General features: G+C 41.0%; 12 protein-coding genes, 2 long non-coding RNA genes and 1 pseudogene across 27 annotated transcripts; 8 read left to right on the top strand and 7 right to left on the bottom strand.

The window, feature by feature from the left end:
• Window positions 1-17,576: 17,576 nt before the first annotated feature.
• LOC111081627 lies at window positions 17,577-18,179 on the bottom strand. The gene is made up of 4 exons (XR_002608636.2): window positions 18,068-18,179; window positions 17,904-18,006; window positions 17,726-17,838; window positions 17,577-17,666 (listed from the first exon to the last, which is right to left on the bottom strand). It is a non-coding gene; the product is annotated as an uncharacterized LOC111081627 (long non-coding RNA).
• A 4,340-nt stretch (window positions 18,180-22,519) lies between these two features.
• LOC121405068 lies at window positions 22,520-23,572 on the top strand (annotated as a pseudogene).
• A 7,075-nt stretch (window positions 23,573-30,647) lies between these two features.
• Window positions 30,648-31,346, top strand: LOC111081628. The gene is made up of 4 exons (XR_002608637.2): window positions 30,648-30,854; window positions 30,916-31,018; window positions 31,085-31,197; window positions 31,257-31,346. It is a non-coding gene; the product is annotated as an uncharacterized LOC111081628 (long non-coding RNA).
• Window positions 31,347-34,704: 3,358 nt separating this feature from the next.
• Window positions 34,705-36,052, bottom strand: LOC111081625 (putative gustatory receptor 97a). The gene is made up of 2 exons (XM_022377731.2): window positions 35,000-36,052; window positions 34,705-34,938 (listed from the first exon to the last, which is right to left on the bottom strand). Exons 1-2 carry the CDS (start codon window positions 36,050-36,052, stop codon window positions 34,705-34,707), a joined length of 1,287 nt encoding a protein of 428 aa, XP_022233423.2.
• A 5,743-nt stretch (window positions 36,053-41,795) lies between these two features.
• LOC111078190 lies at window positions 41,796-42,964 on the top strand. Its single transcript, XM_022372746.2, has one exon. It carries the CDS (start codon window positions 41,887-41,889, stop codon window positions 42,682-42,684), a length of 798 nt encoding a protein of 265 aa, XP_022228438.1. The 5' UTR covers window positions 41,796-41,886; the 3' UTR covers window positions 42,685-42,964.
• Window positions 42,965-44,586: 1,622 nt separating this feature from the next.
• LOC111078184 (ubiquitin-conjugating enzyme E2-22 kDa-like) lies at window positions 44,587-45,453 on the bottom strand. Its single transcript, XM_041595663.1, has 3 exons — window positions 45,391-45,453; window positions 45,034-45,186; window positions 44,587-44,967 (listed from the first exon to the last, which is right to left on the bottom strand). The coding sequence occupies exons 1-3, from the start codon at window positions 45,451-45,453 to the stop codon at window positions 44,587-44,589; spliced, it is 597 nt and encodes a 198-aa protein (XP_041451597.1).
• Window positions 45,454-47,101: 1,648 nt separating this feature from the next.
• Window positions 47,102-48,150, top strand: LOC111078166. 2 transcript variants are annotated; one of them, XM_022372715.2, is made up of 2 exons: window positions 47,102-47,236; window positions 47,289-48,150. In XM_022372715.2, exon 2 carries the CDS (start codon window positions 47,320-47,322, stop codon window positions 47,881-47,883), a length of 564 nt encoding a protein of 187 aa, XP_022228407.1. In that variant the 5' UTR covers window positions 47,102-47,236; window positions 47,289-47,319; the 3' UTR covers window positions 47,884-48,150. The 2 variants fall into 2 exon arrangements, with proteins under 2 accessions (XP_022228407.1, XP_022228406.1); XM_022372714.2 differs by having other exon boundaries at window positions 47,103-47,236; window positions 47,303-48,150.
• A 364-nt stretch (window positions 48,151-48,514) lies between these two features.
• Window positions 48,515-57,600, bottom strand: LOC111078168 (protein yippee-like). 4 transcript variants are annotated; one of them, XM_022372717.2, is made up of 3 exons: window positions 57,344-57,600; window positions 51,259-51,504; window positions 48,515-51,189 (listed from the first exon to the last, which is right to left on the bottom strand). In XM_022372717.2, exon 3 carries the CDS (start codon window positions 51,052-51,054, stop codon window positions 50,710-50,712), a length of 345 nt encoding a protein of 114 aa, XP_022228409.1. In that variant the 5' UTR covers window positions 51,055-51,189; window positions 51,259-51,504; window positions 57,344-57,600; the 3' UTR covers window positions 48,515-50,709. The 4 variants fall into 4 exon arrangements, with proteins under 4 accessions (XP_022228409.1, XP_022228410.1, XP_022228412.1 ...); XM_022372718.2 differs by having other exon boundaries at window positions 48,515-51,186; XM_022372720.2 differs by having other exon boundaries at window positions 57,495-57,592.
• A 324-nt stretch (window positions 57,601-57,924) lies between these two features.
• On the top strand, window positions 57,925-60,014 carry LOC111078165 (kelch domain-containing protein 3). Of its 3 annotated transcripts, none has more exons than XM_022372712.2 (2): window positions 57,925-58,131; window positions 58,383-60,014. In XM_022372712.2, exon 2 carries the CDS (start codon window positions 58,403-58,405, stop codon window positions 59,642-59,644), a length of 1,242 nt encoding a protein of 413 aa, XP_022228404.1. In that variant the 5' UTR covers window positions 57,925-58,131; window positions 58,383-58,402; the 3' UTR covers window positions 59,645-60,014. The 3 variants fall into 3 exon arrangements, with proteins under 3 accessions (XP_022228404.1, XP_022228403.1, XP_022228405.1); XM_022372711.2 differs by lacking the exon at window positions 57,925-58,131 and adding an exon at window positions 58,176-58,285; XM_022372713.2 differs by lacking the exon at window positions 57,925-58,131 and adding an exon at window positions 58,207-58,223.
• LOC111078167 (INO80 complex subunit C) lies at window positions 59,954-60,673 on the bottom strand. The gene is made up of 2 exons (XM_022372716.2): window positions 60,488-60,673; window positions 59,954-60,409 (listed from the first exon to the last, which is right to left on the bottom strand). The coding sequence occupies exons 1-2, from the start codon at window positions 60,657-60,659 to the stop codon at window positions 60,210-60,212; spliced, it is 372 nt and encodes a 123-aa protein (XP_022228408.1). The 5' UTR covers window positions 60,660-60,673; the 3' UTR covers window positions 59,954-60,209.
• Window positions 60,674-61,208: 535 nt separating this feature from the next.
• On the top strand, window positions 61,209-64,317 carry LOC111078189 (mannosyl-oligosaccharide glucosidase). The gene is made up of 2 exons (XM_022372745.2): window positions 61,209-62,994; window positions 63,087-64,317. The coding sequence occupies exons 1-2, from the start codon at window positions 61,347-61,349 to the stop codon at window positions 63,968-63,970; spliced, it is 2,532 nt and encodes an 843-aa protein (XP_022228437.1). The 5' UTR covers window positions 61,209-61,346; the 3' UTR covers window positions 63,971-64,317.
• A 1,182-nt stretch (window positions 64,318-65,499) lies between these two features.
• Window positions 65,500-70,743, bottom strand: LOC111078163 (transmembrane protein 68). The gene is made up of 4 exons (XM_022372707.2): window positions 70,036-70,743; window positions 69,788-69,926; window positions 66,719-67,385; window positions 65,500-66,646 (listed from the first exon to the last, which is right to left on the bottom strand). Exons 1-4 carry the CDS (start codon window positions 70,079-70,081, stop codon window positions 66,515-66,517), a joined length of 984 nt encoding a protein of 327 aa, XP_022228399.1. The 5' UTR covers window positions 70,082-70,743; the 3' UTR covers window positions 65,500-66,514.
• Window positions 70,744-71,153: 410 nt separating this feature from the next.
• On the top strand, window positions 71,154-72,898 carry LOC111078164 (transport and Golgi organization protein 2). Of its 2 annotated transcripts, none has more exons than XM_022372708.2 (5): window positions 71,154-71,260; window positions 71,399-71,772; window positions 71,830-71,952; window positions 72,063-72,315; window positions 72,372-72,898. In XM_022372708.2, exons 2-5 carry the CDS (start codon window positions 71,631-71,633, stop codon window positions 72,829-72,831), a joined length of 978 nt encoding a protein of 325 aa, XP_022228400.1. In that variant the 5' UTR covers window positions 71,154-71,260; window positions 71,399-71,630; the 3' UTR covers window positions 72,832-72,898. The 2 variants fall into 2 exon arrangements, with proteins under 2 accessions (XP_022228400.1, XP_022228401.1); XM_022372709.2 differs by having other exon boundaries at window positions 71,156-71,260; window positions 72,186-72,315.
• A 14-nt stretch (window positions 72,899-72,912) lies between these two features.
• Window positions 72,913-78,804, bottom strand: LOC111078161 (RRP12-like protein). 2 transcript variants are annotated; one of them, XM_022372705.2, is made up of 10 exons: window positions 78,573-78,804; window positions 77,951-78,516; window positions 76,944-77,881; window positions 75,971-76,852; window positions 75,759-75,893; window positions 75,252-75,684; window positions 74,887-75,155; window positions 73,948-74,138; window positions 73,310-73,874; window positions 72,913-73,245 (listed from the first exon to the last, which is right to left on the bottom strand). In XM_022372705.2, the coding sequence occupies exons 1-10, from the start codon at window positions 78,712-78,714 to the stop codon at window positions 73,152-73,154; spliced, it is 4,215 nt and encodes a 1,404-aa protein (XP_022228397.2). In that variant the 5' UTR covers window positions 78,715-78,804; the 3' UTR covers window positions 72,913-73,151. The 2 variants fall into 2 exon arrangements, with proteins under 2 accessions (XP_022228397.2, XP_022228398.2); XM_022372706.2 differs by having other exon boundaries at window positions 72,914-73,245; window positions 77,951-78,504.
• A 1,127-nt stretch (window positions 78,805-79,931) lies between these two features.
• Window positions 79,932-141,880, top strand: LOC111078191 (nuclear factor of activated T-cells 5). 6 transcript variants are annotated; one of them, XM_022372748.2, is made up of 10 exons: window positions 79,932-80,759; window positions 121,799-121,923; window positions 122,568-122,944; window positions 128,596-129,162; window positions 130,747-131,167; window positions 131,321-131,477; window positions 131,555-131,802; window positions 132,497-132,680; window positions 137,938-139,932; window positions 140,460-141,880. In XM_022372748.2, exons 1-10 carry the CDS (start codon window positions 80,645-80,647, stop codon window positions 140,462-140,464), a joined length of 4,194 nt encoding a protein of 1,397 aa, XP_022228440.2. In that variant the 5' UTR covers window positions 79,932-80,644; the 3' UTR covers window positions 140,465-141,880. The 6 variants fall into 6 exon arrangements, with proteins under 6 accessions (XP_022228440.2, XP_022228443.2, XP_022228444.2 ...); XM_022372747.2 differs by lacking the exon at window positions 79,932-80,759 and adding an exon at window positions 115,272-115,932; XM_022372751.2 differs by lacking the exons at window positions 79,932-80,759; window positions 137,938-139,932; window positions 140,460-141,880 and adding exons at window positions 115,039-115,932; window positions 133,085-135,057.
• The last annotated feature ends 564 nt before the right edge of the window (window positions 141,881-142,444 follow it).

The raw sequence follows: 142,444 nt of genomic DNA, 5'->3' as shown, positions 1-142,444 counted from the left end.
AGATTATAACGGACTGCAACGCGTTCACCAAAACACTAGAGAAACAGAATCTATGTACAAGGGTGGCCAGGTGGATAATGCTTTTGCAGGAGTACAACTATAAAGTTGAGCATCGTGCAGGATCCCGAATGCGTCACGTGGACGCACTCTCACGATATCCCGTTATGCACATAAGTGACGGAAGCATTTTAGCTGGCATAGAACAGGCGCAAAAACAAGACGAACATTTGAAGACGATCATGAAGCTCATCAGCGATGACAATCAACAATACGACGACTACTTTATAAAGTCCGGAATTCTTTACAAATTAGTCAAAGATGCTGAATTGATGGTGGTTCCAAGGGATATGCAGAAAACTATCATCGGCAAGGCTCACGATAGAGGCCACTTTGCTATCAAGAAGACGAAGGAGTTAATCTGCAAGGAGTACTACATACCAAATTTAGACGACAAAATCAAGAAGTACATCGACTGCTGTATACCTTGCATATTAATCAACCGCAAGCGAGGTAAACAAGAAGGTCTTTTGCACCCCCTACGACGTGCCGCTGCAGACGTACCACATTGACTTTTTGGGACCACTAGAGTCAACCAGCAAGAGCTATAAACATATACTAGCTGTTATCGACGCTTTCACGAAGTTTTGCTGGTTATACCCTACAAAGTCAACTACATCTAACGAGGTCATATTAAAGCTACGCAGCCAAAGCGTGACGTTTGGCAACCCTGCTTGTATCATTTCAGATAGAGGCTCAGCATTTACCGCCCAAGACTTCCTGCAGTACTGCGAAGACGAAAACATCAAACTGGTGAAGACGACTACAGGACTTCCACGGGTAAACGGACAGGTGGAAAGGCTCAACGCAGTGATCATCTCCGTGCTTGCCAAGCTCAGTATAGACGACCCTTCGAAATGGTTTAAGCACGTAGATCGAGTCCAGCGACCAATAAACTCAACATACACCAGAAGAATCGATACCACACCTTTCGAACTTTTGATGGGTGTCAAGATGCGTACCAAAGATGACCAGCAGCTTCAGAGTTTGATCCAGAAAGAGTCCATCATTGCATTTGAAGACGACCGCAATGAGCTACGGGCAAAAGCAAAGAAATGCGACGTAAAGCAGCCAGGCAGTATGACATTGGCGACCTAGTTGCCATAAAGAGGACTCAGTTTGGTAGCGGACTCAAACTAAAACCGAAGTTTTTGGGTCCGTACCAGATCATTAAGGTGAAACATAACAATGCTTACGACGTCAAAAAAGTTGGCAATTCCGATGGGCCTAAGCACTCTTCTTCGTGTGCGGAGTATCTGAAGCCATGGTCCACGAGCAACGACGAAGAAAGCGACGATGCATTCGAGGCGAGTGCATAGTCAGGACGGCCGGATGTGGGTTGTGTTTTGCAAATCCCTAGACAAAACGAGCGTGAGCGAATTCGCTCCCAAGCGAATTCCCAAAGCACAACAGCAAGCACGACCGATGGCGAATTAAGACATCTGCACAAAGCAGATCGAGAAGAGAGAGGCCGAGAGAGTTTCGATCCAGCTGCCGACGTGAGAGGGTTGTGGAAAGAGACCAGACGACGAACGACGCTTAAATTCTATTTCTTGTACCAAATACTATATTTCAACATTTATTAAACTTAATATTAAACCAAAACCCCCACATTTATATACTAACTGAGTACGGGTATAGAAGTAGAGTCGCTCCTTCTCGATTTTTATTTAATCTAATCTTTTTTAATCTCCATATACTTTTTCCAGCATTTCTCCAATTCTTTTTACCCTTCAAAAACGCAAAATGCAAATGCAAATAAAACCATGGTTTTTAAACATTTGCTCCAATGGTTAGAATTTCTTGTTTCAGACTTATTATGTCAATATCTAACCAATACAATCAGAAAGTAGATAATATGGATGTAAATACTGCATTTCCTAACGGTATATTAAAGGAAGAAATATTTATCAAGTTTTTGGAGGCTTAGTCAGCAGAAACAAGTTGCAAGAAGATTTATCGGAATTAAAAATAATAGAACTGATGATCAGAATTATTTAAGTCAGTTCTATTATATTTAAAATGTCCTATCATAATTTAATATGAAAAATTGAGATCCTGTAAGTTCACCTCTCCCAAAGAAAACTGAATTAAGATGCACTAAATTCAGATAATAAATGCGATGCACCATGTCGTAATTTGATCGGATGTTTGATGTACAGTTGTGTTCAATGAAATAGTAGTGCCGCACCTCACTACTTTCAAAACTCTTTTTGAGATAGTTCTAGTCTTTCAAATTGAACAAGTGATACCTTTACGGAAAGCCTGGAATGTAGGCATTGGATAACCGAAGAAACCCCGTTACATTTGCATTCCATCTTCTTGTTTTTCATGACTTTAGATAACTACCCATGATATCTTCTGTTCAATGAAATAGTAGTGCTAGATTAAATAAATTTTTGAAAATGAAAAAACAAAGCAAATTAATTTAAATAAGCCACCATCCGCAAGCTCAATTCAGATATCGAATAATTTGATGAAAGAAAGTTTTGGACATAGCGGTACTTTTGATTTTGAAGCGTTAAAGAAATCATTGCTCGGCCATTCCACATGCGTTTTTCCAAACTGAAGTCGTGCACCCATGTACTCTCAACCCAAACGCGGAGCTTTCTGGGACTTCTTGCATTCAAATAATGTGTAATCAACCGTCTACGAACTGTCACATCACTGACAGATCGATTAAACATTTTTTTCATAGTTTTTGAGGATATTCAAGGCCTGGTCTTGCCTTCGACCGTCGCCGACCATCCTCTAAAAAATAAATTTTTCAAATACAAAATCGATTTTCAGTCTACTTCTTATAGTTAATTAATTAAACACAATAGTGAGAGTGCATACAACTTAGTTTTCAATCCCATTATACCTCCTGCTTTAAGTTTTTAGTCTAAATCTTAGGTCTCCTCTTCTGGACCGAGCAATGATTTCTTCAACGCTTCAAAATCAAAAGTACCGCTATGTCCAAAACTTTCTTTCATCAAATTATTCGATATCTGAATTGAGCTTGCGGATGGTGGCTTATTTAAATTAATTTGCTTTGTTTTTTCATTTTTAAAAATTAATTTAATCTAGCACTACTATTTCATTGAACAGAAGATATCATGGGTAGTTATCTAAAGTCATGAAAAACAGGAAGATGGAATGCAAATGTAACGGGGTTTCTTCGGTTATCCAATGCCTACATTCCAGGCTTTCCGTAAAGGTATCACTTGTTCAATTTGAAAGACTAGAACTATCTCAAAAAGAGTTTTGAAAGTAGTGAGGTGCGGCACTACTATTTCATTGAACACAACTGTACATACTCGTAGTGCTATGTGAAAGCCCAGATCTGAGTACATCCATAAATTTGTTGTAGTAATTGCGAAAAGATTAATAATGAGCTGTTTAAATGAAATTTTTAAAAAGTATTAAAAGATACCTTAAGGGAAGTGTTGAAATTGACTAACCAGAAAAATAATATGCTTAAGGATTTTTTTATTGGCTATGTAGATTCAGACTATGAAGGAAGTGAGAGTGATAGAAAAGGTAATACTGCATATTTATTGAATATGTTTGAATCCAATTTATATTTTTTGAACACAAAAAAACAAAACTCTTTAGCTGCTTTATCAACTGAGGCCGAATATATTGGAGGCCCAAGATTGATATTAATCACTGTCGCACGGTTAAGTGGGTGGCAAAACGATTCGCACGACTTTAAGATTTTCTGTTCTTCCGCTCAGTACTTTCTAAGAAGCTCGTAATATCCAAAAGTGTCGGCTTCGATCAACGTCTCCACCTCTAGACTTATCGATAGATCTTACACGATGTATTATATTATATTGGTATATCCACTGTTTATGTCGACTTAGTGGAAAATACCAACGCGCGCTGCATATTATTTAAATGCTATTTCCCTACATAGTTACAGTGCACTATGGGAAATTTGACCACTTTTTCTGGCCAAAACCCATTTTTCAAAAGTAGTTAAAATAATATATTTGTAGACCTCATACATCCGAATAACATTGATCTTTAATGTTACGCAAAAAAAAAGTTAACAGCGCCACTGTTAAATTAACAGCTGGTAAAGTCAGCTGTTTGCTATCGGTAGGCGAATGTTGCTGCAAAAAGTTATTTTTTCATCTTGTAAAAAGGTCTAAAAAGGTATAAATTCATCAATTTAAGTGATTTCTTTACAATGTGTTCGATTCAGACAGGTATGTAATATATGTTTATGAGTTTGAACTGTAAAAATTTCACTCATAATTATATTTAATGACTCATTTTTTAACAAGTATAAATTTGTGACAAAAATGTGTCTTTGAAGAGGCGTACAAAAAAAGTGACCACTCGTGACCCCATATGACTTAATGCATCTTGTAGAAAATTCAATTCTTGTTCAAATGTATATCATAGTTATCTGCGCCGGGCTGCGCATCAATATGCAATTTTTACTTTTAGACAAAAACATAAGGACTGCAGCAACATTTGAAACGGTTAAATGTGATTTATGGAGGGTTGGTCAACCAATTTTAGTTGAGTCATTTCTCGATCGATTTTTATGAACAATGCTTTGATCGACGCCTAATTGATGCATCTACACACGAAAAATATAAGAGCAAAGGATACGATTTGTTTTCGACTTTTCTTGCGTTTTTAAAGTCAAAAATTTGAAAAAAGTACTGAGCAAAACCGATCAATTTTGCATTGGAAAACTTAATATTTTCCAGACGGTAAGCTAAAGCTACAAGGTGCTCAGGTCTGCTTTATGGATGCATTTATCAGCTTTTCAGAATGTCAAAGTTCATTGCAACCAAATGTAAGATACTTAAGTAATGTGCAAAATAAAAGAGCTACCTCTGAAAAAAGCATCACAAAAAATACCAAGAAAAGTTCGATTTTGTCGAGTAGTGATATTGACCGATATCCTTGGTTGTCAATGACTGCTACAGTGCACAAAATCTTAGTGAATTCAAGCGATATAAAAGGAAACAAGATTCTACCTGTGGGATATTTTGCAGAAGAGAGTGCCAAGTTTCGAAATAAAATGTATAAAATTTTAGATTTAAAATGAGGCCGAAAAGAAAATTTCACGGACGTGTTCCACACTTCAGATACTATTATCTCATCGATTAACCTTGAAAGGAGCATAAAAAAGCAAAAATAATCCCATTCCAACTGAGGTGTTCGGTCTTTTATCAAGCGAGTTCATTCGTTCAGGCAGAGATCCACTGGAGCAGATTAGTTTCGATGACCTGGCTGAAGATTAATTCGAATTCTCGTGGATGATGGGGCTCAAAAACGAACTCCATGAGGATTAACAAAAGGTGTGAAAGGAACCTATTATTTACAATAAAATTGTGTTTCTTTTATATTTCAGGTCTTCTAATTAAATTTTTGTGAAAAAGCTACCAGAAATAATAATTTTCATTTTTTTAAAATTGTTTTTAAGGCGTGCCACGCCCTCTTGAATAAAATAAGATGTTCTCAACATGTTCCCAAAATTTTTGTTTTTTTACTTTTTGAGCAAAAAAATAAAAATGAGATTTCTTTATAAAAAAAGGAGTTGCCACGCCCATTTTTTCAAAATACCTTCATTTTGCTATTCTAAACTCATATCAAAAAACTAAACTAAAAAATATTGTTTCGTTTGGAAGTTATTAATTATTGCCACAAAAAGTGGTCAAATTTCCCATAGTGCAGTGCTATAATTATATTGTTCAATATGGCTTTAGTTGAGGCAGTTAATAAAACACTTTGATTTAAATAATTGTTAGAGAGTTTGAAGATTAAATTAAAGCAACCAATTAAATTATATTAGGGCAATCAGGGATGTATAACATAGTGGGTCGACTCAAATATATTTAATCGGTTAACGTTTTTTAACGTTAACGTTTACTCAATACCAAAAGAAAAAACAAAAAAGGCGATACATCGCGAATTACAAAGAATTTACGTGCAAAAACTATTTGTCGGTCGGATATATTTATTTTATAAGAGAGTTTCCAAGTATTGCAAAAACCGAAATTTTGAGTTTAAACATATACCAAAATGTTGCCTAACTTGGCCAACAACGAATATTTTAACATCAGTCCCACGGATCAAACGATTTCTAAAATTTGTTTGACCTCGTTCTAGAACCCCTTAGCACATCTTTCTATCTCCGGGCCGACTCAAGTTTCAAACAATTTTGGACTTTCGGCCCACTCTAATGTATAAGTATTGCCAATAAAACTACCCGACACCAATTCGCCACTTCGAACAAAACCAACTTTTTATACCAGTACTCAAAAAAGAGTTAAGGGGTATGTTAGATTTGTGGTAAAAGTGGATGTGTGTAACGCAGAGAAGGAAACGTTTCCGACCCCATAAAGTATATATATTCTTGATCAGCATCAATAGCCGAGTCGATATAGCCTTGTCTGTCTGTCCGTCTTGTTGAGCGCCTGGATCTCAGAGACTATAAGAGCTAGGGCAACCAAATTTTGTTTCCAAACTCATGTGATATCACACTGCTACAAGTGTATTTCAAAATTTCGCCCCGCCCCCTTCCGCCCACACAAAGGACGAAAATCTGTGGCAGGCATATTTTTAAAGATACGATAAAACTATCGCAGTATCGTAGAGAATGACCATATCTACCAGACTGCCGAATCTGAATCAGATCGGATCATAATTATAGCCAGAATGAAGAAATTATTTTTCAGTTGCTTCCCCTGCCCCTCCCGCCGACGACAACGCAACTCATTTTCGCACACTCTGCCGCGTTCAGTGCGCGAGCAACCCCTAGCGGAGGAGATGTAGAATATGAATGGAAAATGTACAATCTACATGTTAGATGTATAATAGACATTTAATATGTAGATGTAGATAGCAGATGTAGCAAAAAAATGTAAAATGTAAAATTTTTTTTTTTTTAATTCTATAAAATCATAAGCTCATAAATGTATATACTGACTGAGTACGGGTATAAGTAGAGTCGTGTCCCCAGAAACGACTCACACGTTCCTTCTCGTTTTTTATAGATTTGGGGCCTTAAACTTGTTTAAAGAATTTTTTAAGCGTCCAGCAGAAACCGGGTTTGTCTCTTCTCTGATTGGTGTTAACCCGACTTTTGTTATGATTTTGTTGTCTTTTCTTCGAGTTTGCACTGTTGCCTTATTGGTATTTGTGCTTTTTTTTGTATTGGTGAGGGCTCCACCGCGGTGCTTGTAAGCTGATTTTGATCTAGGGGGTAACGTTATGCCTATCGCCACCACACACAGAGAAAGCGACAAACAAGGCAGTGCACAAAATACCAACACAATTGAAAGAGCAAAACCTTAAAAGTGTGCTATATCGATCGCAGACTGCAAATGCTTGCACTCTGTCAACGCGGTTGCAGGGTATCAGCGCCTTAGGACTAGCGGCTCAAACTGAAGCAGACACGTAATGTTTGTCTGTATGTACATATGTATGTAGCTACAGCCAGACACTAAATGTAGGCATTGCCAAGCGACGCACAGTGGTGCCTCCAGCCATTTCAGCCGCTCAATTAATAAAATTCTGAACGAATTAAGTTATCTTCATTAAATAAAATGCATTTGAAAGAAAAATTTTCAAAATTTAGTCTGCAATGTGCTACAATGTCTAGAAGCTTTCCCATAAATTGTCAAAGTTGAACTTTGTTGCCAGTGCATATGATCAATTTTTATTTTGTTTTTTGTCGGTACAAAATTCTTTTCTGTATTTTAATTGGATTTTACAAAAATTAAAAAAATACATTTTTTGTATTTCATATTTAGGTCCATCGTTTTTGTTCTTCTTACACCTGCGGCAGCGCGGTTTTTGGCAGCTTTTTGTGCGAGCTTTCGACACAAATCGCTATATAGTTTAGAGTCTAAACGGACTTTTTGCACTAACCGGAGCAAATGAGCACCCAAATACGTATGTAGATTACGAAATATTCAAAGAAAAATCTTCAGAGTAGTTTCGAATAGTATTTTTTTACATGATATCAAAGTTGAAAAATAAGCAAAAAAAAAAATAGATAGTTTGAAAAATAAAATTTTCTTTAAGAGTCTTCCCAACAATCCAATTTTTGTTTATTGAACAATGTTACCAATAAATACAGTCGTATTTAAATAGACACCAATTCAATAATCATACATGCCATAGTTTACTCTTTATTTGGCCTGAAAGATGCAGTACATACATACAAAGATGCAGTACAAAATTGAGTAAATGCTGTTCACTGAAAAAATGGTTTTAAACTTTAAATTCTCATATCTCCGAAACTAAAAGATCGATTTTGTTTAAGTTTCCATTTGCCATCCTTGGTAAATTCTCTATCAGAAGCGTATATGCAAATTATCCAAAACGCTCACTTAGAAAATGACTTTTGCCACCTCTTTTCGGCTGAGGCCCCACTGTGCTACAGAGTTCTGTAGCCACAGTCGGACGGAGCGAGCTACATACATAAGGCAACGAACGTCTCAAAGAAATGTCGCGCTCTGCATGCGCCTCAGCAGCAGCACGAACGCTGCTCCACAATGAGGTGGTTTCTCGAGATGCGAAACGCTGGCGGCACACACTTGGCAAAGTTGCAGCGCAGTTGTCATTGCCGTCAGAGTTAGCGTGTGTCGTACCAAATGTTGCCTGCAGTGTGTCTCTCATCTCACACTCCTTATCCCCCCTATTCCCGTACATACGTGATTGTGCATACATATGTATGTATGTACGAACGTATGCACATTTGTGTATCTGTGATTTCCTTATCTGCTTTTCTCCATCGTACTTTGGCTGGCTCTGTCGGTCTTTGTCTTTGTCTGTGCCGCTGTCGCTGTTTCTGTCTCGGACTGTTGTATATTCCGCATATTTTGCTGCAGACGGAACCATGTGAGCAACCCTCTGTTGCTCTTTGTCCTACACCATGTCTGCGGTGCTTTGGAAGTATTTTCAATAATTAAACATTTGCGTGCGAAATGGATGGGTACATTTGCCCGCACTCTCCCATTCTCTACCTCTCTAGACTACAAACGGGCAGAGGGGAAAAGTTTTTACTGATGCTGGCGTTGCGTTGCTGTTTCCTCTAACTCCCTGAAGGTACACACTCAAAATCATAATTATAATAATTATAAAAACAATAATTAAAGCACATAGGTACTATAGCCAAAGCCGCTGGGGGGCTTTCTGAGTGAGCGAGAAGAGAGAAAGAAAAAAGGGGGCTGAAAAAACATTTAATTGAAATTTTAATAGAACCATAAGCCGGGCACGTAGTCAGGGGAGGCGGGGGAACGCCAGAAAAAGGAGCTGCCGTCGCATTTGGTTTGTTTTCTTTTTGTTCTGCCTCCCTCCCTTTTCTTTAAGGCCGGTGAGCATCTGAATTTTTGACAAATTAATTAGGTTGTTTGTTTGCGGGACTCTTTCTCTTCCACGGTCACTCTCTCTTTCCCGCATTGCTTAAGGCTCCCATATGGACCATTTTACATTTAAATTCGCTTTTGATGGAGTCCTTGGAGTACTCGAAATTGCGGTCAAAAAACACTCATTGTCCCCTCCCCCACAAATGGTTCGCACAGATGGCTCTCCCCATACACACTCCCGCACACACCCTCTGCTGCTTGTGGACCCGAAAATTCAGGAAATGCAAGTAGGAATCTTTCCCGAAATCATAAATCATACCAAAATCAATATCATATGTACTATAGAGGTTGTCCCGGCCTAAATCAATGGTCTAACAGATTTGCATCTGTATTAGCAGAGAAAGTTGCAGAAAAAGAGGAAATCCATCTGGGATGGGTGGTACTGTTTAGATGTGAGCATCTGATTTTTATACCCGTACTCAAAAAAGAGTTAAGGGGTATATTAGATTTGTGGTAAAAGTGGATGTGTGAAGAGAAGGAAACGTTTCCGACCCCATAAAGTATATATATTCTTGATCAGCATCAATAGCCGAGTCGATATAGCCATGTCCGTCTGTCCGTCCGTCCGTCCGTCCGTCTTGATGAGCGCCTGGATCTCAGAGACTATAAAAGCTAGAGCAACCAAATTTTGTTTCCAGACTCATGTGATATCAAACTTCTGTATTTCTGTTGTATTTCAAAATTTCGCCCCGCTCTTTCTGCCCCCACAAAGGACGAACATCTGTGGCAGGCATATTTTTAAAGATACGATAAAACTATTTTTAAAGATACTACGCAGTATCGTAGAGAATGACCATATCTACCAGATTGCCGAATCTGAATTAGATCGGATCATAATTATAGCCATAATGAAGAAATTCATTTTCAGTTGCTTCCCACGCCTCCTTCAGCAAGAGTCGCGCTACTCATTCTCTTTCTCGCTCGGACACTCTGCCGCGTTCAGTGCGCCTGCGCCCTCTAGCGGAGATGATGTAGATTCTAAATGGTACATGTACAATCTACATGCTAGAAGTAGAATATACATTGTATATGTATATGTAGATAACATATGTAGCAAAAAAATTTAAAATGTAAATTTTTTTTTTTAATTCTAAAATTCTAAAAAATCATAAGCTCAAAAATGTATATACTGACTGAGTATGGGTATAAGTTGAGTCGCGTCCCCAGAAGCGACTCACACGTTCCTTCTCGTTTTTTAATACCTCTGGCATAAGGAACCTGTAATGGCAATATCCGGTGGTCCGGGAGGTCTATTTACTGCTGGTATTGGTATGGCTGGTGAGTTCGGCTAAAGACGTTATACCCCCATATGCCGGGTATGGGGTATAAAAAGACACTATGAAAAATCACAGAATCAAAAGTCATTTGTGAAACATTACAGTAGCTCACACATTTATCCTCGTCGTGTGAATTGCTACTACGTAATACTAAAAGTTTAAAAAAACTAAAAACTTTTCGCGGATAGATTAAAGGTACGACAGCAATAACTACAGAAGGACACAACCATCATGGCGAATTTGGCTGTGTCACGTATAAAGCAAGAATTTAAGGAAGTTATGCGCAGCGAGTAGGTAAGTGGAGGCGATCAGAATGCGAGTCCATGCCATGGCCGAAGGCTTACGCGTATGTATGTTGGTTCCCTTTTTGGCTCCCGATAGTGCTATGGATCCTTGGGGCTGTTGATTGTTGAACAGAACTTGGGGATCTCCGCCGAGTGTGGAGAAGCTACATCTACAGATACTGCCCTTCTAATTCCCTGTAATTTTATCTGACAGATCGAAAAGTGTCCTATTAAAATCGAGCGTGTCAATGACAGTTGGACTAATCTCCGGGGCCAAATAGCAGGCCCTCTGGGCACACCATACGAAGGGGTAAAGTTTCTTCTGGAAATTAATGTGCCTGAGACATATCCCTTCACTCCGTCAAAGGTGGGTATCCCTAAAGCAGCTCTACCACAGATGATTAGAGCGGGCAGGTTCGGTGCCCCTGCGGCTTGCCGGATCGCACCATGCGGGGTCGTCCGGGGGCCCCGGGCCGGGGGGCCTGCACACGAGTTCGGTTACGGCACGCCTAGAGGGGCCCCCATTCCACACGCGGTCCGGGGGCTCCGTGGTTGCCCCTTGGCCCCCCCGCCCATCCCGTTCACTTCCCGTACTACCTTGTCCCAGACTACACGCCGACACCAGAAGGGCGTGCTCCCACGCTGATACTGGTGCAGGAGGAGCCACAAGACCGACATTCAATTTCCCAAATTTACTCTACTTGAGTTACTCAAACACCATTCTACGCATGAGCCCTTCATGATCACTTATTAAATCGTTTCTGTTTTGTTTTTTTTTTGTTTCCTGCTACAGGTTGATCCCTAGGCACTCCGCAATCCTCTCAATCATGAGTGATTAGTTCAGCAGCTCTACCGGTGCAATAGAGCTGTTAGCACCCCAGGATGGGGCCTGTCCCGCTGCTCTCCGCTAACAGCCTGTGGCCGCTCTCGCTATCGCCCTCTCTCTGCTCACTCTTTTACGATCCACTCGGTTTTTGAGCACCGCTCTTAGCTTGTAAGCTAGCACTTACTAGTAATGGCGCTAACATCGCCGCTCGAACCGGTCGTAAGTCTTTTACGTGTGAAACATACGAATAAATATGTACATGTGTACGAAATCGCCTGGAACTTTACTTCGTTATTCCTGCGTCTACTCTACGGACGAACTAATCTTCGGACCCTACAAACAATGTGTCCCTGAACTTGGGCCCACCTTTCATATTGGATTTGTCTACGTGCCGTCGCATTAATAGTCTGCAATAGTATGTTCTCCAACTCTTTTCTTTCAACCCTAAAAGGTTGATTACAAAGATTTAAGAAACATGTTACAAATGTGTAACAAATAAAAGTCTATGTAAATTGCGTTAGGTTTACCCAATGCTAATATTCAGTGCCTCGGAAGATAAATCTCTTTTTGGATCCGAGTCATAGGAGTCACTCCCGATGAATGTGATTTTCATTACCACCGAAAGCTGAATTGCTGAATACTTCCATACATATATGTGGGTTGTGTTTGCTCCCTAAAAGCTTGCCCCAATTCCCAAGCCAAAGCACGACCGGTCTCTCCAAAGCAGAGAACAGGCTTCCAGCGCCGGGGTGGGCTAAATTCTATTTGATGAAATACCAACTTTTCATTTATTACTTAATAATAAACCCCACATATATGTAGGTGAATTTCCAACTTTTCACGCATAATTGTGGGATTTTATTTCACAAATACACCTGGAAAACTATTATTGCTGTGATAATTTAAAAATTGTGACCATAAAATTCCCTCTACCTGTGAATACAACTTCGCACATGTCATCTGGGATTGAATATGGCATTACCTTGCGTATTGCATTCTGCGAATGGAGATTTTTTTGAAGACAGCACGCCAGCCAAGGAGATTAAAAAAAATCAAATAAAGATCTGGGAACACAAACTATAGTATCCAAAGACTGTGTCGCCGCAAAAACCGGTCGCCATGACTTCTTGGCTAAGAACCCCACCTTGTCCTTCTTTGGGGCAAAATCACCCTGATAAATCCACGGCACATCGTAAAACTTTAATTAAAAATTATTGCTTACAAATTGGAGAGATGTCGTTTCCCACGAAACGAGAAACAAGGATTACAAGAATTAAAGGTATATGGCATTACGGGTAAGATATCTCGAACGAGGCAAAACGAGGATGTTTTGAAATCCACTAGATCTACGAAATCCTAAAGGGATTTGGCTAGTAGCTATTTTTCCGAAATTTTAATATGATGTATATTTTACAGAATGAAAATGATTGAGCCAACGTTTTAAAATAAAACGAACGGTATCTATTATACCTGGTACTCTGTCAATATATATTATATGTGAGCTTATGATTTGTGTATATTTTTAAAATATTAAATATATTTAGGATAGGCTTAGATTAGGTTAGGTTAGCTTTTAGCTTCTTGTCAATTACCAACCCCAAGTAATCCGCGCTGTCGCTGAAGAAGAGCCTGCATTCATTTAGTATTATCTGGTACTTATTTGAGACTGGCACGAGTTCTATTTTCGGGGGAATTGGCTCCCATGGCTACGTCGTCCGCTTACGGACCCTTTTATTTCAAAATTTCAAATCTATCAAGGTGTGAACATCAACGCAGGATTATTCGCCTCAGAGCGACCTAAGCTTGTAATCAAGAGCATCGATTGAACCCACATTGTAAGCAGCCGTATTTCCAGCGAAATACCGAATTATACAGATTATATACCCATATATCGCACCCCGACTGTTTCCTCATACTCATCCGCCTACATCAAACAACTATAACCCCATACTCTTTGAGGGCTCGGCATAAAAACAAGCAAATAATTCTATTATTAAAAAAAACACGAAAATTTCATTTGTCCCTGTAGTCATAAGCCCTGGCGCTGTCGCAGAGTCTCCAAACCGGCCCATACCTCTTCACCTCTTCCTGCTAACAATCCACCTGATGACTTTGTGTGTGTGCTTGTATTTCCATTTGTTTCGGCGCGGGTGTGAAGCTCAGCTTTAACTTGAATTCCCGAATTCCAATTTCCCTTGTCTACATATCTCTCTTAAAGCATTCAATATGCAGCAGAGTTAAATGGGGATTTTAAGAGAGATGGGACGAGGCATCGTATTGCTTATTTGTTGACCCATAATAAATCACTGACATAAACGGTTTATGGCCGAACAGTCCCACGCAGAAAAAAATATTCACCGAACTGCATCCATTTAGACAACGTTCTTGCTCCCAACTGCTTCCATTCAATCAGCTGCTCCACTCGAGACAGACTCGTCGAAAGGGGTCGAAGAGTTAAGGGTGTATTAGATTTCAGGTCGAAAAGGATGTGTGTAACGCAGAGAAGGAAACGTTTGAGTCGATATAGCCATGTCTGTCTGTCCGTCCGCCTGTACATCGCGATAAACGCCTAATCTCAGAGACTTTAAAAGATAGAGCAACCAAATTTTCGAAAATAACGGTATCTCCCAGATTGTCGAATCAGATCGGATCAATGTTATATTACAGCCAAAATGATTAAATTAATTTTCAGTAGCTAAGCTACTCCCTTCCAGCGCTGTAGCGCACAGTCTCTTCCGCTCACACACTCTGCCTCGTACAGTGCGCGCCCTCTGGGGAAGGTTTAAGAAGAGAGATTTAGATTTAGATGAGCAATAAATTGCAAACAGGTAAAATATTTAAAAATTCCACATAAATCATAAGCTCACATATATACTGACTGAGTACGCGTATAAAAGTAAAGTCGCGGCAACTGAAGCTACTCACAACGTTCCCTCTAGTTTGTTTTTTTCTTTTTGTTGGAATGCACCCAAAAATTCAAAAAGCGAGCACAACGCTGATTTATAGGATAAATCTGCAAACGGACTTGGATGAGAAGACAATAAGTTCATCTCATCCAGGCCTACAACTTGCATATATGTACATAAATAGATTTGTTAAGAATCAGATCACAGATATCGACAGCAAAGCCACCTTGCTTTGCACAGACGAATCTTTCCAGCTATTTTTTTATGTTAGACGAGAATTTGACTGTGAATTGCCATATTTGTTGGATGTTCGAAAACTAATCAGATAGAAAAATGTGTATTCCGCCGAATAACAAAAAATTAATCAGTTCCGAGTGAGCCTTTCGAGAATCGAGTAGGGGAATTCACTATATATATTTAATATAACTTCGAACCCGATAATTCTTGTTGTGTTGTTTGTTGTTTTGCCATTTAAAGTAACAATTAAAGTATTAATTTTGAGGAGCAATTGAGAGTACGAAGTTAATTTTTCAGTCCGTCCCATAGGCGACATAAATAAGCGCGATGGTTTGTCCTCGCGATGGTGTTCCCAAATGTAAGCCGCAAACTGACGTTGATTGTATTTGCGAAAGGAATTCTAATAGGAAATTTATCGCGTTTAAACCCATTCAAGACATGATGTTCTTTCACTTTGAAACCTTCTCTCTGCATTGCAGCTTTCAACCGTAGCTTTTCGCTTTTCGGCAAGCCTTTTGTTTTATTTTCAAATCCCCGAATTTAACGATTCTTCAATGCCACTTCTGACACAAGCTGTAACGTCTGCACAGATAACACTAGTCAACACGACATTTACGCTTTGGCCCAAAATTACTTTTTCTCATAGATTTTCGATTTTTCCCGAGTTTCTAAAGTCTAAATTTTGGGAAAATATAGCTGCATTTGTGAGCTTTTCAGTACTGCAAAGTTCTATGCAACCAGATATAAGATACTTAAGTTCTGCGAAAAATAGAAGCACTAACTCTGAAAAAAACCATGCAAACAAATTCCAAATTGGACTTTAAATTGAAATTGAGGTCACGCAGCAGACCGGAGTGGGACGTGGTATAGCAGTCGTCCATGCCATCTCTTGACAGTCCATCGCTTGGGGTTGGGCGACTTTTTGCAAGAGACACTGCTCACTGGAACGTCACCTCCATGGTGTGGCCCATTTCTAGGGCCCTGCTCAATAGCACCTCCGTGTGGGAGGCCTTTTTCGAACCCAAAACTGAACTCTATGAAGATATTAATCACCAGAAACAACAGCTACCCTAGATGGGAACGGGAAAAGTTATTTCAGAATAAAAAACAAAAGTTAAAATTTAAAAACAAAATAAAAAAATTTAAAATTCATAAACACCCAAAATTCAACTTGAATTTAACTAATTTAGAAAATAAAAGTAATGTGATTAATTACACTACTCGACAAAATTGAACTTTTTCTTAACGCTATGGACCAAATTGACTTTTTCTGATGGATTTCGGGATTTAAAAATTTGTTTAGTACTTTGTTTTTATACCCGCACTCAAAAAAGAGTTAAGGGGTATATTAGATTTTTGGTTAAAGTGGATGTGTGAAGAGAGAAGGAAACGTTTCCGACCCCATAAAGTATATATATTCTTGATCCGCATCAATAGCCGAGTCGATATAGCCATGTCTGTCTGTCCGTCCGTCCGTCCATCCGTCCGTCCGTCCGTCCGTCTGTCCGTCTTGATGAGCGCCTAGATCTCAGAGACTATAAGAGCTAGAGCAACCAAATTTTGTTTCCAGACTCATGTAATATCACCCTGCTACAAGTGTATTTCAAAATTTTGCCCCGCCCCCTTCCGCCCCCATAAAGGACGAAAATCTGTGGCAGGCACAATTTTAAAGATACGATAAAATCAAAACGCAGTATCGTAGAAAATGACCATATCTACCAGATTGCCGAATCAGAATCAGATCGGATCATAATTATAGCCAGAATGAAGAAATGAATTTTCTGTTGCTTCCCTCTCCTTCTCCAGCGCTGCTGACGCAACTGATTCTCTTTCTCGCTCGCACACTCTGCCTCGTTCAGTGCGGGAGTGCCCGCTAGCGGAGGAGATGTAGAATCTAAATGGAACACGTACAATCTACATGTTAGATGTAGAATAGACATTGTATATGTAAATGTAGATAGCAGATGTAGCAAAAAAATGTAATATGTAAAATTTTTTTTTTTTTTTATTCTAAAAAATCATTAGCTCAAAAATTTGTATACAGACTGAGGACGGGTATAAGTAGAGTCGCGTCCCCAAGAGCGACTCACACGTTCCTTCTCGTTTTATGGTGATTTTAGGTTCCTTAGGAGGAGAGGCGACCGAGACTCCGTACTTATTAGAACAATGGCGATAGGCAGCCAGAAATAATAAAGCGGAGCTGCATGCCGACAGCTTATAAATACTCAAGTTAATGGACAGTCAAATCATTTTCGTAGACAGTGGCGTACATATTTGCCATGTTACCGAGCCACTCGACATCGAACTGATTGCCACTACCATTCGGATCTCAGACATCTTCGGGTCTTATTCCGTATTAACTCAGATACAAGATTAATAATATTCCTATCACATCTTACAAATACATTGTTGAATTCATACGCATCGCAAATATCAAATTGTAAATCAAGCACGCTAACCATTTACTAAGAAAAACGTCATTGCATGAGCATCATACATACACTTTCAGTCATCATATTTAAAAGTTAAAACAATTAATCAAGTCTTTCAAGAAAACAATCAGGAGGTGGCGTTAACCCGTGTCAGACGTGGAGGCCAAATAAATCTTTCAACTTTCAACTAAGCATTTAATAGAGATTATTCACAAATTTAACAGAACTGGTAACATTAGTCTCAAGAATGGTGTCAAGAAATGGCTGCATGGGGACATCAGAATTAATAATCTATAAACGAAGTAGAGATATTTGATTCTTACAATTTGCTGCATTACGCTATTTATGGATGCGAATATCAGGGGAATAGTGATGCGATTGCCAGTTCCCCACAGCCTCAATGCGGAGGTTGTGGGGCGGTTCCATCAACTCTTTTCTGTAAGAATAAAATAAGTTAATAAGCTTCCCTGGTACTCGTACTATTGCTATTTGGGCACTTACCAATATCAATAGGCGTTGAACTTTATGATATCATGTGTCTGTCAATTGTGTATTGTAGCCCTCATTATGCGTTGTCAATAAGTAAACGGAGTTATAGGTATTTCTAGAGAATAGTCACGAGATAGTTGGGACTTAGAGGTTATGATTTTGTAGATTCTACCTACCTTACATCCAAAACGTGCACTGATGTGATGCCATCCACATCCACTAACTGGAGGATGTGCGACGGTACCATCACCGACTGGTAGGTACTTCTTAGCCCCTTAAGTGTGTTGTAGATGATGGTTGAAAAGTGAATTCCAATTCTCACGAAAATTTGAGAAAATGTAAAATTTCGAATTTGGAATTTGGAATTTGGAATTGTTTGTGTGTTCGAAACGATCTCCGGCAATGAAATGATTTGTTTCACATTGAAGTCCCGTATCTGCTCGTGACAGCTGCTTTTGTGCTACGACTGGCCTGCTACGAGTATTTCCAAATATGTATAGCTCACAGCCCCGCCACACTTTCCAACCCTTCGATCACGGCGACAGCGAAAAATGTTCGCATATCTTGGGCAGATATGATTTTCTTCTTCGTTTCTCAAACTAAGGCTCCTAACAATTGCTGCTAAGAAATGGTGATATAGTACAATACAGCTACGTTTTGTACATCGTAGCAGGTGACGAATCATGAATATACTCGTATGCATATGATCCCGAAACGAAAAAGCCATCGGCAGTGTGGTGGAAACGATTGTGATGGAAATGCAGAAACGAGGAAAACTGCATTGCATGTCTCACAACTAATGCGATCTTTTTATACCCGTACTCAAAAAAGAGTTAAGGGGTATATTAGATTTGTGTTAAAAGTGGATGTGTGTAACGCAGAGAAGGAAACATTTCCGACCCCATAAAGTATATATATTCTTGATCAGCACCAATAGCCGAGTCGATATAGCCATGTCCGTCTGTCCGTCCGTCCGTCCGTCCGTCTGTCCGTCTTGATGAGCGCCTAGATCTCAGAGACTATAAGAGCTAGAGCAACCAAATTTTGTTTCCAGACTCATGTAATATCACACTGCTATAAGTGTATTTAAATTTCGCCCGCCCCCTTCCGCCCCCATAAAGGACGAAAATCTTTGGCAGGCACAATTTTAAAGATACGATAAAACTAAAAACGCAGTATCGTAGAAAATGACCATATCTACCAGATTGCCGAATCTGAATCAGATCGGATCATAATTATGCCAGAATGAAGAAATGAATTTTCAGTTGGTTCCCTCTCCTTCTCCAGCGCTGCTGACGCTACTGATTCTCTTTCTCGCTCGCACACTCTGCCGCGTTCAGTGCGCGAGCAACCCCTAGCGGAGGAGATGTAGAATATAAATGGTACATTTAACATGTTAGATGTGGAATATACATTTTAGATGTAGATGTAGATAGCAGATGTAGCAAAAAAATGTTAAATGTAAAATGTTTTTTTTTAATTCTAAAAAATCATTAGCTCAAAAATGTATATACAGACTGAGTACGGGTATAAGTGAGTTCGCGTCCCCAAAAGCGACTCACACGTTCCTTCTCGTTTAATCCAAGCTATCAGCAAAGACTTGTTTTAGAGCCACTTAGTACATTCTGAGTGCCATAAGTGTGGCGAAAAGTGGTTAAAACGTTTCAAAACAGGCGAATAGCCCGGGTATAGGTATATATTTTAGATATGATTAGATAAACATATGGATGTTTTAGGTTTTTGCGACGATGTAGCCATGTACTGTCTGTCCGTCGTTCAGATATATGAACAAGTCCTTGCTGCACTTGCACTTAACGTTATTTTGATTCGTTAGATTCCCTGTATAATGAGGCTGGCGAATGAAAGAATGGAGAACGTGCATTGCCACAAGCTGCAGAACATCGAAAAACTTGTGTAAGGTCTATGAAGTTCCTGTCTAAGAGTTCACGGATTCACGTATCGAACGGTTTGTAACGCTAAACTGTGATTCAGGGAGGATTGGTCTAACGGCTGTAGCTTTTATGAATGGATTTATATAAGCGACTCCTAATTTACGCGCCTTACGAACTAAATAAGAATACAAAGGATCTACATACGTTACCTGTAAGCGCTGGAAGGGGAGCCACTGCAAACTAATTTTTGCATTCTGGCTATAATAATGTTTCGATCTGAACCAGATTCGGCAATCTGCTTTATACTGTAATTTTCTCATATGTTCGAAATTAATATTTCCACAAATTTTCGTTCTCTGTGTCGGCAAAAGGGAGCCGAAGAAGTCACAAATGTTTGGATATAAAATTTGGTTGTTTTAACTTTTAAAGTCTCTAAAATCTAGGCGCTCATTGAGATGGACGGGCGAACAGACAAGCTATATCTTTTCCTTCTGTGCGTTACACAAATCCTCTTCGACCACAAATCCAATTTGAACGAGAAGGAACGTTATGAGTCGATTCAGTTGCCGCGACTCTACTTTTATACCCGTACCACTAGCCATACAGTATATATGTATAACAATACATAATAATTGTGTACTAGGGGGCAAGCCCCCTGCGCAATCGCTTCGCTGGCTCACACACAACCCTTCACGCACATCGAATTTTTTTAATCTAAACACAATAAAAACACATGAAACACACGATGCATGCGGGCAAAAACACACAATATTGACAAATCTTTTAGTAAACTACAATTTTACATACCTGAACTATGGTTTTCTTTCATTAAATTTTGAACTTTCTTTTCTTTGTTTGCGAATGTGCGTAATCAAACATATTACCCGTCTGTCCGTGCTAAATTGTCTAAAATCGACCCTAGTCCCTCGTCTTGAACATCTACATCACGACTACATTCACATGATTTGCAGCTCGTTTGTGTACGCAAAAGGGAACAAGACACGATGGATTTTCACTTAAGTGCGTTTCTGTAAAGATTAAAATTAGTTCTGTTAAGCTCATGCCATAGTGTATTGCTCTCAAAAAAGCCTCTGTAATGTGTAAAAGAGGTTGTATTGAGCTGCGACAGCTGTTAGCACAAAAACGGAATTGTTGCCCTGCACAAATTTATTTCAGAGCCAATTTTAAAGTTTAAAGGCTTAATAGAATTGGTTATTAAAAAGGGCACAAACTAAATTGCACTTGTAATGGTGTCAATTATATTTCAATAAATCAATAAGGCATATATTTTGTTCATATTGCAATTTAAATTTGTTTTGATGTAAAACGAGAAGGAACGTGCGAGTCGCTTCTGGGGACGCGACTCTACTTATACCCGTACTCAGTCAGTATATACATTTTTAGCATATGATTTTTTAGAATTTTAGAACTATAAGAGCTTTGGTTTCCAGGCGTGGCGAAATTTTGAAATACACTTGTAGCAGTGTGATATCACATGAGCCTGGAAACCAAATTTGGTGGCCCTAGCTCTTATAGTCTCTGAGATCTAGGCGCTCAACAAGACGGACAGACGGACAGACAGACAGACGGACAGACAGACATGGCTATATCGACTCGGCTATTGATGCTGGTCAAGAATATATATACCATATGGGGCCGGAAACGTTTCCTTCTCTGCGTTACACACATCCACTTTTACCACAAATCTAATATACCCCTTAACTCTTTTTTGAGTACGGGAAAAAAATGCCGTTTACTTTTGATTTGGGCGAGGAAAATGTTTCGTTTTGATAACGGGAGCACCAAACTTTCAAACATTTTCAAAAATTAATCGGTAAGCTTTTGCGAAAATGACAGCCTGCCTGAATATTTGTCATTGTCTGATAACAGAATAAAGAAGTGCAGGAATATGTTGCATTCATCGTTGCATATATGTATACAAACTGAGTGCCGGGAGGGATAATGGCGCGGCACGTGCGCCGCGACGCCGAACGCCTTGAGTGATTTCAAATTGTATTTTGTAGGTATTACAGATTTTATTTCTTTAGTAGCGTTAGTGTTGACCCAAAATAGGGACTAATAATTAAAATTTCCCAAATAATGACAAAGTTACGAATTTTATAGTAAATGCAACGGACCCGTATTTTAAATTACACTGTTTTTGAAGACTGATGATTGTTTGGACATTTTGCAATAGCAGATAATTAAAAATTATCACAAATCCTCTTTCATTCAGGAAACTCTTTTGCGGTATTTAGGTCCATCATTTATATTAATTGAGAACCTGGTTGCTGTCAGTCGGCTCGTGTCACGTCATGAGCCGAATTCAGTCGACCCCAGAGCCGAAGACCTGGGAACGTATGCTGGAAATTTGTTGTATGATCTGGGATCCTATATACTGTATGGTTAGAGGTTGGATCATCAAATCCACTTTTTTAAGATGGAATATCGTGATTTTTAGTTATTTGAATTGAATCTTGTCGCACTAGGAAATAAGTAAACAAATAAATAAATTTTAATTTTAAGTTGGAAACTTCCACCTATCTCTGGAAATAGCCCACTAGAGCTTTTTACAAATTCAATACTCTTGTTATTTGTGTCCATTTATTTTGGTTCATCAAAGCAATTACGACAGATATCATTGAATCAGCGATAAGGACGAAGCGTAATTAAACGGCAATTAAATCAGTGGCGCAGTGCAAACGACTGCCCAATTGCCCTCTTCAATTTAGTACAATGGAAACCCTGAAGGAACAAACAGCACGAAGGATATTACCGGACTTTTTTCAACGGCTACTACCACGTCGCTTTGACCGCTGGAAAGTCCACAGTAAAGTAGTGCTGCCGTGTCTATCCATAAAATTGCTTCTTAACACTCTGTACGGGCTTTACTGGGGTCGCTTCAGTGTAAAGCGTGGCAAGTTTATACTTTCGAAGCCGGTGGCTGTCTACAGCATTTTGGTAGGGTTAAGCCTTGGCGTTTACTACGTGCTACAGGTGTATGAAGAGTTCACCAGTGGCCGCATCACCGGCAGGGACACCATTAAGATATACTGCTACATGAATGTCTGCATTTTCCTGCTCAACTATGTGACGCAGTGGGCTATCATGGGAAGTATCATACGTTTCCAAAACAGTGTTCCCTTATTTCGTGTGTCCAATGCCCTGCCCTGCAGAAGCCCTACTACCGCATGCGACGCTGCTGCGAGCTGGCTGACAGTCTCGATGAGCTGGCCATTAAGTATTCCCTAACGGTTTCCTGCTCCAGTAAATATCTACGCTTCACCGACTGGTCCATGGTCGTATCGATGGTCATGAATCTGATTGGAATCACGGTGGGATTCTACAATCAATACCTGGCCATTGCCGACTATTACATCAACGAGGAGGAGTCCTTTGATCTGCATCAAGCCATTGTCCAGTTGATTTTTCTTTCGGTGCCGTTCATGGAACTCATCCTGGTCTCTCGCAAAAGCAGTGAAATGCTGCAGGAGGTAAGTGCTGTGCTGAAAGTACACCAAGAATTATCTATTATAGGATTTCAACCATTTGTAGACCAAGAAAACTGGAGATCTCCTGCAGTGCATTGATCTGCAGCATGCTGATGTGCGTTTCAAGCAAGTAGTCAACTCCTTCTGGCTACAGGTGTCCACCATCGACTATAAACTGATGCCACTGGGCCTACTGGAGCTGAACAGCTCGTTGGTCAACACAATTTTCTTGGCAGTCACTGGATTTCTCTTAATTCTGATACAGAGTGACCTCACGTTGAGGTTTTCGCTCAAGTAAAAATGATAACTACAATTTCAATTCCAGAATTGTATGATCCACTCGTATGATTCAGAAACTAGTCAGTCGCTTAGAGAGACTCCAGAGTAGGTATCGGGATCGAGATATGAGATATTAAATGCATAAAAAAATTAACTTCATGAAAAGGTTATTATTAATTAGTTTCAAAGCAGCTCGAAATGTTAGCATTAACATTACTGAAAGGAAACAGGGTATACAAATGTGCATCAGGTTAAGCCAAAAAAGTGTTTGTTTTTTTAAATTTAAACGGGACAGTTTTAAAATTTTACATTTTACATTTTTTGCTACATCTGTTATCTACATCTACTATGTATATTCTACTTCTAACATGTAGATTATACAAGTACCATTTAGATTCTACATCTCCTCCGCTAGAGGACGCTCGCGTACATAACGAGGCAGAGTGTGCGAGCGAGAAAGAGAATGAGTAGCGTGTCTCTTGCTGTAGGAGGCGGGGGAAGCAACTGAAAATGAATTTCTTCAGAGATTTGTAGATGTAGATAGCAGATGTAGCAAAAAAATTTAAGATGTAAAATTTTTTTTGTAATTCTAAAATTAAAAAAAATCATAAGCTCAAAAATTTGTATACTGACTGAGTAAGGGTATAAAAGTAAAGTCGCGTCCCCAGAAGCGACTAACACGTTCCTTTTCGTTTTGAATTATCTACGACTGCAAAATATTCAAACAAGCATCACTCTTCAAAAACAGTGTAATTTAAAATATGGGTGCCTTGCATTTACTATAAAATTCCAAACTTTGTCATTATTTGAGCAATTTTAATTACACTAGTCAACACGATTTTTCCTCAAGGAACAAAACGAACTTTTTCTTAAAGATTTGGGGCTTAGAAATGGTTTGGTAAACTGGTATTTTTTTTAAGCTTTTTTCAGAGGAATTTTCTGTCGTCTGTGCCAAAAAAACCTGCAAGAAGCAGATCACCCATGACCAGCCCAATATCCCCTGCTGGCTTTGCGAAAGCGTAGTGCACGCAAAATGTGTAGGGATCTCGGGCCGTGTAGGAGATGCCATTTCCCAAAACAACGGCCTACATTATAGTTGTGAGGAATGCCGTGCTGTGGAAAACGACATGCGTTCGTTCATGAGGCAGACGCGGAGTGGCTTCAAAGAGCTGATCGTAGGCTTTAAACAGCAGTATGATCGGCTCTTGGCCATGAACACTCAGTTCAGCAGTTTACAGCTGCTGGCTGAGTCTCCGAGGCGCAAGAAGTCTACTCCGCGGGACTTGCAAGTGCCGACTGCCTCATGTCCGCCGGCATCTGAAAAACTTACTCCGACCACTCCCTTAGTGCAGCAGTTGATTACGTTTGCTACTCCAAGGGTAACGATCGCTGCTGGTGATGCAGATTCGGGAGCCGAATGCGTCACTTCGGAGAGTATGCAGTTAGAAATGTCTGTAGAGTCCGTGTCCATCGAGTCCGCACCCAACCCCTTAACTATCCCCCTCAGTTTTGCTCCCACCAGCTAATAGATGTCCAGGACCACCGGATACTGCCATCACATGTACTAGGCCTGTGGTGCCAAAACCACTGGTGGGAGTCCCACCAAAGCGTCCAGAGCATTTGGTGGTTAAAGAGTTTAAGGCTAAGAAAAAGAATAGGCCCCCCATTACTCTTCCTAGCATTCAGACTAGTGCTCCATCTCCATCTCCATCCTCATCTTCCACCTCTACTTCCACCCATCCAAAAAACTAACTTCCTCTCTTGTAGTTACCTACCAGAATGCTAGAGGCTTGCGTAGTAAGCTCAGCACTCTTTTCCTTGAGAGCCTCGCATTCTCATCCCACGTTATTGTGTTCACCGAGACCTGGTTAAAGCCGGACATCCTTAGTTCCGAAGTTTTGGCAGGTCGGTACACAATTTTTAGAAATGACCGTTCGTCTCGACGTGGAGGTGGGGTCCTTATTGCAGTGGACTCAATCTTCACGTCGGAACATTTCATGGTCCAGGTTCAACAAGACCTGGAATTCCTGTGCGTAAAACTGATTCTCCCAGGCTTTTCCATTTTCATTACTTGCTCGTATATTTCACCTTCCTCGGATATCTTAATATACGAGCATCACCTGACCGCTTTAAAAACTGTTTCTTCCTCGCTATCAGATAAAGACCATATGATAGTTCTTGGTGATTTTAATTTGCCAGGCGCTGTTTGGTCTTCGGTAAACGAGTCTAATAACCTTGTGCCCATGTCACGACATGACTTTATCGACGGCTTGCTAGACCTATCCCTGTCTCAAGTCAACCATGTGAAAAATTCCTTGGGTCGATTGCTTGATCTGTGTTTGTCTCGGATCCGACCATAGCGTTGTTAACCCGAGCCCTTCCGCTCAGTATACCTGAAGACTCCTACCATCCTACATTCGAAGTGTCAGTCGATATTGGCCCTACTGTATTGGATCGAATGAGTAGGCTATCTGAACGTGTCCGCTGCTTTCGTAAAGCCGAGTTTACGAAGCTTAATAACCTTATTAGGGATTTTGACTGGTCCGCTCTGTACTTGTGCACTGACGTTATGAAAGGCACACACATTTTTTACAATGTACTTGACACATTTTTTGATTCTTGTGTCCCACTTTCTTGTCATCCCACTTTCTTGTCCGGTTAGATCTGGAAAGCCTCCTTGGTTTACCAAGGAGTTATCCAGTCTAAGAAATTTAAAATCAAGACTTAATAAAAAATTTCGAGAAGTTGGTTCTCCCTCTTCTCTTTCTCACTATGTAATAGCTCGGTCAAATTTCTCCGTTCTTAACGCTCAATGCTATAAGAACTACCTATCAATTTGCAGGATACGATTTTCACAGGACCCTAAACAGTTTTACAGCTTCGTAAATAGTAAGCGTAGAACGTCCGTACATCCATCCTCGTTATCTTTTCTCAATATGTCAGCAAACAATGATCAGGCAATTGCCGATCTTTTTGCCAAATTTTTCCAAACAACCTATTCTCATGAAAGCCACTCTGGTCAGCCGTATCCATACAGTTTACCAAGGTCGAATGGCATCTTCAGCCCGTTGTTAAATGAAAGCTCACTGCTTCATGATCTTCGACTAGTTAAGCCGGTGTTTTCACCAGGTCCCGACGGAGTTCCCGGCTGTGTACTCAGGTACTGTGCCGACGCTCTGTGTGGACCCTTGCTTAATCTATTCACCCTATCCATTAACTCTTCATGCTTCCCCCCCATCTGGAAGGAATCTTTTATTATCCCGCTCCATAAGAAAGGTAGCAAGTCTGATGCAAATAATTATAGGGGTATATCTAAGTTATCCGCTATTCCTAAAATGTTTGAAAAAATTTTAACTCCGCACTTGCAACATCTCTGCAAATCACTTATATCTCCGTCCCAGCACGGATTTATAAGGCGACGATCAACAACCACAAATTTATTAGAGTTTACCTCTTTTATCATTAAAGGCTTTCAAGGTAACTTGATGTCATTTACACTGATTTTAGTAAAGCATTTGATTCTGTAAACCATTCCCTTTTAGCACAAAAACTTGACCTTTTAGGGTTTCCGCCTAATCTTTTGAGATGGATTTCTAGCTACCTTTGTTCTAGGTCTCAAAGAGTCCTCTTCAAAAACTCCTTCTCTTCACCTGTTAAGGTTACTTCTGGAGTACCACAGGGCAGCCATCTAGGCCCCCTACTATTCACACTCTTTATTAATGATCTGCCTTCAGTATTAACAAACTCTCGAGTACTCATGTATGCGGATGATGTTAAACTTTGTGTCCAGTATAAGGACATTTCATTTCACTCTCGCTTGCAATCCGATCTCAATAACTTTCAATCATGGTGTTGTGCAAATATGTTACACCTAAATGCCTCGAAATGCAAAGTAATGACATTTCATCGCTCCAGCCCCCTATTGGCTCCTTATAGCCTCTGCGGTGACCCAAAGACCCAAAGTTGAAGTTTTCTGAACACATTTCTACCATGGTAAATAAGGCCATGGGTGTGCTTGGGTTTATAAAGAGGTGGTCAAAGGAATTTGACGACCCCTATATAACGAAGACTCTCTATATCTCGCTTGTTCGTCCGATTTTAGAATACGGCTCTTGTGTATGGTGCCCCCAGTACAAAGTGCACCAGGACCGTATAGAATCAGTCCAGAAAAACTTTTTACTTTTTGCTCTGCGTGGCCTTAACTGGGATGCAGGTGTGAGAATGCCATCTTATCCTCGTAGATTGCTTTTAATAAACCTTCCAACCTTAGTTAGTCGTAGAAAAATGCTTGGTGTGATTTTTATGCACAACCTGATCAAGGGTGATGTAGATAGCCCTGACTTGTTGAGCCGCATAAACTTTACGATTCCTATTAGATCTACTAGAAACTTCATTCCTCTTTTCCTTCCGCTTTGTAGATCGAATTATTCCTTGCACGAACCATTTAGGGTACTTTGCTCGGACTTCAATTCCCTCTACCACATAATATCAACTACTAATTCCCTTCCTCTTCTTAAATCACTAATACTAACATACCTTTCCCGTAATTAGTTATATTTTTTAGCTATCTTTGCATGCTTAGCTCTTTGAGTTGTGTTTAGCTCTAATTTTCCTCGAATTTTAGTCTAACACCTATCTTTCCTGCATGCTCGCGATCGGTTCGGTAACACGCGTCGCGCGTCATGCGGCAGCGCCCCTCGGTCGGTTGGGCGGGAGGAGGGCTGCGTTTCTGCCTGGGTTCCGCGCGTAACAGGCTTCGGCTTGGTGTCGCATGGGCCACTTGATGGTGCAGTCATTGCATATCAACGTCCAGACATAGTGTTATTAGTCCTCTAACGAACCATGGATCCCATGGACCGGCACAAGGGGCTTACGCAATGAGTACCTACCTAAAATAATATTAAAAAAAAATAAATATTCCTAAGAATATATTCACGCAGTGCCAATAAAATTCCTTTCCCACGGTACCGGTGCACACCGATCACCTTACCTGGGATATTGGACACTTGTTGGGAGGCGATTGCCTTAACCCTCGGTTACCGGGCAATCCACTCACACGCGAGAGCCAGTCAGCAGTCTCCGACTTCTCTTATCGGAAATATTGGACACTGACTGCAGGGCTAATGATTAGGTAACCTTCTGTTACCGATCAGCCCGTCTGCAACTACCCAACTTTAAAATTGGCTCTGAAATAAAATTGTGCAGGGCAACAACAGATTCCGTTTTTCTGCTGACAGCTGTCGCAGCTCAATATAACCTCTTTAACACATAACAGAGGCTTTTTTGAGAGCAATACACAATGGCATGAACTTAACAGAACTAATTTGAATCTTTTCAGTAACGGACTTAAGTGAAAATCCATCGCGTCTTGTTCCCTTTTGCGTACACAAACGAGCTGCAAATCATGTGAATGTAGTCGTGATGTAGATGTTCAAGACGAGGGACTAGGGTCGATTCTAGACAATTTAGCACGGACAGACGGGTAATATGTTTGATTACGCACATTCGCAAACAAAGAAAAGAAAGTTTAAAATTTAATGAAAGAAAACCATAGTTCAGGTATGTAAAATTGTAGTTTACTAAAATATTTGTCAATATTGTGTGTTTTTGCCCGCATGCATCGTGTGTTTCATGTGTTTTTATTATGTTTAGATTAAACAAAATTCGATGTGCGTGAAGGGTTGTGTGTGAGCTAGCGAAGCGATTGCGCAGGGGGCTTGCCCCCTAGTACACAATTATTATGTATTGTTATACATATATACTGTATGGCTAGTGGTACGGGTATAAAAGTAGAGTCGCGGCAACTGAATCGACTCATAACGTTCCTTCTCGTTCAAATTGGATTTGTGGTCGAAGAGGATTTGTGTAACGCACAGAAGGAAAAGATATAGCTTGTCTGTTCGCCCGTCCATCTCAATGAGCGCCTAGATTTCAGAGACTTTAAAAGCTAAAACAACCAAATTTTATATCCAAACATTTGTGACTTCTTCGGCTCCCCTTTTGCCGACACAGAGAACGAAAATTTGTGGAAATCTTAATTTCGAACATATGAGAAAATTACAGTATAAAGCAGATTTCCGAATCTGGTTCAGATCGAAACATTATTATAGCCAGAATGCAGAAATTAGTTTGCAGTGGCTACCCCCTTCCAGCGCTTACAGGTAACTTATGTAGATCCTTTGTATTCTTATTTAGTTCGTAAGGCGCGTAAATTAGGAGTCGTTTAAGGCATCACTTATAAAAATCCTCCCTAAATCACAGTTAAGCGTTACAAACCGTTCGATACGTGAACCCGTGAACTCTTAGACAGGAACTTCATAGACCTTACACAAGTTTTTCGATGTTCTGCAGCTTGTGGTAATGCACGTTCTCCATTCTTTCATTCGCCAGCCTCATTATACAGGGAATCTAACGAATCAAAATAACGTTAAGTGCAAGTGCAGCAAGGACTTGGTCATATATCTGAACGACGGACAGACAGTACATGGCTACATCGTCGCAAAAACCTAAAACATCCATATGTTTATCTAATCATATCTAAAATATATCCCTATACCCGGGCTATTCACCTATTTTGAAACGTTTTAACCACTTTTCGCCACACTTATGGCACTCAGAATGTTCTAAGTAGCTCTAAAACAAGTCTTTGCTGATAGCTAGGATTAAAAAAGATCGCATTAGTTGTGAGAGATGCAATGCAGTTTTCCTCGTTTCTGCATTTCCATCACAATCGTTTCCACCACACTGCCGATGGCTTTTTCGTTTCGGGATCATATGCATACGAGTATATTCATGATTCGTCACCTGCTACGATGTACAAAACGTAGCTGTATTGTACTATATCACCATTTCTTAGCAGCAATTGTTAGGAGCCTTAGTTTGAGAAACGAAGAAGAAAATCATATCTGCCCAAGATATGCGAACATTTTTCGCTGTCGCCGTGATCGAAGGGTTGGAAAGTGTGGCGGGGCTGTGGGCTATACATATTTGGAAATACTCGTAGCAGGCCAGTCGTAGCACAAAAGCAGCTGTCACGAGCAGATACGGGACTTCAATGTGAAACAAATCATTTCATTGCCGGAGATCGTTTCGAACACACAAACAATTCCAAATTCCAAATTCCAAATTCGAAATCTTACATTTTCTCAAATTTTCGTGAGAATTGGAATTCACTTTTCAACCATCATCCACAACACACTTAAGGGGCTAAGAAGTACCTACCAGCCGGTGATGGTACCGTCGCACATCCTCCAGTTAGTGGATGTGGATGGCATCACATCAGTGCACGTTTTGGATGTAAGGTAGGTAGAATCTACAAAATCATAACCTCTAAGTCCCAACTATCTCGTGACTATTCTCTAGAAATACCTATAACTCCGTTTACTTATTGACAACGCATAATGAGGGCTACAATACACAATTGACAGACACATGATATCATAAAGTTCAACGCCTATTGATATTGGTAAGTGCCCAAATAGCAATAGTACGAGTACCAGGGGAAGCTTATTAACTTATTTTATTCTTACAGAAAAGAGTTGATGGAACCGCCCCACAACCTCCGCATTGAGGCTGTGGGGAACTGGCGATCGCATCACTATTCCCCTGATATTCGCATCCATAAATAGCGTAATGCAGCAAATTGTAAGAATCAAATATCTCTACTTCGTTTATAGATTATTAATTCTGATGTCCCCATGCAGCCATTTCTTGACACCATTCTTGAGACTAATGTTACCAGTTCTGTTAAATTTGTGAATAATCTCTATTAAATGCTTAGTTGAAAGTTGAAAGATTTATTTGGCCTCCACGTCTGACACGGGTTAACGCCACCTCCTGATTGTTTTCTTGAAAGACTTGATTAATTGTTTTAACTTTTAAATATGATGACTGGAAGTGTATGTATGATGCTCATGCAATGACGTTTTTGTTAGTAAATGGTTAGCGTGCTTGATTTACAATTTGATATTTGCGATGCGTATGAATTCAACAATGTATTTGTAAGATGTGATAGGAATATTATTAATCTTGTATCTGAGTTAATACGGAATAAGACCCGAAGATGTCTGAGATCCGAATGGTAGTCCGTCATCGGACATTCGACTTGAATGTTGATTGTGTTATGTTTATGTTATCGGCTTATGGCAAACACCTGACGAATTGTGGCAATCAGATCGATGTCGAGTGGCTCGGTAACATGGAAAATATGTACACCACTGTCTACGACTTATACCCGGTACTCCAAGAGTATAGGAGTACACTAGATTCGTGTATATGTGTGCAACAGCTTAAAGGAAGCGTTTCCGAACCCCATAAAGTGCATCAATTCGCTCCGCTGCCTGAAACTCCACTGCTCTACTGCTCTCCATCGAGATGGTTCTGTAGTTTTAACCTACTTAATATCATGTCTTGATGAGATGAGGTGGAATCGAGGAAGGTCGAATTCTTAACAGGAAAGAAACCGAGTACCCGTCTTAGATTTGACTGTCCATAAACTTGAGTATTTATAAGCTGTCGGTATGCAGCTCCGCTTTGTTCTCATAAGTACGGGGTTTCGATCTCCTCTCCTCTCTAAGGAACCTAAAATCGGGACAGAAAAATAAGAGATATATGTATGAAAATATATGATAGATCTATAGATCTAGCGAATCTTTTGAATGTTCAGCCCGAGATCAAAGATATTAATCCAGACATTGTATTCAGGCATTTGACACTTCTACATACATACATACATACATACATACATACATACATACATACATGCATATGTACCAATTTTATTTTTCCTTGCTTATTGCTATTAGACAGTCATGCAAACAGGCTGGTGAGGAGTAGGAGACGGTAAATTTTCTACTCCTGCCCAACTTTCAGGAACTTATGTTCAGAGCGCCCACCCCACTGCACTTAATATCTATGTGGCTTAGTTAATCCGTAATGTAGTTAATCGGTCTACGAGCCACAGGTCTAGCACGTAATGCAGATACTGCAGCAGGCTCATCGCGACACTCTGGCCTACTTCTTGCTGGACTGGAAACGTGTTGTTGATATTTCGATTGGAAGGATGCCTCAAAGTCAACCATCTAGCCCTTATTTTGGCCCCAGCCCTGTTTAACGGTCGAGAATTGTCACCACCTGGAAAAATGTGTGGAAGGTATGGTAAGAACATACAGTCTGCCCTTTTAGATATTTAGTAATGTCGGGTGACCTTTTCTCGCAGTGCACACACATCCCCACATGGAAGTAATTGGACTTAACCTTGAAATTGAGGTCACGCAGCAGACCGGAGTGGGACTGGGATCACGTGGTATAGCAGTCGTCCATGCCATCTCTTGACAGTCCATCGCTTGGTGTTGGGCGACTTTTTGCAAGAGACACTGCTCACTGGAACGTCAGCTCCATGGTGTGGACCATTTCTTGGGCACTGCTCAATAGCACCTCCGTGTGGGAGGCCATTTTCAAACCCAAAACTTAACTCTATGATGATATTAATCACCAGAAACAACAGCTACCCTAGATATTTGAGTTGCTTGGTCTCCAGGAGCGTAACACCCAGAGCATGTCGTTTGTATAAAGAACAAGAAATTTTAGCTCCAAAGTCTCTCCATAGATTTTAATGAGCGATAAAGACGCCAAATAAATGCACCTATACACAAAAAAATAAAGAACACAGGATATAATTTTTTTTCGACTTTTCCTGAGTTTTTAAAGTCAAAATCATCATTTTTGCATTTCAATGCTTTATATTTCCCAGACGGTAAGCTGAAATCACAAAGTATTTGGGCTCAACTTCTAGCTGTTTTAATAAACTTTTCAAAATAGTAAAGTTCTTAACAACCAGATGAAAGATACTAGAGTTATGTGAAAAAAACAAGCGCTACCTCTGAAAAAAGCTTTAAAAAAAATACCAGTTTTCAAAAATTCTTCAAAAAAAAGTTCTGCCATAGAAAAAAAACCATAATTCTTTAAAAAAATTTAAATCCCAATATCTATCAGAAAAAGTCGGTTTGGATCCTTGAGGAAAAAAAAAGTTCGATTTTGTCGAGTAGTGTACCCAGCTCAGGAATATATGTTCAACAATTATTCCTGAAGTGAATGGTGCAAGATGTAGGCAAAAACTGTGCGCAAAACATAAAAGAGAGATGCAAATTATTATTTTGTTGAGCAACAATATATGCCGAGTTAATTTTTGTTTCCTTTTTTAATTTCAGTTGAACTTCACAATTGGCTCTGTTTACAAAACACAGCTGATTCATCAACCCTGTTTTAGCTATGTTCCACACCCTCACGGAATAACTAGTAAATTCCTGGAAGGAATTTTCCGCGGTGCTGGAGACAGGCTTTTACACTTCAGTAATAATTGTTGAACATATATATATTCTTGAGCTGTGTGTCAGGAATATCTCAGTCCACACACGGTCCCGATAGGAAACTATCGATATAAATCCGTGGATTCTGCTAAGGTTTGCACAAAAAAGATCAATACAAAATAGAAGCATAAAACGTGTGTTCGGAATGTGACGTCATTTTAATACTTTTTGCATGTCAACTGTTAGTATGGACATTAGGCTGGGCCAAAATTTGATGAAACATTTTTTTTTTGTTAGTAAATAATATTATACAAATACACTTTTTTGGTTAAAAATACATTTAAAAAATTGATTTCGTCGGTTTTTTTTTTCAAATAATATTGAAACTTAGAAACTAGTTCATATTGATAAAAAAGTATTTTTAATTTTAGTTACTGTTAAAAAATTAACTTTTATGGAAAATCAAGAAGTTCAGCTGAGGTTGATATATTTGGTTAACTGGTTCGCAAAAAGTTGTGCAGGTTTTTTACTGCCAATAACTGATTAATGATGATATTAATGGTATCAATATATATGCAATAGATTTCACCAAATTATCCAACTCATTCAGCAAACAAAATTTTTAAATTAATTTTTGAAGTATTAATGGACATTTGTATACCCTGTTTCCTTTAAGTTATATTAATGCTAATATTTCGAGCTGCTTTGAAACTATTTAACTATTTCATGAAGTTAACATTTTTTAAGCATATCTTGATCCCGATCCCTACTCTGAGTCTCTCTAAGCGACTGTGTGGATCGAGTGGATCATTCAATTCTGGAATTGAAATTGTAGTTATCATTTTTACTTGAGCGAAAACCTCAACGTGAGGTCACTCTGTATCAGAATTAAGAGAAATCCAGTGACTGCCGAGAAAATTGTGTTGACCAACGAGCTGTTCAGCTCCATTAGGCCCAGTGGCATCAGTTTATAGTCGATGGTGGACACCTGTAGCCAGAAGGAGTTGACTACTTGCTTGAAACGCACATCAGCATGCTGCAGATCAATGCACTGCAGGAGATCTCCAGTTTTCTTGGTCTACAAATGGTTGAAATCCTATAATAGATAATTCTTGGTGTACTTTCATCACAGCACTTACCTCCTGCAGCATTTCACTGCTTATGCGAGAGACCAGGATGAGTTCCATGAACGGCACCGAAAGAAAAACCAACTGGACAATGGCTTGATGCAGATCAAAGAACTCCTCCTCGTTGATGTAATAGTCGGCAATGGCCAGGTATTGATTGTAGAATCCCACCGTGATTCCAATCAGATTCATGACCATAGATACGACCATGGACCAGTCGGTGAAGCGTAGATATCTACTGGAGCAGGAAACCGTTAGGGAATACTTAATGGCCAGCTCATCGAGACTGTCAGCCAGCTCGCAGCAGCGTCTCATGCGGTAGTAGGGCTTCTGCAGCTCCATCTGCAGTGGTGTCTGCATCATGTTGGCCTCCCTGACAATGCTGCGTATCCGCTTATTGATGGCGGCAATTATTAGATTGGCAATCACCAGGCCGCCAAAAAAGCAGTTGTTAATCTGATTGGATATTATCAGAGGCAGCATGGCTCTAAAAGAGGCAAGGCTGGTCCATTCCCTGTCCGGATGTGCTCGATGCTGGTAGAGTATCAATGTTACGTACACAATCAACGGACATAGCATCATCTTAATGACACAATGCATGAGTGCTCGCCACACCATCATCATCGACATGTCCAGGGCATTGGACACACGAAATAAGGGAACACTGTTTTGGAAACGTATGATACTTCCCATGATAGCCCACTGTGTCACATAGTTGAGCAGGCAAATGCAGACATTCATGTAGCAGTATATCTTAATGGTGTCCCTGCCGGTGATGCGGCCACTGGTGAACTCTTCATACACCTGTAGCACGTAGTAAACGCCAAGGCTCAACCCTACCAAAATGCTGTAGACAGCCACCGGCTTCGAAAGTATAAACTTGCCACGCTTTACACTGAAGCGACCCCAGTAAAGCCCGTACAGAGTGTTAAGAAGCAATGTTATGGATAGACACGGCAGCACTACTTTACTGTGGACTTTCCAGCGGTCAAAGCGACGTGGTAGTAGCCGTTGAAAAAAGTCCGGTAATATCCTTCGTGCTGTTTGTTCCTTCAGGGTTTCCATTGTACTAAATTGAAGAGGGCAATTGGGCAGTCGTTTGCACTGCGCCACTGATTTAATTGCCGTTTAATTACGCTTCGTCCTTATCGCTGATTCAATGATATCTGTCGTAATTGCTTTGATGAACCAAAATAAATGGACACAAATAACAAGAGTATTGAATTTGTAAAAAGCTCTAGTGGGCTAGTTCCAGAGCTAGGTGGAAGTTTCCAACTTAAAATTAAAATTCAAATAACTAAAAATCACGATATTCCATCTTAAACGAGAAGGAACGTGTGAGTCGATTCTGGGGACGCGACTCTACTTATACCCGTACTCAGTCAGTATATACATTTTTAAGCTTATAATTTTTTAGAATTTTAAAATTAAAAAAAAAATTTTAATATTACATTTTTTTGCTACATCTGTTATCTACATATACATATACAATGTATATTCTACATCTAACATGTAGAATGTACATGTACCATTTAGATTCTACATCTCCTCCGCCTGGGGGTTTGCTCGCGCACTGAACGCGGCAGAGTGTGCGAGCGAGAAAATGAGTTGCGTTGTCGTTGTCAGGAGGGGGCAGGGGAAGCGACTGAAAATTAATTTCTTCATTCTGGCTATAATTATGATCCGATCTGATTTAGATTCGGCAGTCTGGTAGATATGGGCATTCTCTACGATAATGCGTTTTTAGTTTTATCGTATCTTTAAAATTGTGCCTGCCACAGATTTTCGTCCTTTGTGGGGGCGGAAGGGGGCGGGGCGAAATTTTGAAATACACTTGTAGCAGTGTGATATCACGTGAGTCTGGAAACCAAATTTGGTTGCCCTAGCTCTTATAGTCTCTGAGATCTAGGCGCTCATCAAGACGGACTTTTACTTTTACCACAAATACAATATACCCCTTAACTCTTTTTTGAGTACGGGTATAAAAATTTGGAGAGAGCATCTGGATTGGGACGTCCTATTGCCAGATGAATTAGCACGAGATTTTATAGCGTGGCAGCTAGACATCGCAAACCTTCAGGAGTTTGCAGTGCAACGATGTTTAACAAGCGGCAGCGTATCAGAGCTGGAAATGCACGTATTTGCAGACGCCAGTCAATCAGCGTATGGAGCGGTGGCATATGTCAGACAAATTGATCGCGATGGAAATATAAAGACGAGCTTATATGTTCGAAAAACAGAGTAAGTCCTTTAAAAAAGAAGGAAGAGGAGGAGAATGGAAAGGTGCTTAGCCTACCTAGGCTCGAGTTGACAGCTGCATTAGTTGCATCCAGATTGGCTAAGTATCTAATATCAGAACTGAATCTTAAAATTGCTAATAAATACATGTGGTCTGATTCCAGTATTGCTCTGAATTGGATCGTCGGCGGTGGAAAACAGACAAAGCCGTATATCAAGGCAAGAGTAAGCGAGATCAACAAATTAACTAATGTATACGATTGGCATCATTGCGAAGGCAAGTGCATTCCAGCTGATTTGTTGACCCGAGGAATATCAGCTAAGAAGTTTATGACCTCAGAGCTGTGGAGACATGGACCACCATGGCTATCGGATTGTAGCAGCACTTGTCCAGCAACGAGGATAACAGACACGGAAGACCAGAAGACAGAAGAAAACATTACCAATGTGGAAATTGAATCTATATTTCCTATTCAACGGTTCGGACATCTAAAGAAAATTTTACGAGTAACAGGATTTGTCTTTCCTTTCATAAAATGCCTTAAATCAAAATCGAAGCATTTCAATTCAACTTCAAACAAGGAAATCATTGAGCTATCAGCTGACGAAATTGGAGAAGCGGAACGTTATTGGATCAGATTTATACATCAGCAAGAATTTGGAGCAGAGATGACAGCACTAAAGAAGGGTGACGGCATTCCAGGGAATTCCAAGCTAATTTGTCTAAACCCTATATTGGACGACGGAATCCTAAAACTATCTTGTCGTTTGTTGAAGAGCGAATTTGAGGAAATATGTAATTCAATTACAATGGCAAAACACTCATATTTTTCAGAACTTCTTGTAAGAGACGCGCATACCCAGCTTAAGCATTGCGGGATAAATGCAACATTGACGAAATTAAGAAAGCGATTTTGGATAATCAAAGGGTGCTAACTTATAAAGAGTATCATCAAGCGCTGCGTTATTTGCAGAAGACTCGATTCTAAATCGGCTAACGAGCCATGGACAACTTTACCGGTCGAACGACTGGTCACAAGTAAAGTATTTGAAACAACAGGAATAGATTTTGCAGGACCCCTTTATGTCACTGGAAACCCAAGCGATACACCAAAGAAGGTATACATAATGCTTTTCACTTGCGCAGCAATTCGCGCAGTGCACCTCGAACTGGTTCAGGACATGAGAGTGGAGACCTCCATGAATGCTCTAAGGCGATTTATCGCTCGTCGTGGAGAAGTCAAAATCATCATATCGGACAACGCGAAAACATTTAAAATAGCGAGTCTGGAATTACAGAAATTAGAAAATCTATTGGAATCAAATCGATTACAATGATTTGCAGCGGAAAACGGAATAAAATAGAAATTCATACCCGAGCGAGCAGCCAGGTGGGGCGGATTTTGGGAGCGTCTTGTACGCACAATAAAAGATTGTTTAAAGTCCACGATTGGGAGAGCCAAATTGAATACAGAAGAACTTCAAACATTACTCGTCGAAGTGGATAGCGTAGTGAACCAAAGGCCACTTACATACGCAAGCAGCGACTCACGAGATTTGGAACCTCTTAAACCTGCGCACTTCTTGGGAGATTCCCGAGTGTTAAACTGCGAAAACTTCAAATCCGATTGGAGTAACATAGCAGCGACATCCTAAACGAAGGCGACGTAGTTCTTGTGCAACATGATCATCAACCTCGGTTACTCTGGAAATTGGGAGTGATATCTGCGAGGTACATCGGACGAGATGGGCGAGCTAGAGCATGCGACGTGAGATTGAAGAATCAAACAATTTTGCGACGACCGATTCAACTGTTGTATGCGCTAGAGATAAAATCAGTCTTTGACAAGGCCGAGGATGTAGTTGAGTTTAATTAATGAATATCTATATTAACCATGTTCCTATACCATATTTCGCGACCCGAACCTTACCTTAACTTCACCATGAATATACATTATAAGAAATCCTGAAGTATACATTTGTTAGTAATAAAACCCAACACGCAGCATACAGACCGCCCTGTTCCGGCTAATTTGCTGCTACCCTTTCTACTACTTAAACCAAAACTGGGGAAAGCACCAAAACGACGCTGCGCTCGTCGTGCTCTTCGCCTGCTTTTTACTAATAAGGCATTAAACAAAAATTTTTAGGCTGTTGCTGCATCCAATTTTCCTGGACCCCTTTTTGGGTCTCTGCGTTGAGGTTGTATCTCCTCCAGCGACTCCTCTTGAGACTCGTTGTCCCCAGATGAGCCTCTAATACTCGCGAATGGCCGATCTTCTCTTTTCGCTCTTCCTTCGCAGCTCGAGCTGCTCCAAGGCCGCACCCCATGCGGGACGAAAAGTCCCCGGGCTTACCTCTGCTGGGAATTGGCGCTTTATAATTCCAATTTTTCTTCCCTCTCGCTGCTGGATAGTTTCCTTTTGTTCACTATTACTTTTGTTTACTTTTGAAGCACTTGCAAATAAAATTGATTCTGCTGCAGCCACCTGTCCAGGTCGAACGTCGAAAAATGAGAAGACCGAAGCCACGCTGCGAAATCAGCGGGAACCCTTAAGCCTTCTAAAAAGATGAAATTCTGCTTGACATTTCCGTCTGTTAAGCTATCCCTGCCTTTTTCTGCCCTTTCCTTTGACCCGCAAACCTGAGGCCCAGATGGCGTGTTCTTCTGCCGGAGCTCTACCATCATGCCCCATAGAGGGCACCACAAAAAAAAATGATCTAGCTGATCTAAGCGCTACACTTAAAGCTGTCGAAATCTGTGATCTGATTCTTAATAAATGTATTTATGTACATATATGCATGTTGTAGGCCTGGATGATGGCCTGGATGAACTCATCCACGTCCGTTAGCAGATTTATCCTAAAAATCAGCGTTGTGCTCGCTTTTGGAATTTTTTGGTGCATTCCAACAAAAAGAAAGAAACAAACTAGAAGGAACGTTGTGAGTCGCTTCAGTTGCCGCGACTCTACTTTTATACGCGTACTCAGTTAGTATATATGTGAGCTTATGATTTATGTGGAATTTTTAAATATTTTACCTGTTTATATTTTTTTGCTACATCGCTCATCTACATCTAAATCTCTCTTCTTAAACCTTCCCCAGAGGGCGCACACTGCACGAGGCAGAGTGTGTGAGCAGAAGAGACTGTGCGCTAACAGCGCTGGAAGGGGTATCTTAGCTACTGAAAATTAATTTATTCATTTTGGCTGTAATATAATATTGATCCGATCTGATTCGACAATCTGGGAGATGCCGTTATTTTCGAAAATTTGGTTGCTCTATCTTTTAAAGTCTCTGAGATTAGGCGTTTATCGCGATGGACAGGCGGACGGACAGACAGACATGGCTATATCGACTCAAACGTGTCCTTCTCTGCGTTACACACATCCTTTTCGACCTGAAATCTAATACACCCTTAACTCTTCGACCCCTTTCGGCGAGTCTGTCTCGAGTGGAGCAGCTGATTGAATGGAAGCAGTTGGGAGCAAGAACGTTGTCTAAATGGATGCAGTTCGGTGAATATTTTCTGCGTGGGACTGTTCGGCCATAAGCCGTGTATGTCATTGATTTATTATGGGTCAAAAAATAAGCAATACGATGCCTCGTCCCATCTCTCTTAAAATCCCCATTTAACTCTGCTGCATATCGAATCCTTTAAGAGAGATATGTATGTAGACAAGGGAAATTGGAATTCGGGAATTCAAGTTAAAGCTGAGCTTCACACCCGCGCCGAAACAAATGGAAATACAAGCACACACACAAAGTCATCAGGTGGACTGAGAGCGGGAAGAGGTGAAGAGGTATGGGCCGGTTTGGGGACTCTGCGACAGCGCCAGGGCTTATGACTACAGGGACAAATGGAATTTTCGTGTTTTATTAATACTAGAATTATTTGCTCGTTTTTATGCCCGGCCCTCAAAGAATATGGGGGTGAAGATGTACATATGTAACAACCAGAAGGAAGCGTTCAAGGAAACGATGCCAAAGCTGAAGGAACGTATAAAATGTTAAAAAACTTAAACTGAAGCTTGATACATATATATATCTTGAGGTATAGCCATTTAATGTAAACATACGTATGTATGGAGGGGGTTGTAGTTGTTTGATGTAGGCGGATGAGTACGAGGAAACAGTCGGGGTGCGATACATGGGTATATAATCTGTATAATTCGGTATTTCGCTGGATATTCACGGCTGCTTACAATGTGGGTTCAATCATTGCTTTAGCTTACAAGCTTAGGTCGCTCAGAGGCGAATAATCCTGCGTTGATGTTCGCACCTTGATAGATTTGAAATTTTGAAATAAAATTGGAGCAGTGTGGAATCAGAAGATTCTGTATTCTGTATACAAAATTTGGTTTCTCTAGCTCCTGTAGTCCCTGAGATCTAGGAGCTCATCAAGACGGTCGGAAAGATGAACATAAAGACAGACATATTGACTCAGCTATGCTGATGCTGATCAAAAATACAAATACACGAGTATGTACTTTATTGGACCGGACACTCTTCCTTCTGGATGTTACTTTTGTACATTTACACGAACTTATTTAAAAAAGCAAACCCCACCTAGCTAGGAGACATACACCAAACGTCCCCCTGAACATTGAAATATTTAATCACAAATCTCATATCATGACAACGAACGTGAGATATCCACAATGACCGAGAGACGGAAAGAAGTCTCCCCCAAGGAAAATTCAACATTGGGCAACATCGTTGTTGATGAGTTTGCCTGGGACTTTATGGTTGCCACCTTCGACGGAGAGTTATACAGCATTATGGTAGAGACTGCGGCTCAAGCTTTCCTTATTGGAATCGCTGTAGCCATCGCAAGGAAATGCCTGATACGCGGCCTCACTGGAACAGCGGAGCACGCTTTTTACTGCATCCTGGGACTTTTTCTAGCCGCTGGCGAGGCACTGCTGATTAGACACAGCTGGTGGCTGGTCCGAACGATTGGGATGCCCAGTCTGGATCTGATGCACAGCGCTCTAGGCCTGCTGGGGTTCTGGAGCGGATGCATTGGGGTGCTGCCCAAGTTTCGGCAGTGGTGCGAGCTGAAGCGACGGCATGGACACACGTCGTGCAACTGCATCGAACACTGTTTGACCAAGCATGGATTCTGCGGCCTGATGAGTCTTCTCCTAACCTTAGGCTGTCTTTTATCGGGTTTGGCCCTGCTTGGGATCAGCAATCTTGCCCTCCAATTGTCGCACCGCATTTTCGGTCTTTTGGGCTTTCTTTGCTCGGTCTGCAGTCAATGGTTTGCCTACAACTCGGGGTTTGCTCGACGAGAGTGGCGCGAGCAACAGATCAACCTATTTAAGCTGGGAACTCTAGCCACCATCATTACGGTGGTCCACTATGAGCTCTGGAGTCTTGCGAGGGACATTGTTCAGCTCATGCCCAATGCGACACTTGAGGCGATTGGCGTAATGGCAGACGAGTCATCATGAATCACCACCTCAGTCCGTTAATGGGTCCCAGCTGGTTTGAAAACTCGTGGTTCAAGGTTGTTCAGAGAAGTGAATATGTCGAAATGAAAAACAAGTAGTGATTGTGCGCTTTAATTTGTCTATTTGATTCGAATATTATGTACCTATGTACATGTTTCTACTCTATGGTAAGCTGGCTAAAATGCGACTTAAAATGTTAGGCATTGCATTAGACGAAGATCATAAGCATACAAATATATACATATGTATGTACATGTACTACATTCACAAACAGAGCATAGATACCTAAATGCTTTGCAGATGCAACTTTGTTTACAATTATAGATATGACACAAATAGGGTGGGGGTAGATCTAGTGGATTTTAAAACATCCTCGTTTTGCCTCGTTCGAGATATCTTACCCGTAATGCCATATACCTTTAATTCTTGTAATCCTTGTTTCTCGTTTCGTGGGAAACGACATCTCTCCAATTTGTAAGCAATAATTTTTAATTAAAGTTTTACGATGTGCCGTGGATTTATCAGGGTGATTTTGCCCCAAAGAAGGACAAGGTGGGGTTCTTAGCCAATAAAGTCATGGCGACCGGTTTTTGCGGCGACACAGTCTTTGGATACTATAGTTTGTGTTCCCAGATCTTTATTTGATTTTTTTTAATCTCCTTGGCTGGCGTGCTGTCTTCAAAAAAATCTCCATTTCGCAGAATGCAATACGCAAGGTAATGCCATATTCAATCCCAGATGACATGTGCGAAGTTGTATTCACAGGTAGAGGGAATTTTATGGTCACAATTTTTAAATTATCACAGCAATAATAGTTTTCCAGGTGTACTTACCCATTCGTGAAATAAAATCACACAAATTATGACCGAGAAAAGTTGGAATTTCATCCTTACATATATATGTATGGAAGTGTTCCTTTCTTTGAGGATCTGGGTTTGGCAGCAATCGAAGCTTTCGGATGCATAATGAAAATCACATTCATCGGAGTGACTCCTATGACTCGGATCCAAAAAGAGATTTATCTTCCGAGGCACTGAATATTAGCATTGGGTAAACCTAACGCAATTTACATAGTTACATGTTTCTTAAATCTTTGTAATCAACCTTTTAGGGTTGAAAGAAAAGAGTTGGAGAACAGACTATTGCAGACTATTAATGCGACGGCACGTAGACAAATCCAATATGAAAGGTGGGCCCAAGTTCAGGGACACATTGTTTGTAGGGTCCGAAGATTAGTTCGTCCGTAGAGTAGACGCAGGAATAACGAAGTAAAGTTCCAGGCGATTTCGTACACATGTACATATTTATTCGTATGTTTCACACGTAAAGGACTTACGACCGGTTCGAGCGGCGATGTTAGCGCCATTACTAGTAAGTGCTAGCTTACAAGCTAAGAGCGGTGCTCAAAAACCGAGTGGATCGTAAAAGAGTGAGCAGAGAGAGGGCGATAGCGAGAGCGGCCACAGGCTGTTAGCGGAGAGCAGCGGGACAGGCCCCATCCCTGGGGTGCTAACAGCTCTATTGCACCGGTAGAGCTGCTGAACTAATCACGCATGATTGAGAGGATTGCGGAGTGCCTAGGGCTCAACCTGTAGCAGGAAACAAAAAAAAAACAAAACAGAAACGATTTAATAAGTGATCATGAAGGGCTCATGCGTAGAATGGTGTTTGAATAACTCAAGTAGAGTAAATTTGGGAAATTGAATGTCGGTCTTGTGGCTCCTCCTGCACCAGTATCAGCGTGGGAGCACGCCCTTCTGCTGTCTGTTCGGTTCGTGTTAAGTCTGGTCGACAAATATAGAATTTTGCGTAAGTGGTAAGCACGGCTTGAATTTAGTGATACTTTTCGGGAGCTGTTTGGCTCTTGTTGGTGCGCTACTACTGTGGTCTTAGCATCCAAATCTAGCAGGCACTCTCGGTGGCATTTTTCAAGTTCCAATTTTCGACAGAGAGGACGCGGCGCGCTTCATGCTCGTCGACACCCATGTCCCTGAGACGTTGTATACTTGCATCACAGTCTGGAATGTTAAGGGGACCACCTGCATAGGCGTTAGTCCAGTGCTTTGCAGTAAGCCGAAACATGTCGTAGTGTTCCTTAAATTGGTGTGCCACCTCTTTGGCCAACGGATCATCGGGCTCGGCAGCTGCCAGCAAGGCCTGCACGGACAGACACACAGTACGCAACGTCATTGCCGCTGACAAGTTTTGCTTGAGTATGTCCAGGCAAATGGCGCCAGTGTCAGCACAAAGATTTGGGTGCCAAATGCGCGTGATAAAACGAACCTGCTGACAAGACGCAGCTGCTTAAGTCATCTACCTGTGGTTCAGAGCTGCTTTAGGGATACCCACCTTTGACGGAGTGAAGGGATATGTCTCAGGCACATTAATTTCCAGAAGAAACTTTCCCCCTTCGTATGGTGTGCCCAGAGAGCCTGCTATTTGGCCCCGGAGATTAGTCCAACTGTCATTGACAAGCTCGATTTTAATAGGACACTGTTCGATCTGTCAGATAAAATTACAGGGAATTAGAAGGGCAGTATCTGTAGATGTAGCTTCTCCACACTCGGCGGAGATCCCCAAGTTCTGTTCAACAATCAACAGCCCCAAGGATCCATAGCACTATCGGGAGCCAAAAAGGGAACCAACATACATACGCGTAAGCCTTCGGCCATCGCATGGACTCGCATTCTGATCGGCTCCACTTACCTCCTCGCTGCGCATAACTTCCTTAAATTCTTGCTTTATACGTGACACAGCCAAATTCACCATGATGGTTGTGTGCTTCTGTAGTTATTGCTGATGTCGTACCTTTAATCTTTTAGTATTACTTATTACGTAGTAGCAATTCACACGACGAGGAAAAATGTGTGAGCTACTGTAATGTTTCACAACTTTTGATTCTGTGATTTTTCATAGTGTCTTTTTATACCCCATACCGGGCATATGGGGGTATAACGTCTTTAGCGTCCATTACCGTCGAATCCGCGCCGAACTCACCAGCTATGTCGTCCATACCGATACCAGCAGTAAATAGACCTCCCAGACCACCGGATATTGCCATTACAGGTACCTTATGACAGAGAGATAGCTTCCCTAAAGATAAGTGTCAACCCCAAGTCCATTTTTATACCCGTACTCAAAAAAGAGTTAAGGGATACCCCTAGATTTGTGGTAAAAGTGGATGTGTGTAACGCAGAGAAGGAAACGTTTCCGACCCCATAAAGTATATATATTCTTGATCAGCATCAATAGCCGACTCGACTCAACAAGAGGGACGGCGTCCGTCCGTCCAGACAGACATGGCTGAGCACCTGGATCTCAGAGACTATAAGAGTTAGGGTAACCAAAACCATGTTAGGGTAACCAGACTCATGTGATATCACACTGCTACAAGTGTATTTCAAAATTTCGCCCCGCCCTCCTCCGTCCACACAAAGGACGAAAATCTGTGGCAGGCAGGCGATAAAACTAAAAACGCAGTATCGTAGATAATGCCCATATCTACCAGATCTGAATCTGAATCAGATCGGATCATAATTATAGCCAGAATGAAGAAGTTAATTAAGAAATTAATTTTCAGTTGCTTCCCCCCGCCTCCTCCAGCATGAGACTCATTTTCTTTCTCGCTCGCACACTCTGCCGCGTTCAGTGCGCGAGCAACCCCTAGCGGAGGAGATGTAGAATCTAAATGGTACATGTAGGATCTACATGTTAGATGTAGAATATACATTGTTTATTTAGATGTAGATAACAGAAGTAACAAAAAAAATGTAAGCTTAAAATTTTTTTTTTAATTCTAAAAACTTATAAGCTCAAAAATGTTATACTGACTGAGTAGGGGTATGAGTAGAGTCGCGTCCCCAGAAGCGACTCGCACGTTCTTTCTCGTTTTTTTTATCAATTTTAGAAAACTAGTATTTTTTGTTTATGTTTTTTTTAACATAATTTAAGTATCTTACATCTAATTATAATAAACTTTGTCATTCTGAAAAGCTAATTGATGCAGCTATAAATTTGACCCAAACACATATCCTGTGTCCTTATATTCTTTGTGTATAGGTGCATCCATTCGGCGTCGTTTAAGATATTGCTTACTAAATTCTATGGAGAGACGGCGGATCTAAAATTGGTTTACCAGCCCTCCGAAAATCACATTTTACGTGGGGTGGTTGCAACTAGACCCTTTCTCCAACATACATACATATGTACATATATTTCGAATAAATGCAGCAATAAAATTAATTTTATCGAATTTTTTATGTTTGTTGTTAGCCCAACCGCTAAGTATATTTTTCCCATCTATTTTTCTGCTTACTTAATTGATTTTGATTAAAGAAAACGAACACAAAGTATTGCCAGCATGCTTAGCTGTGCCTTCAGACCAGTTGACAACCCTACGAAGCTGTCAGTCGTCACAACTGGAATAGAAAAGTATAAAAACGGCAAGCTGTTCAATTTTTTCCGTCAGGCAGGACGATAAGGAGCAAAGTCAAAATCGAAGTTCTCGCTTATAGTTTAATAAATTCCAACAAAATACAAATAAAACCAACAGGTAAGCAAAAACAAAGTTCTGCAGGCAGAACTAAATTCGCGCTCCTAAAAAGGGTGACTCTTCCAGGTGAAGTCAATGTCAAAATGTCAATAATTCGTGCGCTCAGCTTGCACCTGCATCAGCAGTGCCACCGAATACTGCCCCAGCAGTGGGCACTGCTGGCAATGGTGCGTCGTGAGACCCATCACGATGGTACACGCTTGATGAGCGGCGATCGCGAGGTCGTCGGATATGGCATAAACGGCAATCCCATCTATATCGATTGCGTGGAGTTCCCGTTTCCGGCGATTCGCTATCGCGAGGTCACAGCCGAGCTGTGCGCGGCTCGCGAAAAGGAGCTAGGTGACTGGAATTCGTTGTCGCTTCAGGAAAAGAAGCTTCTGTATCGGCATAGCTTCTGCCAGACCTACGCCGAGTTCCAGCATTTTACGCCCGACTGGAAATTGGCCATGGGCGTTGGTTTTTGGTCAGCCGCCATTGGGCTGCTCATTTCGTTGTCCTATTACTTCAAGCTGTATGGTCCCGTGCCGGAAACGTACGCAGAGGACCGGCGCCAGGCGCAGCTGCGTCGCATCATTCAACTGCAGATGAACCCAATTACCGGGCTGTCGTCCAAGTGGTGCTACCACACCAACAAATGGAAATAATTGGTGGCCACAGCTCAAGCTCAAGCTGATCCACTAAGAAACACACAGAAACACAACCTCGCTATACACCACATAAACCGAAATTCCCCGGATCCCAAATACACATCGTTAGCGCAAAGTCGAGAAGAAAACACAAATCAATCCCTCAAATGATAGCCAAACACTTAATCGATTTCACATGAACACAATAACGCAGAACACATACAATTCATACACCAACAGAAAATTGTTACAAAATAAACCCGTTTTAGGCTCGTTTGATAGAAATCATATACGTGTGTGTTTCAATTTCGATGTGTAACGTACTTCCACATATGTATTTAAGGAAACCAAAACTCAGAGTAGAGCTAAAAATGCGCTTTATTGCAGTTCATGATTTATGTTTCGTTTACATATATCCAATATACACATTTACATATGTATATGTATAATTTATAAGTATGTATGTATGTATTTATGTATGTAAATGTATAATTTATGTATATATGTATGTACGCATACCCAGCAAAATGCTCGCATGCGAGTCAAATGTATCACTCATTTCTTTTTTGCTCACTTGCGATCTCGTCTGCGGGCTTATTGCGTTGATTTTCTGGGCACTCACTTGCACAATACAAAATGTTGAATCGGTTAGTTAAACAATCTCATAACTTTCGTGCAGTTTTAGCACAGCTGATCATCCTCCAACCTGGCTTCAGTTAATGTAGCTGGATGCACTTACATACATATTTAATTTTTTGATGTAAAGGTGGTCTCGTTTTATTTGTATGCATGTATGTATGTATGTACGATTGTAGTATGTATGTATGCATATGGTATGTATGTATAAATGTACATGTATATGTAAATACTGACATCAGTTTTATGAATTCCGCTCAAAATTTGTGTTCTATTCATGGTGCATCACATGCAGGGAGTACAGTAAAACAAAGCTTAAAGCTTTTTTAAAATTAGGGCTAAAGTTTGATAAATATGAGTAAATAGACCATTGCAATGTATTAACAATGTCATTTTAAACCAAAAAAATAAATACAAAAACGGGTTCTGCCATTTTTATAATTTGTCATGTTTCATGATATATATAAGCTTTCTTTAAAAAAAAATTTGATTTTGTTTTGTTTTTTATTGAACTTTTTTTATATTTTGTGGTTTTCCGTTTACTTTTAAGGTATTTTAACGCTACCAAAAATATGATTCTCATATACATTTATATAACTACTTAGAGAACATCTTTTAACTTGAATAGTTCTTGGCAGTTATTTTTGCATACATTATATCATAATTTGCTTCCATTAAAAATATTTCCTCCATTATTTCTTCCGTTTTCTCGTTTCTCCTCGATAATTATACAATTTTTGCGACACAAATACGCAGTTTCCTCATATATGTATGTATGTACATAAATAAATATTTATATTGAATTTGTATTACTGTTACGCCTTGTATTTTATTTAATTTCATTCACATCCCGCCCATTCTCTTCGATCGCGTGAATATGGAATCCACACGTCATTGCATTACAATACATTCCACTGGGAGCAGTTTTGATTCGCACCATTCAGACCATTTTTGTGGGACCCCAACCTCGACCTCTCTCATACGTGCGTTACTCCTTTGCTGTTTTCAGCTTTGGGCATTTGCAATTTTCAGTTCATGTTTATCTCACATTTCTTTCATGGTAAATTTCATTAAATAGTTCATTTAAATTACATTTTTAAATACCTAATACATATTCATGTTGAAAATGTGTGTGCCTGCCTGATAATGCATGTATGGGTATGTATGTGTAGATTTGTGTATATTTAATTCTGATTCCCGATTTTTGTTTTTGCATGCCTTGTGTTCTAATGATCCATTTTTGTCTCGCGGTATTTTTAATTTATTGCTAAACATTTCTCCTGTTTGTTGGCAGTGCAAGTTTTTGTGTGTATGTGTGTGTTGTTTTCTCGCGTCGGGCTTGCCGTTAATAAACGTTCTCCGTTCATACAAAAATGTATTCAACTCAGAGTGAACATAAATTAAACGTAATTTAATCAGCATCTTCATTAGATTAGTGTCATCCAAAAACCCGATCAATTAATTGAAATATAAATAAGGGGAAATGAAAACAACGTGAAAAAAAGGGCGAGATGAAATTATGAAAATGCTCAGAAGTTTGACGTAAAATTACATACATACATGCATGTATAAACATATGTATGTAGACGGCGCACCAGCTCCAAGCAGGCTCACTGCGGCCGGCGCAGAGATCGTCCCTACGGCCACTCAAACATTTTCTATTTGCATGAATAAATATGTTAATATGCGTCTATGTGCACATATGTATATGTACGTATCGGCATGAGTGTGTGTGTTTATGTGGGTGGGTTGTGTTATGTTTGTATTAGATACGACTATTTGTGCACTAATAGCATACACATAGTATATATGTATTCTGGTACCATATAACTCTCACTTGTGGATCGAATTTACTCTCTCGACCGCCGGCTGCCTTGCCCTTACCCTTGACCCCACACCACTGCCTGATCATATCCTTCTCGTTCTCGTTCTTGATTTCTTTCTCGTCCCCTCTGTTAATCGACGCTTCAAAACATCAACCCAATCCATTCCTCTCGCATATTGCATTCGCATTGCACTTAAGGGAGTGCAACAGCCATTCCGCTCACGCTCGCACTCGCACTTCTTCCAACGCCTTCCACTCGTTGTCCACGCTGTGTGTGTTTCCTCTGTTGTTGTTGCTGCTGCTGATGCTGCTGTTTCGGCCATTTTGCTGCTTTAACCCATGCCGACGGCTGCCTTACATCCGCCAATCCGCCTTGCACACGTTCAGTCCCAGCCGTTCTCCTTGATCATGTGCGCCAGCTCGATAATGAACTTCCCCTCCTTGTACTTCTGGCTGGACTCGTAGGCGTGCTCATACTTCCAGCCTAGCGGCGTCTTGCAACACTCGCAGTATATGTCGGCCACGGCGTGGAGTCCCGTAAGCAGGACCCGCTCCTCCGTCTGGCCACAGGCCACGTTCACCACCGAGTTGAAGAGGTAGGCCGGGCCCTGGCTGCCCTGGAACGACTTCGAAATGAGTTCGTCGTGGGAGGCGAGGTGGGCGCGGCAGTGAACACATGAGTAGGTCCGATTGGTGGACGGTAGATAGGCCTGAAAGGTTTTCACCATTTTTTCTGCTGCCGAATGGGTGGGTGCCTTCTTCTTGATATCCTCTTCTTTGGTTGAGGCTTCAGCACTTAAGCTTTCTAATTTCTCTTTTGTTCGCTTTTCCCTTTGGCCTTTTTGGTTTATCGATGGCCGCTGCTGAAGTACCGGATAAATATTTATTAGCGAGAAGCACACATAGGAAGAGATTATATTGCCAGCACCTACCTTGGCCACGATCAAAAGACCACGACACAGTCTCTGCTCTCTTTACTCCGCTGGACCCTCTGCTTCGGCGTTAACTGCGCGCTGCTGCAGCGGCGAAGGCAGCAGCAGAAACTGCTGCGGCTGCTGTCATTGAACGATTACAGTGGCGTCCCTGTCCCGCTGCTGATACCAAGATGACGACGACAACGCCCTTGTCTGGCCGTTCTGATTCCAAGTTATGTATATCGAATTTCCAGACAGCCAAAGCTGAAAACACGAAAAAAGTTCAATTATTAGTGCATACATATGTGTGTACATTGTACATAGCCCTGGTGGTGGTGCATCTTTCTGCACGGCGGCAATGGTTTTGCCTGAGAAGGTGATTTGGGGGGGGGCGCGGCGGGGGCGAAAGCGAGGCAAACGGAAAGTTAGATATTGCCAGGGCTTTTCCATTATCGATTTCCATTTACAGTCTATCTAACCCGCACTCAACAACACGTATAATTGGACGACCCGAAACAAAGAAATACAACAACAACAAAAATTCAAGAAAGCTAGCGTTAGCGCATCGAACCTTACATACTTATATATATGTAAGTCCATATGTATACCCTTGCAGTTCGAGTACCGTAAAAGTTCAAGTCTCTGACGAGTGGCTTTGCTTCTGTTTCGACTACGTCTTCTCATATGCTTAGTACTAAGCGTGAGCAGTAGCAGCTGTTCGTTTGAAAAAGCTTGAAAAAGTCGAAGCAGATTAAAGCAAGAGTTTCAAAACATTTGCTGCTTCGACTAAAGCAATTAAAACACTGCTGAATTACTATACCCGGATATTAGATTCATCTAGATATATGTACATATGTACTACATACAACACATACAGCTGTGATCGTGGAAATAGTGGTGCCGCACCTCACAACATTCAGGACTGTTTTTGAGACACTTCTAGTATTCCTTCCTAAGGGGAATATTGTATATGTGGTAAAAGTGGATGTGTGCAACGCAGAGAAGGAAACGTTTCCAACACCATAATGTATATATATTCTTGATCAGCATCAACAGCCGAGTGTATGTATGTCTGTCCGTCCGTCCGTCTTGTTTGACGCCTAGTTCTCAGAGACTATAAGAGCTAGAGCAACCAAATTTTGTTTCCAGGCTCATGTAATGGCTCATGTGTGCTTCACACTGAATCAAGTTTGTCTCAAAATTTTACCACGCCCCTTTCCGCCTTAGCTCACATATTTATATACTGACTGAGTACGGGTATAAAAGTAGATTCGCGTACATAGAAGCGACTCACACGCTCCTTCTCGTTTGTTTTAATAATATTGCATTTCTGACTAATGCATTAACTTTTAAGAATAGTTCTTGTCGCACTAGACAATAAGAAAAAATAAAATTAAACTGGAAAATTTTTGAATTTTCTATTTGAAAGATTAATAATTCCCAAATGAAAACCGAAGAAGAAGTTTAAGCTGCATTCATCATCTTCTCATAATTGGTAAGTTCTTCAGCATAACAAAATTTTAAAATATACAATTTTTAAACAAAATGGAACAAAATCTCTATCTATAAAAAAACATAATTCATTAAAAATATTGATCCCCCAAACTGGTGCTAGATTTTTCTTTGTCTGTTGCATAGTGTTATTAACGAAACTCTCTCATAGACGCAAAGTCCACCATAAAGCCATACACGAATTGTATTTTTTAATTAGGCCCCGCACTCCGCACTCTTGCAGCATTACCACAAGAAGCTGAATCCCAAAATGCAGAGCATGCAAATTGGCTGATGCTGACTCGGACGCTGACGCCAGCGTCAGCGCCTGCGTCTGCGCTAACGACTTGAACAAAGAAACCGAAGGAGCGCCCAGACCCGGGCAGAACAAAGAGCTACACAGACAGGCATAAAAAGAGAGAGAGAAAAGGAATATGCACCAGACAACAAAGAGATCTAAAGCACCCCCGGCCCTTGCTAGGAGGCGTGCCGGCAAAATGAATTAGCATTATAATTAAGATATCTGTCAACGACTTTTCTACTCTCCGACGCCTAGCTGTAATTAATTTAATAATACCGAAGCAGAAATAAAAACAGAAACGTAGAAGCACATACTGCACAGTTCACTGAACCACCAAACAAAAACAAAAAAAAATAAATAAAAGAATAAAGGCGGCAGCAGAGGCAACGTCAGCGGCGAACGGAGAGGGGAAAAAAGAAGTTTTAAAATTTATTCGTCACACACACACATCTTATTCTGCTGTTTGTTTGTCTTTATTTATTTATTTGTTATTATTCGTGCGAGTGGATTTAAAATTATTTTTTGCACCTTTTACGAAGAGTAATGTTGACTTCTCCCTCTGCCACACAATTTTTGTTTTTGCCAACGAAAGAAACCAAAGCGCGCTGCTCGAAACGAAACGAATGAATGAGCGGCGACGCGACGCCGTCCCGCTGGTAGAGTATCGGCCTGACAGCGGCGCTGGCAGTGACAGCAGCAGCAGCAGCAGGTGGCCGGAGACATCAGCAGCGACGATAAAGGACAAATATGATATGTAAAGTGCAACAATAGCAACAAATTTAAACGCATAATGCGTGCTCAATGAACAAACAAATTACGTACAATTTGCAAATGCAATAAAGACGGCAGACCAGCGAACGCAAACAAAAGGAGCTAAAGCAGAAGATGATGATGAAAAGGTACATACATATGTAAGTGCAAAATCCAATATACATACGTACATATGTACATAGGAATAGGATGCCTGTACATATCTCTCTATACTATAAATTTGTAGAAAAAAACCTGTGTGTAAGCAGCGTGCACCAAATTGCATGATGTTTTTTGAAATGATAGCCAGAGAATGTGGCATGGTTTGCACAAACAAATTTGTACTTTTCTAATAATAATCTTAAATTTGGTCTAAAAGTTTGTGTTTGAACCGATTTCATTTCATTTCTCCGCAACGCGTGCACCATAATAGCCATAGTATGTGGCATTGTTTCTATACAAAAGTTTTTGCTTTTAAATTAATAAAAAAAAGTCTCAAATTTGGTCTAAAAATGTGTTTTTGAAGGCCTATTTCATTTCATTTCATTTTGTGTCATTCTGTAGAACAGAATATTTTATGATAGATTTTTGTTTTTATACCTTTATGTATGAAAAATTGTTTTCTGAAAAAATTGCAATTTGTGTAAGTATATTTGTTGCATTTCATTATCATTGTTTAATTTCGATGTATTCTTAAACATTAAATGCATTTAGTAAGCAGCGAAGCGCGCGGGTCTGCTAGTTTATTTTATTTATGATGTATGAACCATACATACATATGTACATATGTATGCGCTCACAAATTGCCGCGCAAAATGCTTACAATATTATTTTTATTTCTTTGATACTGGCCGCATTGCTCTCTGGGTCTCTCTGGCGCTCCCTTTAATTTTAGGAAAGCAGCAAAGTGGCTTTTGTCTTTTTATACCCTTGAAACGAAAGTGTTATTTTGGCCATATTTTGGCAATGCAGAGGGCATTTATGTATATTTATACTATTTACATAATAAATACATAAATACAAATGTACATCAATTAATTACAGATCTATGTGGCTCCACTCACAACATATGTACATACTATACATAAATAAAATATAATGCATTCGAATTAAATTGAGTGAGTGTGATGCACACAATCAAAATCTGCATAATTAAAATAGGGGAGTGCGCAAATCAAAATGAAAAAAAAAAGCATAGACGAAAAGGTTTCAAATTATTTTATTCTTTCATTTCCAAGCTTATTTTCGTATGATCAGATCAATATTTCAATATATGTACATTTGTATGTATGTATGAGGCATGAATTACTGTAAAAAATAATTTTGTCGATTTTTTGTTGGCGAATTCTAATTTTTTCATGCGGCAACCATGTGTAAAATGTACATACATACATATGTATTTACATACGAGTATGTTGTTTGAGGAAAGGTCTCAGAGCCCGTACCTAGTCAAATTTATATGAGTTCGGCAACGGTGGCAAGCAAATTTTCTACACCCCTTTCATAGGACTGATAATGTTGGACCTCAACCAAGTTTTATAACATGAAAATGCCAAGGAAGTAGGGTATTTTTGTTCCACCACAGTTTGCGTGACTGGGGCAAAGTCCCCATGCTGTGTAACGGTAAGTCTCTGCTCATATATCGTGATCAGTCTTTGCGATTGCGATTGTGTGTCAGTGTCGCCTGTGGAAAGCAAGCCAGACTGGATTGCATTGCAGCAAACCCAGCTCACGCTCACAACTACATAATTAACACCGAAACCGCCTAGTCAGCTTTATCTGTTCTTGCTTAATTGAGAAATACGCATTTGCAGTGAAAATGTAGCGGCACAGCCGGCACGCAATCTCCGAACTTCGTTCGTGGATAGGCACCAGGCTCTGTGGGTTTGTTGGTTTGCTTATCTTTGTCTTTCAGTGCAATTTTTTCCTCGTTTCTTTGTGTTTGTTACTACTTTGCGCCCGTGGAGAAATAAATGTACATATATCTGGCATCCGTTAGATTGTATTTATGTACATATGTATTTACATACATATACACGAACTTGCTTAACCAGGATAGCATTTGATTAATAAAAAAAACTGCCTGTTTTTATGCAAATTAGTCAGTATCCTAATACATTGTACAGACCAAGAAAAATTCGGATGAGCCAGATTAATTTAGGAAGATGATTTTTACATTTGTATGTACATATTTATGTACGTATGCATGCACATACATATTTATGTATTTGAGTGTGATCGACCTTCCAAAGAAAATATCTGATCCCAAATGAAGTGTATGGAGGAGGAAACAATATCTTTGATCTGTATACATACTTAGCAGCAGCTAGAGCTACATACGAGTATGTTCATACATATACATACTAAAAAAAATGACCCCAACAATTCCCCCTATTTGTATAGAGAATGGCTAATTTCCAAGAAAAAATTCGTATTTCAACTGTATTTTTCAAAATTTTTTGTTTTTAAATGAAGACAATGAATAATATCTGTGCGCTCAAATTTTGGCTTTAATTGATACTTTGTGATTTCCCAAAGCTGCACATTTTGCTGAGTAGTAACTACATAAGTAAAGATTGACATCTTTATTATGAAATACAATTTTTTTTTATTAACTTAGCTTAACGATATGTTATACATAGATGATCCAACTGTTGTAGGCGGCCTTAACATGCCGTATTATTAAAATAACATCAAATAATTGAATTTTTAACGAAAACAAAATCACACCGCCCGTAACGCCTGTGATTACCGCGTTGCAGATAAAAACTATGAGAGTGATGGAGCGCTATCTCCAGATATTTCTCTCGCATCATGGCCAGAGGGGGACAAAGGAAACCAGAATACCCAACAACTGACGACAGAGAGATCACACTTTTCGAAAAAAAAAAAAGTATGTATAACATGTACAGTGTACATTGTACACACTTTTCGGCTACATTCGATTGCATTCGTGATTTCTTATCAGACAACAGCATGAATTTATTGCGTTGTGACGCTGGAAGCGACAGCTACAGTGGCAGCAGAAGAGAGGAAAGAAGCGTAAACAACAATACACAAACAGCTGCGCCGACGACGCACACACACACACTCATGCGCACTACAGCTGCTAGTTTGCCTGTGTGTGTTTGCATGTGTGTGGCTGTGTGAGAGCATTGGTGGTTCTCTGTATGCAACAAACATAATTTGCGAAAATCCTTCTACTTCCCCCCCCACGCAACCAATCCTGCGCATACATTCTTCTGGAAGAGTGGATAGAAACAAAGTCAGCTGTGTGGAACGCAATACCAATAGCAGGTGAGAGACAAAGACAGAAATGAACCCTTTTCGCGACCCGTTCTCTCCTCTCTCCTGCTCACACTGAAGTTTTGCTGTCGAAAGGCGCAATTTGTTAAACAGTGGGCATACGCACGCACATGGAAAACAGCTATCTATACACACAAACAAACAAACATGTCTTGTTTTTTCTAATGCGCTGTGTGCAACGGTGGGCGGGGAGCGCGGGTAGAAAAAAGCCATAACAACTGAAATTGGCAGAAAAATTAAGTTGAACCAACTTACGGTTTGTCTGTTGTTTTTGTTTTTGTAGACCCCGATGAAAATGCAAGAACGATGCACAGCCAAACACACACCACCACACACCGAGAACAAAAAAAAGAGGCAGCAACGACGACGACCCACTGAAAAAGGCACTTTGTCCGTGGTACCGTACCGTTTCTTCACTTGTATAATGCAGAACCAGAAGTTTGCATTGTTTCTATTTCACATTTGTTTGCGCTGCGCTCATATTCTGTCTTTAACAGCACCTGTTCTCTAACAGCACTCGCTATGCATTTGCACCTAACAGAACGAATTGCGACGACAGACTTTATATTTTCACCAAACAGACAAGGGGTTCGTTTCCGTATATGGAACTGTCACACAGTGCAATGCACAGTATTAAAGTATTTATTTCAATAAATATTCATGGCTATGTGATGCCTTTGGTTGCCTCGTACTTGCCTCTAACAGCACATCATTCGGTGCGCCCAACAGCACCAGTTGGCTAACAGCGCTCGAAGTGCATTTGTGAAAACAGCCATGCCCTAATATGCAATGCAACTGTCAACAAGCATTGGATTATTTGTGGAATGGAATATAATGAAATATACGTGACCTTGTCACATCGAATTTTACAACTAGCTAATCCTCAAACGCCTTTTTTCCGTTACATTGGTGCTGTGAATGTGACAAAGAAAAAGCTGCCAGCTTTCGAGGCACTTACAGCACTGTCCGAGTACGAGTCAGTGTCATCTGTGCCAGTGCTGTCATCGATTGAAAAGCCTTAACATACAACATATATACGTTCCGTAAGTGCGAAGTTCCATACCTAGTTGTGTTAAAAACGGTAACAACAACAAATACATACAACTAAGTTAAATTACCTTTGACAACAGTGGTGGTATCTGTCGTTGCCTTTACACCTGGGTGGCCTTCAAGCACTCACACCTCCATTATAACTCGGTCTGTTTGCCTAACTCTTTTTTGCTTCTGTTCAGTCCCAGTCCCAGTCCCTGCCTGACGTTCGGCCCAAACTAAATGAGTTTTTCTTTGTCATCAGTATTGCAGTATCCGAGCCCAATGCTGTGGACCGTGCACCTGGACGGAGGACCTCAGAGGGTTAACCATGCCGCTGTGGGGGTGGGCGACTTAATCTACAGCTTCGGTGGATACTGCACCGGCTACGACTACCGCTTCAACGAGCAGATCGATGTGCACGTCCTGAACGCCCACACAATGCGCTGGACCCTCGTCCCACAGCAGAACGACGAAGAAGGTGTCCCGCTCAAGTACCCGCTGGTGCCCTTCCAGAGATACGGCCACACCGTGGTGGCCTATAAGGAGCGCATCTACATATGGGGCGGACGGAACGACGAGAACCTCTGCAACGTCCTATACTGTTTCCACCCGAAGATTGCGAAGTGGACACGACCCGTTGTCACTGGCTGCTTGCCCGGGGCCCGGGACGGCCACTCGGCCTGTGTCATCGGCAACTCCATGTACATATTCGGTGGATTCGTTGATGAGATTAATGAATTTAGCAGCGACGTGCACACCCTAAATCTGGACACTATGGAGTGGACCTATGTACAGACATTTGGGGTGCCCCCCAGCTACCGGGACTTCCATGCCGCTGTGGCCTACGAGGAAGAGCGTATGTACATTTTCGGGGGACGCGGCGATAAGCATAGCCCGTACCACAGTCAGGAAGAGACCTATTGCCATGAAATTGTCTTTCTGGACATGAAGACGAAGGTATGGCACCGTCCATTTACGGCCGGAAAGGTTCCCGTCGGCCGGCGCAGCCATAGTATGTTCGTCTATAACAAACTCATCTACGTCTTTGGCGGCTACAATGGGCTGCTGGACCAGCACTTCAACGATCTGTACACGTTTGATCCACGCAGCAAACTCTGGAACCTAATACGGGCCAATGGTAAGGCGCCAACGGCCCGCCGGCGCCAATGTGCCATTGTGATAGGCACACAAATGTTCCTCTTTGGCGGTACTAGTCCACGGACCTCCACCAGTACAACCACAGTGCATCAGCAACAGCAGCAGGGAGAGGCTGCGGTTCTTGCTCCACCTGCAGGTCATGGCCATGCTGAGGCTCAGGATGGCGGGCCAGCGCCGGTATTGCCTCTCATAGATTACAGCGACCTGCATGTGCTGGATTTCGAGCCAACACTGAAGACCCTGGCCACTATGGTGGTGCTGAAGTACCAGCTGGACATCTCCGGACTACCGCGGAGCTTTCGCGCCGACTTGCAGATGCTCACCCAGCCGAACAGTATTAGCCGCCCCATCAACCAGGCCGGGTAGCATCTAACAAGATTCCTGGACCGAATGCCAGAAAATGCATGAAGAACACATTGAAATTAGTCTTAGCTCACATGATGACTACGATGGTGTCCGGGAAGCGGATCCCATAACTTCCACTAGTCCGCTTTCCATAGCCCCACACAGGCACACGCACACACATACAGACCGAGCTAGAAAATAGAGATATTCCGGGAAACCCAATTCCGGTAGTTCACGAGTTTCAGAATTTTTTCTTTGGTACTTCCTTTAGATGCTTAAATCTAATTTAACTCAAACAAAATGAAGATACTGATAATAACACGAGAGTTGTAGTTTGTAAAACCTTTATAGAAAGGCCTCAATAAAGCTCCTTTTGCTGTACTTGTTCCAAAACACATTCTCCAGCGCGCTCTACCGTTCTTCGTGCCTTACCACTTACGTTCAAATGCCTTATAGTTTGACATCTCTGAACAATCTATTCTTAAAAAGAAACCTTAAATTCTAATTAAAAGAAAGGCCATGGATAACTGCGCTTCAGATAACCTCGCAGCGGACCTCGAAACCCCAGTGTGCAGTCACTAGTCAACTATCCCACGGCACTGGTGTAGCCGCGTACCGACAGGTACCGGTTGATGATGTCCGAGGGCATGTGCTGCATGGAGGCGTACTCTTCGGCATTGGCAAAGCGAAGCTTTGTGTGCGGATCCATATAGGGGGCGGGCAAGCCACTAATGTCCGAGTACTTCTTGGCCGGGACCAGTGAGGGCGGTGCATTAAGCGTGAAGTCTAGATAATGGCACGAAGGTGAGCAGACATTAATTGAGCGTCGAATGATATGCATGGTGTTCTGTTTTGGCTACTTACAGGTCGGCCTGTCAACTGGCAGCTTCTGGTTTCGTTCCATGTTGCTTATCTGGCGCATCGGGCGGTAGACGCAGTTCTTTGCAAAGACAAAGGGCTTTTTAAATGAGCGTCTAGTTGACTTCGTCTGACTTAATTTCGCGTCCATTGAGATGTTTATAGTGCTATTATGCATTAGAGCTGGAAAAACAATTGCCAGCCCTATCGATACATCGATGTTTTAACATTAGTTCGTTAAATTTTATCCCCTCTCTAGGTCTCACACCGTGCAACTATATCGATAGGCTAAACAAATATGGTCGTCTATGGTCGATTGTGGACTCACCTCGTTGTGTTAATCAATTCATGTCAAAAGCCATTTATAGCCATATCACAGCCCACAAATAATATTTGCTGCTTGCATTAATACAATATTTGAAATTTGAACAGATTAAATATTTGTAAACAAACACAAGACAGTGTAACCGTAGAGCATGCACAACTGGTCACACTCTGCCCCCCGATCGATATATATGGTAATTTTTGTCGGCAAAGAAATAGAGCTTATTTGAGTACTGAGCTTAATTCAAAAACTATCTATCGAATTCTAGATCGATTGAGATTAAAAAAAATTAATATATACCAAAATTAGTTTTCTTAATGCATTCTATGCGATTTCCATCTATCGATAAGCACATTTCGATGAAAGGTTTACGTACGTGTCATCGTGTTGCTGTTATGTTTTCTTGTAATTGGAATTGGCAACCCTGCGCGCAACGCAAAAATACAATGCGCTGTCAAAATAATTTTAACTGCTGTGCAAGAACAAACAAGTAGAATTTCATAACTCGCAATTACGATCAGAGCAGAGTCATAAACTGAAATGGCCCGGAATGCGGGCACTGCCAGGTCGAGCTCAGGCAACTCGGGCCAACCGGCATCTGCAGCAGCGGCAGCGGCGGCAGTAGCAGCAGCGGCCGCAGCCGCCAACTCCAAGCAGAAGCGCAGCACCAGGTTCAATTTGTCCTCGAAGGTGATGATGGACAAGTGGAAGACGTTAATTGGATGCATTTGCCTGGGCATCGCCTCGTACTTTGGTTACGTGGGCTACCTGGAGACGAGAGTGAACACGCCGTTCGACAACCAGAAAATGGTTGTACACACGGGTCTGGACGATCCAGACCGATACTGGGGATCGTACCGCCCGCTCACCTACTTTGGTATGAAAACACGCGATCCGCACTCCCTGGTAATGGGATTGATGTGGTACACACCCAGTAGTCTGGGCCATGGTGGCCAGGGCATTCGGCACTGGTGTGAGCAGAGCGACAACCTAGATGGCTACGGGTGGACGCATCATGACGGCCGCAGCTTCGGCGTGCAGGAGATCCAGGACCTGCCCTTCGAGCTGAAGACCTCGTTTGTGAAGTATCCGGCCGGGAAGCAGTATGGCGGCGACTGGACCGCTCGCATCTCGGTGCGGAACACAACGCGCGCCTGGGACAAGAGCATCTCGCTCATTTGGTACGTGGCGCTGGATGAGCGCACCAATGGCCATATCAAGTACGTGTCGGACGAGAAGAGCCCCGAGCCAGGTGTCTACGGCGAGACTCAGGGACTGGGCGAGTTCCAGGTCCGCTTCCATGCAGTGAAGGGAAAAATTCTGCACAAGTCGTACCTGAGCACGGTGGCGCCGTCGCTGAGCAAGCTTAAGGACACTCTCTTCTCGCACTTCCGAGCGTTCGCGGACAAGCGCGGCAACCGCTTCATTGGCCTGCCCGGCGAGATTGTCTCCCAGAACGGTCTGCCCTCGTCCAACCCGGAGCCCAACTTCATAGCCATACAAATCACGGCCGAGGTGGACTTCACCCTCGACATTACCTATCAGTCCACATCGGGCTTTACTCTCAGCGAGTCGATACCGAAGCCGCCCACGGGCCGGGCATACACAGAGTCGCTGCATGCAAAGATCAGCGAGTTCGAGAAGCGCTTCGAGGAGAAGTTTCAGCTGAAGGGTCGTGGCTACTCGCCCGAAGAGGTGCGCTTTGCACGCAACGCCCTGAGCAATATGCTCGGCGGCATCGGCTACTTCTACGGCTCCAGTCGTGTACAGTCGGTCCACACCAAGAACCCTGTGCCCTACTGGAAGGCTCCCCTATACACGGCCGTGCCCTCTCGCAGCTTCTTTCCCCGTGGCTTCCTGTGGGACGAGGGCTTCCACGGTCTGCTGATCAGCTCGTGGGACGTCGAAATCGAGCTGGACATAATCTGTCATTGGTTCGATCTGCTCAACGTCGAGGGCTGGATACCGCGTGAGCAAATCCTCGGAACTGAGGCCATGTCCAAGGTTCCCGAGGAGTTTGTCACCCAAAGGAACAGCAATGCCAATCCGCCAACGTTCTTCCTGACGCTAAGGAAGCTGCTCACCAGCCACAGACAAGAGCTCTCCCAAAAGGGTCGCCTGGCCACCCTCGAGCGGCTGTATCCACGTATCCAGGCGTGGTTCAACTGGTACAACACCACACAAAAAGGTTCGCTTCTGTCTCTATCTCTATCTGTATCTCTTTCCTTTTCTAATTCGCTCTCTGCTCTCTCTCTCTCTATCTCTGCCTCTCATTCGCAGGCGACTTGATGGGATCGTATCTGTGGCGGGGCCGCAATACGACCACCCAGCGAGAGCTCAATCCCAAGAGCCTATCCTCCGGCCTGGACGATTATCCACGCGCCTCGCATCCCACCGACCGGGAGCGGCACTTGGACCTGCGCTGCTGGGTGGCGCTGGCCGCCAGCGTCATGGCCGAACTGTCAACGCTGCTGGGCAAGGACGACGTCAAGTACTATGAGACGGCCTCCTATTTGACAGACAACGAGCAGCTGAACCGCCTGCACCTGGCCCCCTACAGTGAACAGTACGCCGACTGGGGCCTCCACACCGACCAGGTCATGCTTAAGCGTCCACCGGCGATGGCGCCGCAGCGGGGCAGCCACCCGTCACAACAGCCAGAGATGGTGCGCGTGTCGATGGAGCAGCCGACCTACCAGTTTGTGGACACCACATTTGGCTATGTTAACCTATTCCCGCTGCTGCTCGAGCAACTCGATCACGACTCATCGTATTTGACCAAAATGCTGCAGGACTTGAGGGATCCACAACAACTTTGGACAAACTTTGGCCTGCGCTCGCTGTCAAAGCGCTCCCCGCTGTACATGAAGCGGAACACGGAGCACGATCCGCCGTACTGGCGCGGCCCCATCTGGATCAACATCAACTTTCTGGCTGTGCGGGCCCTGCACCACTACGGCAAGATAGAGGGTCCCAATGCCGCCCTGGCTCTCGAGATTTACGCTGAGTTGCGTGAGAATCTGGTGAGGAATATATTCAGGCAATACCAGAAGAGCGGCTACCTCTGGGAACAGTACGACGACTCCACTGGCGAGGGCAAGGGCTGCAATCCGTTCACTGGCTGGACGGCCACCGTTATCCTCCTCATGGCCGAGCAGTACTAATTGGACTTCCGCCCTCCCCTTCCCCCTATCTGCTGTGAGTTCCTCAACCAACAGAGTCGTACACAATGGGAGTCCCTCCCCTCTCCCACCCCATTGATGATCTACATACACATACATATATATGTATATGTTTTCATGTTTATGTAGTACATCCTGTAACTGTGTAATCCTTAGCGTGTGTGTCAATTCCTGTCTCTGGTTGCTGTAAAAAATGTTTCCCATTATTGAGGAAATTTTCTGGAGGAAATCTTAAGAAATTCGGACAATGAAAGGATGGGGAAAAGATAAGAGAAAGGCGACATTTTTAGCGTTAAATAGATGAATTTTAAAATTATAAACTATTATAAAGATTCATTTGTTGTTTTACTTGTATTCAAACTACCATATGCATATGACCGCAGGAGGTGTTTGTTGTCTATTATCATTTACTTTGCAATAATTTTTGAATGCATAGCAAACTCGTATCAATTAGTGTTGCGAGGAGCTGTTTATAGCCAGCATGTGCGATCCATTGGATCGGGCATCAAAACTGGCGATATAAATTAACTTTTACCTGTACTCCCCTTTGTGGGGGTATGGTATGCCGGCAGGCGTCTGATCATACGAATATGCCTCGTTTCAGATACATGTAAAAAATGATCTGTGTACCAAATATACATTCATATATAGATATGTATCTTGCCAGCTACTTTCACTAAATATTTCAGATTTAAGCACATTTGGCTTGAAGGAAAAGCCAGAAGAGAACAGTCGATAGACCCAGGATTGACTTTGAATTCGTGTGTCACCCTCCTAGACATTCTCTGTTGATACTTTAACGAGGGATAATCAATAAATATCAGTCGGGAGTTCGGAGTACATACGATGGCAGGTATCGTATCCCCAATTTCAGTCGCCGACAAGTAAACAATGAAAATGCAAGAATATGTATGTACATATGTACATATAGAACATGTACAACTATAGAAATATAGGTTTATCGTCGTAAATGTCCTCAATATTAACTCACAATGAAAGGGGTGAAATGTCATCGACTTGCCCTTCGAATCTAAGGCTTAGATTGATAGAGAAATAAGAGATGTTTGTTTAAGATCCCCAATTGCAAATGGTTAAGCAAATACATTGATTCCCCCCTTTGGGGGCCACCAGTTGTGACCTTTACGATATTGGATAATTTCGTATTAAATAGATGAGATTCAACTCAGGAAGTTGTTTGGAAAGCCATGTAGAGATGTAAATTTGTATCTTCAAACCACAGAAATCCACCCGTTCCCAGTTCACACTAACTTATATATTTCAAGAAATTGTATCTATTGAATTTTTCATTTTATTAAGGCTTTTAAGGCTTTTCTACCAAAGACTGTGCATTTTATTGTTGGGTTCTGAGAATGATTTAGGATAGCCCATGAGAGGAGGAATTTAAGTACCAGCACACAGCGCAATATCATGCTATTTTATAGACTTTGCCATTAGTCTGAAATATGTTGATGTTGAACCACCTCATTTCGTTCCATTAAAATGCTTCGATTTATATTTTTACCGCATTTTATTTCCACATTTGAATTTTTTGTTGTCAGTTGGAAATCCGTGTTAGCTTTTGCCATATGTGGGGTAGGGGTAGGGGCATCATGTCACATTCATTTACTTATGCAAATACTTAGATTTACTACTACTATATCGTACAGTCTTTTTCTTAGCTATGCATGCACACATATATTACACAGCACGCGCACACAACACACATTCACTCGACAGCAAGACGACTGCTGCACCTGCCTACTGCTCCTCCACTGCTTCACTTCAGTGTTCAGTCCCCAAACAGAAGAAAAGAAAGGTTGCGAAAATATATACGCAGTCATAAGAAATTATACACTTAACGCAAGACTAATTAGATAATTGTTTAATGCAGCCAGAATTATACTAAGAAAAAAAATTATATCAAAATTGGTTAGGGTAATTATTGTTGTTTGGTGTGTGTAAAAAAGCGCAAAATAATAATAATAATTCGAGTAATGCTTCTTCTTTGTTCAGAATTGGACTCACGTTGACCTTAGAACATTTATCGGCTATAGCTGGTGTTAATGACAATTTATACGATCTGCCGTGTTTGCACTTAAGCGAACGCGAACGTGAACGTGACATAGCAGGCTGAGTTTTTGACGGGGGATCTTCAATTAGACGCAAACATAAGAAATAAGGAAAGAACTTATCTAAATATTAGTAACAGCAACCGCGAACAAAAAACAATAACACAAAAGGCATTGCATTGTAGTGCAAAGGCGATGGGGGGGGGGGGACCAAGTATTAGGTACTTCACATGCTTAGTAAAAGTGTTTAGGTGTACGTATAAACTACTTATACATAGTAGTACTATGATCATCAAGTACATGGAAGAAAGTCTTTAATGGCCAAAGAACCAAAGTCAATCTCTGTTAATCTCTCTTCAAACGTTATCATCGTTGTGGGATAAGCACAGCAGCCCGCAAATATGTACGGGCAGCAGGATCATCTCTCGGAGCCGGAGTAAATCTCTCTGAATTGCGCCTACTCCACCTTCTTTTTGATGCCTGAAGAAGATGCCCGTCTGAAGGCCGGCAGCCGGTCCAAAAGTGCCATCAGAATACTGCCCGGCAATCGCTGATGTTGGTTGATCAGTTCCTCAATGGCGGTGGCAACCTGACAGAAGATACGGTCAGTGGGAACGGAAATGCCAAGCTGACGCAACCGTCCAGCCAAGTCTCCACTCACCTTGTTCTGAAGGTCCTGCGGAGTGAGGGTCTCATCGTACTCTATCGGTTTGCCCAAATACGTGCGAAACTTCACCGGAAAGCCTCCGTAGATGGGATAGACCGGAATGCGAACCTTGTTGTACAGGCGCATAAAGAAGTTCCGAAAGATGCCCACTTGCCGGAAGCCCTCGCGTAGATTTTGCGTGAAGCAAGGTATTATGGGGGCCTTGGCCTCTATGGCAACCTTGGCGAAGCCCACACGATTCCGCCACAGCAGCTCGTAGTAATGGTCCCCGAACTGGGCCTCGTAGACGCCGCCCGGCGAGATGGCCAGCAGGTTGCCATCGCGCAGAATGCTCACACAGGACTGGACGGTGCCGGGACTGACGTGGAAGGCCTCCGAGATGGTGCCCCATCCGGGCAGCTTGAACAGGAACCTATCCCCGATCGTGTAGATCAGGCGGCCGCGCTGCAGCAGCATCCGCGAGTTCAGATAGTACATGTCGATGGGTATCGCTCCATGGTAATAGACAATCAGCGCCGGACCCTCCTGGGGTACGTTCTCCAGGCCGATCACCTCGTACCCGTGGTAGATCCTCGCATGAGCGTCCCATATGGCGGCCACTATCTTCCGGCCTACGCGCCAGAAGTTGCGATCCGTTTGCACAGATCGCATGATCACCTGCCTGATGGGGAGATACATGGAGATAACGACAGAAAGGACTTGTTAGTTAAAGTTGCCATTTAGCAGGGTAGAGGATGGGGATTTAGTCAGGTTGTACATAGACTCCATTTGGGGTCGGGTGGGGTCAGCGGATCCGATCGGATCGGATCGGATCGCTCCGCTCCCAAATTAATTTCCAAAAACTGATAATTATGTTTAAATTTAGTTTCTTTTTTCGCTGTCACCAGGTGTTATCAGCAGAAGGCAGACCTGTCCTGTCCTCAAATAACTTATAAATCAATTTTGGGGGCCGTTGCAGAACTGCGTTTAGTGTGCTGAGGACAGCAGGGGGCGCTCGGCCGCTGATAAGAGTGTTCACAAAAGAGAGACCTTGTGGCCAAAACAGCCACCGACAGCAGCAACAAAATATTCTGCCCAATACGAATGAAAGCGCTTTGATCAGCAGCTTTTACCTAGGGCAAATCTCAAGGGAAAACCTATAAATAATGTATGTACATATATGTATGCTTAATTTCATCCAACGAAATGTTCCGTGCTCGCTGATCTTCATCGGAACATCAAACCTGATTTAAACTTAGGCAAATAATGCACAAATCTGTTGCAGTGAATAGATCTCGGCTTGTAGGGCGCATTCCACATATGTATGTATCTCTAGTCGGCGGCACATAAATACTTACGTAGGTACCATAAATAATACCCACGAATGTTTCCAGAACGAGTATGTAGATAGCTAAGTGAGCGATATGTGGCTAACAGCCGATCAGTAATCTACATATATTACATTCCTTTGGACCATTATACATATGTAATTGCCTCTTTACTTTCGTACTAGTAGTAGCGAAGTTGTGGCTCAGTCTAATTCCTGTGATTACGGCTGCGCTTTATGACAAATACAAGTGATGGCAGTGGTGTGGGGAAGGGCGCGGGGCGGCAATGGCGTCGTCGTCAATGACCATGAACTGTGATAGTCATTAGTAATGCGTAATGTCGCTCTGCCGCCGCCTCGGTTCGGCTGTGCCTCTAGCTGCACGCTGTTATCGGAACACAACAGCCGCAAAGAGTAGCAACAGCAGGGTCGGGTCGGTCGAGTCGACTACAGGAGAAATGCGAAATGTGTTTTGGTTTGTATTTTCTACTACACATACAAACATATATACGTATGCATACGTATACCCTTGAAGAGGGTACATATCCCCCCCCATAAAGTATATATTTCAAAAGTAATTATGTATGTACATTTTTTGGATCAGTAGTAATAGCCTTTTGTGAGCATATTTCTACGCATAATTAAACCTCATTGCTGAAGCTATCTTCTCTCCGCGAAGAGAAACCCATTCATTGTTAGAAAAATTGGTTTTTCTTCTGAAACATTCCCAGGATAGAGTGAAAATCTAAGAATGATCTGCGATCGGATACAATTTCATGGATATACCCTAGGAAGGCTCGGACGGAAGAATATGTTTTGGTTTTTTCGTAGATAAGGAAATTCTATAAAAATCAGCTGATCATAACATATGTATGGCTGCAATAGAAACAAGCGATTTGCAGGGCATTCAAAGATTCGGGGCCTCGCTTGTTTTTATTAGTATTTTTTGTTGTTAAGAAATGCTTATCGAATTGTTTCAGCATTTGACTCTTACAAGGCCATAACTGTACTGTTATGTACACACATATGTACGCGTATTTTGCGGCATTATCATTATCTGGCGGGGAATTCAGTTGACTGGATCCATCAATGGGAATCGTTAGCTAATGTCAAACATTGTATATGGGCTATGGAGAGCTTTGCAACTAATTAACATAGAAAACCGGTTCTGCAGTGAAGAGTAGTAGATATTAGAGAGTCTGAAAATAAATAAAAGCACACCAGAACACACGTAGTCGCATACACACATACACATGAACAAGTAAAAGTCGATTTTGATCACTTGATAAACAGTCGCAGTCGCTGTTGCTGTCGTTAACAACGTCGGCGTCTCCATGACCAGCAGCAGACGTCTAAATCCAAAGGGTAAACGGTATGGTAATAATGGGTGACTGAATCCAAGAGAGTTTGCGCTAAGTTCGTGTGTGTGTGTGTGTGTGCTCTGCCTCTTGCCGTGCTCTATAACTTGCCGTTTTAATTACAATGAAAAAACGAAAGACAAGACGCAATATGCACAGGGCCAGGCCACAGTGACCAACCAGCGAACCAACCGCCAACTTTAAACCGATGGGACAGGGACAGGGACGGGACGGAAGGTGGCAAATGGCTGCCAAAAAGTGCGCGATAAGCATGAGAGTTCATTTACACCTGAAGAAGAGTGGCGGCGAGTACAATTGTTGCTGGTTCTGTTGCTGTACCTGTACCTGTTGTTCTTTTAATGTTAATGTTACTCGCCGAGTGGTGTAAGAGTTGCGTACCTGTGCAGCTTGTAGATGAAGAGCACCAAGAATGATATGTATATGAGGGCCACGAAGACCAGGGGCAGCAGGAATGTGACCATCAGCGGCGTCAGGAAGCGATACAGCCACATAGAGTAGTCCAGGTCGATGTAGGATGCTAGATGGTGCATCGAAAGAGAAGCTGTGATTATATGTGGGCTCTGGAACGGACCCGGACCGGGAGTAATTCGGTTTGGCCTGATAATAGATAACTGGCTTGTACTCACACAACAGACTTTGAAGACTCTTGACAATATTCTCCAGAAATTCCATTTTTGCTTTGTGTTTAGTACTTAGCTAGACTCTGATTAAATTAAACAAAGTTGCGATGCTCGGTGAATGTTATATGGGATGGGATGGCCTCTTCTGGCGAGGTTTCATTTGTTATTATTGGGAAGCCAATGGCATGGCCGCAGGTTGGAAAGCAAAATACATATACATATGTATTTAAATAACGTTTTGGCCTAATTTTCACTTGAAGCTTTACTTTCTTTCTCTTTCGCGCTTCTCGAGTTCTGTTTCTTCTTTTGATTTCTGCTCATTTAAATCGGAATCGGAATTCTCGTTTCGTTTTCCCCTCTTCGGTTTCTGATTGACGGTTCGGTGGTTTGTTGCTGGATGGATTTGGATTCCCATTTGGCGGCCCACTCTCATTGGCATTAACATTTGAGCCGCTTTATGTACATCATTCTATGCACTCGAAATTGTCTCATTGCTCGGTTGCGATGCGTTGCCTTGCTGCTATCGGAGTTAAGTTAACAAAACGTAATCATTACCGCTCGCCTACGTTTAATTGCCGTTTGCAGCCAGACACATTGTGTTGAAGCGGTCGGCGGTGTGTGTTGTGTGTTTCTGTTATTCCTACAAAGTAGCGTTGTGCTTTATATTGTTGTTCTCTCATTTTGTTTTTGCTTCGCAGCCATCCCTGGCACCTGGCACCTGGCAACGCTGCCCAGCTGTTGTGCAGGTCACTCTCAGCGCTGCCAGCCTTTTAATTTAGCGATGTCAGTCTGCACATCGAAAAAAAATATAGTAGTGATCGTACTCCATTGCACTTCAAGACTAATCTAGACTGAAACTAGATGACTATATAAATTCTCAATTAATAAGTTTTTTAGTCTGAATCAGCTGTGCGTGTTGTTGAACCAACCTATGGCAGAATTAAGCAAAAATTTATCGTTGCCTGTCCTTCAGACAAGACTGGTCCTGAAGTGTAGTGGAATGCGACCATAAAACAAATGTATCTCCGTGTCTCCGCTGCTGTCTCTGTCTAGCAGACTAGAGTGGTCTTTAGGTGTAGTGATTAATCGATGCCGCCCAGCGGGACACTCGGGGCTCGCCGCATATGGCAACCCAAAAACAAAAACAAAAGAACGAGACATATTTAAATTATATATACATTGCCAAGACAAGACTGATTTTATTGAGTAATAAACAACAAAAAAAACACTTGTAGGTTTTATGCTCCACCGAAATTTAGTCAGTACGCACAAAAATGGAAAACTCTGGGCAAAGCAGCCGAACCCCTACTCTATACATATAGAGACTCTATTATTATTATTTGTATTATTATTATTTTTTGTTGACAAGCACAAACAACGGATAAGACTGTATCAGCGATAATTTGGTGATAAAATTCAGCTTTAGACGCCCAGCGAACGCCAAACCAAACACAAAGCAACAAAGAGACTGACCTGGAACTGATACCCCGCCGCGATTAAAACTCGACGCACACTTGACAGTTTGTCAGTGCCACTTGGGGACAACGGACGAGGTTCATCATCATCCGATCTCCACCAGCCTCAGCAGCAGCACCAGGATCATGTGCGTGATCTTTTTTTATACCAATTCAGATCCGCAGCCCGGTGGCTATAGGCTCATCTTGGCCTCCAATCGCGATGAGTTCTTTGCCCGTAAAACTGTGAGGGCGACCGAATGGCCCGACGCGGATCATGTCGTTGGCGGTAAGTGGGTGCGGTGGTGCATTTGCGTATCTTTTTAATCTGATACTCCTCTTGCAGGCATTGATCTCGAACCGGGCCGCGAGGGTGGCACCTGGCTGGCCATTGGCAGCGCCATCGGAGTCTTCAAAGTTGGGGCCTTGCTCAATCTCACAGGCGAGCCCAAGCCTCGCGATGCAGTCGGTAATCAAACACACACACACACGTACACGCACACATCATTGTTTCATTTTGCTTTCCCCGAACTTTCACTGAACTTTTGCCTCAAAACTTTTTCTGTTTCCCATTTGAAGCGCACAAGAACATTTTGCAACCAAATAACCAAAACAACAACAGCCATAACAGCGGCAGCAGCAGTAGCAGCAGCAGCAGCTGCAACAGCAAGACGCAAGAAAATAACGAACATTTTTTACTAGGGCGCGGCATGATTGTGGCAGACTTTGTGTCCCAGTTCGATGAGCCAAACAGCAGCCTGAACTTCAACCAGAGCCTGCTCAAGGACTGCACCAAGTACAGCGCCTTCAATTTTGTCTCCATTGAGATTGGGTGAGTTAACGAAAGAACCCATTTTATTGTCATCACTCGCATGCTCAAAATTGTAGGCCCAAATCCCTGCCAGCCCAGATCAGACTGCTGAGCAATGTACCGCCCACCCTGAACGAATTTGAGGAGGGAAAATGCTATGGCTTCGGCAACAGTCTGCCCGGGACACCCTTTGAGAAGGTGCGCTTTGGCCAGAAGCAGTTTAGCAATATTGTGACGGAGCATGGCGCGGCCAGTGTGGAGACACTCAGTACCCAGTTGTTGGAGCTGCTCAAGAACAAGAAGAAATTCTGGCCCGACGAGGAGCTAAAACGTCGAGCCCCCAATTGGGGCGAGGAATTGAGTGCGCTCAATGTGCACATTGCCGACCGCGGCTATGGCAGTCGTACGCATTCAGTTATCCTCGTGGACACCAACAACAAGATGCACTTCTTTGAGGAAAACTTTGATCCGGAAATGAATTCGCAAGAGCCCTGGAATCTAGGGACGGTGGTCCACAAGCACTTGGGAGGGATCTAGTGGGGAAGAATTTGTTTTTTTCTTCAACGCCTGTTATGTATGTGTAATAATAATAATAATAATAATAGTATCCACTTTTTTTCTTCTGGAATTTACATCAGGAAGCAGCTGCTAGCATATGCTGCTGCTTACTTATATAAAGATATATGTATATATATGCGTATATTTAGATATTTAAGCAAATTAACAAGCGAGAAATCTTTTTCATCATATTAGCCTTGTTATCAGCCAGCCAGCCCTGCCTCGCCTCGCCCCATGCCGGGGCGTTGTTATCTATATAGCTTTACAATCCAGTTCCCGTTACTCCCTCGTGTTTTCCTCTATTTGTAGTTCTTGCCCACTCTACCACCGCCAACCTCGGCACCAGCTCCTCGCAAAACATTCTTAAAATTGCGCGAGTTCATTGAACGTTTCCTGTTCGAAAGAGACAGAGTTAGAGTTAGAGATAGACGATTTCTAGTGGTTAGGCAGAACCTACCGCTTGTTCAGAGTATTCCTAGTCAGGGGTATATAGGCATAGGGATCCAGCTGGCCTCGCTTCTTCATGTCGCCCTTGGCCTTTTTGCTGCTGTACTCGCTGCCAGCTGGCTTTGCAGATTTCCCTGAGCGCACGGACATGGCATCCGCCGCCGGGGAAGGAGCGCCGCCGCCGCCTGCGCCCAATTGACGATGAATACCCTTCCCACCGGCCGTATATCGAGTGCTGGTGCTAGTCTTGGCGGAACGTGTACTTAGGGCATCGCTGGCCTTGCGTTTGCGCTTGCCACTGGCCACTTGTTGCTGCTGCAGCTGCTCCTCATCGCTGGAGTCCTCCTCCATTCCGCGCTTGGCCTTGGTTTTTGCACCTGCCTCAAGGTCACTGTCCGCGGAGGAGTCTGAATCCGAATCTGAGTCTTCATCGCCATTCTTTCCTCCTTGGCCGCGCAGAGCCTTGTCGCTGATAATGAGACGTCCGTCATCGGCAGTCTTGAAGCCGCCATTCGCCAGCTGTGGCCTGGCCTTGAGGCTTTTGCTGGGGCCATCTGTTGGGGCTGATCCGCTTGCTGCAGACGAGGGGAGTGAGGGTAGCGATTAGTATTGGGTCTTCCCACCGCGAAGGCGCTTCAATTGACATACTTAGCACATTGCCAATGGACTTGAGATCGGCCAGATCGACTATCTCGTCGGGATCCTCGCGAATGTAGGTGCTGCGCTGCTGCTGTTTGGCCTTGCTGCGTCGCTTGCCAGCGACAGCGACTGCTCCCTCTTCTTCGGCATCCATATCTTCGGGCAGATCCGAGTCCGAATCGGCCAAGATGTCATCAATGCTGTCATCAAAAAAAGAACAAAATAACAACGAAAGTCAGGGCAGATCAAATACCATATTTCGTAGATATTTCTTTGAGTCCCTATAAATCAAGTGACCCATGCTACAACAACCCGAAGCTTGTTACGCGCGGATGCCAAGCATCAACTTAAATCACCCACCCAACCGACCGAGGGGCGCTGCCGCATTACGCACGACATGTGTAAAAGAACAAGTCGCATGAATGCAGGAATGGAACACTGATATTCGAGGAAAATTATAACTAAACGAAACCCAAAGAGCTAAAAATGCATTCAAAATTACAAAAAACGAGAAGGAACGTTGTGAGTACATAGTTTCTAATGGTTTAGTTTATGCGGCTCATACGTACACACACATATATAATGGGCAGACGGACAGACAGAGGACAGACCGAATTCCCCTACAATGATTGTGCCACACATTCCACACATGAACACATGGCATGGGTACAATTTCGACTATCCATCAAATCGTACGATTATCCCAAAATAAATATTCAGTGGACTTAAATAAATATGGGCAATACGGGCAGCGGGTTGCATCTTTAACCACATGATAAAGCCATGACCAATGGAATATATGTAGAGCTAAGTAGACAATGGCAACAATCACACAGCTAGTACTCATCGAATACTCAGTAGGTCTTCAGCTATTTGCTGGTAACCATTCCGCTAGTACTATCTGATTGATGATCATTTGGATAATTGGATTTCCCCTTGTGCGCTTACGTATAGCTCTTCTGCTCCAGTCCACCGACGAGCTCCTCGTCGGAGCTGTCCGCTTGTGCGGCCGCCTCCTCGCTCTGCTTCTTGCGCGTGTCGCGTCGCATTTGCTTGCGGATCTTCTTGAGGCGACGATGGGTGACTTCGTCGTCGCCGGGTACATAGCTGGCCAGCTCCTCGGTGGTGAAGCGTTTGCACAGCTTCTTGAGGAAGTAGCCGATCTGGATGCGGCAGTACCGCTTGGTGTCCTTTGTCATGGCCGACAGGGAGCGCATCTGTGAAAGAGCATAGAGAGAGAGAGAGAGAGAGAGAGAGAGAGCAGAGCAATCAATGGAGGGAGAAATGAAAACCCGTGTGGGGAGGTCACCTACAATCGTCTCCAGATGGTTGGCCACCAGCGGGATGGGCATAACCTTGATGAACGTGATAAGGAAGGCGACAGCAGCCTCCGACTGATTGCGGGACTTCTGCACGAGGAACACAGACACCTGCTGCAGAATGAACTCGAGGGTGGCCACCGTCAGGTGCTGGCCCTGCTGCTGCAGCACGGCCCTGAAGGCGAGGACTGTGTTCGTGATCAGTGATTCGTCCCCGGCAAAGCCTGCCGTGAGGATGTCCATAAAGTCATTAATTTTCCCTGCCTCCTGGTACAGTTGGGCAATGAATTTGATCAGCTGCTCGGCCACCTGCTCTTTGCGCGTGGAGAACTCCTTGTAGTTGAGCACTGCCTCTGGGATGGCCTTCATGACGAGCTGGTCCTTGTGCGTGAGATTGCTACGGCACTCAAGTAGCGATTTCAGGCAGCTAAAGTTAGTGAAAATTTACACACACATGAGTGGACGTTCTCGGGAGTATGGTATTCAAGTGAAGATGCTTACTACAATCGCGAGGCCTGGCACACACTGCAGCTGGTGGCGAAAGCCTCCAGAAGCAACTGCTGCAGGGCATTGCAGTTCTTGCGCGTAAACTTCTGGCACGACGCCAGCTCCGAGGTCATCAGCTCACGAAGAAGCCTGCAACAAAACGGGCAATAGCATTTATGTCAATCTAGATTCTTGTATAAAATCCATTTTCAAATCGTAGGTCTTACTCATAGGTCTTGCGCTGTTGCTTCTTGAGCTTCTGCTCGTCGCGGGACACCAGCTTGGACTTGTCGTTGCGCAGCACCGGGGCCATGTACTTCTCAAAGTAGGCCTCGATGCCGCGGCACTTTTGCACCCGGACAATTGCCGCGTTGATGTCGAACATGGCGTCATACTCGAAGCTGGCCACGGCACTGCTGGCCAGCTGGCTCTGGGCGCTCTCGAAGAGCTCCGCTTGCACCTCAGCCGGAGCCCGGCCAATGTACAGCCGAATCACTTCCAGGGCCCGCTTGCGCTGATCCGCCTCATAGGAGCCGTTGGGCTTCTGGCAGTAGATGTTGAATAGGCGCGGCAGAAAGTTCTTCGCGTACTGCCCGATGGCCGTGTGGCAGCTCTCAGTCTGGCCGTCGCAAAGCAGCTCCAGTAGGCCATCGTAGATGGGGGCTCGGAACTCGGGGTTCTTCTGCAGCACTGAGCCGAGGGTGGGGGCCAGATGGCGCAGGTACTCGGGATCCCGGGGCTGGCGGCAGAAGCCCGGAAATAAGCCCCACAGCTGGCAGCACAGTAGCTCGTATATGTGTGACGACGAGGTGTTCTGGGCCACGGCGAACTCCTTCCACTTGTCCTGGCAGCTTGTGGCCAGGGGCACAATGTGCTCCTTGAAGAATTGCAGGCTCGCTCCGTTCGCTCCCTCTCGCAGGAGGGGCAGCAGCCAGGAGCGCTCCAGCTGCATGCCACCCTTCGCATCGGCGAGGGGAACGGCTTTCAGAACCACTTCGGGTCCCAACGCCCTGATGCCACTGATCAAAGTGTGCTCAATCTGCAGCCGCATGCTGCTCTGGCTGTCGTACCGCTTGGCGATGGTCAAAAGCGATGGTGTAAGCTCAGTGCTGGAAAGCACAACAGAACAGAACAGAACAGGACAAAACAGAACATAAATTAAACACTAAAAAGTTCAAGGAGAATGCTACTCAAACTCACGCAAACTGCTTGCCGCAGGCCTCGAAGACAATGGAGAAGATGAGGATGACATATTTGGAGATCTCGCCGTACGGAGCGCTGAGCACCTTGTGAAGGGCCGCAATGATTCGGGCCACGCTCTGTCGATTCCTCTGAGCGTCTTCGGGACTGGTGCAGGCATGCGTCACGCAGTCCTGCAGCAGCTCCTTGATGCAGTTCGAGACACCAACGACGAGCTCAGTGCGCTCCGAGAGCCACAGGTCTGTGGTGCACACCTCGAAGAGGCGGGGCAGGGCCTGCATGCACAGGTCCGGCCGCAGCGTGGCCAAGTGCAGGTGACCCTCCTTGAGAACTGTGATCCAGGTGAGCGTCTGACGGACGTCCGAGCGATCCGGCCGATACTCGTGGATGGCGGCCAGCAACTTGCCACAAAGCGCGGCATTCAGGTTGGCGCTGCGCGTGAGGAACAGCGCATGCAGCGCCTGGAAACAGTTGGTGCGGACCATAAAATTCGCTGCCGTCATTATGGACAGCAGGTGCTCACAAACGGCGCGTATATCCTCTGTACGGAACCCCGACAAGGTGTCCTTGAGCAGGGCCAGTGTGTGGAGCACTGTCGTCTGGGCGTTGGCCAGCACTTCGGGCTTGAATTGGGCCAAACAGAATTTGCTAACACGACCGCTCGCCGGATGGTGATTCACTTTGGGCTGCTGCTGCAGCTGCACCTCCTCAACAGCCTTATCGCCCTCACCCGCTTCGCCTTCTGCGGGTGGCGCGGGGGGAAGCATGAAGCAGCTGCCGTGTATGATTGACACAACAGCGTGCTGTGCAGCTTTGCGTATTTTCGGCTTGGAGTGGATGGTGAACGCGAGCAGAGCGTCAAAGTACTGCGTGGTGGAGCTGTAGGTCCATGTGGCGTAGTCCTGGGCACGTAGCAGCACTGACATGCATCCGATGAGCTGCAAGATAGCAATTAGCATAATGATAATCCAGGCAGGAGGAGCTGGCGGGAGCAAGAGTCCACTTACATAACGGATGACTGACTGGTTGGTGGAGTCCATGAAGCGTTTAAGGAGCTTCTGAGCGGTGGCGGCCGTTTGGCTGAAGCGTTTTCTTAGTACCGGAGCCGGGACAGACTTGATGCCCATGGAGAGCAGAGCGATGCCGGCAATGGTGTCCCGCTCTTCGGTGGAGGCTTCGATTTGCTCCATGAGAAGCAGAAAGTACTCGGTGGAGGACTCGCTGCCGCCATTCTCGCGTATAATATCAGTGAGGGCGCTCAAGATGGCCAGCATTTCCTTGTGCAGATCAGACGAGGCCCGGAACCCAGTGAGAAGCTTCTTGAAGCTCACGTTGCTGCAGCTGCTGTAGTTGGAGGCGAATGTCTTGAATGTCCTGAATGTCCCTGTGGGCTGTGTGCCCGTGCCGGACATGCCATCGTCATCGTCCAGAGTGAAGCTCATTAAGCTCCCTGCGACATCGTTCACTGTTGTTGTCTCCGCGTTGTACGCCTGACGCTGTTCGTGCTTGTGCACTGCCTCCAATGTGAGGGCATTGGTGGCGGATGCAGTTGCAGCCGCAACTGTAGAGGAATCCGGGTTAGGGACAGACTGGACACTGTTTCCAACAACAACAACCGGTTGCACTTACCCAGACTCAAATTTGGCTGAAAGAAACGCGACTTTGCTTTGATGCGATGCTTCATCTGCTCCGGATTGGATTTGGCCGACTCTCCTTTGCGCCATGTCTTGCCCTTGCCATGGCGTTTCAATTTCGATCGAAATTTACCCATGATTACCCAAAATCTACAAAATAAGGCAACAAGATTTGTTAAAGTTTGGTTGGCCGCAACCAAACACGTGCAGTGCAGTGTGACCGCGGATTTATCGCACAAGTATGCCGCCTGACCTTCAGCAATATACCACAATATACCGTAAATATACCGAAGAATATGGGCCAATTTAAATCAGTGATTGCAATATCCATTTACCCAATTTTGATATTCGAATTAGTATTAACTAATTACTGGAGCCCTCAGCACTGATAATATAATTTTCTACGATAAATTGATTAAGTTCCTAAACGATTTACTTGTTTTAGGTACTCATTTTTATTTGATTATTTATAAAATAAGGTTTAATCAAGTAAAGAAATGGTCTTTTTATGGCAAAGCATCAGCTTTTAGATAGTAATTACAAACTAACTAAACAATTGCTACAAATTGACTACATATTTAGATAAAATTAGACAAGAGACCCTAGCGAGTGAGTGTGTACGGTGGATTAGGACAAGAGGGTGACGCATAATGCGTATTGAAAAATACTGGAAAACAAGAAGATACTCAAAAATACTAACAATATCATAGCAAATAATGCAAGGTGTGTGACCTAAATAGGGTCGTAGAAATGACCTTAGCCCAAGTGTGCCTGAAGTGACCCGACTCTATTTCAAAAGTGAAAACCCTTTAATTAAGCCGCGAAAAACAATACTGTTTGTATATTCTTCTTTTAGTTCGGTCTCTGTCCATTATCGGAAGGTATGTTCCCCGATTTTAATATTTTATATAATATTACTAGCTAGCTAGGACTTTCAGCACTTAACATATATGTTTATCCGATATATACATACATTTTCAACAAGATTGGACCCTTTTGTATTGGATTGCTTATAAAATATGGCTTACACAAAAAATGTCAACGAAAAATAAAAGCATAAAACGTAAGTGGAAATGAAGGATTTCCCACCACGAAAAAGAGAGAATATTCCTTGCGAAATATCGTTAACCTGAAGGCAGTGCTGCCACCTTGTTCCGCTAATAACAACAAATCAAAAAGTATTGTATTGTATTGCCAGCTCAAAATACACTTTTACCTCAATCCTATATTAAAATTACATTATCAATAGTTTAATTATTGTGTATTAATCGATATTTTAGAGTATATATACAATATTCTTGCCTAGCAAGCTTGCTAGGCACTGCAGAATGCAACGGTCTGGCAGCCTTGCGCAACCAGTTGAATGCAATGCAAAAGAAATAGAAGAAGCAGGTTCCGAAAATAGTGCGCAAAATAGAGTATATTGTTTTTTTATGTGTATATGCGACATTGTTTAACTATTCCAAAGAAAAGCGGCAAATACAAGTGATATTGTGCGTTTATTGTGCAGTGCATACGTCCAAAGCAGAAACAATCACAGTTCGAAAAGCAACCAAACTCATACATATGCACATACATACACGAACATACGGAGAGACATTGTATGTGTAGGCACACATTCGTGCAGAGAAACGGGAAACTCAGTGATTGTTGCAAGTGTGAGTGAGTAAATGTGCGAGAAGGAGAGGAGCCAACCAAGCCTGTAATAGTACAATTGATAAAACAAAACGCGGGCCCGGGCCGACGACCAATTTTGCGTCAGGGGCAGCTCAAGGAATCGTAGTATCAGCAGGCAGGAGTAGAAGGAGGAGGCGGCAGTGACGAAGAAGAAACCTCAAGCACCAGAGAGAGAGAGAGAAAACCAAAATTGTTGTTGCTAAAAATAGCAACAAATAGACGAACCCTGCGCCATCGTTGACGCAGGCCACAGGCGCTTCTACGTAGTACCTTAATTTCGATTTGGCTTCCACTTGGCGGTGGCGACAGTGTCTGTTACCGTTAGCCTACGAGTAGTGACAAGACGAAAACTTGCTCTTCCTCCAAATAACAACAATCAAAATAAAAAGTATGCTTTTAAAATTCACAAAAACCAGTGGAGCTGGCAATGCTGGACCGGGCTCTGTGGCGGGATCCAGTTCATCCTCAATGCAAACGACCACATCGTATGCCGCTCGCGGAACAGGTTTGTGCCTCCTATCCTCCCATGTATCTTTTCGGCTTACTAAATTGTGTAGATATTACATCTGTATGTGTGTGCGTTTGTTTGTACCTTTAAGGTACTTACACATATATTTATATATTTTCTATTCTTTATTGGCTTTTTTTTTGTATATTTAGCTCTAAAATAGTGGACGTGTACAAACAAAAATATACCTCCAGCCCGAAAGCTACAAGTTGTCTGATAATACTTACATATTTACATATGTATGTACTTATGTACAACCATCCATATCATCTGATCTGCTTTATATGAAAATGTCTGTTTGATTGATTTCAATTTACCTCCACCTAACCTGCCCCTCTTTTCGATAGGTAACAATGAATCGAACGAAAGCATTTGATTGTTTGCCCCCACAAACATTGCGACATTGAGAGGCGAAACGCACGTGTACGCAACACACATGCACACAATATGAGTATGTGTGTACATTCATAAAAACATCCATACATAGATATGTATGTATATGTCAGCATACAAAAAGACACATGCAAACACGCACACTTTATATGCTGTGAGTACTGTCTAAACGAGGCAACATCTCAAAGAGTACAGTGGTATATATGTATATAATTCGTGTAAATGTGTTATGTGTTTATCATATACAGAAACTAAGTAACGGGTAATATAATGTTGGAGCACGTATTCCGCGGCTCCCAACGTTTTTCATTTAAGATACTATATATATGGCTCAAACGCAAAGCTAAGAATTTTAAAAGTTTAAAATAAAAATAAAAAAACAACTCCCAATGATGCGCAATGATATTTGTGTACATAGTAGACTTTTGGCTAATTGTAAGCAAGTCAGCTGCTGCTTAGTTTAGCCAGTACTCAATGTTAACCCGTCAAGGCAAACAGTGAACAAGGGTTCATTGGGCTTCTGCCTCTGTTTGTTTCTCTCAATTCCAATGTTCAGTGGTACACGTGGCAACAACAACAACAACAACAAAAGCCATAACAACATAAATAATAATTGTTGCTACCCATACAAATACAAATAAAAAAAAAAACAAATATACACATACTCGTAAATGGCCCCAATCCTTTTCTGCGCACCTTTTCGCTGTTTGCTCAGTATGTGTTTCATTTCTCATCTTCTTCTTCGGAAGTCACTTCCACTGTCTCCACCAATTCCGCTGTCCTGAGCCATTTGTTTGCTCGGTATAATACTCATTATAGAATTAAATGTTATTCCATTCAGGTATGTATGTATGGGGGGACAGGTGTCATCTGGGCAGGTGTCGAAAAGGGTGGGCGAGCTTCTATTTGTATACCCCCAAAGCAGGGGTACAGAGTCTAAAGAGCTTGTCATACATATATGGAAATTCATTGCTAAACTTGCACTCTTTGTTTTGACAATAATCCTGTATTTAAAAATGCATCTCCATCAGTTCAAATAATCGTATGCCCATGGGAAGGATCTATATATCTGCAATTAAATACATATGTATGTACTTATGTACATACATGCTATGTAGGTGCAACTTAATGACAACATGCCTGTTTAGTGTACACGCAACAGCTAATGCAGTAACCTAATCAAATATCTATCTAAGCTTATTTTTGTATCCTTTGTTATCGAGTGTGACAACTGAGTGAAATGGCCACGCCACGTTGGTTGGCAGTTGCCTTTTACCCTCTCCTTCGCAGCGAAACCTTAGGATCCTGCTGACGTTGACAACGACATTACTGTTCTCTTTCTCTCCCTCCCTCGCCTTGTATATTTCTCAGTCTGACTGTCTGTCTGTCTGTTAATTGCATTGAAAGTCTCGTGACTACAATTGAGTCAGCAGCAATTGTTTTGTTCGCCCTCGCTCTCTCACCCCCCATCTCTCCTCTCAAGTTGGTTAATTTAATACAATTTTCTGCTCTCTAGATTAGTTAATGATCATCGTTGTTGCTGTTTCTGTTGCTTTTGTTGCTATTCAGCGCTCAGGCTGTTTTGGTATTCAAAGCCCGCCCGACTGCGACAATCGACAACAATCGACGGCGACGACGACGACTTGAATAATTTCAAGTTAGTTAATCAATTTAATTATGTATGAAAATCGTTTTATTTGCTATTGTTGATGCGACAATATTATAGTTTACTCGCATTCCTCCTCCCCTTGCTTCTCTACCCACACACACACTCCACTCTTCACCACACCATACACCATCATTCTGAGAGTGTGTGTTAGAGTTAGTGTTGCTAGTGTGTGGCTGTGCCTGGTATTAAATTTAAAAAAATAATGAATGGCAGCGCCAGTGTATACAAATGTATACAACGAATAAGGTACGACATTCCGATTCCGATAGAGCGGGCCTCTATTCGACGACTGTTCCCAAAACTGCTCCACACTTTGATGAGCGCCAGCAAAACATCGCCACCAATACAGCAACATGTTTGTAGCTTTTTCGGTGTGTGGGGATGTGTTTGTGCAGAAAGAGATCGAGAGAGAGAGTGGCTAACATAAGGTTTAAGTGCCCGAAGAGCGGGACCATACCTTTCATTGAATATGCCTATGTACATGTTTGTACTTTGCTCCCGTCGACAACAGCCCTCTCTTCTGCTCTTCCTCTCTCTCTCTCTCTATCATTGCTTCCCGTTTATGAGATTGTCTTTCCCCCAAAAAAGTTTCAACTTGAATCTCTCTTGGCATTTTTATATATTTTTTTTAGTGAGCCCACCTCAATTTGTTTGTTGTTGCGCTGCCACCCCACAGCTGCGTGCAAGGGTGTGTGTGTGTGTTCAATGGAGTGCGCCAGAGCAGCCCCTCGGTACTCGGTACTAGAGATGGGCATGGACTGAAATTTTTTGGCACGACCCAACACGACACGATAAGCTAAATTTCCAACACGCATTTAAACTTTAATTCCTTACATATTCCATTAAAAAGCGATCTGTCGTGATTCAAGTAAGCAACAAAAAAATGGGTTTGAACTTTTTAAGATTTTGTACGTCGTACTTTTTCGACACAATTTAAATTTTCAACACAGCCACGTTTGCCCATCGAAGAAAACACGCTCCATGCCCACCTCTACTCGGCTCATACTTTGCTGTCGACATCCCCGCTGGCCGCCCCCGTCGATGCACCATTAAAATGTGTCCCGCGGTCATAACAAAATGATTAAATTCGTTGCCTGTGTGACTGATTCTTCCATTCCGATATCTGTTTATGGATAATTCAGCGGAGTGTACATTAATATAAGGTGAGGAGTGGTTTTCTGTGTTTCAAATGCCTGAGTGTGTTTCTGTCTTTGGAACATTAAGCCGAGAGAGCGAATATATTTACCTTCAATAAATACCTCCTGAGCCTCAGTTATAGTTGGCGGTTACATCTACATACATATTTTTGCTCATATTGTATTTATTATTTTAATGGTATTCTGAGAACAAAAAAACTGTTACAGAAATGATTTTTGTTGCTTCTGTCCAAGAAAAAGTGCAGTTCCAATATGTTTATCCTTCCCTCCAATTCTTCGTAGAGAGCATATACATAGTATATTCAATTCTGCTCAGAGGGATTTCGAGTTGCCTGATCATGGGGGAATTTCTGTGTCTGTGTCATTCCCAGGGCATTCGCCCCATTCTTCCTTTTCTTGAGCTCAAAATATGGAACCGAACCGTTAAAAACGGTTCGCAAACAAGCGAATAAAAATATCCAAATAAAGGTCGGTCGATAAGCTCCGAACTAAAATAAAATATCGCCCCATTAATGGCCAATGGTTTTTGGCTCTTTCTGCTGTCGGTTGTTGCTGAAGTTTCTTGTCCCCGGCGACAACGAGAAACAATAAAATGCAATCAAAGTGTTTATTGGGGGGGCCTCGAAGTCGTATCAAACTAAAGAGCTTCATATTCAATGTGACCGTGTTTCACCTGAGTGTAAATCCATGAGTCACGCAAATGTGGGACACTGATCAATCCGCAATCCGCATTCGCAGTGGGGAAATTAATTCTGAATGGAGCGATGAGACTGCCCCAATTTTTGGAATAAACGATATGCGATCCGCAATTATTTAATGAGAAGCACTCTCAGACTTGCAGTTTTAATTGCCATTGTAGAGTGGCGAAAGGGGCTGCTGAGAAGGAAGGAAGCTGTTTGGAATGCTGATTGGTAAATTTTCTCATATGTATGTATCTTTGCTGATTAATAATCCCACAATGCATACTCATAATGTTTCTGGGGAACCACCTGAAGCAGAAAACTCTCTAACTCAAATCCTGTTGGCTGCCCGATCATTTTTAAAACCAGTTGGCTTAAAAGAATCAAGTAACATTCCAATGTAGACCAGACCTTTTTTTTTGCTTAAATCGTATTTAGGATGGCTTTAAATCACTTTTACATCGCTATTACATATTCCCCAGATGCTCATTCATGAAAAAAAAATTTAATTCGACATCCAACACTGAAAAAACAGAGAATATTTCGTCTCTCCTGTCAAATTTCGATCAAAAACGTTAAATTACGTTTTCCACGTTCTTTTGTGTCTATTTTATGTTCCTACATTTATTCCCTCTTTATACCCGTACTCAAAAAAGAGTTAAGGGGTATACGTATTAGATTTGTGGTAAAAGTGGATGTGTGCAACGCAGAGAAGGAAACGTTTCCGACCCCATAAAGTATATATATTATTGATCAGCATCAATAACCGAGTCAATATAGCCATGTCTGTCTGTCCGTCTGCTGTCTCGAGCGCCTAGATCTCAAAGACTATACGAGCTAGGGCCACCAAATTTGGTTTCCAGGCTCATGTGATATCCCACTGCTACAAGTGTATTTCAAAAATTTGCCACGCCCCCTTCCGCCCCCACAAAGGACGAAAATCTGTGGCAGGGACATTTTTAAAAATACGATATAACTAAAAACGCAGTATCGTAGAGAATGCCCATATCTACCAGATTGCCGAATCTGAATTAGATCGGATTATAATTATACCCAGAATGAAGAAATTAATTTTCTGTTGGTTCCCCCACCTTCTCCAGCGCTGATGACGCTACTGATTCTCTTTCTCGCTCGCACACTCTGCCGCGTTCAGTTCATTCTACATCTTACATGTAGATTATACAAGTACCATTTAGATTCTACATCTCCTCCGCTAGCGGGCAATCGCGCACTGAACGAGGCAGAGTGTGCGAGCGAGAAAGAGAATGAGTAGCGGGTCTCTTGCTGGAGGAGGTGGGGGAAGCAGCTGAAACTGAAACAAGACGGGAATATACAGTGGATAACATTTTTTTATTTTTTAACTTCAAACGCAAATAAAATGTATAAAACTAAAAAAAAAAACTAAAATTGAAAAATGGTATATATTATCGACTCGGCTATTAATGCTGATCAAGAATATATATACTTTATGGGGTCGGAAAGGTATCCTTCTCTGCGTTGTACCCATCCACTTTTACCACAAATACAATATACCCCTTAACTCTCTTTGAGTACGGGTATAAATATCGACTACTTCCGCTTATTAATATTTTTCGTGAAAATTTTCCAGCACTACTATGTTAGGTCGCTATTTCTGAAACAGCCCTCGTACACACACTTGGTCTACTTCCGACACTATAAACACATAAATGTATTTACATATATTTAATAAGCATCCGTCTCTACTTCTGAATGAACCCCTGGATCACTAAGAAACCAATCTAAGAGCTAGGGAAACCAAATTCGGTAGGATGCCTTCAGAAAAATCTCTTGCCATGCCCAAAAGTAGGTATCTGCCATTTTAAAGATGTGCGACTCGTAATTGAGAAAATGATCGACAATTACAAATATCGACAGACAGTATGTATTAAGTAGATAAAGTAGATTTGTGTATTACAAAATTCCCCGGCCGATCTAATAATTATTCAAACCAGAAAACAAAAATGTAAGTATGTATGTACGTATGTACGTACATACAGCTGCGAACATTGAAATAGTAGTGCCACACCTCACCACTTTCAAAACTATTTTTGAGACCCTTTTAGTCTTTCAAATTGAACAAGTGATATCTTTTTAGAAAGCCTCAGGTGTAGGCATTTCAGACCCCTGAAAAATTCCCATTGCATTTGCATTCCATCTTCATGTTTTACATGACTTAAGAAAAATACCCATACAAACTGCTGCACATAGAAATAGATATAAAAAAACATAACAAATTAATTTAAGAAAATTACTATTACTATTCAATTATTGAATATATGGCTCTGTCCGTTAAGTGACGTTTCGTCGACGAATGATTACATATTATTTAAACTCAAGAAGTCGTAGAAAGCTACGCGTTTGGTCTAGAGTACATGGGTGCACGACTCAAGTTTGGAAAAAAGCATGCTTATACAGCAGTTTTTATGGTTATTTGTCTAAATTCTTAAAAAACAAGAAGATGAAATGCAAATTTAACAGGATTTCTTCTGTTTTCTATAGCTTCCATTCCTGTCTATCCAGAAAGGTGTCACTTATTCACTTCAAAAGACTGAATTTATCTCAAAAATAGTTTTCAAAGTGGTGTGGTGCGGCACTATTTCCATGAACACAACTGTACATGCGAGGGGTGCTATTTATGATTCTGGCCTAGGTCACTTCTATCCATATCAGGACCAAATTGTCATTTGCATAAACAGGTTTGGACTTTTATGGATTATGGCAGGACGCAGGACGAATTTCGTGAAGGTCGCTTAAAATGAATTTTTGTGCCACAAAATATCGATACCGTGAGATTGAGGTATCCTTGGGCATTAGTATGTCGACTTATAATAAGATCCATGATCACCTCGTGGTAAAAAATTTGTGTTAGCGTGGGAACCCAAACAATTTGAAAATAAAAAATTATACAACATGATCGGGGTGATTCAAACGCAGTGTATAACATCTATACAGGTAAACGAATCACGGATATATAAATATAAAATCGAAAAAAAATCAATAATCGACGGTATGGATTTTTTAAAGCAATAAGCCTGATTAAGGCCAAAAGTGCTGCGAAAATAGGTCAAAATGTTTCCAAAAAGGGTTTCGTATTCCTAGAGAATATTGAATAAAACCATTTTCAGACTCCCAAGTTCTGTTTTTCATAGTTAGGCCAGAAACTTAAATAGCAACCTTCGTACAATATGTATGAATGGAGAAGTGAAAAACTCTGATCAGTGGGGGTATCGAATACTCGCATCAATTGATAATAGCGTTATTAGTAGTACTTGTTATTGTCATTTGCTATGCCATTAAATACCATTACGCTGCTAGATTCCCCCCACTCCACTCCATCAACTGCATGAACTGGAACAACAACAGCAGGGTAGGGCCATACGCAAGCGGGGGGCGCCGTAAGCGACAAGTGACGTCGTGACGTATGTAGTGACGTATGTGACGTTGTTGATGTCGTTGTTGTCGTCATCCAGGTGAGTCCCCCCATAACAGCCGGTTTCGCATCGAATCGAATGCTTGGCAGCACGGGAGGATAAGGTACGGGAAGGGTGATAGAGAATGAATCGATGGAAGCGAAATTATTATAAGCAGATTATTAAATATCGCATTGTAAATCTTGCATATGAACATGAGCTGAGGATCAGAGTGACAGTGCGTCTCATCACCATTGAACAAGCATCGGGAAATTCCAGCTGACATTCCGAATAGAAAATCGTTAAAAGTTTTGAAAGAAGAACTAATCGATGACCATCAACTAATAGCCTTTTCACACTGGGGACCATCTACCATCCACCATCCATTTCTGGGATGGTCCGTAAGTTTTGCCGTTCCGAAAACTTCCCAGTTATTCCACCATCCATCTGGGATGTTCCTAATTCTCACGTTTCAGTGCGGTTTTTTTTCGATATTTGTCAAATGCAACAATAAATATTTGATATTCACAACAAAAAATCGGAATTCACTACGAAAATGTAAACAATGACAGATAGGAAAATGGTAAAAAAAACAACAAAAAAACATCTGATATGTCAAAATTGTCTCAGATACACAACTCTGTTTGTGGACTATCCTCTGGAATCCTCTCATTTATGAATGCTCTGCAAAACTCAAGCAGGATATTGCACACGCTATAGGCTGACAGCCTTCCGACTATTCTTTACTCAAGACAAAGAGCCCAAAGTATACGGCTGTACATAACTTAGCTTTAAAAACGCCTCGTTGTTTTTGGGTACATCTTTCTCCCAAAATGTCCCAAGCCGCTTCTCAACACACATATAATTTATATTTTTATCTAAAACATTGATTGGATTTAGTATAAGCAGTCACAAATGACCACAACCTTCCGGGCTTCAGTGTTTTCAAAACAGATATCCATTCTATTATCTCCTCCTCGTCAAAGTTATCCTCATCATCATCGTCCATGTCCAACAACATGATTAGCTTGTGCAAGAATATGTTTTGCTGCTGAATCACATTCACGACCATTGAAATGTTATTTATATTCATTTTAACTAAAGTAAACAAATTTTCACCGCACGCAATTGTGAGCAACAGCTGTTTCTCATGGATGGTGGATGGTGGATGGTGTCAATGTGAATCGGTGTTTCACATCTTTCAAAAATTCCCACCGTTCCCCCAGGATGGACTCAGTGTGCAGAGAGTATAACCATAACAAATTAATCGACCACTAATAACCCGATAACTTTGATTAAAAAAAGAATTGTCTGACATTTAAATGTTTTAATGTTATAAATTAGTGAATATATATTATTTTATTATTATTATTTATTATTCGAATCCAGAACGATATCCATCCGATAACTGAACAGAAATTCGTCAATTCAAATTTGAACAACATCTGAACCATAAAATTTCACAAATATTTTGACAGTCTTTTAACCCTTTGATAACAGCGCCGATTTGTTGTTTCTTTTTTTTCTGCCACTCAAAGGAAGTTAAATTTCTTAAGGCTGTGACGTCAAGCCCTGGCACAATACGACACTGAATTTTGAGATTTTATTAATTTATTAATTTATAATTATCAACATCCAACGCCCGCGAATATCACTAATATGTACATACATATATGTATGTATGTATATATGTATGTACATTAGGATTGCGCTTATTTGTATGGACGAAAAAAAATGTTGGAATTTAAAGTCTCAGGGTTGGCTTTTATTTATCCATTTCGCTAGTCTTGGACTCGGCTAGTGTGACGTTCACACCGAAAAACATCAAAAGCAAATAAGAAACGAAAAGGAACGCGTGAGTCGCTTCTGTGGACACTTGTTCTACTTTTATACCCGTACTCAGTCAGTATATAAATTTGTGAGCTTATGATTTACATATGTCGAATTTTAAAAAATTTTACATTTTACATTTTTTTGCAACATCTTTTATCTACATCTACAATGTCGATTGCACATCTGAAATATAGATTATACATCTACAATGTAGATTCTACATCTTCTCCGCAAAGGTCGCGCATTTCACAGAGCAGAGTGTGTGCGAGCGAGAAAGAGAATGAGTAGCGTAGTCTTGTGCTGGAGGACGTGGGGGAAGCCACTGAAAAATAATTTCTCCATTCTGGCTATAATAATGATCCAATCTGATTCAGATTCGGCATTCTGGTAGATATGGTCATTCTGTACGATAATGCGTTTTTAGTTTTCTCGTGTCTTTAAAATTGTGGCAATTGTAGCAGTGTGATATTAGATAAGTCTATACTCAAAATTTTGTTGCTCTTGTTCTTATAGTATCTGAAAACTAGGCGCTCATCAAGACGGACGGACGAACGGACGGGCAGACGGACAGACAAACATGGCTATACCGACTCGGCTATTGATGATGATCACGAATATATTATGGGGTGGGATAATAATTTATCCCGATAAGCGCCAAGATTTCAGAGATTATAAAAGAGAAGAAAACTAGAGAAAAAAAGTCCACAAAGGACGAAAATCTGTTGCATCTACAATTTTGAAGTTAGGAAAATACCTAAAACGGAGAATCAAAGAATCGGAAAATTATAAAAGCCAGAAAGAACAAAATAATTCTTCCAAGCGCTTGCTCATTCTGTCTTTCTCTCACACACACGTCCTCGTGCTGCGTGAGCCCTTTGGCGACGGATGTGGTGTTGGTGTGAGAAGAGAGAGAGACAGATGTAGCGAAATAAAAAACAGTAGTGAAAAAATGTAATTATTTATATAGTATTTTAAAATTCTAATAAAAGAGGTCATACAGAGGAAAGAGGATAAACGGAGTGCCATCGGTTTTGATACCATTTCGGGCGCTTACGTATAATTACGTATAAAATATACCGGGTATAAAAGTGAAGCCGTCGCATTTGCCGCGGCTCACAACGTTTTCGCTCGTTAGTTTTAAAAAATGTTTAAGAAACTTGTGCAAATTAACTGAGCATGAAAAAAAGACTGTATTTTTTTTTTTAATTGTTAAAAATGTTAAAAAAAATGCTTTAAAATATATGAGATTTGTTTTGTTGAAGCATAGATATTTGTCTATCAGTAGACATTTGATTTTCAGTGCTAAGTTTGATGATTTAGAAGTAAAATCAATTTTATGTTTGCACGGCGGTCTGGTTCATTAGAGCTGTGAGCCACTGAATGTCCATATGTACTGTATTCCTTGATCAGGTCTGTACTTCTGTCTATTTAAATACAAATATGATACATAAATATGTACATACATATGTACATATGTCCTTTATAGGAACCGAAAGCCAGATTATGATAAGTACAATGACAGTTTGAGTGACAATTTGCATCCATATGCGATTAAATTGGGGCATACATAATCCCAAGACAATCTTGTTTGAGCCATAAAACTTCCCCAAAAAGTTATATTTTTTCCATTAAATCTGGCTCGTTTACCAATGCAACCAGCTGAAAACTCAGCTCCAGGTACCTGACTTAAGTTACATGGAGAATGTTAGAAGAAATTGGGAAAAATTATACGGAAACCCAAAATTCATCGAAGGAATCCTTACAAAGGACACTGGTTGTTAAGTGGGTTAATGTTAATGCATAGGACACCAATACCTTGAGGGAAAGGTTGTGTCGTGGTCTTTTAGACATCGTAAAGACGGAATGGGGCCAAAAATAGCGTACTTTTTAATTTTGTTTGCTTTATTTAATGTTTATAAGGATACGCTAGAAAAAAAGTTGTTGTATGAACAGATAGTAGAAATGTTGATCTTGATATAAAATTCATTTTTTCTGTTTAACTAACCCGTACGCCAAGTTATATTATATAGTTCAAATTCGAGTGTACGAATAAATGTTGTTCTTACTGTACATCGTATGAAGTATCTAATGCCATATTAAGCCATCACGCTAAAGCTTGCAATATGTAGGTATGTATGTAATACATACATATGGCAATTTCTCTGGGAAGGTCCACTGAGACCAAAAAGTTAAGTTTGGTTTGGTTACGCAGCCAAATAGGGCATTTAAATACAAAGATTATATCCAGTGGTGAAGCAGTAGAAAAAATCCTTATTATTTTTCGTTGTTTGCACTTCCCACTGTACTAAATTGTCATCTACCTATAAACATAATTACACATTCATGTTCCCGCACGGCAGCACGCATATGCAGCCTTTCTCTCGCGTCTACATCTTGCACCAACATTTATCGGAAATCGCATCGTATTGCCTCAACTTTCGCTAAAATCTGAGTTTGAATAACAATTGAACACGCCGCGAAAACTTCTTCTACCTTTGTCCCGTACGACTACCTTGGTTTTTTGCGTTACGTTCAAATGTTAAAATAATTGTTTAAATCCTTGTTTGCGAGTGGGCAAATCTAATTTGTTCAAAAATTTTACAAATCAGAGGATCAATCATTTAGCCAGAATAGTCGCTGATTTCTGATCACCCAAATATAGTTATAGCGTTTTCTGTTGGCCAATATTCTTTCATTGATCGTGCATATTGCATTTTGTTGACAAACAGTGGCTGACCCGCCCGTTCTCGGATAGCTGAGAGGACTCGCTTCTGCTGTTGTAACAGGCAATACGCACTAGGAGCTTCTCATGTGGGAACATGGGCAGCCGAGTCGCCCGAAAAAAGGACAGCTGGTGGTGGCTAGGTCTTTTGTACTTTTTGCACTCCAAGTTTCTCTCGCTGACTTTCTTTCGCGCACTCGGATTTACTCGCGTTCACTTCATTCACCCGAATGATAATCGCTGCTGTCGAGGGTTTCCTTTTATATCCTGCTGCCACAGCTAATACGCCAATGCTTTCGACGATGTGCCATTTGCCATTTGAATGGTTGTCGTAACCTGGGCCTGCGTCAATCCCTGCCAACCGCTCCCACGTGGTATTTTACGCGCTAATGGTTTCGGCTTTTTATACCCGTACTCAAAAAAGAGTTAAGAGGGGTATATTGTATTTGTGGTAAAAGTGGATGTGTGCAACGCAGAGAAGGAAACGTTTCCGACCCCATAAAGTATATATATTCTTGATCAGCATCAACAGCCGAGTCGATATAGCCATGTCCGTCTGTCCGTCCGTCCGTCCGTCCGTCCGTAAGTACGTCTGTCCGTCTGTCCGTCTTGATGAGCGCCTAGATCTCAGAGACTATGAGAGCTAGAGAAACCCAATTTGGTTTCCAGACTTATGTGATATCAAACTGCTACAAGTGTATTTCAAAATTTCGCCCCGCCCCGCAAAGGACGAAAATCTGTGGCAGGCACAATTTTAAAGATACGATAAAACTAAAAAGATCGGATCGTATTTATAGCTAGAATGAAGAAATTAATTTTCTGTTGGTTCTTCCGCCCCCTCCTGCCAAAAACCCGCTACCTATCTCTTTCTCGCTCGCACACTCTGCCGCGTTCAGTGCGCGAGCAACCCCTAGCGGAAGAGATGTAGAATCTAAATGGTACATGTAGAATCTACATGTTAGATGTATAATATACAATGAGATGTAGATAGCAGTTGTAGAAAAAAATGTAAAATGTAACATTTTTTTTTTAATTCCAAAAATATAAAAAATCATGCTCAAAAATGTATTCACTGACTGAGTACGGGTATAAGTAGAGTCGCGTCCCTGAAGCGACTCACACGTTCCTTCTCGTTTCTCTATCTCTTTTCTGTTCCCTCGAGTGCACTTGGTTTGACCAAATTTGGTAAACCCCACTCTACACTCTATGCTCCAAGCTCCATCCTCATCCTTCGCATTCCCTATTCGAGTATCAAGGCCAGATCTTTTTGCTGTAGCAGTGAAAAATCCTTTCATTAGGAATCCGTCCCCATTGGGAATTTTAAAGCTGACAAAATAAGAGAGTGATCCCCATCCTCATCTTTGAAAGTACTCGAATCTAATATTCATATTGAAATCGCATTTTAATTTGAATTTGTCTTTCGCATCAATAGGCTTTTTTTCGATTCTGGCGATCTGGTTTATCACGGATTTTTGCACTTTGGACCAGATACACACCGACTAATTTGTTTTTGAGCATTTCAGTGTGTTATTTTTCAGCGGACGAGCCCCACAGTCGGCGATAGGCAGCGAAAAGCAAACAAAAGCCGTTGATGGACAAGGGGGGCCCGCCCAGCCTTTAACAAATAGTGGGAGTTGTATTTGTGCATGTGTGTTTTGTGGAGGTCTTGCTTTATCAGCTTTGCAGACGTAGAGAGATCTGAACTCTACATCAGTGATGCCATTTTAGCGTATTTCAGGGTATATCTACCATCTTTTAACCTTTTTCAAAATTATTTATACATATACATAAGTAAATTGAGCCTTTTTTTTAACGCATTCAGCTTGTATTACTTATTCGGAGGCAGCGGTTTTGTCCATTTGTTATCAACTTTCCAATGAAAATGTGCTGTTAAAAATAAAAAACGATGATATTGTGGAAATTTTGAAGCATTTTATTTTGACCAATAATAATAGCAGGAAAGATTCCAAGGCTCTCTCTTTGTTGACGTTAAATGAGTATTTAGTCAAATTAATATCGTGAAAACTAAAAAGCGCAAATTGTTGCAAAATTTTCAATCATTATGTGTCACAACCAGCATAAGGCTTTTATATTTTAAATAAATTATTTTTAAAACGTAATTTTGATTTGATTATAATGGATACGGGCTGCATAGAACTGGCAAATGTTGCCACAACTACACAAGTACGATTTTTCATATACATATGTAATTTAAAAAATCGAAAAACAAAACAATCAACAATCAATATTCACCATATGGAGTTGACGATGTTATGATCTCAATTTATCTCTAATTAAAAAAAACAACACTAAAACCACAACATTTGTTATAAATATGTATTTAGGGTTTATTAAGACTTTCAGATTATTTATATTAGGTTTAAGCAATGCTTAGCATATTTTTCGAATCTAGCTTGTATTGACTCTGAAATTCTGGCTGCACTGCTCTACATCTGTATGTACTATGTACATACTGTCGTCCAAAGGACAAAATTCAAACTATGCGTCAGTCCTTTATATTTCCTTCAATGCAACTAACAAAAGCATACATACACACATACATATGTATCGATCCTCTCATTTTCTTAGGGTATTTTTGCGTTGTTGCGTATTATTGTTGTTTTTGTTTTAATTTCAGAGAATAAAATATACGAAGGCGAAAAAGATTTGGTCTGAAGTAGTCAAAATTTGTAGCGATAAGAATCGCGTGCCAACGAAGAGCGAGAGCTTTTCCAAACGCCCCAAGGCCATGCCGCCATCTCGCACTTAATTTTGAGCATTGAGAAAAAAAATCAGCAATCTTGAACATTTTGTGAATCTTTCAAATCGCTCGAAAAAATGTTTAGTGGCGCAGAATTTCATTCATGTAGATTTCATTTCATATAGATTTCGTTTCCAAATTAACCCAGATTCGAGATATGTACGGGTATTAGTTGCCAAAAAAATTATAAACCAAAAAAAAAAACATTATAAATATGTGGAAGGAAGGGAAGGTCGTAATAAAACGACGACAATCGAAAATATTGTCCAGGAGGAGCAGCGACAGCAACGTGACACGAAAATAACGAAAGAAAGAGGGCAAAGAATTGAAGGAGCGATTAGGAGCGGAGCGCGTCAGAGAATCGATGCACGCGCATGTCACGTGACGTTGGGCTACAACATCTACATACATATGTACATACAACAGCGCCAACCAAGAAAAACAACCAGCGACTCTACTCAATCAAAGTATTTTGCGTTGCCTCAATCGCAGGCCTCTATGTCTGACTGGGTCTATCAGCTCCTCCCCCAGCTAAATTCACTTCGCATCCAGAAAGCGGAATCCGAATCGGAGTCGCGTCGCAATGCTCGTCATAGTTATCGCATCGAATCGTATCACGCTCCACACGCACACCCCAAGGCGCTCACATGCGTTCGCTTGTGCATGCATGTGTTGGTTCCGTGCCGTGCTCTGGCCTCTGTCTGATGCCCCCTACTCCCAATCAGTGCAAGGGTATATTGGGCGCGTTCACCAGTACAACTTGATCAGCCATCAGTGATTGATTTCTTTCAATAGTGTTGGTAAACGCACATGATTTGGTGTTTTTGATGCAAGAATTCATGGATCAGATTTTGAGAAATGAATCGTGAAAATAGTACGATCCATTGGTCTCGTGTATGATTGATTGTATGCTTTTGGCTTATATCGATAGCTGACATATCGATTAAAATAGCACTAAATCGAAAAGCCAAATTAATAAAATATCATGAAGTTAGCTCAGTACTTCAGTTTAACGTGACTGTTTTTTTTTTTGCGAGTCGCAAATCTTCGAAGTGAATATCGTTAGGTTCTGAGCCAATTGTATTGGCGACGTCGCGATAGTAAGGTATGGATCATACGCGTTCACCAGAACTGAAAACATAATGGATGAGATCAATCACTGATCGCTGATCAAGTTGTCTTGGTGAACGCGACCATTGTGTCGCGTGGCGGTAGGCAACATACATATGTACATATTAGTGTTGTGCAAAGGGGTCCCAAAGTACACTTTAATGAACAAGAGATCAGTGAAAAAACGCACTTACTTTGGTCAGTTATTGACTTGTTCAGTTGTTCCCCTGTTCACTCACTCATGAGCAACCCACATACATATATACTTTCAAGTCTTTAAGATAAGAGAGTCATCTTATCCCTATCCTCCTGTCTCTTCAACAGAGATATTGCCTGCAAATCGAATCGAATCAAATATTGGTTTGTACATATATAGTACAAGAATCAGAATAGCGGGTATCCTATGGTCGGTGCTCTCTACTCTTTAACCGAACTTGTCTGACCGTTTTCGTACAATTTGTGAGTGCGGGCGTGCTGTGCTTCCTCTTTTTCTTGGAACTGCCAAAAATCGAGAGAAGCGCGAGACAGCGCCGAAAAAGTAAACAAAATCTTATCAGGCAGTGCCGTCGCCGTTTTCGTCTTCTGGATCGTAGCACTCACGCCCCGCTCATAAAGAGACATACATACTAGAGATGGGCATGGGCTGCAATTATCCGACGCGACCCAGCACGGCACAAAAATCAAAATTTCCAAAACGCACTAACACGCACGGCTAAAAATTATCCGAACACGGTCCAACACGAAATATTATACAATTTTGTATACCTTTGTTAACATTGATTTTAGTTACATATGGGATAATCCGAAAATTTTTTAAACCAAGGCAGAAATTTAAAGTTTTCCAAAATCCAAATTTTTTGTAATAGAATAATAGGATACATATTCAAGCTTCAACAGATACGAACAATATGGTTTTACGGTGGTTTGTTCGTTCTTGGCAGAGGCTAACCTACACGTACCTCTTTTTTACATTAATTCGTGTAAAACAAGGGTATTTTCCATGGTAAAAAAAAGTGGGAAAAACAGTCGTTTCTGTATTCAATGCTTAGCAAAACTTAAAATTTGTTTAATTTTCTTTTATTTAAGATACAAATCATACTTGTAAGTTATCTGATATATATTAAAAAATTTGAAAAAAAATTTCGTTACGGATTTTACACATAGTGTACCCATTTTTATACTGTGTGTAAAGTCCGTAACGAAAAATTGTTTGTTTTATTTTAAAAGAATGAGTTTTGACAATTTTTTTTTTCAACAATAACTTTATAAACAAAGTTTTTATGCACTTTAATCTGATGAAAAAAAAATAATATATTTTTTACACATTTTTTTGAAAAATACTAATGGCAAAGTGTGTAACGTCCGTAATGGCATGAATACTCAAACATTATTTTTATATTATAAGGTGAAAGTAGGTGTTTCCAATGAATTGTCACCTGCTGAATCTGGGCTTTAAATAGGTCTAGGTTTGTAAGTAATAAATTAATAATTTCAGGGTTAAAAAGATTTGTAAATGCATTAATATTGTTTATTTACACAATTTGGCTTTGACGAAAACTATGATTTTTGCTGGATTACTATTTTCCATATTATATTCCACTTAATTTGTTGTATGTGAACTTTTTATTTTTTTTATTATGTTTATATTTGGTAAAAAATTTGCAAATGCATGCAGCCCCAAAGTCGACTTCCATTTTTTGTAACGTCCGTAACGGAACTTTAAGCAAGTTTAATTTTTTTTTCAAAAACAGTTAACCTTATATTTTAAAATAAGTTTTAAAGAACGTTCAAAGAACTGCATTTCGTACAAATTTCATGAATATATACCAATGTGTCAATGTGACAGCTGTGTCAATTTAAACAAGTAAATTTGCGTACGAATGTAACGTCCGTAACGCAGGATTAGCCCATATACGTTTTTATTAAAATATTTTTATATAAAAATAACCATTTATCAAGGTTAGAGCTTAATAAGCGTGTACGGCGTTCATTTAATATTTGTCCCGAATTAGAAAACATCCTCTCGTTTGTAGCCGAGCTGGCTGGGCTGGAATATTTAATATTTTCTAGCTAAAAGCGGTAACCCTTTCATGTTATTCGCATTCTTCCAATATCCAATATCCATTTGTATCCGGCAATGAAACTTTATTTTGTTTGGTTCTTTGTGTTTTTTCGTGCCGATTTTACTCTGAACGAACACGCGAGCCCATGGACAAAATTTAATTTTTCAACACGCACACGCGGGCGCTGCTCGTCCACCTCTAATTCATACACACAAATGTTAGTATGTAAATATGTACATGTGTATGTCCAGACCGTAGGTATGCTCGTACACTCTAAGCCAAACATTTGCCATATACAGACGGACATAAATACATACATATGTACATATGTACATTGGACGTCTGCCGTGGCGAATTTCACAATATAGAGCGAAAAAATAACAACAAACCCAGAGCAAAGCAGAGCGGGGCAGAGCGTAATTAGACCTATCCCAGTCCCAGACGTTTACCAGCGAGGCATCAGCTTGGACAACGTTCTAACTGTTTCCTGGGCCACTGGGCCTAGTTTTCCTGGGCCACTGGGCCTAGTTTTCCTCTCCTGAGCCGCATCGCTAGACCCGAAAACAACTGATTGTAAAACATCGCAAGCTGAGAAATAAAAGCAGTGTACTGCTTTTGCTGTTCCTCTCGATCTTCGATCTGGTTTGATTTGGTTCAGGATCCGAAGCATCAGCGACAGAGCAGGGCTGAGCAGGGCGTGTCGTACACGCCAGAGCCAGAGGTCGACAACACATGGCCATCTCAAGGTAGTCTAGCATAAACCCATAATCTTACACGAAATGATAAATACGACAAATAAAATGTTCGAAAATAAAAAACAACAACCGCTGCAAAGCTGCCAAAGCAGACGAAATGTTTAGTATTGCTCAAGTTTAAAGTTCAAAGTACATATGCAGCTTCTTTGTTGTCTCTGTCTGTCGTACTCTTGATCTAAGAAGTTCAGGTATTCATAGTGAAGGGCGGGATCTGCAAAAGCATATTTCGGTGACACACTTTTTGTGGACCCTAGCGCATTGAGGTGGCTATGCCACCACACTTCAGTAGACTTCGCCAAGAAATAGAGGAAGAGGGTCAGGAATCATCTTTCAAGAGGATGGCTGGCTACATGCACGTATGTACATATGTACTATATATAAATGCAGAAAAATAACCGTCGCAGACCATTGTGGTATATCACCACGTCCCGTCTCTCAGTGATTTTGAGCTTATTTCCTACCCTGAATTAATTTTTGACTTTGAAAATTGGTAAACGTTCCGCTATACCAAATCTAGAGTTTTTATTCAACAGTGGACTTTGCGTTCGGACAGAAAAATGAACTTTAATTCCCAAAAAGTAAGAAAACCCCGAAACAAATAATAGATTGAGCCGTCGAACTTGTATGACCTTGCAAGTCGATGGATTGGTAACTGTAGGATATAGTGCATATTGCCGCCTCTGGTATCGAAGGACGAGGTACTGAAGGTGTTGGGTAAAGAGCGCTCACTCTAGTGAAAAAGCTCAGCTGCTATCTTTTTAGTAAGTGAACAATTCATTCATTCTGATCAGTTTTTCCCTTTCTCAGTATTCACTTCAGTGGTGCAGTTCAACGGTTCACTTTTGTGTGCTCTCTCTGATTTTTGCGGCCACTTGTCTCATGGCGTCTTGACGTTTGCAAGTTCCATAAAACATTTCACTAACACGCAAAAATAAACAAATGAACAAGTGAGCAACTGAGTGAGCAAGTGAGCAGCAAGGAACAACTGAACACTCAGTCTTTGTTCACTCAGTCATGAGCAACCCAACACTAGTTAATACTACCCAAATCAATTCCTTTGAGAGGTGACTCCCAAAAGCAGATCCAGCATGTGCTAATTATTTAAAGGCTCTGGGCCAGTCACGATGCTATTGTTACTGTGTTTCTGATCGTTGATCAGTGAGTTATGTGGGTGTGGCTCCATTCACATATACTGCCGGTCACTTGAATAAGAACACCGTTTTTTTTTGCACTTTTTGATTTTGCAAGTCTCCCTTAACTGCTAGAGCATTGATTTTATTTTTTCATAAAAGAACTATTCAATAAGCTCGGCTTACAAAAAAAAAATTGAAGACAGAAACGATTACCGTTCCTTTTTAATTGAGCTTTTTTGTAAAGCTTCTCGAAATTTGTGAACCTTTTTGGGTCACTTGATTAAGAACAGTTACTTTGGCGCTTTTTTATGGCAGATTTCTGAACCGAATCGTTTCGCAAAAATATTTTTAAATTAGTTTGTGGATTCTAATTTATATTTTAGTGAAAATTGGGACAAAAAGTATATTTCCATCTGAAGCAAAAACCAAAATCTCTTCATGTAGGGAGCCAAACCTTTCTTATATGGAAATTATAAAAATAATCGGAGGGAGCTCTACTTTTGAGTTTAATTATATAAAAAATAAAAATAAAATAAGGAGCTGAACATCTAAATAAACTCATACTTAAACAAAAATCCCGCTTCGAGGAAGCTCGATTAAGCTACAGCGGAGAAGGCGGTCTAAAAGGCGCTTTTTTACCCTAGATCATACAACTTCATGCTATGATCAGTCGAGGTTCCTTGCGAGGAGGATAAGGTGGTGCTTTTGTTTAAATCAAAAAGTGTGAAAAAACGGTGTTCTTATTCAAGTGACCGTCAGTGTATGTACATATGTACATATGTACTAAGATTAAAGTGATGCCGATTCGACGCGATAATCGGCAATTTCGGAGGCAAACAGAGAAATGATAAACTTTTGTTGCTATTCATTCTCTTATCAGCCCCTTTCATCCACATGATGCCACCCACTAGATCCCAGGCACACGCAGGCCACACCCGCGCACAGATTGACCATTCGTGTGGAGGCACCTCACCTGCCCCGGAAGTTCCAAATATTCAAAGAAAACTTGAGCGAAACGGGCTTTTTGTGGGCCCTTATCACCGTTTACAATCGCACCTGGCGCTGCTCTGCTTCTCCACATGTACACTCTCGCTCTCCGCTTCATGAGTGTGTGTACGAGCATTTATGCTGTTGGGGGTAAAGCATATATATGTACATATATACACAAACACAAACACACATCCACTTCTTCCACTATTACCTTCTTTCCACGCTCTGCCCAATCAAGCTATTTGCATAATCTAAGAAACGGCGATTCGAAGACACAGACACGCGCCAAATTACCACTAAGTGCAAGCTAGCTAGTGAACAGGAAGACAGCGAAAGCGATAGCGGGAGATCGGCCTGGAAGACCCATATGAACATGGAATAGAGGTGGAGTGCGAGTTAACATACCACACACATACGCTTAATACGCATGTGCATATTTTCATATGTATGCATGTACCTATGTTGGTTACGCATGTAAATAGTTCTTAGGCAACAGCTGGATCATAGAAAAGTCACAAAAACTAAACCTAGCCTAACCTCCATGCCAGATTTTTAATACTTGTACACAAAATTTAAATGCCAAAGCCCGCTGAGCTAACAGAACTAACAGGGCAACAGAACCATGAGAGATTCTCTGTTATTGCCTCTGCACTGTTACTGTTATTCTTACTTCTACTGTCATTGTTACTCTGATGTTCGAGCATGCGTTTAACAGCTGAGATCACCGACGGCCAATGTGGCGTATGCGTGATATCAGGCCGCCACTGTTGCCATTGCTATATTTAACCAACCAGCAGCGAACCGTCCATGCGATGAAGCAGCTTAAGCATTTACAACAAATTTTGGCAAATAAATAACTAATAAAAGAAAAATAAACGACTGTTCAAAGGCTTCTATTTGAAGGCAATGGGTACTGTGATGTTGAACAATTGGCTGTGGCACAATGGAACAGGCACCACCGATCACTTAAAGTATTTAAATATATATAAATATAACCATGTTCGTCTCTGCCAAAATGAAGAATACTCAGCCTTTCAGACTATTCATCTGCTATGCGGTTGTAATTATGCACAGGTACGAATTTATATTTGCTCAACGAACTATACATACATATGTAGGTATGTATGTATAAATGTATGTATGTATGTTCCTTTGTTCTTATTGCTGTTTTGTTTTTTCTGCGGATTTTATTTTACGAGCAAACCCGTAAAAAAGTGCCAGAATAAACTTTTTCAATAACAATTCAACTCTGGTGTTTTTTATCGCTGTTTGATTTGTTGTTATTATCTGTGTTCCTGTAAATGTTTTTGATTTTTTGCTCTGATTTGATTTTTAGAATAACCGATCGCATTGCAGAACACTTAAATGTTGCTTTTAACGTTCCAAACAGTTCTATAAATATGTAGATATGTAAATATATATTTATGTACGGAAGGCATCCTCTTTTGTGGACATAATTTTTTGTATCCTCATAACTTTTGACCAACTGCATTTTATACAAACATGTGTACTAGGCTGGGCCAAAAAATATTTTTTTCGAAATTCAAACGGGACACCCACTAGTTTTGTGTCCTTGGATTTAATAGTAATTTACATGTTTTTATTTTTTTTTTTTTTAATTTTTTAGAGGTTGCTACCGAATTTTACAAAAAAATTTAATCAAGAAAATTTAAAAAAAAAGTTGTTGCTGAATGAGTTGGATAATTGGTGAAATCTATTGCATATGGGCTAATCCTGCGTTACGGACGTTACATTCGTACGCAAATTTACTTGTTCAAGTTGACACAGCTGGCGTTCACATTGGTATATTTTCATGAAACTTTTACGAAATGCAGTTCTTTGCCCGTTCTTTTAAACTAATTTTAAAATAAAAGGTTTACTGTTTTTGAAAAAAAATTATTCTTGCTTAAAGTTCCGTTACGGACGTTACAAAAAATGGAAGTCGACTTTGAGGCCGCATGCATTTGCACATTTTTTTAGCGAATTTTGCACAATAAACAAAAAAAGTTCACATACAACAAATTAAGTGGAATATAAGACCATATTAATCCAGCAAAGAAAATAAGCATAAGAGTCAAAGAAATCGTAATTGTGTCTGTTATGCACGTTACGGACGTTACGCACGTTGCCACTACTATTTTCCATCAAGCTAATGTGTAATGGAAAATATTTTGATTTTTTCAAATCCTTTAAAGCTCATGAAATCTATTTATTTACTTATTTGGAAAAAAAATTTGTTCAAATTTCATTACTATTAAAATAAAAAACCCTTTTTTCCGATCACATGTTATTTAAACACAGTTGTCCCCATTTGTAGTTCAAATTTTTTAATATATATTGGATAACCTACAAATATGATTTGTATCTTAAATATATAGAAGGTGAAACAAATTTTAAGATTGGCTAACCTCTAAATACTGTAAAGACTGTTTTGCCCACTTTTTTGACCATGGAAATTTCCCTTTAATTTTTTTCAAAATAATGTGAAATGAAGGTATTTGTTTTTCGCTCATCCAAGAATAAAGTGACCACGTAAAACCATACTCTGTTCATAACTTGTTTGGAAACAATTTGTATCAAATTCATTCCATTAACAAAAAATTTGGATTTCCGTTAAGACTTTAAATTGTCTGCCCTTTAGTTTAAATTTTTTCGGATATATTAGATACTACAAATATTGATTCGTATCTCAAATAGTAAATGAATCAAATTTTAGCGTAAGAAGCTAAATGCACGTAAGCTGTTTTGCCCACTTGTTATCCATAAAATATCAACCTTTTTTTAAACTTCTTGATTTTCACTAATAGTTAGTTTTTTAACAAAAAAAAAAACAAAATACCTTATTATCAATATTGACTAGTCTTCTAAGTTTCAATATGTATTTGAAAAAACCACTAACAATTTGGTTTAAATGTATATTTCGCCTTTGTAATTATTTTCGTGGTAGCAACCCCCAAAAATTAAACTAAAAATTCAACTAGTAATTAAAAAAAATTGGTTAGTTTATGAAGCTAGCACAAGAAAAGCGAACTAGGGTATCCCCTAAAAATATCAAAAAAAAATTTCTTGGATTTTCACCCAGCCTTAATTTGTTCCAACAAAAAAAAACTAAAGCTTAGGTAAATATCAGTACAGAAATAAATAAATTCCTTCGTATAGAAAACAAATTATCAAGAATTAAGTGTATTGAAAATTTTTTGGATACAAAAATATGTGCCCTGTTGTGGACATCCTGAAAAATCAGCTTAAAATTAAAAAAAATCATGGGAAAATAAAAGTTTATTTATTTTACTGTCAGAAAGAACAAAATAAGACGAGACGTTTTCACATTACTCATCGCAATTAGAAGCACAATGCTTGCATGAAAAGTAGCTTATTAAAAAACTTTTTTTTTATATCAAATGATTTTTTCGATGTTTGACTTGGCTAAAAACACGTAAAATCCATAAAAAAAAAACAGTGATAAAATACGTAACGTTAAAATCAACAAGGATATTATGCAGTTTCGCAACAAAAATACGCATTAAATACAACAAAACCCGGGGTGTCCACAACCGGTATCTTGACGTGTGTCAAAACCGGGCCTGACAGACATTTTTTCCAAAAGACCAACAAATTATGTTATGCATAGATTTTGTTTAAAAACGAAGATAAGTCACAAACTACAATGACAACTTTGCAAGGAAAGCAAAACACTACAATTTTTGGACTAAATTTATATCAATGTATTGCACTTTAAAAATAATAAAAATCAGTTTTAGGCGTTTTTTTCCCCAATTTTTGTGTTTTGCTCACAGCATCTACCCCAATGTCGATATTTGTTTCGTTATCTGCACGAATACTGTGTATTGTCAACAAATATGACTCACAATACTCAGATCAGTAGCAAACCAGTTTCTCAGTTTGGAAGTTGCATATATGCGGAACATTCGTTGGAATCGGAGATCGGAGCACTTAACACATATGTAGCCGGCATAGGAACGATCGGTTCAAAAATAAAGGAGAAAACTCGTGAAGAACACTTTCACATTTTGTCAGCGGTGGTCGAAATAATATTTCTAAAAGCATTTCTCACAGATTTTGGTTCCAACTCACTAAATCAAATATTTCGTAATAAGGATTTGATGGATAATTTGTAAAAAAGTATGTATGTATAATGAACATGACATAAAAAAAAAAAAATGATAAAATGGAAAATGTAATAAAAAAATGATGTTATCGTTCTAAAGATAATTAAAAAAAAAAACATTGTATTTAAAAGCCGATTAAAAGCCGATTTGAGTAAAAAAAATTAGTTTAATGTAACTCATTTTTGAATCTTGTGTACTTATGTCTCCAAAAAAGGTTTTTTATTATACAAATAGTTATGTATGTTGTTTTTTGTATTATAAAAGTAGAGTCGCGGCCACAGCAGCGACTTGCAACGTTCCCGCTCGTTTTGTGTGTAAACTCCCTAAATTAAACTCACTAAATTAATTTGTATTTTTTCACAAATCTTTGTCACAAATGGCATAAACTACAATTTCGAAGGTACCGTAAACGAAATATAATTAAGAAAACAATTTCCCATGGCTGACTTCTCTGCCACAAAACCGCTCTCTCTCTCTTTTTCTCGTCTACTGGTGTTCCCTGAAAGAGTAAGCTTAATATAACGGCCGGTTAGTACTTCGTTGGTGTGAAAAAAACCTAAGATAATTAGTAAAGTTTGATCAAAGTCGAATGATAAAGTTATCTCTTGTATACGCCGAATGGATGTCAATTAGCGGAAGTTCCGTCAGAGTCTTTTCAAAACCCTTTATAAAACTAATAGTGGTTTTAATGTTGAAAAATTGTTGCCTTTCTGTTCTTCTGCATTTTATCAACACATGATTATATAAGTATTCGTTAAAAACTCTTAAGCCACCAAATAGAAGAAAAACTTTACTTTTTTTATACTGATCAGCAATGTATGTTTCTGTGCAAACGAATCTCTCTGTTTTGAAGTTGTGTTTTCATGCATAGAGAGATCATTCGTTGGAATCGACTGGATCCGACCACGATATCATATACTATGCCAATATAATATAAGCTGCCAGGGAAACGATATATAGATGGTTGGGTGACCTATTCGAAACCAGTTTATTCGTCGTCTAATTTACAGGGTATATACAGTTCGGGGCGGCGAAGATAGCTTCCTTACTGGTTTCATTAGGACTTTGTTTTGTTTAATAATGTTGTTAGCGTTTTATTGTCGCGTCCCGAGTCGAAAACCCCAGTTCAAAGCAGACGATAGACAGTGAGAAAAAGCGACTGACTGAATGGGAAATAAGGTGAATGGAAAGGGAGGAAAAGAGATGACGGAGAATCGTCGCGTTAATCGATACGAAATAAATCGTATAAAGTCGTGATTAACCATTTAACATGATAAAGATGTTGAGATCTGTACATATGCATGTATGAATGTATGTATGTATCTGCCACACATAATGTACAGCATCTCTGATACATATGTGTACTCTCCCCTCCCCCTGAGGTGAAGAGCTGCTCGCTCCTTCTCGTTCTGGAATTTCTGTGTGATTCGCGAATCCCGTTGGGGTAAGACGCACATATCAAGACAAATTATTGAAAATCATTTGGCAATTCTGGTGGGTATACTAATTGGGGTGCCAATCGAAACAAATCGAAGCGCGGCAAATTAAATCGGGCCGGACGCATATTCATCAAAGTACAGTCCGTGTCAAAAGAGCCACGAATTTTCGTTAAAAGCTCAAACTTTTGGCGGGCGACACCACATCGCCTGGCCAGTTCGGCGGGAAATGCATTGCAGTTGTTAAACGCACGGTGTTGGGGGGGCTACGGCTACCAAACCTAAATCTACATCACAAGATCGCGAGAAAGATTTTCCCAATTCGTAATATTTTGTAGCTGGCGACTAAATTTAATTAATTATACTTAACATTTTTACTTCTACCTCGCACATTTGTCATTTAGTACCGATGTATAATTTATAACATTTTGTTCGTTGACAGAACAATCCAATGATGATGATAATGATGATGATTGCATCTCATGTACGAGTATTATTTTCTGATTTTTGTGTCGATGGTTGTTGCTGTTGCTGCTGCTGCTGCTGTTGCTGTTGTACCAGGGAATGTATTATATTATACCCTACTTCTCGGCCCCAGTGCGTGGCGCGGCGACCTTAGCGTCGATCGGCCCAAAGAGCAGCAGCAACACGAAAAAACATTTACTAAGCATTTTCAAGGTTCAAGGTTACAACCTGCACTTATTAATACGGTTTATTGTACTTTTGCGTTCCTTCTTTTCACCGCTGCACCCTGCACCTGCACCACTAGCAGTACCAGTAACAATACTAGCACGAGCAACAACAACAACAACAACTGGAGCAACAACAACTACTACATACATATAGTAGTCGCTTGACCCGCAGGAACAATTGGCTTCTATAATTATTTATACGATGTTTCATTTGTTTTGGAATTTTTCCATTTTCTGAGATTGCAATTTGCAACAAACGAAAAAGTAGGGAAAACAAACTTCATCAGCTCATAAAGGGGCGGATAAGGTGAGAAGGGGAAAGAGATTCATTGGGGCATTTAATACGATATATAGTTTTAGCTGAAGTCTTAGCTTTAGTAGGAACTACTAAAACTGCGTAGCTGATTATAATCAGCTTTCGGTTTTTGTATCCACTTACTCCATGCCAGATAATTATCTTCTAGGACAGAGTACCTCTTCTGAGTCATTATTATCCAAAACATATCCATTCTCAAAATTGCGAGACTCTGGGATCGTATGTAGAAGTAGAGAGATGTATTTAAGAAGAGTTAAGGGGTATATTAGATTTGTGGTAAAAGTGGATGTGTGCAACGCAGAGAAGGAAACGTTTCCGACTTCATAAAGTATATATATTCTTGATCAGCATCATTTGCCGAGTCGATATAGCCATGTCCGTCTGTCCGTCTTGATGAGCGCCTAGATTTCAGAGAGTATAAGAGCTAGGGCAACCAAATTTGGTTTCCAGACTCATGTGATATCACATTGCTACAAGTGTATTTCAAAATTTCGCCCCGCCCCCTTCCGCCACCACAAAGAACGAAAATCTGTGGCAGGCACAATTGTAAAGATACGATAAAACTAAAAACGCGGTATCGTAGAAAATGCCCATATCAACCTGATTGCCGAATCAGATCGGATCATAATTAAAGCCAGAATGAAGAAATTCATTTTCAGTTGCTTTCCCCGCCTACTTCAGCCAGAGTCGCGCTACTCATTCTCTTTCTCGCTCGCACACTCTGCCGCGTTCAGTGCGTGAACGCCCTCTAGCGGAGATGATGTAGAATCTAAATGGTACATGTACAATATACATTTTAGATGTAGAATATACATTGTAGATGTAGATAGCAGATGTAGAAAAAAAATATAAAATGGACCTTTTTTTTAATTCTAAAATTCTAAAAAATCATGCTCAAAAATGAATATACTGACTGAGTACGGGTATAAGTATAGTCGCGTCCCCAGAAGCGACTCACACGTTCCTTCTCGTTTATTTTTAAGTCTTTCCTTAGCGGTAAAGCCTCATTTTCATTGACCGTTAGTCAAGATATTTTTAGAAAAATAAGGGAAGACAGAATCGATAACTGTTACTTTTGAATTGTGGTTTATTGTTAACCTCCACGAAATATAAACACTTTTTGTTGTCTTACTTGAATAGGAACATTTCCTTTTTATCGCAGATTTTTCAAGTGCAGGTATCAAAGGGCATCCAACCATTTTTAGTATTTATTGAATGGTTTACAATGTATTTTTAGGATGCTTTGCTGACATGTGAGTTTCTGATTAAACTCCATTTTACAGGAGTGTAAGAACCAGAACCTAGAAATCATTGATTAGCAACTGTACTATATTAATAAAATTCATTTGCATTAAGCTTTTCAGGGAAACAAGTATTAGAAAGAGACTGAGACAATTTTCAGTGCTATGCACCATGCCAAAAACCATTAAAAGTTAATACGTGTTCTGCTATTTAAATTTCTGTTGCATTAAAAAGTGTGATATTTTCTGGGATAACCCTCATATACATTTTTTTTGTACACCCATAAACGAAAAGTTCATCTTGAGAAAATACATAAATTTACACATGAATATTTCTGTTTCATGTTCTTCGACCATTTTTGTTCAACTTATTGTTGATGCATCGCCAATCCGCTTTAAAACCGGTACAAAGATATTCAATGCGCAACTGGACGTCCTAGATCGACCTTTGGGCATAAGTTGACAAACTTCCATGCAAAACCTCTTAAAAGTCCTTGTGCCACAAAATTATCTATGTCGTTGGTGTAAGAAACAAGAAAAAATGTGTATATCGGTATGGATGTTTTAAAGCGAGCCAAATACAACAAAAGTTTTCGCAACGAACCATTCCAAATCAAATGGTAGCGTGTTTTGTCGAAAGCTGGTCATATGGCAACTTTTTCGATAGAGAAAATTAAAAAGATAAATTCTGAGTGGTAAATATCCATTTTTTGGCCGGAAGTTATAGGAAAATCGAGGAAAACCAACCTCCCAATACGGATTTTACTTTAATACCACACACACCGCCCCACTTAACAGATTTGTTGAGCACCCAAAACATCCAATCAAGTGGTCATCTGCCTTGCGGACATGTCCTTACAACGTTTTTGACGCCGAAAAAGGATAACGAAGCCTTGATTTAGAGGTAATTTCTTATGAGTGCCAGGGCTACGAAAAAACTTAAAATGTTTCAAAATGTGGTTTCATCTTCTGGGAGAGTATGGCAAAAACCAATAAAACCATTTTCAGCCTCAAAAGTTCGTTTTTTGACAGTTAGATCAGAAACTGAAATAGCAATAGACGCAAAACACACATTTCCATATATGTAGCTCTGTAGTGATCCTAAATGTATTGAAAGTTAGCTTAGTTAACCAATGGACATTTAATGATATTACAACTTTTATTTTTTTCGATTTTGTATTCCTATATTTTCTATTGCTATTATTTTCTACGAGAAAGATGATTCTCTCTTACATATTTAAGTACCTATCTACTAAAAACACAAAAAAATTGGCCCAGTCGAGGCTAATGTAAAATTGTTTTTTTACTTTTATCACACCGAAATTTTGTAACGTAACGACGGTAAAGCACTTCAGATGCCTCCGCAGATTGAATATAAAAAAAAGGAAATATTCCTGTGTATACAAAATATGAGAATGAACTCTCAATACCTACAAAAAATCCTATAAAAATAAGTCCTACCCGATCCGCAGAGTTTCACAATTTTGAACCTCAACCTCAAAAGCCTAGACTTTATTATTATTATGTTAAATAATGTTTAGGAACGTAGGAACGTAACACCAGAATATATGTGCCTATATACAACCTTCCATAGTAACGAATCGCATATATATGTATGTATGTAACTCAGACTGTTTAAATGACATAGATTTATTGGGCGTCTAACATTTCCTTACTGACTTAGCACTATCTCTTCATTCACCGCTAATCCTTGGCTCCTGTATTGAAAACTGCGTGCATCATATATGCGTTAGCATTAGGATCCTGCGGTATTGGTCATCAGCTTAGATAGAAGACAAATGTATGTATGTCCGCTGCTGCCAACAGCCGAAAAAGATGGGCGACACCGCTGCGTATGAGCTTTTTGTAGTGTATTTTTCTAATGTGGACGCACAAGAGCTACACCTTCCCTCACGCTCCACCATATCGCTACCTTCGGCATTCCCCTCTTCATAATTTTCAATGCTAAAGAAAAAGAGTTATCATCAATTGTTATTGTTTTTGTTGCTGCTGCTGCTGCTCCTCTGCTCTGATAACACGCACTTTTGAGTTGTGCGGGTGTGTGTGCTCTCTTTGCTCTGCTCTCCCGCTTCTTCCATCTGCTCCAATCTTCTCTGAAGTAGACGACGTTGGATCCGATTTACAAGTGTGCTCTAGAAAATTACATACATATTTGGGCCCGTTTTGCACAGTGGATAACGAATAAAATTAAAATATACAAATTTTAAAAACATACATGTGTATGTATGTATGCATGTATGTATGTACTTGCAACATCTAAATACAAAAATATACGTACATATACCTTGTAAGTACATATGTGTATATATTTTTTTTTTATTTTCAATTGATCGTCCACTGTGCTGAGGCAGCCATCGGCTAACCAAGTAAAAATTAACACCATTTCAGCTGTTGTTATTGTTGGCGCGCTACTGAAAGCCGACGTTAGTGAATGCTCGTGAATGTTCGTGCTCGTGCGTGTGTAAGAGAGCGCGAGACTGAGAGATAGTGATAGAGAGCGATGCAAATGCATTTTTAGGTAAATACAGTGTATGGGAGTCACATAAAAAGTGAGTCGGTTCTTCAAAACTCGTATGTACATACATACATACATATGTACATACATACATACATACATACATACATACATACATACATATGTACATACATACATACATATGTACATGGATCTGCTTGGACTGGCGATATCTGGTCACACCTGCCAAAATATTTGTGTGCGCCTAAACCTAAACACAGCCGTGAACATCGCTTGGCGTATACGTGTACGGTTACGGTTACGGTTACTCGTGGTGTGTAGTGTGTGTAGACATTCCTTTCTGTCTGACCCTGACAGTCTGTCTGAAATTGACCGCACTCTTCCAGCTCGCTAACATCGGCGGCGCAGTTGTGCGTATCATCATCATCATCACATCCAGCGCACACACTCAAGCGTGAGCTGTCCGCTCGGCTGTTAATTAACAGCTACGCATCGAATTCGTGTACGGATGGTTAGGTTGGTGGAGAGGCGTACGGAGCAGCAAAGCGCAGCCGCAGCAGCAGCCGCGACCGCAGCTTCCGAAGATGTGCATATTGCTTCCAATTGGTCTTCCAGTGCTCTCAGTCGCGCGCTCGCCCGCTGGGCACTGCTTTATCAATTCGAGGCTGCAATCAGTGCCGAACCACAACAACACCCATACACACACACACACACACGGGCTCTTCTCACAAACACATACACAGCCATACATAGATATCAATTAAACCCGTTGTCGTCATAGTTGCCAGCCACGCGTACACTTGTCGCAGCCGCCATCGATTCGCTCTCACTTCTCCATGCTCTGGGCTTTGAGTGTTCTCGCTCTCTATCTCTCCCTCTCTCTCTCTCTCTCTCTCTGGTTTTCTCACTATCTCTCTTGTTGAGGGGGCAGCATCAGGCCAGGCCAGGCCAGGCCAGGCCAGACCAGACCAGGCATCATTACAGTTTGTCGTTCTTTCGGGATTTAGTTCATCGATCTCAGCGTAAGTGTCCACATCGTGCCACCGCTTGACTCGCGATTCGTTTTCGGTGTCGGTGTCGGTTTCGGTTTCGGTATCGTATCGGTATCAGTCAATTCTCGGTTTCAGCTGAAACATTTGCGTTTTCAGTTAAATCTACTATACATTTTTTTTACGTATTTTTTTTGTGCGTGCCTAGTGTTGCCCTGGGATTCGCACATAACATTCTATGTATATATTCAGTGTTGCATTATTTTTGCATTGCTTAGATCCAGGCAGTGTTGAGGCACAATGGAACCCAATTGTCGAAGAAAAAGGGAAATCCATTTCCATTTAAACCTCTCCAAAGGAGTGGCGATCGTGTTCTGTGGTAGAGACAAAGGTCTCTCAGCCAATTCGCGCGTTTATCTTATCGCCTTAGCCAGAGCGGGCGACCTCCAGAGAAGAAGCGGCCAGTGCGCAGAGCCCAATCGCAGTACCCGAGACCCCCACACCGGATCGAACCGGACTAGCGGCAGTCGGAGTCCGCCAGCAAAGTCCTTGCAAAATACAGACAGATTTCCCCAGTTTTTTCTCCTTCGCCTTCGTTAGATATTCTAATTTACATTGTAATGATACAAAGAGAAAAGGAATTAACAAAAAATCGCTGCAAAAAATTAGAATCGATGATTATTATAATAGAGGTTTCCCTCTGTTTCCCCGCCTCTCTCTCTCCCCTTTAAGAAATTTAAAAGAATATCTGAATGAATGATTTCTGGGAAAGGAACAATTTGATTTCAAGGGAAGAGAAACAATATGTCAGCTAAATTTACCAAATTATTATACTGAAAATTGGCAGAAGAATATTAGATTTGTGTAAAATAGCCTAAACAAATGAATTCTTTCTGAGAGCTGTATTCAGAGTTTTAGAACGGGAGAAATTATCTATTGCTCTTTGGGCGAAGCTATTCGCGAAGCAATGATTTTTCCCACTACCTTCAAGGAAACTAGCAACTAGTACATCGATATTCCACTCAATACTATTTTCTGTTTTTCCGCAACCCCCATCCTTGCATTACTGCAAAACTTTCGTATCCGCATAGATAATCTAGAGTCTAGACACTTTTGTAAGCTTTTGTTATAAAGTTTCACCGGTAAAAAAATGACGGTTCCTCTGTCAAAGCAGCATACAGGTCTGATAAACATAATCTCCGGACCGTCCATTCGAATCGGATCAGATGGCATCCGTCTAATTCTGCTCATTTCGGGCGAGTTTATACGTATTATGATTCTAATGTGGGTCAATGAAACAAGATCAAGATTTTTCACAAAGCCAACGGCACTTAATATAAAAATTTACATACATGCATACATTTGTGTGTATGTATTGTATTGCCTATGCATGTACATATGTATTTGTAAGACTGCTGATAAATGCACCGTGCACCCCTACATTTTCAATTAGCATTTAATCAAGCCAAGAACTTGCCGCCTTGGCATTTGATTGTCAAAAAAAAGAAATACAAAAAACGAACAAAAGTTTAAACCGAACCTGCTCTGGTTGTCGGGGCGGGGGGTGCTGCTGGCAGCATTATCTGTGTCAACGAGTCGTGGCTGAGAGGGGGCTTGCGGTAGATAGATTACGCCAAGAACCAATCGAGCTGCACCCGATTAGAATGATACATAAATATGTTGATGCTGCAGCGGTTGCACAGAGAAACCACACACACGAAAAAATAAATGAAAAAAAAAGAACGTAACGCCCGCGTCCACTGCGACCTTGCCCTTTGTCCACTCGAAAGAGCCGCCTCTCTCTTCCTTTTGCGTGCAGAAAAGTAAAAGGGAAGAGAAACCCGTTCCAGTTCGTCTGCTTATTTTGCTACGGTGTAACTGTTAATTGAGCAGCCAAGTAGGAAGCGCCCAAGCGCAAGGAGGAAACATTTCAAGGTAGACCCCCCCCCCCCCCCTTCTTCCACCGAAAGAGGAAACATGTTTCGGAACAGACTGAGAGAGTGCACTTAAGGCGATGATCATCGAATTCCGCCCGTGCCTCTCTTTTCATTTTCCTTCTTTCCTTCTTGTTGGTGCTGTTCTGCCTTCCCTGGACTTTGGCAGCGGTTCGGCTTGGCCGCGATAAAAACAAAAAAACGCACGCAAAGGGCACAATCGGCAACGGCATCGGAGTCGGCCTGTAAAAACAAAAGGCCTTAAATAAAGAGATAAATAACGCAAAAGCAAATTTACGAAACAAAACAAAAACTCAAAATAAATGTAAACTTTGTTGTTAAGCGTTTTAATTCCTGATCTGATCGGCGTCGACTTCGGGACTCGGTTAATGCGCGACGCGACCCTTTTAAAGTGTCTTTCGTAGCCGACTTAGTGGCGATTCGTCTGTGCTATTTTACGCTGAATGGGTGCTTTCAGAGAGTTTATTCTTCGTTTGCGTTTTCCCGAGCAATTCGCGTGCGTTTTTGTAAAGAGTGATTTAATTTTGCCTTCGTCTATTCCTTTTTTTTTGTTTTTGCACACCAAGCTGGCCGACAACAACAAAAACAACAAAGCAACCACAACAAAAACTGACCGCAAATGTATTTATTGTAAAACATTTATCAGAAGCATCAAGAACAAACAACAAATGTACAAAGAATCCCCAATGAAATGCCAAATAAAAAAATAATCAACATATTAAATTAGTTAACGACTAAATCAAGAACAAAACGTGCCAACAATTATTACCAAAAATAGAACAATCTATGCCTACGCAAATAATTATAGAGTACATTAAGAGCACATATCCAAAAAAGAGAACGAGAAGCAGGAGAGCGGGATAGCGGGAAAGACAGCAAATGCAGAAAGTCGCAAGATTACCGCAAGAGAGCGACCAGTAAAGATATCCCCCCCACAATGCGCTTCACCTACAATCAGTATAAACACTACGAGTCGGGCTACCGGATTCCCTCCAAGATGCACAATCTGAGCCATCATCAGCACCATGGTGGTGGCAGCAACAACACTGGCGGTGCTGGTGCCAGCGGTGGAGGTGGAGGAGGAGGAGGAGGAGGTAGTAACAACACCAGCAATAATCACTATGGTCACCATTACAACAACAACAATAACAACAACAACAACAACACAGGAAGCACCAATATACAGGCCTACCAGCACCATTACAAAAGCAACTTCGGTAAGGAAGCGAAATCAAAAGATGTACCAGTGGTAAATACACATGTACATATGGTCATCTGTGCATACATACGTATCTACATCAGTGATCGGCATGGCCCTATCTTGTGAGGACAGATGCCGCTACAGGTACAGAGTAGAAGAGCGATTCGGCACCAATCCAATCATATTTTTACGTTTTCTGTGTTGTTCCGTTTTGCCTCCCTTTGGTTCTCAAAACCAGTCCAGGACTAGATATCTGACTAGCCCGTATGCGCTAGCGGCTAGCCCGCCCATGAACCACCGCCTACCATTTCAATGTAATTTCCCTATTCCGTTTTATTAGGGCATGTAATTGGCGTGGAATGTTATTGTATTGTATTTTACTGATCTCTGATGTAAATATAAATATGCAAAACCAGCCGACGTGATACATATGTATATAGTATTTGCAGCCATTCACGATTTTTCATTGCTCAGTAGTCCTTCATATTCTAAACAGACGACTTACACACATATAAGCGGATTAAAGAGAGCGCTTAAGCAAGGTAACAGCCCATGAACGCTTCTTATCTGCAGTACATGCTGATAAATAGATTACGAAAATGAAAGGGATTTGCCTGTAAGAGTTCGGAGTTAGGACAATTTTAATTGCACCGATCTGTATTGTTCCATGCACTTTCATCATACATATATGTACGATGAGCATGTATGCAGTATATTTGAACTATAAGCTTTTAAGCAAGTCTCTCTTTCTCTGCTGACGGACCGATTTGATAGACATCTGTTGCTATGCCTGCTGTCATATCTGCATTAAAGAACTCTTTTAAAACTCATTTTTGATCAAATTTCTACACTGTGATAACAAACGATAAGCTTTTGATATCGATATATGTACATACATATGTATATGTATAACGTACGCAAATCTAGAAATGGAGGGCGTCAATTACCAAAGAGGCGGCGCCCAGTTGTCGCTGGTGATTCAAGTTTTTCCCAACGCTAGATTTGGTTTCGTTAACGACAGTATTCGCCAGTTGCCAGGTTTGCCCAATGCGATAAGATTACTCGGCAGTCGCGACAGAAGAAAAACAACCCAACAACCCAACAACCAAACAAAACCAACCCAAGTAGGAACAATGGCCAAGTACGAATCGGGCGACCCTCCCCCCCACCAGTACAAAAACGATATATGTATGTACATATGTACATTAGGGTTAGGCCTATTTAAAAAAGTGTAATTTTCAAATGTTCAGGATATACAAATGTTCTTTTTGGCTTAATTTTATTTACAGAAAATTATACACATTTTTAATTTGGAAAATTCAAATTTTTATTTGTATTTTGCCCTTTAGTTGAATACATTACATACATACAGGACAACATACCAGCAGAAAAGTTCGAAAGTGGTTCGAGAACAGTTTAATTAATGTAATGGATTAGTCTATTCAATCCCAATAGTTCAGCCCTCACACAGAAAATCTGTAAACTGAAGATAGAAAATATGTTTCTAATGCGAAAACAAAGAACAATTTTGATATTTGGACTATCGTGCATGATTATTGTAGGTTCAATACACTTAATTTTATAATATCTCGCATATTTGCGTTGTTTTACTTTATTGACAATCTGTTTCGCTTCATTTCTTCCAGTCTGTTATTTTGTATTGGAGTCTGCGTTTAAATATAGATCTCCGAACTCCAGAAACAACTGTCCCTCCATAACTCCGTAATACGAGTCTCGATCGCTTGTCTGTTCCACACCTGTGTTAAGCTACGGTACAGCCCAGTGCCCAGTAGCCATCCACCAAAATAGGTTGAATGAAGGGTGAATGGGAGGAATGTGAAATTGAATGAGACTCATTTCCCACTATTTTTGCCTCTTACATCTTGTGTTTTGTGGCATGGCGATAGTAACAGTAGTTGTATCTCTCGCTAAGTGATAATGGAAGTGGCTGATTGATGATGGAAATCATATGGTAGATTACAATATCTCTTGAGTATCTTCTAATTATCTTTCTATCCATCGACTTGTATCTTACAGTGCAAATGTGTGCATATCTGCCATGACAATGCAGCTTATCCTCTGCTCTCCCACTGTTAGATCTTATCGCAGTCGATCCCCTGCCTTACTTCCTCCCTGGCTTCCTCTAAGGCTCGTTTCTTTGGGCTCGGTAGGTAGGCACGTTCCGCAAGTCCAAAGACAAATATTGGTTTATTTGGTTGCCACTCAAGGTTAGGCAGGCGGCTGAAAGGGTGTGAATCGGATCATTTTGGGTCGGATCAAATCGGGTGGGTTGGTTATGGGTCGGTTTGATTGTGTCATAAAACGTTCTCACTTTTTGTGGGCGCAAATGACGTCACAGAAATCAATGTACACTAAGAGAAAAATGTCATAGTAAAAAAAAAAAAACCACACCCATGTCTACATAAGTCTTCACAACTTTTCCGCTTCAAGCCAAAACTTTTTATACCCGTACTCAAAAAAGAGCTAAGGGGTATATTAGATTTGTGGTAAAAGTGGATGTGTGTAACGCAGAGAAGGAAACGTTTCCGACCCCATAAAGTATATATATTCTTGATCAGCATCAATTGCCGAGTCGATATAGCCAGGTCCGTCTGTTCGTCTTGATGAGCGCCTAGATTTCAGAGACTATAAGAGCTAGGGCAACCAAATTTGGTTTCCAGACTCATGTGATATCACACTGCTACAAGTGTATTTCAAAATTTCGCCCCGCCCCCTTCCGCCACCACAAAGGACGAAAATCTGTGGCAGGCACACTTTTAAAGATTCGATAAAACTAAAAACGCAGTATCGTAGAGAATGACCATATCTACCAGATTGCCGAATCTGAACCAGAGCGGGTTATAATTATAGCCAGAATGAATAAATTTAATTTTCAGTTGCTTCCGCCGCCTCCCCCTGCCAGAGACACGCTACTCATTCTCGTTCTCGCTCGCACACTCTACCGCGTTCAGTGCGAGAGCAACCCCTAGCGGAGGAGATGTACAATCTAAATGGTACATGTAGAATCTACATGTTAGATGTAGATAACAGAGTCGCGTCCCCAGAAGCGACTCACGCGTTCCTTCTCGTTTTTTTTTTTAGATTTGATGCTTTAAAAAGGATAAATGACATTTTTATTTCTATTGCAGAAAATTTTCAAAGAATTAAAAAAAAATGTTTTTTTTGCGATTTTTTTTTTTAACGCCTCGCTTTTTCACATAATTTAAGTCTTGTAATAAACGTTGTCATTCTGAAAAGCTCATAAAGTGAACCGGAATGTTTGGTAGCTTCAGTTTACCGTCTGGGAAATATCAAGCTTTCAAATCAAAAATTTATCAATTTTGGAAGGTTTTTTTTTTTTTCAAAATTTTGACTTTAAAAACTTAAGACAGGTCGAAATAATATTATATCCTGTGTCTTTGTATTTTTTGTGTATAGGTGCATTAACTAAGCGTCGTTGAATTATGTCAATCAGGATCACTTTATAAGTAGCTGCAAAAAGTCGGTTCGGCTCGAAGCGTTAACAAAAAGATCAACTTGGTTGAGTAGTGTAATTAATCCAAATTGGAACTATATTTAATTCAAATGTGAAATTTATACATGATTTAATTTTTATATATAGTATATATGTTTTAAATTCGTACTCTCGGGCAAATCTATTGGTATATATTTACTTACATATATGTAAGTACATTTGATAATATAAATAAGTGTACCTATTCGATTGTCAGGTCTTTTTTCGGTGGGTGTATGTTTGTTTCCTACTCGTACAAACGAAGTGTCGCATTTCCATGGTTATTTGTTTAATTGGGCGCAAACTTGTTAAGAAGTTATGTTCATATCTTGTAAATGCTGCCATAATTATTTTATTCTTCTTTCCCAAGACAAGGGACATTCAAACACATGCATAGACGTAAAGTACATGCATACATATGTACATTGACATATATTATTTTGGCTAAGTTATCGAACAACCGAACAACAACGTTGCATTGTAACGATTCTAGAACTTTGGAAATTCTCTTTTTAAAAAATGATCAAATTGTCTTTGCCAATGATTTGCGTTTTTATTAAATGCTCACCGAAAAACCAAATGTTTTTTGTGTATTTTTGTGTGTTTATTGAATGGATAAATAAAGAAACGTTCGCAAAATACAATATAAAATATGGTGAAAGATTAAAGAAGACAAAGCGGCTCAGGAATCAGGCAGGGGAGTGCAGTGTCGGAGCTGGAGATTGTTCATGTTAGTCGGGTTTGTTCCGTTTTTACTGGGATTTGTGTGGACCGCCGGCCTCCCTGGCACTTTTATCAGCTCTGCTCTCGGGTGCTATTGTGGTTGTGGCTGTATGATAATATATATACATATGTACACGTACACATAAAAATATATTTATATAGAACTTCTTATGAATCTGGGGTCTCAGAATGCGAAGTAAAACGAATGCAAACGCAGTTAAAATTGAAATTGTGCATCAATTGAGATCGTGCGAGCGGCAACAATGAGTGATATTCCAGCAACAAAAGTAACAGTAACAAAATCAGAAACCACAGCAACAATAGGGAATATTCTATGCTCTGATCTACATACATGCATATGTACATATACGGACTATGAGTCTGTGAGGTTCTGCACTGAGAAGAAGTTCAATGCACCCGAACCCATCCCGCCGCCGCCGCCGCCGTAGCATTATCAGTTTCCATGGCAGTAACTTAGCTCACGAATGGAACGGAACGGAATGGAATAGATCGGAACGGAGCACCAGACAATGCAATGCTCGTTCTGTCCCCGCGCTGCAGTGCTCTGGGACACCCTTCCATTGTACACATATCACTGAACAAAGTTATATATATGTATATAGTATATGGAAATATAGAGCTTGATGAGATTGGTTGTAGGTCTACGGAGACACGGGAAGATAAATCTGAATATATCAGATACGAAAGATATCATCTTTAATATTATGTTTGGAAATAAATAATTATACTACTTATGTACACATACTACCTATATATGGGCAGTTCCTATCTGGCGTTACGTTACATTCGTACGACAAAATGTTGAAAAAAATAGTCAAAAATCTGAAATTTGGGAAAAAGATTATCCTCGTTGAATATACTTTAGTTAGACCTATATTCACAAAAAAAATGGAAATAATCGAGCGTACGGTTTTAAAGATATAAGCCAAAGTATGACCTAAAAGTGCGTTACATAAAACAGAAGTGGTTTTCGAGGTTTGGGTACAAAATGGAAAAACTCTGCGAATTGGATAGGGCTATCTGTTTAACATTTTTTGTGCTAATAAATGAAGTATTGAGAGTTAATTTTCAAACTTATTAAATGTAAAAACTTGTCCTCTTTTTTTGTTAAAAATCCGCGGAGGCATCTGGCGAACGTTACTGGCGTGACGTTACCAAATTCCGCGATTATAAAAGCCTAAAAATATACTGTTAGCCGAGGTTGGACAAACACTCTGATAATGATTTTTAGTTTAATATGTTAGAAAGACTTTAAGGAGAAACTTTTATCAATAATCATTTTCTTCCTAGGAGATAATAGTAAAAGAAAAATGTCTATAAAAATACCAGAAAATACAAAAAACGTGAACTTTTGCTTATTTTCATAGATTTTGGATGAAAGTTAATGAAATTATATGTCAATAAAGTAAATTAGTTACCTTTCCATAAATTTAGAAAAAAATATCCGGATAAAAATTATATGGAAATCGGTTTTTATTGACTTTTTATGATTTTTGGCCTGGTGGACCTTTTGGCGGAACTGCCCATATGTACATATATGTAAATCTTAATTATAAATTTATGTTTTGACATCAAATACAGATTTGTTTTTAATTGATATGTTTCTCTTAATCACTTTCCATAGGCATGCGGATGACCATGTCAACCAATTCCACAATGAGTGCCCGAATACATCGCAAGGGATTTCGGATACCCTCGAAAAGACAGCCCGGAAAGGGCTTGCCAGGCAAACTGCATACCATAACTAGGGTAAGCTGTGAAACAGAGAACGAAAATACTCTCATCCCGGGAGTCGGTATAGCCATACCCCTTCTGTCTGTCTGTTGAATGCCTGTTCTTTCTTGTGTCTTTTTACATGGAGAATCAAAACTGTTTAGGATTAGTCGTATCATAATGGTTAACATGGAACCATCGAACTGCAGACGGTATTAAAATCTCTTCGCCTGTAGACGGTATTATGAATTGGACCAGATATTTGCAGAGAAGGAAGCAACATACATACATAGATGCATAGATGCATAGATACCGATATACCGATATATTACACAGAGACGAACAGCCACGGCAAATACTAATTTTTAGTTTAAAAGTAAAATAGAAACAAACAAAAATGTTAAAGAAAGTTGGTACAAATAAGCTGAGGGATGAATAAAGTCAGTATTTTTTTTTTTTTTTTAAAACTTTTCAAGCATGCTCACACTTTTGGTTTTATAATTTTTTTAGAACATACATTTTCAGTTGAAGTTTTATGAAAGCTATTATCCCCCTTTTTAACGTGGTATAGGCCAACAGTTTTGAAATGGTACAGAATGAGGAACTCGATGAAACTATAGGAACTAATCTGCGAAGGAGCACTTGGGTTGATTATCTCTCTATCGTTTGTTGCTTTGCAGGCGGGTCCTGGCAAGATAGTTCCCGGGAAGCGAATACCACAACGTCCTCATCCGCCGCCTTGCGACAACTCTAACGACAGTGGGCTGGGCTTCGACCAGCACACGGAGCTGCGATCCTCATCGGGGCCAGGAGTAGCCGATCCGGGTAGTGCGAATGGAGGAGGCATTGGCATGGTCCAGCGGACGAATCTGCTGGTGAACAGCTCCCTTACGAACACGGTGGCTGCTGCGGCGGCGGCAGCTGCAGCTGCAGTGGCAAGTAACACGTTGCAGCAGCATCACCAACAGCATCAGCAGCACCAACAGCAGCAGCAGCAGCAACACCAACAGCAACATTCACCGCAGCAGCATTTAATTCGGGCGATACCTGTATCAAGGTGAGTCGTGATCTCCCAGTCTTTCTCTCTCTCTCTCTCTTATCCCTGTTTCTATCTCACATTGCCCCATTCTCTCCATTGGTTCATGCTCAAGTAAAATTCGAGATAATTGCCTGTTCATGACTTCATTATGTTGTGTTCGACTCTTAATTTCGATTGGAGTGAATGAATTTGTTGCTCACATAACCCACACACACACACACAACACAGAAATTGCAGAATGCTCCTTTTACTATTTCTTGTTCGAGTATTGTTAGTTTCCATACAGAACTTAAGCCCACATCGACAGAAATAGCAATAAAATAATAATAGCCGTCTAGATTCATAGTCCATAGTCAAATGGATGGTCAAATAAAAGCTGCCAAAAGAAATTCGTTTAAAACGTTTTATTCATGTTTTTAATTTAATCCGATTGGCCAACTTTGATTAGGATTAGTAAATAAAGTTAAACCATACGCTTATGTCCACGAACTTACGTGTATTTTGATTTTGCATTCACAAACCCAAAAGGCAATCACCCACTGTGTATATTTTGTTGTATTTTGCCCCGGTCTTGCCCTCCGCTGCAAAGTACATATACATACTACTCGTATTTTTATACTCTATGCAGTTAAGGGCTTTTTATTGTCTACAAAACTACTTAGCAGGAATAGAAAGAAACATGAGCAAAGGGGCTTGTTCTACGGCTCCAATGGCCGCTCGCCTATCGTGCAAGAGAAAAAGCCAGATTGGAATGGGAAGGGAAATGGGGCTGCGAATAGTAGAGTATCCAGGCTTATTAATGAAGTATGGATATTGTTTCGCCAGATTCTTAGAATTTGTTGTACCTCATGCTCGCTAGAAAGTCGCACTTCCCTCAGTACAGCTCGGCCCTCGGAGCATAGCAGATCTGCTGAGTTGAATCGAATCATAGTTTTAACACCATGTCTTTCATGTAAGTGAGGCTGAAGTATATGCATTAAATGACTATAGGAGATGTTTTTTATACCCGTACTGTAAGAGTTAAGGGGTATAATAGATTTGTGGTAAAAGTGGATGTGTGCGACGCAGAGAAGGAACCGTTTCCTACCCCATAAATCCTTGATCAGCATCAATAGCCAAGTCGATACAGCCATGTCTGTCCGTCCGTCTTGATCAGCGCCTAGATCTTAGCGACTATTAAAGCTAGAGCAACCATATGTTGTTTCCAGACTCATGTGATATCACACTGTTACAAGTGTATATCCAAATTTTTACCTGCCCCCTTCCGCCGCCATAAAAACGTAGAATCTAGAATCTAGATTGTAGATGTATAATATACATTTAAGATATAAAATCTACATTTAAGATGTATAATCTACATTGTAGATGTAGAATCTATATTGTAGAAGTATATGTAGATGACAGATGTAGCAAAAAAATGTAAAATAGAAAATATTTTAATTTTCCACATATATCTCACATATTTATATACTGACTGAGTACTGGTATTAAAGTAGAGTCGCGTCCACAGCAGCTACTCACAACGTTCCTTCTCGTTTTTTTTTATTCTATCGAGTATCCATAATTTCACAAGTTCAAGAAAAGGTTATTCAAAAGCGAACTCAATTCAAAAGCCAACTTTAGTTTAACCTGTTTTTCGTAATGCGTTAGGATCCTCCTTGGCGAAAACCAAGAGCCAATAAATAAGAGCAACCTATTGAAACTATGATAGTCCATAACCATAACCATACACATATGTACATTAGGCTGGGCCAAAAATTTTTTTTTTTCGAAATTTAAACGGTACACCCCCTGTTTTTGTTACCTTGGATTTAATAGTAATTTACATGTTTTTATTTTTTATTTTTTTTTTAATTTTTTAGAGGTTGCTACCGAATTTTACAAAAAATTGTAATCAAGAAAATTCAAACAAATTTGTTTTGCTGAATGAGTTAGATAATTGGTGAAATCTATTGTATATATATTGAAACCATTCATATCGTGATTAATCAGTTATTGGCAGTAGAAAACCAGCTCAAGTTTTTGAGAACAAGTTAACTAAATATATCAACCTAAGCTGAATTTCTTGATTTTCACCAATCGTTAAATTTTTAACAGTAACTAAAATAAAAAATTAAAAATACCTTATTATGAATATGAAATAGTTTCTAAGTTTCAATATTATTTGAAAAACCCGACGAATTAAATTTTTGTTAATGTATATTTAACTAAAAAAGTGTATTTTCTTTTCGAAGTAGCAACCCCCAAACTTTAAACTAAAAATTTGAAAAAAATTTTTTAATTTTATTGAATAACAAAGAACAGAATTGGGGGGTGTCCCCTTGGAAAAACAAAAAACTAATTTTTTGGTAAAATTTTGGCCCAGCCTAATGTACATATATACAGACTTGAGTGCAGTAGTCAAATGAAGTCTAGTGTTGTTTAGTACCTTTTGTGAACTTACAAGCTCGTAATACCCAATACCAATATAATCATAAATTGAAGCCGTTGTTAGCACTGATATCATAGACCCGTAAACAACTTGCATCACCTATCAATTTGAAATCAGCTGTTATTGACCTTTTCCAGCTGTCATTTTAGAAAATTGGATTATGCATCTAATTTTTCCGTCCAATTATCAAACTGTTCACATAAACGTTAGCTAGCAAGTTTAAAAGCATTGGATTAACCTGAAAGGTATCATCTGGAGACTAGTAGTTTCTTGTCCCTGTAACACGTTTAGGATTTTTCCACACAGCCTAATAGCTATTAGGTGTAGCCACTATTTTTCTCAATCAGTCACTCAGTCGAATTCATAGTAACCAGTGACTGCCACTATCAAGCCTACTCAAAAGGTAGTAATATGTTCTTACTACGTTTCACGTCCAAGTCCACATCCCAAATCAGCTGATATTTATTGCTTTGGAATTATGACGTTGAAGTGTAAGTTGGAATAACTTATTTTACCCTGCACTGTTCAATTTAAATTACAAACAAAACTAAATAAACGTAATCCGATGTAGCCGTTCGCTTTCCTATTCACTATTATTGTTTACAAGCTGCAGAAATCATTCGATAGAGCTCCGATATCAGCACGGAGAGCTCATGAAATATTAGTTTTAAGCGTACACAAATGAAACACGAACCCAGTCTTGACATTGGGAGTCGCGGCACAGGTACAACTTTTAGTTTATATTTATATCATTTTACATACATTTTACATCAAAAATTCGCACCAACGAAGTACCATCCATAGGATTCAATCTTTGATTGAAAAATATATACACATATGTGCGTTTGTATGTACATATATTTACATATTTATATGTACTATGTCTTTGTGTAGATTACTTCTGGAATAGTACATAAAATCAGTAGAGGTTTAAGGAAAATCGGGTACACTCCTCCAGCTTGAGCAGCAACAGCGGTAGGAATACTCTTTTTCTAATGTAATCTTTGGGCATCTACCGCGCAGCCCCAAGGCCTTCTCCGATTTTGACTTGCACTTGGACAGGTCTTTCCCCTCAGGTATTTGTAGGTCATGGTGAATGTGTTTTCAGTTTGATACGACTCGAATCGGATCGGATTTAGATTTCGACTTAATGTTTTTTCTATTTGATATTCGGCTGGTTTCCAGAGTGTGTTTGTGTTTGCTCAGTGTCTCGGTTTTGCTTTTGTCTTCTTTTTGTAGCTGCTGTAATTGCATGCCTGTCTGTAATTGCTTTATTATCTTATCAGCTTATCAGTTTTATGAACTCTATTCCAATTGCGAATTGCAGTGTGGAATCTGCAACTACGGGCAGTCGACGGGGGACAAGTGGCTGCTTTGGGGTTGCCCCTCCTATCTGTTGATCATTTCAAAACAAAACAAAAACGTTGTCATTTGTATTGGCTTCTTTGGTATTGCATTAGTTAATTGCAGGAACAATCGGTAGAGCAGTGTGATCATCGGGAGGCTAAGCTCCAGTTTGAATGAGAAAAAGAATTAAATTGTAAAACTTACAGGAAAATTCGCCGTGCGCGTAGCATATACAGATCATCTCTCTTGGGCGAAAATATAGCGAATTTTGTCCAAATTACGGGTATTCCATTATAATCAAATAACTGGTATACGCACGATACAGAGAAACAGGAACGATCATCCAAGAACAATGCATTCAACGGGAAGGCGTTGTGTGTGTGTATCCAGACTCTAGCGTACTGAAAATTTGGGTACGATGGGACGGGGGCTGCCTGCATTCGTTTGTTTATCCGATTGATTTGCACATTCTTTGGCGCTTAATTTAATTTGCATATATTTGGGCAGAGTTCCATGAAAATATATTTTTCTCCCGGCGGCACAAAACATTCGTTGGACATTGCCTTGGGAAATGACTTTTGGTTGTTTTCTTGGGATTGGAATTGTTGGCTGATCGATGGGAATGCTTTTACGCACTGTTGCTCTGCTCTGCTGATTATAATCAGCTCGGGCGCTGCATTCGGTTGCCCCCGATTTGGGCTGGAACGTGTTTTAATTATGTTACGAGTACGAAGGAATTATGGCATTACATGCCACTCAAAGAGTCCAGTGGTATACGTACTAATGTCGCCATATATGTACATTTGTTTTTACACACCTCATTGACTATATTTTGACTTATTTGACTATATTTTGGATGAATCCACCATGCTTGACAAGGAAGCACGCACCTTTTATTTGTTTACTTTGTTTGTTTGTTTGTTTATTTGTTACGCGAACAAGAATTTGTCCATTTCCAATTAGACATCGGAGGGCCTAGGTATATTTGTATCCCTATCTATGCTACCCCTTTTCTTCTCTCTCGTTCACACCCTCTTTCTCATGCATTGTGCAGTAACGCCTGGTGTTGGTGTGAGAAGGTAGAGAGTCAGTAGCAGAAAAATGGAAACAGATCAAATATGTAAAGAATCGAATCAAATGGGTCATTATGTGGATAGGATAACCCAAGTAAAATGTATGTTTTTTCCCCATTTTTCATGACAAGTGCTAGCGAAATTGATAGATCATCAATTGAGAGATCAATTCATCCCTTAGCGAACCATACCAAAAGACTAAGAGAGAGAGAGCATATGGCAGTCATCGGCCCCGATATCAAGGATATCAGGATGCATATATCAAAAAAGTATAAAAAGTAGAGTGGCCGCCCTTGCCGCGGTATCTAATAACGATCCATTCCCACAGAATACATATGGTGCACTCTTGACTGTTGACGACTGTTTGCTGGTTCCGATTAGACAGATTCAGTTCAGTGTTCTTCGAATTGAGTTCAGTTCATTGCATCCAGACATTTATTGCCTATGCCAAAGCCGCTGCAGCGGCTGTCAATTTCGATTTGTTTTGCTTTGGTCTCTGGGCGAGTACAGAATGTACATATATGTACATACATTAATATGTGCATAGATTTGTACGGGTGTACGAGAGTAAATGTTTGATCTTGTAGTATCTTAAGGCAGAAATAGATACCGAGTATCTTTTAGTATGGGGCTAACTTGTTGGGGAAACAATTAACAGAATTATATGCATACATATGTATGTATGTATGTATGTACATATATGGAGAAACTTGAATCGAAATCGATAATTTGAAATATTGTGCGCTCTCAATGGGTGTGTGTGTTGCTGTGAAGCTATGTATATATATAAATGTAAATATGTATATGTGTATGTATAGATCGCGGCACACCAAGAAAATGCTGAACGCCTTTCTGGACGACTTGGATCTGGCCAACTCTAACTCGGAGGAATCGACGGCCTCAACTTCCCTTTCTTGCTCGACGACGCCCAGCCCGGATGCGGACACTGGCCTCGGCAATCACAACGGGACCTCTCGCAACAGCTCGGATCCATTTGGTGGCGTCTTCCAGGCCACCGAGGCAGCTGTGGCAGCCGCTGTGTCAGCCTTTAATGTCCAGCATCAGCAGCCCCTTCCGCAACAACAGCAGCAGCAACTGCAACAGCAATTTCAGTATCCTGGAATGGGCGTGCAACAGCAGCATCAGCATCAGCACCAGCGGAACGTGGCTCGGAGCGGGGGCAAGCATATCAAGCGCAAGAAGCTCGAGTGCAACCAGCTGGAGCTGGACAACGACGACGCCTGTAGCGAAGACGAGTTCATTCGCAAGATAGCCAATGCGGCCAACGGGGTCTCTTTCTCATCTGGAGAAGCGGCTCCTGTGGCGGCCGCACGGCCTCCGCCTGCCATGACTAGTGTGCTGCCACGCAACGGCCATGAGACAAAGTAAGCGGAGTTTTCTTTAAAGATCAATCCAAAGCAGAAAAGCAAATACAATATCGAAATCTTTTCTCATATACTTTTTTTGGAATTAAATTTATGAATGAAAACTCCAAATCTTATCACTAAAGAGGCACACATACTAGAAAGATTTATCATTTACAAATATTTCCTCTTCTTACTCTCACAAAATTGTCCTGCAATAATTTTGGAAAACAATTTAAAAACTTGGAATAAAATTGGTACCACCATACTCGTATAAATCTGTTGTTAAGGAACATTCAGAATGTAAGAACATTACAAAAAACTCTTCCTAATGCTTAGCACCTAACCACAGAAACGCAAAAGCAAAGACAAACGCTAAAAAACTCTATTCTAAAGCATGCTCATGCTGTGATCTGTATTATCAAACAAATATGGATTTGTATATTATTCATTAGCTTACAAACAAATGGTGAATAGTTTTACCAGCAACACATTTTTACATTCGCGACTGAAACTGTTTTATTCGAAATCGGAACAAAGCAGCGGAATTGCTGTTTCCACTGAGTACCATATCCTTGCCAGAAATTAAATCCAACATTTCAGAAATTCCCCTTTGCCGGAATACTCGTATAGTTCAATAATAGATTAGATTAACAGCTGTAGATGGGAGTAGTCACGTCAAAACACTTCGGAAATATGAACAAATACCAATACCAAAATTAGTAGCATCCCTTTAAAATTAAATTCCTAAAAACGTAGTTTTTTTTTTTAATTATAGTAGGTAAAAATATGTTCCGGCATTATTCCTGTATGCATGCTTCCACTCTCTCTCTCTCTCTCTCCGTGCTTCTGTGTGTGTTAAAAAAAACAAAAGCATTATTTTTTAACAATTGTAACAAACAAACGATTAAAAATAAGAAAACGAATTAAAAGTGAACAAACACAAAGATTTATCTAAACAAAAAGCAAAGAAGAAACAAAAACTCAGCTGCCATGAAATTTTGAATATCGATAAATTCCTTTTTGGCTTTTTATGTTTTTGGTTTTGCGAATTTATGTGTTCGGGTGTGTGTGTGTGCGTGTATTGTAATTAATAAAATAAAATAAAATCGTATATCATTGGCATTTTCTCGTACACATAAATTTTACTCGATTTATTCCCATTCGCATCTTACATACATATGTATCTCGCCCCATGGCTAAACATCCCTTTGGCAAACACATGTAGGCAGGCCTGGTCTTACGGCCTATTGTCCGTAAATCATTCAGCAAAAATGCTCCATCATGCTTATAGTAAATATACATATCCATGTGTATATATGTATGTGGGAACTGGCCAAAGTTCAAGTACAAGATACAAGATATTTAACGATCCTTAGACAAATAAACGCTAGCAGCACAGAGACCGGGAAATGCCTGCCACATACATTTGATCTTTACGAATGGAAATGTTCCCCTTTAAATGAAAAATGAAAAATGGAAAAACTCAAGCAATCGTGCATCTCTGCATCTTAGTTTCTGCGTCATATTATTCATGTTCTTTGCTCTCTCTCTCTCTCTCTCTCTCTCTCTCTCCTCTCTATCTATTTCCTTTCGATTCGTCAGATTTATTTCGGCCCGGACTGTCACAAGGGTAGCTAACAAGCGTCAGCCCACGACGCCGCTAAACAGCGTTGCCAGCTCGAACGACGGCCACGTGCAACTAGAGATCGTCTCACAGCCGGAGCAACAGCACCGGGCCCGCTACCAGACCGAGGGCAGTCGCGGGGCGGTCAAGGATCGCAGCGGCAACGGGTTCCCCATTGTCCGGCTGACAGGCTACGACAAGGGCGCCGTGCTGCAGGTCTTTATTGGAACGGACATTGGCCGTGTGGCGCCACATATGTTCTATCAGGCTTGCAAGGTGGCTGGCAAGAACTCGACCCAGTGCAACGAGAAGAAGGTCGACGGAACCATGGTCATCGAGATAGATTTCAAGCCAGAGACGGACATGACCATCACCTGCGATTGCGTTGGCATTTTGAAGGTGAGTGGGGTGACGGGGATGTGGGTTTCCACTATGTAATCGGCATTGGCAGTTGAGCGGATCAAGGATCATGCCCGTTAATGTCATAGGTACAATGGGTTTCTCATGAATCTCTTCGTGCTTTCATTTGGCATTGGTTTACTTTCTGTACAGGAACGCAATGTCGATGTGGAGCACCGCTTTCCCGAGCACTTGACACAGAAGAACAAGAAGAAATCGACTCGCTGCCGGATGGTGTTCCGCACTCAGCTGACCCGTGATGATGGCACCACCGAGACCCTCCAGGTCTGCTCCAATCCCATAATTTGCAGTAAGTATTTCCCACTCAGCAACCCCTTCGTTGCCATAGCTAATTAAAAAAATGGATTCCTCTCTTTCCTGTCCCAGCTCAACCCCCAGGTGTGCCGGAAATAGGCAAGAAGTCGCTCAATTCGTGCCCCGTCGATGGCGGCCTCGAGCTCTTCATCATCGGCAAGAATTTTCTTAAGGACACCCACGTGGTGTTTCAGGAGACCTACGACAGCGTCAACGGCGACGACCCCGCGACCGAGATCGCTGTGCGACAGCAGCTGATTGGCGGCACAGCCGCTCTATGGGAACAGAGCGTGATGCCCGACAAGGAATATTTACACCAGGTGGGTGAAGAGGTCTCTTGTCCGTCGGCCGGTGGCACAATAGTTCCCTAGCGTGAGAATAAGACAGTTAGAGCTGTGCATGTGAGGGCTTCTTTAATGGGATTAGAGCACAACTTAATACTATACTTATAATCCACTCGGAAAACCGACTTCCCACTATCAACGGTTCCTACTAAAACTTATTTAGGGCTAAATTTATTGCGAACATACATACATACATACATACATACATACATACATACATACATACATACATATGTTTGTACCTATCAGGGATCAGTCCCAGTGACCGCGACTCTACTTTTATTCCCCTACTCAGTCAGCATACATTTATGTATGTGAGGCCGTGATTAATGTTGAATTTTTGAATATTTTATCAGCTACATCTATATCTTCAAAATTGTGGATCCACCAGATTTTCGTCCTTTGTTGGGCCGGCGGGAGTTAACTCTTCGAGTACGCGTATGAAACATGCTTTTTTTTTACACGCACAAATTCGACTGCGCTACTGCGCTGGCTTATGACGCAGCTCGACCCGAAGAGAGTCGAACGCGGGAACTCCCAGCCGAAGCTGAGAGGTCTTCGGCTTTGTATGGGTGGGCGGTGCTACGAAGAAATATTCCGATTTGTAGATGTGTGCATGACATACATATGTAACAACAATTAACTCTCTCATTTCTCTCTTTCTCTGCAGACGCATCTCATATGCACAGTGCCACCGTATCTTCACCAGAACGTGATCAAGCCGGTCAGCGTCCAGGTGTCGATCATATCGAGCGGCAAGAAGAGCGAGCCGCACACCTTCACCTACACGCCGAAGGGCCAGTATTCGACACTAGCGGCTGCCAGCACGTTAAGTAGCACAATTCACGACCAAGGTATCTATTTGTTGACTAAGTATTGCCCCTCCCCCACCCCCGACTGCCAGCCACCGAGGCTGATGTCGGTGCTGCCCGGCTCCGGTCCACCCTGGCGACGGGCAGCAGCGTACGATACAATCGAGTCGCGAATCGAACATGACACCACACATACACCGCATTCGAGGCCAGAAAACAAGAAACTAATATACTGTGAGGTAGACTAGCCGCCAGTCCTAGGCAGATCCTAGTACAAGTACATACCATATGTAGTCGTACTGTGCACACTTTCAGTTATAAATATACATATATATATATATATATATATATATGCATGTAGTTTACCCCTCCTATAACAGCTCCAATTTTGCAAATAGAAAAACGTAAAAAAAACTTTTTTTATTTTCAAAATATTTCTTTTTCAGTATTTCACTTTCAAAAACTAAATTCGAGGCTGCTTTCACATACATACATGTATATGATATATGTATATATATATTAGATAAATTAGGAACAATCCGTAGAAAATAATTGAGGAAAACATAATTCGATAATCGATCGATAAAGCCAATCATACATATATCTTCATGCGTTATTCTGTTCTTCTTTTTCCCCTCTCCTCTCTCTCTCTCTCTCTCTCTCACACACAATGTCTCTCTGCTCATCTTTCCCTATCTTTCCCTATCACCCTCTGTCTGCATTTTTATGTGCGTTTTCACCCACCCTCCCGCTTGCGACATTAACTTAACATATGTAGGTACATATTTAACAATTATCACCTCTGGCGAATGTGCCACAAGTACACACATCCAAACGAAAGAACAAATATTCTTGACCTTAATGGGGAAGTTTCGGGAATCTAAACACCCACAAATGTATTTCAAATAAAATCTAAATTCACTATTGCCTTCTTTTATCTTCTTTGTTTCCCAATCTTTTCAAGACCGACTCTAAGGTGAGAACGTAAATGCTGAAAATATTTAAAGGAAGAGGTGGAGGTCTTTGATTTTCAACCTCGTAGCTAAAGCTAATATACTATTTATGTGCACATCAAGTACCAGTCGAGGGTAGCTTTAATCACTTGACAAAACAAAAATTTAGCCTTTGAACTGTTTTTCTATTCCCTCATACATTTTGCCTGAAGATTAACCAACGATGCCGCACACCGCATTATATTTATACCATTCAATACTAAATGAATGCAATCTCTATTAACCCCGAACAACTCCTGCCTGACAACTTTCTTATCCTTTTTTCCTTTCATATTCGATCTTATAGTTTTTTTTACACAGAGTAACGCATGAAAAGATCTATAACCAAATAAAAATAAATTTCACATAATCTGTAAGTGGGAAATGAAACGAACAACGAAACCAACGGTAATATAAAATAAAATTAAATAATATATAATTTAATTTATAAGTACGATCAACAATTACCAACTATACAAAACAATCATAAATGAATAAGTCACAAACAAGGTCGTGCAATGACTGGCGATTGAAGCCTTCGGAGAAAGAATACCTCCAAATCCCCGTTCCTCTATCGCTCTCCTTCTCTCCCCGCCTCCGTTTGTCTCTCTGCCGCTAACTCCGCGACTCCCTGATTAAGGAAGGACAAAAAATCGGAATTCTCTTGGAAACTGATCGAAACAACTCTGCTGAATGAATGTATAATTTTCATTGGAAACGATCCCAGGGCATTGTAGTACATCCATATATAAATACTGATGGATAGAAGTAATTCGGAGAACCCTTACCTTACCGGTGGTATATACTCGTACTATACTCGTACACGTACTCGTACATTGAAATTGGTTCCATATTTGAGTTGACGCCTGAAAATTTGTTGCTACGTTTTTCTATAACTAACGATAACCTTTCCTTCTGGGTCTTCTGAGTTAATTATCTACTTGCTTGGCCGTGCGTGTGGGTGTGTGTAACTGAGTGTGCGTCTTATGGAGAGTGTGTGCTGGGTGCTTGAGTGCGTCTGGGGGTGTGAGTGATCCCAGGACTTGCTGTGAGTGAGTGAATGAGGTGCAGAGTTTTCTTGATCATGTTGTCACCAAGAAACCTCTCAAAGAAAAACGACCCGCCAAAGACAAGGGCGAACCCTAAGATAAAGTCATGCAACAAACCGATATTGAACACACACAAGAAACAGCAGATCAGAAGATCAGAATACCAGGACGATAAATAACAGAAGAAGAAGATGATGAAGATCGAGGCAGCCTCCAACAAAAGCAGAACAACCTTTATCAATTCAGCCAAAAAAAAAACGAAAATCCAGGACAGGAAACCTCCGAATATAATATAAATTTTTTGCAACACTTAAAAGATCTTTCCCCTCCACAACAACAAATAAACTGCCCTCCCAACCCCACCACCCCCCCCCCCCCCCCACCGACAAAAAAAAATATGCATATAAATATTTTTACTTTATATTCTTCCTCCTTCCCCTTCTCTTAGCAATTTAGGTGCTCAATCTAACTATATAGTCAAATATGTATACATTTTGAGTGCTATAAAATGCAAAACCAAAACCAAAGCCAAAGCCAAAATTAAATCAAAATTAAGTAATTAACCGAAGGTCGATATAAAATAAATATATAGACACCGATATATCCTGTATCTCTATATATACACATATAACTATAGCAAAAAACAAAGCAAAGCCCAGCTAAGGAAAACAATCTGAAAAAGAGCTGAGAAAGCTTGCCTGGAAAGCAGCGCTGGATGCATACGATCCACGATCCTCGACTGATCCGAGTGAATGCGTAACACTCAATCTATGGGATAGACCAACGCTGAAAAAAACACGAACACACCCATACACACTCAGCCACACATACACACAAGCGACACCGTGGCGCATTCCCCGAGACGATCATCAGTGGAAAGTGGAACACAAAGCACCTCAGACCGAACCATGGCGAGCGACAGCGACCACTTCTCAACTCTAACCTCAACTACAACAACAGCAACTTCAAGGATGCCTAGGGTACTGGTTAAAACAAACAAAAAAAAAAAAACACCATAAAAAAAATTTTACCACTTGACTAAAGAACAAATTTTTTTTTGCCATTTCGTACTACATTTTCTATATATCTATTATTGAAAAAACACATTACCCCGCCCCCCACACACACATACCATTAAAATTAACTCGATATAGTCTTAATGAAACCACCCACCTTACACCTCCTCACATTCATGCATATTTACGTACATACATAAAACCTATAAGAATTACACATAAACATTTTTCAATATGCATACATACATACATACATACATACATATTACCCACATTTATGAAGCTAACAAAACGCATACATAAATGAAGACTTCTGCGTTTGTCCTGTCCTGAGATCTAAAGATCATTGTACTCCGATATCATTTCCAACAGTTTGAACAGCTATAGTTTTTCCTTCACATTGAGTTTATAATTTAAACGGGGAAAATTCATGTCTCGCTTGATCAAATACTCATACCTAAGCCGATACACATTCGTTTACTTACTCGTATTGAAAAATGTTCCATTAATATCGATTCATACATACTTACATACATACATACATACATACATACATACATACATACATACATACATACATACATACATACATATGTAACTGTACCTACCTACTGTACTAACAAACGACAAATCTCTTGAAGAACGATTCTAGCAATTACGAGTACTATCATCCATTTTGCAGTTCCGTTTCAGTTGCCCTCCAAATAGCAAATATAATCATGCTAATGTTAAGCCAAATTTCAGTGGAACCCATGAGGTGACACAAGCGCGGATACTTGTTTTGAAAGAACCTATCGAAGGGTTGGTAGTGATGGGACTCGTCTAGAACGAGTGGAATTTTAAGCATCGCTCGACTTCAGAGCCCCAACATTACGCCTAGAGAATGCAAGCAGCTTTCGACCATGCATCCCGCCAGCAAAAGTATCAGCCATGGAGGCTGACAAGGAGTGGAACATAGTCTATAGTCTAGATACATACATACACATATACATATATGCAGTGTGAGGTTCATGGGTAACAGAGTTCACCAGAGAGGGACTCCTCCAGTACTAATCCACACTCAGCACTTATCCTATACCTACATAAATATATTAATATTTAAGTCAAAACTTGAACCTTAATAATAGTTTTAGGACTAGCACTAAGTTGATATTTTAAGTAGAGATGGAAATTGCTTGGCGTGCCTGTGTGTGTGTGATTGAAAGACTATGGGATCAGGAATTCATTGAGTGATTCTGTGTGTGTGTGTGTGTGTGTGTGTGTGTGTGTGTGTGTGTGTGTGTGTGTGTGTGTGTGTGTGTGTGTGTGTGTGTGTGTGTGTGTGTGTGTGTGTGTGTGTGTGTGTGTGTGTGTGTGTGTGTGCGTGTGTGTGGGGCTACTCGTTGATCTGCTTTGTGCGACTGAGAGAAGGTTTTCCCTGTGTCTGATTCCAGTGATTGATTGATGGAGTCATTGTAAAATGAAGATACGACGATACCTGATTGACCGACTATTCTGCCGGCTGTATGAATTGAGTGTGGATGGATATGTCTGCTGATCCTTGATATGTATTGTGTCTTGCGGATGGTTTCGATCACTTGATCGTTTTATATCTAGACTTGAGTTGTCTTGGTGTTTTTTCTGCTATGGGACTATGGGACATTTTTTTCAGAAGCTCTCCTCTTCGTCCCCCTCTGAATGATTGGATGTGTGACTCGTTTAGCATTCCCAGGTCATGTTCCAGGCAATACAAACTATTAGTTAATAAATATTCATATAAAATAAGCATAAAATAAGCATTAAATAAGCAAAACTAGCATGTAAAGATTAACAATATTTGAACCAAAACCAAACACAACAAGACCCCTTGACCCTGACCCCACCCAGAGCCCCGAATCGTCTCGATTGGGCGGTCGAGTCCGGGAGCGATTCCTAGCTTAAGTTTACCTTAGTGACCAAGTTGTAGTTGCCATAAAATGTTCCCGGACTTTACTGCTCCACCCATGATGGATCCACCTAAACTATCAGACTCTCTGCCTCTCTATAAATATATATACTCCATCCAAAGCGCTTACCCCTTACCTTAAAACCCACCCCCACTCGCTCTCGTATTTTATTCTTTTAATTTGTAACTTTTTTTTTATTTGTTTTTGTTAATTTTGCTAGTTTTTTTTATTTGAGAACCCGTCCCGACCATGCTCCCCTATTGAAGTGCCACCAAAACGTTGCAAACTAAAACTCTCCACTCCCATATATTTTGTAGATGTGAACAACTTTATGGACACCACAGCAGCGCCATCGACCAGCGGGTCGAACTGGTCGACAAATCCGCAGGCATCTGGATCCGGTTCGGGACCAGCCTCCAGTGGCGAGGGGGTGGTGGAGACCAAGCACGAGATAGACTCGGGCATGATGCCCCCACCGATCACCACACAGATACCGATGGGCGTTGTGCGCCGCTCGTCGCTGCCCAGCGCCTCACCCATGATCACGGATCAGCAGCTCGTCCACCTCAATGCGGTGGCCGTGGCCAGTGCCGAGGCCTTGAAGAGCGAGCTACTCGACGACAGCAGTACGCACAGTCCACTCACAGCGGAGCCCACCCCGGATAGCCCCAACGGCATGCAGTACCACCATCAGACGCACTTTGCCCGCAAGTCCAGCCTCGACACGATCATGTTCGATCAGTCTAGCAGTTTGCCCGGGTTCCCCGTCACAGGCGTTGATATTGACTCCGCTGCTGTGGCGGTGGCTGTGGAGCTGGCCGTAAAGAACGAGATTGTCAAGCACGTGGTGCAACAGCATCAGCAGCATCAGCAGCAGCAACAGCAGCAGCAGCAACAGCAGCAGCAACAGCAACAGCAGCAGCAGCAGCCACAGCAGCAGCAGGCTACAGCGGCGGCAGCAGCGAGCGTGCACAAGTTCATCGACGAGCTGACAAAGTCCACATCGGTGGTCACCAGCAATGGAACCACAGAGCCAGCACTCTTTACCAGTGTGGCGGTGATCGATCACGCTCTGACCGACATTCTGCAGTCGAAGGTGGGCGTGCTGAGCCACGGCAACCACCAAACAGGAGGCCCACCCAACGGTGTGCTCGAGCGGAGTCTGTCGCTCGGATCGACCAACTCGAGCAGCTCGTTGAGCGGCAGCGAGTCCTCCCCAAACAGCTCGCCGCTCACCCAGGACATCATACTAAACTCGGAGCCGGCCGCTGCTCTGGCCGGTGCCGCCGGCCTCGCTTCGTCTCCCGTCGATGTAGGCGCAGGCCTCTCCACCGATATCATCATGAACCCCGCCGTCTCGCCATCTACCATACTTTGTTCGGCCAACGGGGCAGCCACTGCGGTGGTGCCCAACATACTAGCGCCCCACCAAGTGACCATGGCCAACTCCATATTGAACGATATAGCCATGCAGCCGGAGCCGACGCAGCAAGATGCAGCCGTGGCTGCCCTAGCGCTGAAGAACATAATGATGAGTCCGCCGACGTCAGCTGGTGGGGTAGTAGATACCCTTCCACCGACACCGGCTGCCTTGCAGCCGGAAGTGGCTGCCACAGCCACTTCGACAGCGGTTAGCAACATGATCATCAAGGCGGCCGCTGACTTCATCACCACCCAGGAGCAGGAGCAGCACAACTACCATCACCAGCACACCCGTACCCACACCCATTCGCATACACACTCGCATACACGTTCGCCGCAGTCTGGCGTTTCAGTGGCTAACAATGTCGTTGAGGCTGGCGAGGATCCGTTGGTCAATCTCCTTCTGAGTCACTCAACCCCACCGGAGACGGCAGCCGCAGCTGCTGCAGCCGTGGCCGCGGAGGCTGCCAGCTTTCAGTCGCTTTCAGGTCACGGTCACGGCCATAGCCATAGTCATAGCCACAGTCATAGTCACAGTCACAGTCACAGCCACAGCCACAGTCATGGCCACGGTCACGGCCATGCTCACTCGCACGGCCACGCCCACTTGCCGGTTGTAGCGACCTCACCACAAGAATCTCTGATCGTTGCATTGGCCAGCGAGAATGCGCTGCAGAAGTCCGTGGCCACCGCCGCGGTCACCACCAATGGAGCCGTGATGACCCAACAGGCCTCGGCACCCTCCACGGCGGGAAGCATTTTGCCAGCGGCTGTCGGAGCCGTCGCTGCTGCTGCGGCCGTGGCTGTCCAGCCCCCCATACCCCAGGAGCTGACCACGATGTCTGATCAGGACCTGATCAGCTACATAAATCCAAGCACCTTCGATCAGCGTGAGTATGGGCTTGTTGGGAGTGTTGGAGAGTGCCATTTTTAATGAATTCTTTTATCACTTTCAATTTCTTTGAACTTATTTCTCAACTTCTACTTTTATTGGATGCATCCGATTTAATTACTAGGAAACAATTCTGTGCATTTTGAATAAATTCCTTGGCACAAGACAAGTCGCTGGCATGCCCAATCAATGGAATGTTAGAGATTCCTGCATAAAATCCCTTGATTCTTCATACAACTGCCTATATGAAATCTTCAAATTGAAATTTCGATGTGGAATTTCCACGATTCCTTCTATCGGTGTCAAAACCGGTGATAACCTCTACATATAGGTATTAATGCCTGTGTACATGATGCCTGGATAGGTTATTAATATTGCATCCATTAACTGATGAAAAATTTGGAAAAAAATATATGAAAATTGCGTCATATCGTTATTTGCGAATAACTAATCAAATCAACACTCTCATTTCGTCTTTTATAAAATTTTGATTACAATTCTACTACCCTTATTTTTTTTTTGCAGTGTAAACGGCTTGAGATCAACAAATTAAATTACGTGGACTTGTTTTTATTATTAAAAATTAATATATTAATACACAGACTTAATACTAAGGATTTAAACCTGTGGATACGGATTCAAGGTTTCAGTGTGGACCAACTTTGACCAAGCGACAGCGAATAAAAGATGTCTTTTGCCTCCCCCATCAGAAATTAAAACAGAGACACCCACACACACACACACACACACACACACACACACACACACACAAAATAATTATGGCGTTTTTAAGCTGTAGCACATATAGCATATATACACATTTGTTTGCATATATTTTGTGTTAGTTAAGAAAATGAAATCAAATCATATCAAAAAGTTAAATAGAAACAATGATTTACAACTGCCATATACCTACGAAATAAAAGAACTGGAAGAAGGATCAATAGGAGTCCAAAAACGAAATATTGCATACAGAAACAAGAAGGTCAGCAAGAAAAGATCACCAAAAAATTGTAGAGCAAAGGCAACAGTAGATATCAGCCAACGATAGAGACCCAAATCTCTGAGCAAAAGTATCAGCTTAGGCCCATTGAGTTCGAACCTTGTATTTGGATTGGGACGAAGATATTACCAGAGGCTTCTCCTCTTACAGCCCATCGCATTTGCCTTGTGAAAACATCCACTATTAATCTCCTTTTGTTGATGTAAAACACACATTTTTCATTAAGTCTGAATTTTAAATTTATTTTTTTTTTTTTATTTAAAAAGAATTTGCATGCATACAATATACATTTTTTGGAGCTTACGCTAGGATTATTGTTTTTGGGACAGATACTAAATTAAATCCAAGAATGGAAGAATGAACTAATGATTAAACAGTTATTTATATTTATATACATACAATTTAAGTTACAAATACGAAGAATATGCGAGAAATTCCAAAAGACTTTTTTAACGATTTAATGAAAACGCAACTATTTGTTTATGGGAATTTTTTTTTTTTATTCTTTAATTACATTTATGGACGAAAACACAAACACAAAGAAAAATTAAACTTATGTTATTACTATTATTATAATAATACAACTATTAATATTACGAGTACTATTAATGTTGATATATGATATGAGGAGCGCCAGATTTCAGTGTTATCCTAGATTGTCTAAAATATATCACGTACGTGTATGTATGTATTTCATGTGCTATAAATGCAAATTATTGCTTTTGTATTACCATACAAGAACAGAAAGTAGAAAGAACACGAACCGAACATTTAATTGAAGCAGTTAGTCTTATTCAACATGTGTTACCCGAACCCTAAAATAAAAATCGAACGAAATGTGCATTTGTATACCCTTATTTATATACATATATAAAAAATATAAATACATGTATACCCATATATTTATTCTATCTATAACGAGCACGAATTTCCGCCCACTCCCAAGAATATTTGAACAATGAAGCAAACTGAAAACAAAAAGAATGAAACACCTGCTACTATTGAAGAATTTGTTTGTTAATCCTATTCGAAATAGAAAATTGGATTCACTTTGAACAACTTAATTGAGATACGTAATCTACATACATATATGTTAAGGGAGTCCATAAATGTGTTAAACAATCTCAGAGATTGCATATTCCTCATTAGATTTTACACCGAATAAAAATGAATGAGACGGAGAAGGAGAAGGCAGCACTAAGAACGAGAGAGAAATATGGAGAGCCAGCGGTTAAGAATTGTTAATGTTAAATGTTATACACATATACATAATTTATATAAGAGTATATAACTTTATAATAAATAAAAATGAGTGTATTTTTGTATGTCCTTATTGCCCCACAGGGCAAAAGCTGAATCCGAAACAGAGAAAACTGAAAATCTTAAAGAAAAGAGCAACAAATGTAACTGACATCTAAAACGTATCAATTGATGAAGGAAGAATGTAAAAATAGCCCTCATAAATACATACATACATATGTATATAAGGTGTCAATTTCAAATATAA

Source organism: Drosophila obscura, unplaced genomic scaffold, assembly GCF_018151105.1.
Source record: "Drosophila obscura isolate BZ-5 IFL unplaced genomic scaffold, ASM1815110v1 contig_74, whole genome shotgun sequence".
In the NCBI taxonomy this organism is placed as follows: domain Eukaryota; kingdom Metazoa; phylum Arthropoda; class Insecta; order Diptera; family Drosophilidae; genus Drosophila; species Drosophila obscura.
The sequence above is the reverse complement of the archived record's forward strand: the minus strand, read 5'-3'. Positions and strand labels throughout refer to the sequence as shown.

Excerpts from the sequence above, each read along its gene's own strand:
- LOC111081625 (XM_022377731.2), bottom strand. The coding sequence starts at position 36,052 with ATGGAAACCCTGAAGGAACAAACAGCACGAAGGATATTACCGGACTTT. Across the intron at positions 34,939-34,999 it reads GCAGTGAAATGCTGCAGGAG|ACCAAGAAAACTGGAGATCT; the intron begins GTAAGTGCTGTG and ends AACCATTTGTAG.
- LOC111078190 (XM_022372746.2), top strand. The coding sequence starts at position 41,887 with ATGACCGAGAGACGGAAAGAAGTCTCCCCCAAGGAAAATTCAACATTG.
- LOC111078184 (XM_041595663.1), bottom strand. The coding sequence starts at position 45,453 with ATGGTGAATTTGGCTGTGTCACGTATAAAGCAAGAATTTAAGGAAGTT. Across the intron at positions 45,187-45,390 it reads AAGTTATGCGCAGCGAGGAG|ATCGAACAGTGTCCTATTAA; the intron begins GTAAGTGGAGCC and ends TTTATCTGACAG. Across the intron at positions 44,968-45,033 it reads ATCCCTTCACTCCGTCAAAG|GTTCGTTTTATCACGCGCAT; the intron begins GTGGGTATCCCT and ends TCTTGTCAGCAG.
- LOC111078166 (XM_022372715.2), top strand. The coding sequence starts at position 47,320 with ATGTCAATAATTCGTGCGCTCAGCTTGCACCTGCATCAGCAGTGCCAC.
- LOC111078168 (XM_022372717.2), bottom strand. The coding sequence starts at position 51,054 with ATGGTGAAAACCTTTCAGGCCTATCTACCGTCCACCAATCGGACCTAC.
- LOC111078165 (XM_022372712.2), top strand. The coding sequence starts at position 58,403 with ATGCTGTGGACCGTGCACCTGGACGGAGGACCTCAGAGGGTTAACCAT.
- LOC111078167 (XM_022372716.2), bottom strand. The coding sequence starts at position 60,659 with ATGCATAATAGCACTATAAACATCTCAATGGACGCGAAATTAAGTCAG. Across the intron at positions 60,410-60,487 it reads GCCAGTTGACAGGCCGACCT|ACTTCACGCTTAATGCACCG; the intron begins GTAAGTAGCCAA and ends GCCATTATCTAG.
- LOC111078189 (XM_022372745.2), top strand. The coding sequence starts at position 61,347 with ATGGCCCGGAATGCGGGCACTGCCAGGTCGAGCTCAGGCAACTCGGGC. Across the intron at positions 62,995-63,086 it reads GTACAACACCACACAAAAAG|GCGACTTGATGGGATCGTAT; the intron begins GTTCGCTTCTGT and ends TCTCATTCGCAG.
- LOC111078163 (XM_022372707.2), bottom strand. The coding sequence starts at position 70,081 with ATGGAATTTCTGGAGAATATTGTCAAGAGTCTTCAAAGTCTGTTGT. Across the intron at positions 67,386-69,787 it reads TTCATCTACAAGCTGCACAG|GCAGGTGATCATGCGATCTG; the intron begins GTACGCAACTCT and ends TCTCCCCATCAG. Across the intron at positions 66,647-66,718 it reads CGCAGGACCTTCAGAACAAG|GTTGCCACCGCCATTGAGGA; the intron begins GTGAGTGGAGAC and ends ATCTTCTGTCAG.
- LOC111078164 (XM_022372708.2), top strand. The coding sequence starts at position 71,631 with ATGTGCGTGATCTTTTTTTATACCAATTCAGATCCGCAGCCCGGTGGC. Across the intron at positions 71,773-71,829 it reads CGCGGATCATGTCGTTGGCG|GCATTGATCTCGAACCGGGC; the intron begins GTAAGTGGGTGC and ends CTCCTCTTGCAG. Across the intron at positions 72,316-72,371 it reads TTTGTCTCCATTGAGATTGG|GCCCAAATCCCTGCCAGCCC; the intron begins GTGAGTTAACGA and ends TCAAAATTGTAG.
- LOC111078161 (XM_022372705.2), bottom strand. The coding sequence starts at position 78,714 with ATGGGTAAATTTCGATCGAAATTGAAACGCCATGGCAAGGGCAAGACA. Across the intron at positions 75,685-75,758 it reads TGCCAGGCCTCGCGATTGTA|CTGCCTGAAATCGCTACTTG; the intron begins GTAAGCATCTTC and ends CACTAACTTTAG. Across the intron at positions 74,139-74,886 it reads CTGGAGCAGAAGAGCTATAC|CATTGATGACATCTTGGCCG; the intron begins GTAAGCGCACAA and ends TTTTGATGACAG.
- LOC111078191 (XM_022372747.2), top strand. The coding sequence starts at position 115,653 with ATGCGCTTCACCTACAATCAGTATAAACACTACGAGTCGGGCTACCGG. Across the intron at positions 131,478-131,554 it reads CTCCAATCCCATAATTTGCA|CTCAACCCCCAGGTGTGCCG; the intron begins GTAAGTATTTCC and ends TTCCTGTCCCAG. Across the intron at positions 132,681-137,937 it reads TAGCACAATTCACGACCAAG|ATGTGAACAACTTTATGGAC; the intron begins GTATCTATTTGT and ends TATATTTTGTAG.